This window comes from Ixodes scapularis, unplaced genomic scaffold (assembly GCF_016920785.2).
Source record: "Ixodes scapularis isolate PalLabHiFi unplaced genomic scaffold, ASM1692078v2 ptg001727l_1___fragment_2___debris__unscaffolded, whole genome shotgun sequence".
NCBI lineage: Eukaryota > Metazoa > Arthropoda > Arachnida > Ixodida > Ixodidae > Ixodes > Ixodes scapularis.
Window position 1 is genome coordinate 114 of NW_024610189.1, and position 124,886 is coordinate 124,999.

At 46.8% G+C, this 124,886-nt stretch overlaps 4 protein-coding genes and 1 pseudogene across 5 annotated transcripts; 3 read left to right on the top strand and 2 right to left on the bottom strand.

Annotated features, from left to right (window-relative positions):
- The first annotated feature begins 7,529 nt into the window (after nt 1-7,529).
- Nucleotides 7,530-31,533, top strand: LOC120837468 (annotated as a pseudogene).
- Nucleotides 31,534-34,318: 2,785 nt separating this feature from the next.
- LOC121834583 (nicalin-1-like) lies at nt 34,319-65,271 on the bottom strand. Its single transcript, XM_042288315.1, has 14 exons — nt 64,936-65,271; nt 62,803-62,993; nt 59,617-59,761; nt 57,284-57,378; nt 53,886-53,969; nt 52,156-52,259; nt 50,041-50,129; nt 47,308-47,432; nt 41,439-41,629; nt 40,764-40,884; nt 36,792-36,958; nt 35,765-35,818; nt 34,996-35,074; nt 34,319-34,905 (listed from the first exon to the last, which is right to left on the bottom strand). Exons 1-14 carry the CDS (start codon nt 65,108-65,110, stop codon nt 34,843-34,845), a joined length of 1,683 nt encoding a protein of 560 aa, XP_042144249.1. The 5' UTR covers nt 65,111-65,271; the 3' UTR covers nt 34,319-34,842.
- A 1,612-nt stretch (nt 65,272-66,883) lies between these two features.
- Nucleotides 66,884-88,186, bottom strand: LOC8037460 (enhancer of mRNA-decapping protein 3). Its single transcript, XM_029983164.4, has 6 exons — nt 87,685-88,186; nt 85,208-85,317; nt 83,179-83,556; nt 82,382-82,535; nt 80,562-80,788; nt 66,884-70,017 (listed from the first exon to the last, which is right to left on the bottom strand). The coding sequence occupies exons 1-6, from the start codon at nt 87,846-87,848 to the stop codon at nt 69,662-69,664; spliced, it is 1,389 nt and encodes a 462-aa protein (XP_029839024.2). The 5' UTR covers nt 87,849-88,186; the 3' UTR covers nt 66,884-69,661.
- A 289-nt stretch (nt 88,187-88,475) lies between these two features.
- Nucleotides 88,476-100,732, top strand: LOC8037459 (cyclin-dependent kinases regulatory subunit). Its single transcript, XM_002412314.4, has 3 exons — nt 88,476-88,617; nt 89,417-89,544; nt 100,432-100,732. Exons 1-3 carry the CDS (start codon nt 88,559-88,561, stop codon nt 100,521-100,523), a joined length of 279 nt encoding a protein of 92 aa, XP_002412359.1. The 5' UTR covers nt 88,476-88,558; the 3' UTR covers nt 100,524-100,732.
- A 4,417-nt stretch (nt 100,733-105,149) lies between these two features.
- LOC8037462 (RAB6A-GEF complex partner protein 2) lies at nt 105,150-121,270 on the top strand. 2 transcript variants are annotated; one of them, XM_029983162.4, is made up of 8 exons: nt 105,150-105,421; nt 107,929-108,053; nt 108,594-108,751; nt 110,898-110,981; nt 111,578-111,727; nt 113,666-113,800; nt 117,104-117,409; nt 118,211-121,270. In XM_029983162.4, the coding sequence occupies exons 2-8, from the start codon at nt 107,929-107,931 to the stop codon at nt 118,432-118,434; spliced, it is 1,182 nt and encodes a 393-aa protein (XP_029839022.2). In that variant the 5' UTR covers nt 105,150-105,421; the 3' UTR covers nt 118,435-121,270. The 2 variants fall into 2 exon arrangements, with proteins under 2 accessions (XP_029839022.2, XP_042144248.1); XM_042288314.1 differs by having other exon boundaries at nt 105,167-105,421; nt 108,594-108,745.
- The last annotated feature ends 3,616 nt before the right edge of the window (nt 121,271-124,886 follow it).

Below are 124,886 nucleotides of genomic sequence, written 5' to 3' on the forward strand. Positions count from 1 at the left end.
TTCTGCTGTACTCCCGACTCTCCTGAGCCAAATAAATGAAATGAAATGAAAAGTGAATTCACACTGTACACTCACTTCCTATCCACGAAAAAGAAAGAAAAAATTTAAACGAACCGCGCTGACTGACAACTCGTTTTTATATACTTTGTCGTCTTCTACGTCTGGAACTACCGAATTTCCCGAATCACGCGCACCAATCTGCTAGACGCCAAGAAAATATATTTTTTATAACCGAGCCTAGCTGCTGGACCCTAAGCTGGCTGTTACGCGACGTTATCTGGTTACGCGGCCTTTACTGGTTTGCAGCAGCAGTTGAGGTTTAAGCGGATGTGCAGCACGCAGGCACCTGGTTGCAGGTCCAAAAACAGTCCTCGCTGAACCGATGAAGCAGCGCTGAACCTGGGCTGAGGAAGCGGCGTGGGACGAGGACGACGAAGTGGCAGTCCGGTTCACCCGTTGAGCAGGCCCGGGATCGGAGTTGGTCGCAGGGCCACCTGCATTCAGACTGTGAAATCTTTCATCTTTATTGGTCCTCGTGTTGCGGGAGTCTCTGGCAGGCTTCCAGTTCGAGACTCGGGAGCCGGGGGATGGGCCGTGTGTTATGTACATTTAATTACACTGAAGCTATGTACATATGTACAGGTCAGGTTCGGGACAGTACATGATGGACTGGCGGTTCGATCAGCGGTCCGAACTGCACCAGCACGAGCACTCACAAACCTTGTCACTCGTCGCCTTCTTCCATTGACGCGAAGGTACGCTCGCAGTCGCGCCTAGCAGGCGCATATCTTACACTCCTCGCTACTAGACTAGGGCACATAGTCGTTAAGATAAGTAGGGCGGCGTGTTGCTCTTTGAGGTCTCGAAGAGCTGCTAGGGGAAACTGTTGTAGAACCAGCTGGTTGGACTGCTGGTGTGGCATCGGACCTAACGTCCGCTTCTTCGGAGACCGCTTCAGGTAGAGCAGTTAAACTCAAGTCAACTGAAGAGTTATCTTCCGAGTTTCCTGCAGAAGTTGTCGCTGGCCTTCTGCGCAACCGGTCAACATGGCGACGCCAAGATCGTCCATCTTCGGTTTCAATCCTATAGGATAGTGGACCGGTCACGGCTGTGACTACTCCAGGGGTCCACTTGGCACCGGACAAGTAATTTCTTGCATAAACGTTTTCACCTACTGTAAATAGTCGTGCCTTCTTCCCTTCCTGGAGAAACTTGTCCTCTTGTTTCCATGATGAATGGAACTGAGAATCTGGATGCAGGCGATCTAATGCTGTTTTCAGGCGTCGGTTCATCAATAGTTCCGCAGGACTCCTGCCCGTTGAGGAATGTGGCAGTGTATGTTGACGGAACAAAAATCGCGCCAAATCGACGTTTACGTCGCCTGAATTTATGTGAGTGAGTGCCTCCTTGGTTTCTCTCACCATTCGTTCGGCCTGGCCATTCGATGAAGGGTGGTAAGGTGCCACTGCCACGTGTCGAATCTGGTTGCGGCTTGTAAATTCCTTGAATTCGGCCGAAACGAAGGCTGTGCCATTATCACTGACAATGACGTCTGGCACTCCGTGTACGGCAAACAACATCCTCAGTTTCTGTACGACGGCTGAGGAAGACATAGAATTCATAATACATACATCGAGCCATTTCGAGAATGAATCGACCACGATCAGAAAGATCTTTCCCTTGAAAGGTCCTGCAAAGTCAATGTGTAGACGTGACCAGGGATGTTGCGTCGTCTCCCAGGGATGCACTGGTGCCCGTGGCATTGATGGTCTGTGTTCTTGGCATGTGGAGCAACTTGCAGCCTTTTCTTCAATGTCATGGTCGATGCCAGGCCACCAGACTGTACTCCTCGCTAGTGCCTTCATCCTTACAATGCCTGGATGGGCTGTGTGTAAGATGTCGAGTACAGTGGATTGTGCCACTTTGGGAATAACAAGCCGGCTTCCCCAAATGATGCATCCCTTATAAGTTGATAGTTCATCTTTCCTAGTTGTATAGGGTTTGAACTGTTCGTGTTGCTTGTCATCTGGCCACCCATGCATGATCCAGCGCTGGACTCGCGCAAGCACGGAATCTTTTCTCGTGAATGCTGCAATTTTTTCGGAGTTCCAAGGCTGTTCTGGAGCGGTCTCTAGCATCCATACGTCTGCGACTGGAATGTCGTCCAGCTCTGTTGCAGGTATAGGCAGTCGACTGAGTGCATCAGCGTTTCCTATCTTGCTTCCCGGACGGTACTGCAGATCGCAGTGGTATGCGGCTAGCATTAGACTCCACCTGAGAACTCTTGGTGACACCATAGCTGGAATTTCCTTGTGCGGACTCAGCAATCCTAGCAGAGGCTTATGATCTGTGATTATGATCACAGGGCGGCCATAGATGTACTGGTGAAACTTTTTGACACCACATATGATAGCCAGGGCCTCACGATCAGTTTGCGAGTAATTTCGCTCAGCTTTGCTTACGGTTCTGGACCCGTAAGCTATTGGTGACTCTTGCCCAGAGTCGGCCACGTGACTCAAGACAGCTCCAAGACCGTAAGGCGAGGCATCGCAGGTCAATAATAAAGGCTTGCTGATATCGTAGTGAGCCAGAACTGCCGTTGATTTGAGCAGTTCTTTCGCCTTGCGATAAGCCTCAGCTTCGAGAACGGTCCATGTCCAGCTCGCCCCCTTATCCAGCAGTCTGTACAACGGCTCCAAGGTGTGAGCAGCTCCCTTGAGCAAACGATGGTAGAAGTTAAGCAAGCCCAGGAATGACTGTAGTTCCTGTTTGTTCTTAGGCTCAGGAGCTTCATGAATGGCCTTGACCTTGTCTTCAGTTGGTCGCACCCCGTCCTTGTCAATCCTGAATCCCAAAAACACGACTTGCATGGTGTTGAACGTACATTTTGCCTTGTTAAGGCGTAAACCGTCTTCCTTGAATCGCTGCAGCACAGCTCGCAGGCGTCTATCGTGCTGTTCTTTGGATTCTACGCCGATAAGTATGTCATCTAAAAAAATTAGTACTCCTTCAATTCCGGCAAGTAACTCCTCCATATAACGCTGGGAGATCGCTACGGCGACGGATACTCCAAATGGAAGACGGTTAACCTTGAAGAGTCCCTTGTGCGTCGTGATGGTGAAAAGCTTTGCCGACTCATCATCGACGGTCAACTGCTGGTAGGCCTGTGCAAGGTCAAGCTGTGTAAAGCGACGGCAACCCGCTAAGTTGCTCAGGAGTTGCTCTGGCGTGGGCAATGGGTAAGATTCCCACTTCACTGCCTTGTTTACGGTACTTTTATAGTCACCGCAAATGCGCAATTCACCACTCTTTTTCAGGATTGGAACTATCGGTGTAGCCCAATTTGAGTGTTTTACAGGTTCAAGGATTCCCTGCTGGACCAACTTTTCTAGTTCTTGCTCCACCTTCGGACGCATCGCATAGGAAACTTGCCTTGACTTGCAGAACTTAGGTGCAGCAGATCTGTCGACCTCCACACGGATGGGTGGTCTCCGACTCTTTCCCAGGCCAGCGTCGAAGATTTCCTTGAACTCCTCCAGGAATCCGCTACCCTCCTGGGTGTTCCTGAGTTGATGGACACCTGTGAGGCCGATTCCTAGATGCTTGAACCAGTTTCGTCCAAGAAGGCTTGCGTACTCTCCCTTGACTACCAGAAGTGGCAGAGTTGCCGACCTTTCTTTGTGTTTAACCTCCACGAGTACTCTTCCTAGGACGATAACAGGCTCCTTCGTATATGTGCGTAGCGCAACCGTAGATGGTTTCAGCCTCTGATTTGGAATATGAAGTCGTGCCATTGTTCTCCTGCTTATGACAGAGAACATACATCCTGAGTCAACCTCCATCGCTGTTGGCTGTCCGTCGATGTCGACGTCTACGAGGATAGCAGGTTCGTTGGACGAGAGGTTGTACAGCTCGTACATCTTGGTGGTATCGCCGTCTAAAAGATCAGCTTGCGCCGTCCCCCGTCTTGCCCTTGGAGGACTTTTCTTAGCCTTCTTTTGAAGACAGGCTTTGACAATATGCCCTTTGCGGCCACAGAACAGGCATGTGGCGTTCTTGAAGTGGCAATCCTGAGGAGAGTGTGCCCCGTTGCACCGATAGCACACGGAAGTCGCTTGCTTGGTTTCAGGCTTCGCATGATGTTGTGCAGGCGTTGGCGGTCCAGGTTTATTTTTAGCCACGCTGTGGATTTGGCTGACGTCCTTAGGCGTAGTCCCAATCTCCATGGCATTGTTCTTCGCACATTCCGCTGCTATTGCCAACTTCTCCGCTTGAGCCAACGTAAGCTCGGCTTCGCTCAGCAGACGTCGTTGCAAGGCCTCATCTTTAACTCCACAGACAATCTGGTCGCGCAAACTGCTGTCGAGGGCGTCTCCGAAGTTGCAGGTAACTGCAATACGGCGTAAGTCCGCGATGAACGCAGCCATGGGTTCGTCGCTGTGCTGTGCCCGCTTATGAAACTTAAAGCGTTCCACGATCTCCGAGGGCTTTGGTGCAAAGTGATTTCCCAACTTCTTAATGATGTCAGCGTAGTCCGTCTCTGAAGGTGTCGTTGGCGCGCAGGGGGAATGCAGTATTGCATAGGTCTCGGCTCCGCAAACGCTGCAGAACACGGCTCGCTTCATCTTGGGTGTAGCGATCCCATGGGCTTCAAAGTGGAATTCCAGCCGTTGAAGGTATAATGGCCATGTCTCCGGCTTACCTGCCTGGAAAGCTTCAAATGTCAGCGATGTCCTTTCAACCATGATGAGTTGCCGGAGTCTCGCCCGCTTTTTCCGATTTCCTCGTCGCCAAATTTGTTATGTACATTTAATTACACTGAAGCTATGAACATATGTACAGGTCAGGTTCGGGACAGTACATGATGGACTGGCGGTTCGATCAGCGGTCCGAACTGCACCAGCACGAGCACTCACAAACCTTGTCACTCGTCGTCTTCTTCCATTGACGCGAAGGTACGCTCGCAGTCGCGCCTAGCAGGCGCATATCTTACACCGTGTGTATCTATCTACATCACCGCGTTCCGTCTCAAGCGCTGACGAGTTGCTTCCCAAAGGGTTTACTTGTGATTGTGCTGTGCGACGCCTTCATTTTAAGTTCGCTCTTCATATCGTAATTACGCCGTCAAGTTTCATTTACGTATCACGTCGTTGGAGCGTTGCATGATCAAAGTTTGAGCGATGTGTCGCGTATCGAAGCAACTTATGAAAATTGTATTGATTCGTTAGTTTTGCATTCTGGTTGCAATGGTCGTTGCAAATAAACATTTTCCTCTGGACTCTTGCCGCTTTGCTTTTCTACACTATGTCTGCATGCGTGAAAGGCTTCTCTGCTGCGAAGTGTTTACAAGACATCTTCGGCATTCGCAATATTATCACAAGTGCATATTTCTGACGGGTAGGCAAATGAGGCTCAAGGTTCGTATCCCCGCTAGCGCTCGCTTTACATCCACCGATTTTGTTTGTTTGTTTGTTTATTCATACTGCTAACCTCTTTCGAGGTCGTAGCAGGAGTGGAAAACACATAGATACAAATATTTCATGGTGCACTCATTTACACAAAACGTTGCAAAAATCAGAATAGGTGGCCGCATTAACGACATCGGGTGGCAGGTTGTTCCAGTCAATTACTGTTCTAGGAAAGAAGGAATATTTAAATGAATCATTTTTATAATTATATGGTTTAAGTGTCTTCTGATGGGAATATCTGGATACTCTAGGGCAAACAAAATTCAATGTACTGGTTCTTGTGTATTCCCAGCTCATTGCTAACAATTAAATAAAGCAATTTCAGACGATTTTGTTTCCTTCTTTTTTGTAACGTTTGGAGTCCTGCTCTAGCACGCAAGTTTGTGGGGGACACATAAGAAGAATACATACTAAAAACAAATCGCACTGCAAGTCTCTGAACCCTTTCTAAATTAACTATGTTACAAGTCGTGTGCGGGTCCCAGACACTGCTAGCGTACTCTAGAATTGGCCTAATAAACGTTTTATATAACAAGAACTTAGTATCACTTGACCCATGTTTAAAATTCCTGCGCAAAAATCCAAGTTTATTTATCGCCCTGGCGATCATTTCAGTCGCAACTTGGCAGGGACTCCGGTCTGAATATCATTAATGAATATTAAAAACAATAATGGCCCTAGCACTGATCATACTTGGGTAGTAATTCAATTACAGTAATTGAATTACTGTAATTTAATTACTTTTCCTGGTAATTTGTAATTGTAATAATTACTTTTGGCTAAAAGGAATTGTAATTGTAATTTAATTACTTTCTAGCGTCATTAATTGCTAAATTTCAGGCACAATTACAATTACTTTTGCAAGATTTTGTGGCGGTGGCGCTTTTCCCCCCTGGCCAAGGAGACGACAGCACAGCCAAAGCGACAGGGGAGAGAGTGTCTCCCAACCTGCTCAAAAAAGAAAAAAGAGGGATGGGAAAGAGAGGCTGAGATAGAACGGGATGAAGGATTTTGTAGACTGTAAAACGGTTTAATGAAGAATTTGAGAAATGATTTGATAAATGAGGGCTACATTCGCGTCCGTTTTCGTTTCTGTCGTAGTTGAACCTGACTCTTCGTCTCGTTCGCTTCCTGTTGCTCCTGTTTCTAGGGGCCTTTCTTTTTTCTCATTCCCACACGGGGCATCGGGGGTCGAAGTCGAGCTGGTTGGCTCCGATCACATCATCCGGTCGAGGCGGGGAGGTTCGAGGTTCTCCTTACACGTCTTCGCCGCTAGCATATTCGCTTACATATTTCAGTCAAGTTTGGGGACTTTTTTTGTTCATGAAATTATTCTATTTTCTTTATGAGTTTTTTCACGTCCTTCTCCTCTATCTCGTATGTTGGTACCACTAACAGTAAGTCGTGCTACTCTAACATCGAGGCGAAGAAGCAAAGAAGCAGCAGGTCTCATTAACACGACTCACCCTGCCTTACTTCCAACTGTTGTTGCTACACTGCTCTTCCTCCTCCCAATCCTCGTCTACCTTTTTGTATAAATCTTCATTATTTAGAGTTCACTCTACCTAACCCTTTCAACCGTTTGTCAGCCCGATTGGACGAGATTTCAAAACTTACAAACCACGGCTTTAGACTGTAGGGTTTTTTTTATCGTTCCCCATCTCAGGGTTTACAAGATGACGATTGATTACCAGCTCGCCTGCACTCTCTCACTGCTTGTTTTTACATTTGTTGTTCGGTGAAGGCTTCTTTTTTTTTTCTTTTTTTTATAGAGGGCTTGGCTTGCACTTTGTTTTTACACCTCTATCGTGACCCTCCACGCGTTCTCCTCTCGTCCTGGCCTGTGGAACCGTCCCGAGGCGCGCAGTGCTGTTTTGCATTGAGAACCTGCAACAGTCTTATCTACAATGGAAAAGGAAAGGCTGCCGGGGCCTTGTTCCGAAAAATTCTTTAAACAGATTAGCAGCAATGTAAAAAATATAATCGTGAGGTGCAAACTCTCCGCACCGTCTCTGAAAACAAATTCAACAAACCAAAACGCGACCTCCAATTTGCGAAAACATGTGCAGGTAGGCAACTTTTTTGTCACTTTCAAAAATACTTACAGTTATACAAAAAAATAATAATGGCTCGTCTATATCTTCCAGCTGAAACACGCTCAAGTAAATCATGAAATCGAGGCGTCCAAGAGGCCGCAGTTTTGGGATAATTCGCGGATTCTAATTTTCGCGACGCGGTGGGGTCGCAATATAGATTCCAATGTGTTTACATTTTACCGGAATTACTCGCGGGACTTATTTTTCGCGAATTGTAGGCGATTCGCGAAATCGAAAATAAAGTCGTTTACAGCGTATCATGAATTTTTCGAGGTTGTTCTTGCCATGCTAAATTCAAATCGGTCTTCTTTATGAGACGCATAACATCGATAATATCATTGCTATCCTAATGATTAGCTACATGACGATCCTAAATTTATTATCTATATCAGGAGCTTTTTGGGTGTTACCGTGCACTGAATTAACCCAGAATCCCTGGAAATAGAGTTGCTGCTAGTGTGACACTAGTTTTGTGGAAGCGACCACAGTTCGCGTGCTACGGTTACCCTCTTACAAGTCCACAGACAGGAAAAGGCAGCGAATCATCGTGGCTGAAATGTTTTCGTAAGTTGTCGTATTCTTGAAATGTTTGACGTCGTCTACAAGTTTCTCTTGTTAGTCATTTTTACGTGAGTTTTATGGTACCAGTACTGTCGCATATTTGTTTCCTTGTATTATTTTTAAGTTTATTTTTTCTTGGTTTGACTTGGATACCATTTGCATAAGCTCTAAGGAGATTCACCTCGCACCTGTGAATTTTGTCGCCATTTATTTTAATTTTTTGAGAATATAAGAACGCAAGAGTTCATTACTCCAAACTATTAAGTTCTATAATCCATTTAACAAATTTCATAAAAGGAAAGTACAATGTGTGACATTTATACACCATTTATACAATACGGCCATATAACTCGTTTACAGTTATATGGCCCAAGGTGGGGGGGGGGGGGTAACTTTCAGAAATAAGTAATTGTAAAGTAATTGCATTACTTTTGAAAAGTAATTTGTAATTGCTATGAACTACTTTCGCGTAGTAGTAATTGTAATTGTAGTTAAACTACTTTGGGAGCTACGTAATTGTAATTGTAATTAAATTACATTTTGAAAGTAATTTACCCATGTATGGCACTGATCCCTGTGGGACACCCGAAGAGACATGAACAAAGGAAGAGCGTGCGGTGTTCAAATGTACATATTGTCGCCGTTGAGACAGGTAATCTTGGATCCAGTTTAATATTTGATTTGTTTCATAAAGCGAGAGCGAGACAAACGTTGCAGGAGCGAGCAGTGTGCTTTCTCGCCTATGTTTAGGCCTGTGCCGTAGAGACGCGTAGCCTCTTCGCGTTTTTTTTCTGTTTATTTTTTTACATTTTGTTTTTTGTGTTCATTCTTTCATCAAGTCCTGGTAGCAGTGGTCTTATATTTCTTCTATTGAACAGTGGTGTTTGTGTCTGCATGCTTACGTGTGACACGTTAGCCACGAGTAATGTGTTAGAGTTTTCTCAGTTTTCAGCATGTAGTTTTTTAGACAGCTAGAAAACTGCGGGTAGCATTCTATATAAGATTAGTATATATAGTGCTGATACATACTTAACTGCAAAGCTTAAATATGGGATTATATGAAATAAACCAGGTTCGTGCACATAAGGAATTGGCAGCTATTTCCGGACACACATATAGGAGCCATATATGCACCTTATATGCGTATCTGGCCATATCTGCCCCATTTTTTATATATTCATATCCGGATTGTTTCATATAAGTCCAGGAATGACATTTTTTTAAGGGTAAACAAAGTGGATGGCGCCACTGCCACAGGGCTGATCACTTGCAGAATCTGCGTGTAAAACAGTTTTTCTCGTACGCACGCGCCTGGCTACATGCCGGTTTTTTAAGTCCTTTTTACAGAAGCTGTTACGTGCTAAATTTGGAAAAAAATATGTCCATGGATGTTAACACAAAACTCCAGTTTAAACGGCGCTCCTTCGTTTCGATTGGTCGTGGCGAGTATAAAAAAAAAGGGGGGGGGGGGGGGGGGCAACCCGCATGGAGTCAGCCCTCCTTGGCATTCTTAGATAGTGAGGTCCTAATCCCTCATTGTCATCTACGGTTAGCGACTTATCTCAGCTGAGAGTGCGCAGTAACGAGGCTGAGGGCAGAACGCGCCAATCTAACCTTTTCTTTAGCTTCCGCGATGCGGACAGAGGCTTGGGCCCAAGTCACTGTAAAACCTAAAATAATCGTATACCAAAACCTATACATATACCAACCGCCAACAACAGAACGTATATAGACCTCATTCTTTGCAAGAACGTATCCGGGGGGGGGCAACCCGCATGGAGTCAGCCCTCCTTGGCATTCTTAGATAGTGAGGTCCTAATCCCTCATTGTCATCTACGGTTAGCGACTTATCTCAGCTGAAAGTGCGCAGTAACGAGGCTGAGGGCAGAACGCGCCAATCTTTTTCTTTAGCTTCCGCGATGCGGATAGAGGCTTGGGCCCAAGTCACTGTAAAACCTAAAATAATCGTATACCAAAACCTATACATATACCAACCGCCAACAACAGAACGTATATAGACCTCATTCTTTGCAAGAACGTATCCGAAGTCAAAATACAACCAATGGTAGTTTACCATAGCGACCATAAGGCAATGATCACTTTAGTCACTAAGAATTAAATAAATACAATTAAACAACGAAGTCGTGTGCGTGTCTTCATTGCAATCATATGTAAATCGTATAGGTGTCGTATAGTTGCCGCAAAGCTGTCGTAAAGATAACAGCTTCGCTGGTCCTCCATCGTCACGTGAAGTGGATGGGCTCTACAATAATTTATTCCTCGTTATATTTTTAATCCTCAAAAAATACCAGCGTGACTGAAGAACAGAAGAACTCTTATCATAAAATATTATTAACTGTGCGATAATAAACAATAATACCCAAAAGCATTTTTGTAGAACCAATCCAACCCTTCTTCAACATTACGCAATAAAGAACAGCTATTCATAAGGAGCTGAATCCGTAATTTACAGTTTCCTTTTTTGTTGTCATGAAAGCATTTGATGACCAAAAAACAAGATAATTTTAGTGTACTTTTTTTTTGCCTAATCAAAAGCACGCCACTTAAGGCATGCAAATATTTAAGAGACCGTCATTCAGGCGTCTATAACATAAGGCTTTAATCGAAGTTATCTTGGGACAGTCTGTACTGCTGTTCGGCTGCCGCTATATGAAAACTAGAATTTATACATTTGTTAAGATTGGATCAAGGAGTGGATATTTTTTCTTGGTCAAATTTGCACACTCACTAAATCTGAGTATGTAAACGAGAGCCGCTCATCAAAATATACATTTGTTACAATTTTATTCCTTGCAGGTCAAAATGGTACATATCTTCACTTTTTTTTGCTTCAGCAGCAGTACGAAATGATGAATTCCAACGGGAATCCGGTCAATCCGCCTCCAGCTCCATATTGTCTGAAGGCGAAGTCACCATCTGCTTTAAAAGGCGTTTTACAAAAAAAGCTTCAATATTTGATTGTGAAAGGAGAATTCAAAGACGCTGTGTTATCCTCACTTAAAAAAATGAGAGAGGCCAAGAATATGATTGGAAGCAAAACAAGTATAACATTCCTTTGACACCCGCGTAGTTTCGTCAAATTTCATCTAATAAAACTTGTAAAGCTTGAGATTTTTTGCCATGTTGGGATTCAAATATATGAAGAACTATTGTTCGACTCATGCGAATATGTTGGGCTAAGGAATAAAAATGACTTACAAATGATGAAAAAACATGACCTTAATAACATATTCGGGCAATAAATCTTTTGAACTTTTAATTTGTGCCCAGTGAATATTTATAAACTTCGCAGTGAACGATTTGCTCTATTTTTTTTTAATGATGGTGCTAATTGCTATGAGGTGTAATATGCAGAGAGTTTTTATTTCCAGATTTGTTTAAAAAAGCCGGGAAAGCCCTATATTAAAAGTTACCTCAGCCCTGATATGTAATGATACCCTCTAATCCAGTGGTCGGCAACCTTTCGGCGCAGCGGGCCGAGTCGCCGTGAAGCTAAGGTGGAACGGGCCGGACGGCAGGCAGCGGGGGAGGGGGGGGGGGGGGGTTAAAATTAAGAAAAAAAAACACTTGCACGAACTCACATTGACGTAGATAAATCGAAAATGAACCGTTTCTTTACTGCACGACACACGACATGAGATATACGACATTTCCACGAAAACCTAGAAACTCCTTTCAGTGAGGCTCCTGGTGTTGAACTGCGATCGCTGCACTACGGACATCCACATTCAAGCTACTAACTGCGAGTCGCAAAACATTCTGGACGTTCTCGTCAGTGATTCGTGAAGGCAGGCAACGGGCAGTGAATTAGACAACTTTATCTTTTAGAGCGCAGCTCTTAGGGGCCCGTTTCCGGCTTGAGCGGCGTCGGCGTCGCCGTCGGCGTCGCCGTTGGCGTCGCCGTCGCCGTCGGCGTCGGCGTCGCCGTCGCCGTCGGCGTCGGCGTCGCCGTCGCCGTCGGCGTCGGCGTCGGCGTCGGCGTCGGCGTAACCGCGCGGTGCATCATGGGAAATGTCCCATCATGCACCGCGCGAGCCCCCCACCGGGGTCACGTGACCTCGTGGGGGGGGCACGTGACCCCCCGAGGTCACGTGACCCCCCGAAGTCACGTGACTCCCCTGAGGTCACGTGACCCCCACCGATGTCGCGTGACCCCAAATGACGTCATCGTCACTGATGACGTCACAGGCATCTACATCGTCATCGTCATCATCACTGATGACGTCATCATCACTGATGACGTCACCGGCATCCACATCGTCATCGTCATCATCACTGATGACGTCACCGGCATCCACATCGTCATCATCCCTGATGACGTCACCGGCATCCGCATCGTCATCGTCATCATCACTGATGACGTTACCGACATCCGCATCGTCATCGTCATCATCACTGATGACGTCATCAGTGACGTCACTGATGTCGTCACCGGCATCCACATCGTCATCGTCATCGTCACTGATGACGTCACCAGCATCCGCATCGTCATCGTCATCATCACTGAAGACGTCGCCGGCATCCGCATCGTCATCGTCATCATCACTGATGACGTTACCGACATCCGCATCGTCATCGTAATCATCACTGATGACGTCATCAGTGACGTCACTGATGTCGTCACCGGCATCCACATCGTCATCGTCATCATCACTGGTGAAGCCATCAGTGACGTCACTAATGACGTCATCGGTACCCGCATCGTCATCGTCACTGATGACGTCATCAGTGACGTCAGTGATGACATCATCGGCATTTGGGGGTCACGTGACCCCCCAAGGTCACGTGACCCCCCTGGTTAGTTGAACCCCCCCCCAGTGCCCTTCCCTCCTCCTCCTCAAGAGCTGCGCTCTAATTCGGCGTTACAGGGAGTTGTAAGCGGCTTTCACTTCTTTTTTTTTCTTCTTTTCTAGCTGACCACGTTTTGGGGGGGGGGGAGGGGGGGGGCGCTGGGGCGCTGGGGGGCTAGGGGCTGCATGATATTGGATCCGGCCCGCGGGCCGCTGGTTGCCGACCACTGTGTAACTAATCAAACCCCTTGACCCATCAGACTCCTCAGTTCATCAGACCCTTCAGCCCTTCAGAGCCCCTTCAACATTTTCAGTTCTTTGGATGCCCAAAGGACTGTGAACCATAGATCAAAAATCCAGTTGTCTGAAACATCATTGGAAGTTTATTTTAGACATTGGGATTTACATGCATGCTAAAACTTAAAAAGATAATAAAAACCGATGAATACTCAAACCTGCGAGTAAGCAGTTCTAGAAAAAGGTGATCAGAACATGGTTAAAATCAACGAAAAATGTAGGAAAAATACAAGAGACAGAGAGACGCTGAACTCTGAGCTCAATATTTCATCCAGAAGATAGAACCACAGAAGATGACATATATCAAACAGGCACGTGCTCATGGCGCAAGCAGTCATGGGGCAAGGAGTTGACTTTAGATCATCGAAGCGTTTAAAAACGATGCTTCTTTTTCAGATAATGCTACTAAAGGTGTGCTCACACAGCGCTCCCCCAAACCTTGTGCGATAAAGTTCTCGTAAATTTCGCTGAAGATTTTTTTTTCTTATATCGACCCATGATAGTGGTTCTAGCCAGAGTTGGACTGTAAGAACAAGCTTGAAAGTGCATGTGTAGATGACCGTCCACCGTTGATCTAAAAGAGACTGGTTATGCTCTAGTGACCTGTCACTGATACACCGCACAGTTTGTACTGAATTAATTCTTCCATATGTTAAGAGGATGCTGTACACTACGCACGAGGTACAGGGCACAAATGGAGTTTTCTTTTTACATTTTTGTAGGGGAAGTATACCCAAATTTAAGGGCAGCTTGGATCAAACTTGGGCCATTTTTAGGTACTGCAAAAGCAACTGCAAATCCATATCGTCAGGCTACTTGTTTTAAGTTATGCGATAACTTGTGCAACTAAAAAAACTACTTTGTTCTTGTTCTCTGCGCTTTTCTTGTGAATGAATTCTTAAGTTGTGAATTTAGCATCTGTATTGGCTTTTCTATTTTTTCCTACCTTTTTTCCTTATTTTAACAATTGACCATGTTTAATCATTACCACTCTGTTCTAGTCGTTTGTTCTTCTCCTGTGGATAAAATATTGAGCTAAAATTTCAGCGTCAGTCCTATGTATTTTGCTCGTGTTTCCTGCATTTTCTTGCTGATCTTTACCATGTTTAATGCTCACCGACTGGCCCAGACCACCACCTGTATACCGATCAGAACATATAGCGGCAACCGACTTCATTGCAGTTTTGTACACGCTCCTGAAAAAAAAAATGAACGAAAGCTCGTTCCTCGTTCCTTCTGATTTTTGGAACACATTCCAATTACAAGTTACATCTGTGAAAAAGGAATTCGTTCCCGTTACAGTTTAAAAAAATGGAACGTATCGTTACATGTATGTTAGGTTTGTGTTTTGCTGATTACAATATTTAGTTAAATTAAGCAAAGTTTATATACAGGGTGTTTTTTTTTTTTTTATTCTTACACATTTGTTTAAAAAAACACCGTGAAAGCTACACTAATGCGGTTTGTGCAGGTGGGTTATACAGCCAGGCGGACAGTATGTGGGTGGCTAATCTTTGCGATAAGTCGCCTAATTAATTCAAATTCGTTAATTATATTTTTAATTACTGAAAATAAACATATGGTTTCAATTAGAAACTTGCTGAGCACCATCGAAATCCCCTAAATCAACTATTTTTAGCAGGATATAACGCAGGGGCAGCGTTTTATGGCGTTCTGTAGAGACTCTCCATTTGGACGCGTTTCTAGATTTCGGTTTCTTATCGGAGCGCATCTACGCGCCCACGATCCTGCTCCCCGGTAGTCGCGGCGCGAAGCCACCTCCTCGCCTCCCTAGTAGAATGGAGGGAAGTACGGCGCACGAGTGTTGCGCGTCTCAGCCACTGGGGAGCAGGACCGCGGGCGCGGTGATGCGCTCCGATAAGAAACCGAAATCTAGAAACGCGTCCAAATGGAGCGTTTTTACAGAACGCTGTAAAATGCTGCCCCGGCGTTATATCCTTCCAAAAATAGTTGATTTAGTGGTTTTCGATGATGCTCTACAAGTTTCTGATTGGAACCATATGTCTATTTCCACTAATTATAAAGTTAATGAACGAATTTTAATTAATTAGCCAACTTATCAAAAAGATTAGCCACTCACATAATGTCCGCCTGACCGTATAACCCACCTGCACAAACCGCATTAGTGTAGCTTTCACGGTTTTTTTTAAACAAATATATTTAAAAAAAAAAAAAAAATGTAAACACCGCGCTGTGGGCACAACAAACTCGATATAGTAAATTAAAACTTTGAATTGCGCTATTTCGTTCATTGTAATATAGAGGACTAAAAAGCGGGAAAAAAAAACACGGACGAAGAAGAGACACGTACAATTCGGACTGGCACTTTTTAGTCCTCTAGATCGATATAGCGCCCCCTATAGTCCGATCTCCTGCCCAATAAATTCCACGTGCGTGAGCAATGTTAATTCTTGTTTTCACAAAATTAGGCTTAGGCTAACGCCGGCTCATAAAAGATTTTTTTTTTTTTTTTTTTTGCCGTCGGACCTAATTAGCATAATGTTTTCAAACTTCCGCATTCTTTTTTCCTAGCGCCTCATTCTCACAGAGTTTCAGCTTCACGCGATCCGTAACTCATTCACGCCTGCCAGAAAAACAGTTTTCAAGAATACCCGTTATGATTGTTACAATAACAAATCTTGAGTGTTTTCCTCATGTTTTTTTTTTTTTTTTTTTGAGATTGCCCTCGCAAGAGGGCCAAGATCTACTACCTCAACTCCATCGAGAGATGCGCGTACCCATCTGGATGCTGTCGTAGTAGCACTGTCTCCGACACTCTACCTCGCCAGATTTATTGTTCGGGTTGGAAGCCTTCCTGCGGAAGAATGGGCCATCATGCAAGCAGTGATCTGCGCGGGGTTCACTTTTTGAAAATTAATGCAAGCTACCCGCATTGCGGTTTGCAGAGCCATATAGCCTATTGTATTGGGGGGGGGGGGGGGGGGAGGTTAACGGGAATCCTGCGCTTTTGGAGCCAGAACAATAAACAGTCAGGAAATTTCATGCCCCTCTCTTGTTGTCTTCAGGTTAAATCCCCATAATCATCATAAATCTTGCCAATCAAACACCCATTTAGAAACACCTCCTCGTGCAAATAATTTGTATGAGGTTACATACTACTTTTTTGTCATACAAAACTCACACTGAATATGTTGTTAGAAAGAAATAATCGAAGAGTTAGACACAACTTTTCTAAAACGCCTTCAATATCGCAGTGGAAACATTTTGGTACACTCAAACTGGAATACACAGGTCAGGCACGTAGCCAGGGGGAGGGCCCATAGGGCCCGGCCCCTCCCCCCCCCCCCCCCCCCCCCCTTCCCCCCGAAACAAAATCCTGGCTCCTAACAGTGTGTGAAAGGGGCGGTGCAATGATTTTCGGACTTTGGCCAACTAACTGCAGGAATTAATCTGTGTCACCTATATAATAAAAAAAAAACTTTTCATCGCGCGGCTGCTAAAACGGCCCCAGCACACCACGGCCCCTCGATCTCCACCGACCGAGAGGCCTCGGGTTTGCAGCTCATGGAAAAAAAGCGTTCTGTCGCTCTGATGGCGAATTCGCGTGGTCGCCTCTCTCCTCTGACCTCGATTCAGCAGAGCGCCCCCTCCTCTCCGCCAGAGCTACTCGGGATCCTTTTCAGCCGATCACAACTGCTGGCTTCAGAGCGCTCCGAGATTCTCAGACCAGTCACGGAATTCATATTTCTTGACATTGGTAATGCGTTAAAAACAACACGATCTTACAGCGTACGGTGGACGACTGAGCAAATTTTACGCTCGCAACGTGATGAAATAAGTGTTGGGACGTAAATTGGTTTACGCATCAACATGTAAAAAAAAAAAAAAAAAAGAAGAAAACGGCAGTATGCGAATTGATTTTCGCAGAACGGAACGAAAGCCAACGCTTGGAAAGAGTTGTCAACTCATCGCGGTTTCGTCCGTGAACGCGCAGCGATAGCGGTCATGCGTGCGACAGAACAGGCAAATATAAAATGGTTAATAAACCGCATTTTTGTCACGGTGAAATATCGTGCAAGCATCGCCATGTGGCCAAAATCACAGTGCATTATATTCGGCTCTCCCTTTATTTTAGAACACAAACCTTTGAACGCACTTTTACCAAACCTGAAAATGTCTTGAAGCGACCACAAAACCCGGTAAAACAGCGGCGAGCCCTGCGAGCTGTTTCTTCGTCGGTTAGGCTTAGCGGATTCACCGCCGTGAGATGAACGATCTCGTGAAAGCACTGGGAATACTTCACACGTAGACTTTTTCTGTTACGGTCGCAAAGGAATGTCGTCCCGTCCGTCGTAATCCTCGCACCGTCGAATTCACAAGCACTTCGTAGAACCACATTTCAACCGCCGTCATGCCGTGCCCCGCACACCACCACCGAACCACAGACCACTGCCGGCCATCGTCAACAAAACCACGTGATCCCCGTCCAAGTACCACGTGACGCCTGCGCCACTCCGCACTCCGACGGCTACACACGGAGTGCCAAAGAGCGCTCTGAGAGGGAGAGGCGTCCTCGGAATGAACCACCCGATCAGGCCGCAGCACTCTCTTTCAACCACCCGATCTCGCGCGCTCTGGAAAGAGCGCTCGAGAGCGCGCAGAAAGAACCACGCGAATTCGCCATCTCGCGGATTGAGCGTGCCCGCGTCAACGAGGAAAGACACCTGGAAGCCTCAAGGTCGTTGTGGGGCTCGTAGCTAGCCGCTCATTTTGCGCTTTTTGAGGATTATCCCTACAGGAAAAGCCGACACAAAAGAAGCCCCTGCCGTCACGTGACTTTTGGGAGAAGGTGAAATGAGAAAGGGCGCGAGGAGCATTTTCCTACCTTGCGGAATATGGTTTCGCGGGACTGCTGATTATGCTGCGCAAGCGTGCCACATGGCTTGGCGGATATCCGTCTGTTACTGCGGCACATGCCCAAGCAATTAAAAAAAGATTCAGTGCTAGTATGATGCTATTGTTTGCACAATTGCTGTCGCATTAATGTTGCCGCGCGCAGGGTCACGGCCTTGTAGAAGATTCTTGTTTATTCTTGCTGCGGACATACCTTCTATCGTTCATCCCTGATTTTGTTGTTCTAGAAAGTGCGTGTTCATTCTCGCCCCGAGGGCGCTACGCTCGAACCTTGTCCGCCGAATCTTCGAGATAGTGACTCACTCTAGATAAGAGGCCACCCGCAACCTTGTCGAGTCAGTTTCGCCCCAGCGTTCGACTCTGCTCTTTCGCCGACTTCGACGCCCGCGACGCTCTATTGTTATCTTTTGTTTCCTTCTTTATTTTGGGCACAAGTTCGCCCGATTAAACGTTTAGTTTACTCAGTTATTTGACGTCTCATCACTTGTCATTCCTGACATTTGGTGGAGGTGCGGGATAGACACTCTATGTTTCTCAACCGTACCCTTCCGAGGACCCGTTCGGCAAGTCCCACTCCAAGTCGTCGGCTCGTGGAAGAGGCAGGGCCTCGGCCAAGCCAGCGTCTGCAAGGACAACGACCTGAGTTTGGACCACTACCGGACAAAACAAAGAAGCTACAGAAGCCGACGATGAACTTCACGGCCCAGCCGACGGAAAACCCCCAAGCAGCACCGTCCTACGTCTTCCTGCCTGTGGTTCCCCGTGTGTTGACGCCATTTCACGGTGAAATCTACGCGGACGTAGAAGACTGGCTGCAGCACTACGAACGTATGGCTCGCTACAACGCGTGGACGGCAGAACAGCGCCTCCAAAACGTTTACTTCGCACTGGAGGGAACGGCAAGACAATGGTTTGAGAGCCACGAGGCTTCCCTCACGACGTGGGAGATATGCGTGGAGGAGCTAAAGCGCACCTTCACAAACCAACACCGACGTCAACGAGCCGAGGACATCCTTCAAAGAAGATGCCAAGGTCTGAACGAGAGCGTGACAAGCTTCACTGAAGACGTCCTGCGCCTGTGCGCCCGTGCCGACCCTGGAGCCGCCGAAGACAAAAAGCTACGCGTCCTCATGAGAGGCGTGAAAAGCGAGATTTTTGGCGGCCTCATTCGCAATCCACCGACGACCGTAGATGAATTTGTTGCTGAGGCAACTAACATTGAACGAGCGCTGTCGGCCAGGGCGAGTCATTATCAGAGAGTCGCTGGCGTAGCTGCCACCTCATCCCTTCCATCTTTCCTCCCTGACCTCGGCGAAGTTGGCATCGAGAACCTTCGGGAGGTCATTCGGGATGTGGTTCGAGAAGAACTGAAGCGGTTGCTCCCTTCTCCAGAACGACCCGCCGCTGTTTCAATCGCCGAGGCTGTTCGCGAGGAGGTACACCGGGCCCTCTTGCCAGAGGTCCCCGTCGCAGTGGCTTCCGAACGGCCGGTCCTGACCTACGCCGCCGCTGCCAAGAGAGAACCTCCCGTCACAGCACACTACCAGCCAGCTCCCAGACGTGAGGCACCGGCGCCGCAGTATGCTCCACGCCCAGAGCAGCGTGGTGCGAGGAAGACCGACGTTTGGAGGACGGCCGATCGACGCCCCATGTGCTACCACTGTGGTGAAGCGGACATCTACCGACGATGCCCCTACCGCCAGCTGGGCCTACGAGGGTTTGCGCCCAACGACCCTCGACCACGTCTTGGAGAGCGGCCTCGGGACATCGAGGACTACCTCCGCCGCTCTTCATCTCCTGAGTCGTCTCCCCGCCGGGTATTCCGTTCACCATCTCCTCGACGCTCGCCATCGCCCTTTCGCCGGTCTCGCCGAGACAGCCTGTCACCCATCGCTTTCCGTCGGGAAAACTAGGCGTGGCAATGCCGGGAGGTGGCGTTGCCGATGACGAACGATGCCAAGATCCTCCAAGATCGTCGGAGCTCTCCCACTCAAACGCCGCAACGCCCCGAAACGACGTTTCTGTATCAGTGTCGAATAACCTCAACGTTATCATCGACGGCCACGACGTGACGGCACTCGTCGACACCGGAGCAGACTACTCCGTTTTGAGTGGGAGGCTCTCCAGCCGCCTTCGAAAAGTCATGACGCCGTGGGATGGACCTCAAATACGAACCGCCGGAGGACACCTCATTACACCAGTCGGGAGATGCACTGCTTGCGTCGAGATCCATGGTGAGACGTGCCCTGTGAAGTTCGTCGTTCTACAAGACTGTTCCAGAGACGTCATTCTCGGCATGGACTTCCTGTGTGCACACGGCGCCGTCATCGACCTTGGTGATAACAGATTGACGCTGTGCAAGCCTGTTCTGCCTTCAGAGAAACCCCATACAGCGTCAGCCGCCGTCCGAGTCGCTGCCGACCACGTGAACTTGCCGCCGCGATCAAGTGTTGTCGTACCCGTCGTGACCGATGCAGCTACCCGCGGCGAAGTTGTTCTGGAAGGCAACCTCCACTTGCTTCTAGGAAGAGGAATAGGCGTCGCACGAAGAGTAGCTGAACTTCAGGATGGCCGCACTGTGGTCCTCGTGACAAACTTCCGGAATGAAACGCAACACCTCACAAAAGGTGCAGCCGTTGGCCACGTCGAGGAACTCCGAAACTCCGCCGAAAACGCAGCCATTACTGACGAATCCTCGCCACCTCAGCAAGACGGTACGTCGCCAGCGCAGCTCGACATCGACCCTAAGCTTCCGGACCCGAAACGACGCCAGCTGATTAACCTCCTCACCGAATACCGTGACTGCTTTGCGACGCCGTCGAAGGTGCGCCAAACAGCCGTTGCGAAGCACCGCATCGTTACCGAGGACGACGCGCGCCCTGTGCATCGATCACCGTACAGAGTCTCCGTTAAAGAAAGGGAGGTGATCCAGGAGCAAGTTCAAGAGATGCTGAACGACGACATAACCCAGCCATCAAGCAGTCCGTGGGCCTCTCCAGTCGTACTGGTTAAGAAGAAGGACGGAACGCTTAGGTTCTGCGTGTACTACCGACAGCTGAACGTGGTAACGAAGAAAGACGTCTATCCACTCCCCCGCATCGACGACACTTTAGACCGGCTGCGCCACTCCCGATACTTTTCGTCGATGAACCTAAAGAGCGGCTACTGGCAAATCTAGGTCGACGAACGGGACCGAGAAAAGACAGCCTTCGTCACGCCGGATGGACTGTACGAGTTCAAGGTGATGCCCTTCGGACTGTACACGGCGCCAGCAACTTTCCAGCGTGTAATGGACACCGTACTGGCAGGACTAAAGTGGCAGAGCTCTCTCGTCTACCTCGACGACGTCGTAGTGTTTTCCGGCGACTTTGATGAGCACTTGCGACGACTCCGATCTGTTCTCCAAGCCATACGGACCGCCGGACTCACCCTGAAGCCGTCAAAGTGTCGGTTCGCCTATGACGAACTGAAGTTCCTAGGTCACGTGGTTAGTAACGAAGGCGTTCGCCCCGACCCAGAGAAGACTCGCGCCGTCGCAGCATTTCCAGCGCCGAGAGACAAGAAGGCCGTGCGAAGGTTCCTTGGACTATGTGCCTACTATCGGCGCTTCGTTCGAGATTTCGCAAGGATTTCCGCACCGCTAACAAACCTCACAAAGGACGCCGAGAAGTTCGAATGGGCCGAAGAGCAGCAGCAGGCATTCGACGAGCTGAAGCGACGACTGCAGACTCCTCCTGTTCTTGGACATTTCGATCAGGATGCGGAAACCGAAATTCACACGGACGCAAGTAACGCTGGACTTGGCGCGGTACTGGTTCAAGTGCAAGAAGGCACCGAGCGAGTTATCGCCTACGCGAGTCGGAGACTGTCCAAGGCGGAGAAAAATTACTCCACGGCTGAGAAAGAATGCCTTGCGGTCGTCTGGGCAATCACGAAGTTTCGTCCGTACTTGTACGAAAGCCCGTTCCGTGTAGTCACCGACCATCACTCGCTCTGCTGGCTTGCGAACCTCAAGAACCCGTCAGGACGCCTCGCTCGATGGAGTCTCCGACTACAGGAGTTCGACATGACTATGGTCTACAAGTCAGGCCGCAAGCACAGCGACGCCGACTGCCTGTCCGGAGCCTCCGTCGAAACGCCTTCCGGCAGCAGCGACGACGATGACGACGAGTGCTTTCTAGGCGCAGTGAATACCGACAACATGGCACGACGTCAAAGAGACGATCCTGAGTTGCGCGCTCTAATCGAGCACCTCGAAGGACGAGGGAGGACTGTCCCCCGTGTCTTCTCGAGAGCCCTGCCGTCCTTCGTCCTCCGACAAGGTGTGCTTTACAAGGAGAACTTCGGAGACAACAGCTCGCCATGGCTGCTGGTAATCCCTACCGACCTTAGAGCGGAGATCTTCCAAGCCTGCCACGACGACCCGTCGTCCGGACACCTTGGTTACAGCCGTACGCTGGGCCGAATTCGTGAAAGGTATTACTGGCCCAAGCTGCCGAAGACCGTTCACTTCTACACACGATCGTGCCACGAGTGCCAGCGACGCAAGAAACCGCCGACGAAGCCGGCAGGTCTCCTGCAGCCAGTTGCTCCCCCGACCGCACCGTTTCAGCAGATCGGAATGAATCTACTTGGTCCTTTCCCACCATCGACGCAAGGAAACCGATGGATTATCGTCGCTACAGATTATCTCACACGGTACGCCGAAACGAAAGCCCTTCCTTCAGGGACTGCTGTAGAAGTCGCCAAGTTTTTTATTGAGTCCATCGTCCTCCGGCACGGCGCTCCCGAAGTCCTGATCTCAGACCGTGGATTATCATTCATGGCCCAACTGACTCAAAAAGTCCTTCGTCTCAGCCACACCAGCCATCGTCGCACCACGGCGTACCACCCGCAGACCAACGGGCTGACGGAGAAACTCAACAAGACCATCGCCCACATGATCTCCATGTACGTTGACGTGGAGCACAAGACATGGGACGAGGTATTGCCGTACGTCACATTTGCCTACAACACGGCCGTGCAAGAGACCACCGGAGTGACACCGTTTCAACTGGTCCATGGTCGCAAAGTAACGACGATGCTGGGCGCGATGTTGCCCCACGAACCGGCTGTCAACGGAAGCGACGACGCCCAAGTGATTTCTCAACGGGCAGAAGAAGTCCGTCAGCTCGCCAGACTTCGTATTCAAGCCCAACAACGTGTCGACACTGGCCGCTACAACCTTCGCCGTCGGGACGTCCACTTCCAGCCCGGAGACAGGGTATGGGTGTGGACACCAATACGGCGCCTCGGTCTCAGCGAGAAGCTTCTCAAGCGCTACTTTGGACGATACAAGGTTCTTCGCCGTCTCAGGGACTTAAACTACGAGGTGCTTCCCGACGGAACTCGACCATCAAGACGACGTCAACCGCGACCCGAAGTAGTCCACGTCGTGCGCCTCAAGCCATATTACGACCGATAGAACGCGGACTCTCGTAAAACTGTGAACTGTGGCTTGCGATTCTACTGTCCTTTTGTTGTGGATTTTGTGTTTTCGGTTTGTGCTGCATCGGGACGATGCGCTTTTAAAGGGGGGGATAATGCCGCGCGCAGGGGTCACGGACTTGTAGAAGATTCTTGTTTATTCTTGCTGCGGACATACCTTCTATCGTTCATCCCTGATTTTGTTGTTCTAGAAAGTGCGATTTCATTCTCGCCCCGAGCGCGCTACGCTCGAACCTTCTCCGCCGAATCTTCGAGATAGTGACTCACTCTAGATAAGAGGCCACCCGCAACCTTCTCGAGTCAGTTTCGCCCCAGCGTTCGACTCTGCTCTTTCGCCGACTTCGACGCCCGCGACGCTCTACTGTTATCTTTTGTTTCCTTCTTTATTTTGGGCACAAGTTCGCCCGATTAAACGTGTAGTTTACTCAGTTATTTGACGCCTCATCACTTGTCATTCGTGACAATATATCACTGGAAGAAACATATGTTGGCACACAAAAAACAATAATTGAATTTTACACATGAAATATAACTGCTAAAAGTAAGGCATCAGTCTGACTGGCCTGCTTACTGCATTGTTTGTATTGTTTGCATTGTTTACAGTAGCGGGGATGAATAAAAACTAAGTGCATGGGCTAATAAAAGCAGAGGTAGACCTTTCTAAATAAAGTGCACGTAGCGAAGCAAAACAAAGGTAGACCTTCCTAAATACAGTACACGTAGCAAAGCGCGTTGAAAAACTACAGAATACACAGAAATAATAAAATACGTGAAGGACGAACACAGACACTGAAAGAACTGTGTGTGTCTATGTTCGTCCTCTCCGTGTTTTATTCCTTGTATGTATCCTTCTCTCTAAATATTTGGGTTTTTGCTTATATAATTACTTCGCTTGAGTAAAAAAAAAATCTTTTACATATACTCAGTCATCTGATTGAACATAGATGAAAAAAAAAGATGAGATTATACAAATTAGTGCAGCGCATTTCTAGTGTAACTGCTCATCCTTAGAATAGCTGCAATTTTGCTTGTGGGCCATGGTTTTTCAAACAGCAACGTGCTATGTAAAACCAGAAGAACAGAAACTACGTCTTCAAACTGCACTCCTGAACCTTGCAAAAATGGTAAGGAATTTTTGTGTTGCTGTACAGGAACATAAAAGGCGGCTTGGTGAAATCTGATGATTCTGAAACACAGAGATGGGAGAAGGTGAGGGAGACATATTTGTATTAAACGGGACACCCACAAATTTGGCCTCAAAACAGATGTCGCTTTTTTATGTTCCTGCCTTCTCTCATCTCGGAGATCATTTTTTCTTTCTTTTTTTTTTTTAAATCTATAAAACAGCTAATGTAAATATTCTACATATTGATGACATTCTTATAGGCATTTTTGTTTAATAAAGGCACAAAGATGGTTTCTTCGGTCGCCTGTTATTGATGATAACTCATTCTCAGGGCTTTAGGCATGCTAAAAGTTAAAAAACTACAGTCGTAGTATGCTCACATACTTCAGCCGAGGTGCCGGCTGGCCAACAAAAGGTAGGCGTCAGTCAATCGCGAGCTGCTCTCTGAGAGAGCTGCCAATGCCGCATCGGCTCTTTAGGAAAGGTCGGTTGCGATTGGTTGACGAGCACCTTTTGTCACTCCGTCGGCAAGTCGGCTGAATGACATGAGCAAAAAAAAATTGGTTTTGTCCGTTTCTAGTGTCGAGGAACCATTTTGTTGCCATTAATAAACGGTATTGGTTGTCATCATTGCTATGAAATTTTTTTGAAGCTCATTCTCAGCAATGCTCTAAACTGGTGCGCTTTTTTTTATTAGTCTTGCTTACAGTTCTCAGGGAACTCGAACGTATTAAGCTGACAAGCCAGGTCCTGACCTTGAGTAGAAGAGAGATAAAGGTGAATGGTGATGGTCCTGCTGCCATGACTGAACCGGCCGGTCCGGCCACAAGACATGTCAGTCTACCCGCTAGGGACAGATTAGGAGCTTGCCCTCTTGGAGGCCAGTTTGAAAAATTAGGCCATTCTTGTAATGCTTGTAAGTTCAACTGTTGTATACTATCCCAAGCAGCACGGATTTTGGCCAAGCAATGGCCAATGTCTGGCGATGGTCTTTTGGCCAGTGGCCAGGGAGTGGCCATTCACTGGCCAATGCTTGCCGATGGCTGATGGCCAGATAAAGGCCGGTCACCGGCCAGTCTCAGGCCACTTGGCCAAGGACATATGCCAGCCGTTGGCCAATGATTGGCCAACTCTGTGCTGCTTGTGATGGTTCTATAGCTCCTGCGTGTAATTATTCAATCCACATTTTTACATCTTTAGATTAATAAAACAGAAGCTTTGACATGTTTATAACATTGTGGATTTTTTTTTTTCATATCTATGTGAGGAACTTGAGCCAAATGGGAGGAGAAAATGTAGCCCTAGCAACAAAGGCAGTTTTTTTAAGAAGCTCGTAAATGATAAGGTTGCCATCTTGTACAACTGAACTGGGCGAAAAAGGAAGAAAAAAACCTAGGAAACTGAACATCCATCCTCTCATTTTTGGTAAGGGCATAAGAGCATTTGTGTTTCGTAGCTTTGCAATCTTTGAAGCTCCTTGCAGTTTCGATGACAACTATACACATTGATTTCCGGCTGTTGTGCGTGTTAACTTCAGCCGTCCCACTGATGACGAGATGGGCAATGTCATTGGCGAATGGCTACACTTTGCTAATATATTTTTCGTTCCAAACGGTGCACTCGAGCAAGCGCTCGAAGAGAAGCGAACGGAGAGCGCGATGAGTCATGGGATATCCGGCGCAAACAAAAACAGAAAGAATCCCCGCATTCGTGACGTAGCAAGGCTGGCGTGGTTATGACCTTTGCCCTTGGTGGCGTTGTCAGCGTTGTGGTGGTGTCAATAGCGTCAACGCGTTACAACCGAGCCGTTCGAAGTACCCGTGGGGTGACGAGCGTGTGGCTGGCCCAAGGAGCACGTAGTTTCCACAACACTGTCAGCTTAGGGCTGAACGGTGTGGGGAAAGCAACTTTTGTTCGAGTTTTGAGCGGCGGGCTTATCTTCTAGGGGAAGTATGGCTGTGTCCGGTTGCACGAACGAGGGTCCGAGAAAGAGGGGAGTCCTTCCTTTCCGTCTTCTTGGACCGTTTGGTACAATGCGCGATTTGTGAGTTGAGCTAGGAGGAAAGCTAAGAAGGAAGATGTTGAAATTCCAAAGAGCGGCGCTGCATCGAAGGAATCTGCTACGTTACGACTACGTAGCAAGTTTCTCAAGGTTGCTAGATTACCTCCCAAATCGGCTCCGCGTGCATCCACCAGGTGCACATTGAAAGATCGTTTATTTAGCTTAAAAATTAGTTTTCTTGTGCCTTTCAATGGAACACTGGCGTTTTCGAGGTTAGGGTGCAAAATGCAACACATTCAAGTTAGAAAGTGAGCGCTGGAATTTCGTTTCCCTACCCCTTTAAGGGCATGGTTTCAATTAGAAAATTGCTCAGCATCATCGAAAAACACTAAATCAACAAATCGCAAAAACTATAGAAGGCATGCGAAGCAGTTTACGGCTTTCTGAAGAACCGCACAATTTCGACGGGTTTTAAAGTTTCGGTTTACAATCGGAGCGCATCTTGGCCCCGCCGGCACCGCGCCCCGTGGAGAAATAGTGCAACCAACATCTGCTGCGCTGTCCTCGCACAACGCAGCAGAGGCTGGTTGCACTATTTCTCAGCGGGGTGCGGTGCCGTCGGTGCCGAAAAGCGCTCCGATTGCAAACCGAAACTTATAGCATCCTCGATCATCCGCACCGGTGCGCACCGGGGCACTGAGGTGCGCCCCTTCATCTTCGATCAAGTGCACCGGTGCGCACCGGACGTCCTCGATCAACGAAGCGCACCCTCCCGGTGCGGCTTTTCGTTGCCCCAACGCGCACCAAGAAAATCGGCGGTGCGCCGGGGGGGGGGGGGGGGGGGGGGGGGGGGGGGGGGGCAGGGCAGTCTTATCAGGCATTGCGGCCAGGAGCGGGAATCGAGAAGATGGCGGGAGTAGCAGACGCGCAGACTATCGAGATGGCGATCTTGCAAAAACGAACACGCCTCGCAGCTGCACTAGATGATTTCCTCGGGTCTTCTGACGGCGACACGACGAGCTTCTCACCATCGCCGCGATTACTGGCGATTGCTGCGGTGGCAAGGAGCGCCCGAAAAGCACGAACTTCGTGGAAAGCGGCGCGAAGTGTTTCGATGACAGCGAGGTACGGCTATTATCTGATGTTTCGTTTTCTTGAACCAATAATGGATGGCCAACATATACATGTGGAATTGTCACCCGCTTCGTGACCCCATCGACAATCACGTCCACGATGTTTATTTCTGTGGGACGGTCAAATCCGCGAGTAAAAAAGTAGAAGACATTGACAGCAGACGGGCACCGTGCGCTGACCTACGCAAGAAAAAACGAACAAAACGCGAAGTGACGCAAGATGAAGCTCGCCGCGGTGCACCGGCGCGGCGCAGTTTGTCCTCGATGTTGCACCGACATCGCGCTGCACGACCGAGGAGCGCTGTGCACTGTGCTGGTTTCAGGGCGATTCCGGTGCGAGTTGATCTAAGATGCTATTAAAAACCCGTCAAAATTGTGCGGTTTTCAGAAGGTCATGAAATGCTTCGCGTGCCTTCTATCGTTCTGCAATTCGTTGATTTAGTGTTTTTTGATGATGCTGAGCAATTTTCGAATTGAAACCATGCCCTTAAAGGGGTCATGAAACGCTTTTCCAACTTTTTCCTGTTTCGCTTTCCTCCTCAACTCATAAATCGCGCATTCCACCAAACAGTTCAAGAAGACGAAAAGAAGGGAGGCCCCTCTCGCTCGGAACCTGGTTTGTGTAATCCGGACACATCCATTCTCCCCCTAGAAGATTAGCCCGTCGCTCAAAACTCAGACAAAAGTTCCTTTCCCTAGCCCGTTCACCCCTAAGCTGACAGTGCTGTGGAAGCTACGTGCTCCTTGGGCTAACCACACTTTTGCCACGTAAGCGTGGCAAATGTGGCTGCAGAGAATGAAGTCAGGTGATGAAACGGAGGTGGCTGATTGGTCCGGCAAGCGCGTAGCTTCCACCACAATGTCAGCTTAGGGGTGAAGGTACTAAATGAGGTCCGGTTTTGTGTGACGTCAGTTTGGACCCGATGACACGCTTTTGGGACCGCGGATGTATCCCCGTGAAAAGGCAGAGCGGTTACGAAGGGGAGAAGGAACGAAATAGTCCGCTGTGTTTTCAAATTTTCGCACTGAATGTCAGGCTTTTGACTTTTTACCTTTTTTCTTTTGGCCCACTGAACGATGTGCTATTAGTAAAATCCCAATCTAAAATGATTTATCCCAACCCAAAAATGGTTTCATGGGCCCTTTAAAGGGATACTGAACCGAAATTTGGATTTCGCAAAGTAAGGCTGCAGAAGTGTTGAACCGGACGCTACGAACACCGAAACATTACTCGTACATCGATATCTCAAACGGATGGCCGTACTTTTGGAAAAGAAGGGCGCGATCAAGCAAGTTCTTTGACGTAACTGTCCTCCGGGAGGATTTGAGAATGAGGAGAAGCGGCCTCGCTTCTCTCCTCCTCGCTTCGGTTCACCAGCTTGACGGGACGTAGCGAGGAGGGGAGAGAATGGGAATCGTCTACTCGAATTTGTCTACTCGAAAAGCAAGTCGAGAAAGTGTTGTTTTGTTTGTATATTCTATATTTAAGCCTCAATATCGGAAAAAAGACGTCCACGTTTTGCAAGACTTTGCGTTTCTATGAATTGTGAAAAAGTTCTTGAATTTTTGTATGCGTTTTGTAATCAATCATAAACGCAATTTGCGGAATTGAATAGTTATTTATGTTTTGATAAGAGCAGGAAACCACGAGCAACATATCTAATCAAATCAGCAGGCCTAGTACGTAGACCTTCAATATCGAAGAGGCACAGACGTTGTATTGTTTCGATTTATAAAACTTTCACTGTAAACTAGCATGACTAGCTATTAGCTGCCATATTACTGAGACATATTCAGGGGTGGAACTCATGAAATGTATTTGGGAGCAGCCACGGGAGCAGCTGAAACCGCTGTTTTGGAGCAGGTTGGGAGCAGCTAAAACTACATTCTGGAGCAGGCTAGGAGCAGCTCAGATCAGTTTTCACTGCACTTCAGCTTGTGTCTTAGACGAGCACGGGAGCAATTTCAATCGTGCTTAGCAGCACAGATGAACATGAGTGGTTAGGGACCTAGGTAATGGGATAACAGTGTAACAGATGCCAAAACTTGAAACTTTGTAAGCCTTAATGCGAATCAAAAAGCAAGTACCATATGTTTCTGAAGATGGTGTCCTTGATATTTTCTGAGTGGCTTTCAGCTGCTCAAAATGCAAATCAGCATTGCTTATCGCACAACCCCCACGTGCTCGACATAGTAATTATATGTGCGAACCACGTGACGTGCGTAAGCAACGGACGTGCAGTTGCGCGGAGGAACAGGGCAACAAATTTCGAGTTTATCCCATTGTGCAACTCAATATCGAAGCAGCAGACTACAATTAACGGAGTTATCGTATTCAAAGCGATTAGCGGGAGCAAGGTTGAAGTACGCCGAGCAGATCTACCGCTCGCGTGACAGCAGCTGGCAGGCAAGGTTTCGGATCGGACCGCGTTTCAGTTCTATCAAATCGCAATTATCTTGCGGGAATGCGGTTTCAACTTCTAACGATGAAGTACTAAAAGGAGTACTTTGCTCGTTTGGTTTCGATTGGCTGACGTCCAGATCCCGGGCTGCAGAGCCTCAGGCAATCTGACGCTTAACGACTCGACCTCACCTCGGTCGACTTGCTTAACAGCTTATGGTTGAAGAATAACAGTCCAGTCACAGGTGTAGCGATTCGAATCCGATCCCCGAGTTTTTTCGCGCGCTTCCGACTCGGGATACACAGGGAGAATAAACAGAACAAAGGATTGCAAGGCCGACCAAGCTAAACGGGCTAATTGTTGCCAATCGAGTCGATAGGAACCGAAACCAAGACAAAATACTTTTTTGTTTTTGGCGCACGTTGTGCGATTTGGTGCATAATGGCGCAAGGTATTGGCTGTGGCGCAGTTTCCGTGAAATGGCGCAGGATGGCGCAGACAAATGCGTCTGGCGCAAAATGGCGCAAATGGCGCAGCCGTTCCACCCCTGCATATTACTAAGAACCATTCTGTCGAACCACTTTGTTTAAAGCATCCTTTTTTCCTAGAACCACGTGTCAGTGGATTCCTGAAAGTGTGTAAATTTGAGATTAGATACTTTTAGTGAAGCACTACTCTCGCACTTTGAGTAGTGGCTGTCTATTTGCACATCTTCCGCTTGTTTTTGAATATTGTTTTTGTACACCTCCTGCCTGGGCGTTCTACAGAATGCTGGCAGTATCACCAAATAAATAAATAAATAAAAATTTACACAGCACTCGATCCGATCCGTGCCCTGCGCTAGTTTCCTGTAGGCTTTTTTTTTTTTTTTCAGTACAGATTTGCATTTTTATTGAAGCTAAGTCAGATTTCCTGTCGTCTCAAGGGTGCCTTTGAAGGGACGCAGAGGGCAGCAGGGTTGGCTACTTGTCCAACACCTGTACCCAAGACCCATGCATGTTTGCATGCACCATGTCAACATGCTGGGTCACCCCACTAGAGACGTCCGACATCAACCTAAAGATGGCCGACATCAATTTAAAGATGGCCCACACAAGCCTAAAAATGGCCAACATCAGCCTGAAGATGGCCCATATCAGCCTAAAAATGGCCTACATTAGTCTAAATATGGTGGAAATCGACCTGAAGATGGCCAATGTCAGCATCAAGATGACCAACCTGAGTGCCAATATGACTGACTCAGCCTCCAAATGACCAATATCAGCCATAATCATACCCTCATCAATGGCACTGCGATATCTGCAGAATGCCGTTCGCAGGGTTTTGCATATAAGCAGTGTGAAACCCAGATCTGTGATCATTGTGGCAAACAAATAGCTTTCAATAAAAATGAACCTAAGAAGAGTTAGGGCATAGGCAAGCTGGTGAATATTAAGCAACATAATAATTCCGGGAACACAAAGGATACACAGAACACCGTCTCGGACACAGCTAAAAGTTTTATTCACAACACCCTCCCTTTAGTTTATATCAAAAAAGCCTCAGCCGACGCGGAAGTGGAAAAATAGCAAATGCTAGTATCTGGAGAAGGGGGACCACCCATCGCTGATATCCGATTATTTCCAACCTACGAAGCAGACCACAACACAAAATTGACAGAACAAAATCTAAGAACTACAAGAGCAAAAACGTCCGCACGTGTTTATCAAGAACCGAAGGAATGCTAACACAATTCCCTAATTGTTTCCTTCATATCACGTTTAAAGGGATACTACAACAAAATTTCGGCTCTTATTTTATGGTCTATGGTGTTTTATGGTACACCAATATCTTGTTAAAAATCACGAAAAGGAATTTTAAAACGAATGAAACGATCAGCAAAGAGCACCTGGTGGATGTCGTTAACGCCTCGTTTGTAATGCCCGTCTATTAACCTTGACAGCTAGTGACGGCTAGTGTCTCGCCTCCGGCCCTGACAAGAGAAGAGGGAATCCCTTTTGTGTGTTCCAGAAGTAGCTATTTTCCCCCTACGAGATTATAAAAGATTAACCCGTCACTCAAAATTCGTACAAAAGCAGCCGCTTCGGTGGCTGGAACGACTAGGCCATCCCCTCGACGTCAGCATCGCCGAAGCTTTGCTCGTCCCGAGACGACCTACGTCACGATTGCGTCGGATGTCGCGTGCTACAAGCTGGGCCTTCTCCGAGCGCTTGCTGGAGTGGGCCGTTTATAACAAAAAAATACAGCCACCAGGCTCAAAATACGAACGTGGGATTGTCATTTAGGGGTATTGTGGATCATAGTCAACCTATTTTTGAACACGACGGATATATTTCAAATTTTGTTGAAGTATATCTTTAACGGATCCAACTCTTTCAAACTATCTCTGTCTATTTCCACTCGGGAACGCAATTGTTACTCGTCTAAATGCTCGACTATTTCGGAGCTGGGCGACTTTGATAGCACTGCCCTTTACTGCCCAGGAGCCTTTCATTAACACAACGGCCAGTCTGCCCAACATAAGAAAAGCTACACGTCATAGGAATATCATAAACAACATCTTATTTGCAGACTATGGCTGTATCTTTGTGCTTTTTGCCACACCCTTCACGTACACGCAAAGAGAGTCAACAGACTCTGGCGAAAGTTGTTTTTGAAAACTACTCACACTAAACCACACTGCCAAACCTTTCAAATTGTGCGATTGCATTAAAAAACGGGAGTGGAAAAACTGTGTTAACGTTGGAAAGTAAACATATTCGACAGTTATCTGCCTGGTTGGGTGAGAGTTAAAGTCTGAAAATATATCTCCAACCAAAAAAATGAAAGGCAACCCGACGTTTCAAAACCAACACGGTTTCTTCTTCAGGGGTGACTGAAGGCGCGTGGACACAGCAGCAGCTCCCAACCTCTTCGTCTTCAAAAAAAGAAAAGAAAAGAAAAAGAATTTCTTTTCTTTTCTTTTTGGAAGACGAAGAGGTTGGGAGCTGCTGCTGTGTCCGCGCGCCTTCAGTCACCCCTGAAGAAGAAACCGTGTTGGTTTTGAAACGTCGGGTTGCCTTTCATTTTTTTGGTTGGAGATATATTTTCAGACTTTAATCTGTGTTAACGTTCCTTCGGTCGTTTTTGATAAACAAGTATGGACGTTTCTGCTGCTGTGGTTTTTAGATTTTGTTATGTTGCAGTTGCCTTCATAGGTTGCAAGTGATTAGATATTGGCGATGGGTGGTCCCCCTTTTGCTGATACTAGCATTTTCTGTTTTTTCCAGTTTTGTATCAGCTGAGATTTGCTTGCTATAAAGGGAGGGCATTGTGAATAAAACTTTTTAGCCATGTCCGAGACGGTGTTGTCCGTGTCCTTCGTGTTTCTGTGCCTCCAGTTTTATAATGTTGCTTAAAATCAGTGTTGTTTAGCACATTAATTCGGATGGCCTTGAAATTAATGTTGTGTGCTATTAAATTCGTACAATGTTTTTGTGTCATGCCAAGTGCATTTATATTAAGTGAAAATTACAGCTTTAGATTCTGACTGGCATATGGATCAAATTATTTTGCTTTATTCTGCCCACTGGAATCATTTATACTTGGTAGGGAAATCGCTTTCTCGCATGAAACTACTTCTGCTTTCTTTCCGTCTATACTGTCAATCCTTTTAAATTGTGCTTGTGTGCATGTTCATACAGCCTGAAGTTAGTCTGCCTCAACTGGCGACTTGTCTAATTTAGCCAGTCCAGTAAAACTGCTAGCCTGGGGCCTGTAACGTGCACCACGCAGTGGCGATGCACGACCGCACGCCAGTACGATGCTCATCCAGATCAAAACGGACAGGGGTGGGGATTGAACCCAGGAGCCCTGGGTTCTGCAAGGCAAGCTTTCGTTCCACGTGCTTTAAGCTGGTTTGCGCTACCCCACTTGGCCACCGATCCCCTTAAATATTTATATTTCTACCTCAACTTGTGTAAATTGCATGCCCTCTTAGAGCTCCACAAGCAGCCCATAAGTCCTTGCAATAGAAGACAGCTTTGTTAACAAAAACAACTCAACATCCACAATGTTTTATTGTGCAGACTACTTTGGCCACACCCAAACCCTTGGCAATTGCTCTCGTCCCTCAGCAATGACACAACCTTCATCTATCGACACAAACACCTTCGCCCCCACACACAGAGCCAACAACTATGCACTGCGATATTTACAACCGGAGACGCTAAAAAAAATTAAGCGAAACACTTGCCACCCTGTCAAACAAAGTCACGGGTTGGAAAAAGATACGCATTTGTCGTACTACTATTCAAGCGTGAGCACAACACCGAACCTCCTCGAGGAACGCACAGCGGAGTCGCACGATCAAGACACCTTGTCACTCCGCGTGTAGCGCCTGCCAAAGCAAAACGTTTGCACTAATGGCACCAGTAGTTTCGTAAAGGGAAACCATGATGCCCGGGGCATCTATCCCCCGCTTGCACAGCAGACGGCGGGATCCAGGGCACCGCTGGGCACCCGTCGAATCGGCAAGGAATGAACAGCCTTCGATTCGACCTAGAGTTGACCTCCGGTCGACCTTCAGTTGACCTTGGCTTTGGGTTGCGAAAACAGGGCAACCAACCTCTGCACGTGGTGGAAGTTCTGCACGGGGAAAAGAAGTGTTTGTCCAATCGCCAATCTAAGAGGTTGCGGATTGGCTGGAACCAATCTGTTTAGAAGCGGCATACTTACGACGACGATGAGGTAGACCGTGCCGAGGTACGCCCCAATCAGGGCCGCCAGGAAGAGATCGAATACGGCTGGCTTTACGCTGCGTGAAAGTAACGTTGCCACAATATGCCTCGAAGCTTTCCATTTAATATCTGGCTGTACGATTGAAGTGCACCCTGAAGTCCGTTGCAACTCGAGAAGGGAGGCCGAGGGAAAGGAAGGCCGAGGAGGAGGAAGCAGACGGAAGGCTCGAGAGAGGAGGTTTCCCACCCTTCTCTCCTGCGTTCCGTCGGCTTCTTCCTCCCCAGCCTTCCCTATCCTCGCCCTATCTTCTTGAGCTGTAACTTACTATAGCAAATACTTGAAGGCTAAATAGGTGTACAAGTTACAAAGAGCCTCTAATGGTTGCAACGTAAACTGTCACAGAAATAAATTATTGGAATTAAATCTAGGTATGGCACAACCCAGTCAAACTCTCTTAATGTTGTTTCCATTCACAGCCTAACTTAAGTTTCCGATAGGTCCTTACAGAAAATAAAATTCACATAAATGCAACCTTCAAAATAGTTTTGCGAGAGTACATGCACCTTGATATTAAACTTTTATCACATACATCGTAGGATTTTGACTATATTATTTTACAGCTACTTTTTGGGTACTAGCAAGTAGTTGCTAACGTCGGTAAGCGGTAAAGCTCATGCCCCGTAATGCACGCAGCCTTCGTGAAGCAGACAGAAGCAGAAAAAAGGAGACGGACGGAGAACAAATGCGTTGGGGAGGGAGCACAAACCTGTACGCATTCATGACCGCAACCGCAGTGTCGTAGAACACGAGCTCAGGATCCCTGAAACAACACAGGAGTGGAGGCACAAACAATTAGAATCTTATAATAAAACGGAAAACAAAATTTGGGGGGGCAGTCGTGCCTAAGCAACAAAAAGCATTTGGCGTACCCACGCGACGGAGTAAAGATTCCTTTAGAACGAAAAACAAAACACGCTCGTGCCTGTGAACTATGCTACAAGTCTCCATCCAAATCCAATGTCACCTCTACTCTGAGAAATCTCGAATCTACTCTCCTAAGTAGCACCGGAAGCGTGTTCAGGCCTAAAAGAAATACGCCCCGCACTGCAATGCCGAGCACGAAATGGCGTCGCGACACCCGGCACCAAAGCACAGGCGTTTTTCTCTTTTAGGCCTAAACGTATTTCCAGCCTCGTCATTCGTCCAGCTCCCTTCGTAGACTGCAGCGATTGGCTCTCTCGAATTCTTCGTCGAGAAGTAGACGCGCCAGACTTCACAGAGTGAACAAGAGACATATAAAAGCTCACAAACTCGCGGAGAAGCACTACAAAGCAAGTCCGTCTTTTATGCTCAGCGTTACTGTTTTTGGAACGCGTCTCCACCTACAGTCGGTGACGGGTTAGGAGCAAAGTGGAAGCCCCTCCCACCTCTCTCCACCTTAGCAGAGTGAATGCTGAAAAGAGGTGGGAGGAGCTTCCACTTCACTTTTAACCTGTCACCGACTACGGTGCGTTTCCTGTCCCATCTCGCACGTGCATCAAAAGTGGTCCCGGAGTGACCACAAACGGCACGTCGCGCCGTCGCGGTCCTTGCAGCTGGGCGTAGAAATGCCGGCGAAAAAGGTGGGCGGATGAGGGGGGCCGCCAGCCACCGCATCCTGTCTCGCGTCTGCTCAGTCTTTCGTCGACAGTCCGGCCACGGAGCGATGCTTCCGCGATGACTTTCGGGCAGAAGTCGAGGGACCACCCGCGGCACCGGCGCCGTTTGAACACGAGGCGGGTGAAGGCAAGCACCTCTTGTCCGGCCGGAAGGTGGACGCCTTGACCTCCTTGAGGTGGCGGCCGAGCCCCTGCTCCAGGGTGGCCACGAGGGGCGACTTCCCCTTGGCCAGCAGCTGGGCACCCCTCGGCTGGCTCGCCAGGAAGTCCACCCACGCGCCCAGGTAGTCCTCCTGCAAAGCCTGCAGACGACGCGGGCGTCCCGCCCCAAAATGAGTGCGCTTTTGCCTCGCCGTTGCGTGCCATTTACAGTAGACTGTCACGTGAAATCGCCCGTCCTCTTAAGGCTGTTTCCACTTAACGTCGCAATTAATAAACTGATTTGGGGGAATAGGTTGAGACAGTGGTTCTCAACCATAGCTGTTTCGGGAATCACCCTCTGGGTCAGCAGTATTGAGGGGAACCCTATCCACCGGGATGGGGGAGTGTATTAGACGACCGTACAATGACAAAGGCGTAAGTGAACTAAAACTTGGGTTTGGGCGAGTTGGTTCATACTGATATAAAAGGTTAAAAAGCGCAAACAAAAAACAAGGACAATAAAGGCAGAAAGACGACAGGTGGGCACCCCATGTGTCTTCAGGCAGCTCTTGCAAAAAGTTGCAAATACAAGATGGCCATCAGTTTTGCTCAGCGAGTAAAAAGGTTTAAGGGGGGACACTACCCAAAAAAGTAAATTCTTGAACCACTTGTCTGATTTAAACTATATTTACAGGGGCTTGTTTCTGCTGATGTAGAGAACATTTCTGCCAAATTTTGTTAACCTGGGTGAAGTACAAAAAAAAAACTGCAAAGGTTCAAAGATGAAAGTGGGCGTGCCTGCGTAGGAAAACTATTGTTTTGAAATTACTTATAAATGTGTTGTTTTAATGTGTTATATTGCATTAGGACAGCTCAGAGCAGATAACTATGGAGCTATATTTCTAATTTTTACCATCTTCCATGACCAAAAAGTCACATAAACACAAATACAGTTTTTTTAGATTTCCATTCTTTGTGCAAATTTTTGTTTTTGAGCACGAAAAATGACAAAACTAAAAAATACAAGCTCATAGTTATCTTCCCCTTAAAATTTCACCCCAGAAAAACTCATAAAAATGAATCCAAGTTATGCAATAACAATAAAGTGAAATTCATGCCAGAAAGTGGAATGGAGAAAAATGCATTCAAAGTGCTCCAACCTCTACCTTTTCTTTAGCATCGGTACACCAAAATTAATTTATAAAAAAATAACTATGCAGTACAATCTAATGAAACTTTCTGGGAATACCCTCTAGATGTTGGTGGATGTAAATATAGCATTTTTCAAAATGAACGTTTTTTTTTGCAGAAATTGTTTTTTCTGGGTAGTGCCCCCCCCCCTTAAAATATGTCGGGTACCCACCTAACCTAATTTCGAGCTGCTGTGAGAGCTTACTTCAGAAAATAAAAAGAACTAGCCTACAAGGGCAGACAAATAAAGTTAGAAGACATGTACGTGTGATTCCATATTCGCATAAAGTGTCCCGCAACATTAAAAAGATAGCAAGCGGATACGATATGAACATTGTTTTCTCGGCCCCTTGCAAGCTCTCGAAAACCTGTCCGACGCTTACACGGCATAAAAAAAGCGCTCTGATCTAAAAAGTATGCAGTGCAGTACACTGAATGTGTCAGCAATGTCGTATAAGAGATACCGTTAAGCTGTCGAAAAGTTTACATCGGGCAAACTGGCAGCTGTTTTAACAACAGGGCACGAGAACATAATCTTTCTGTGCGCAACAATGCAGGGGGACATCTTGCTCACCACTGCACGCGATGCACTGACTGTAAGCCTTTTTTTGGCTGAAACAAAGTTTTCAAAGAAAGCAAGAGATTAAACCAAGGGAGAGGTTATAGAAGCGTTTTACATTGTAGGGACCCTTCCCGCGGCCGCTCCTCCAAGCCCCATTTCCCTGCTTTCTCCTCGCCCTCTCGGCCGTTCTTCTGGCCCCCCCTTCCCCGCTCTCCCGGATCCCCGACGAGTGAGCGTTATCACCTGGTGCGTCACCCCCGTTCGGGGATCGCGGGGGTGGTATGTGGACAGGTTGTGGGGACGCACGTGATCGGCCAGGGTCGAAGCTATGAAAAAGGGAGGCGGGACACTGGGGGGCTCTCTCTCGACTCCGGACTGGTCAGTGGTGGCCGGACGGACGACAGCGACGGACGGGGACTCTTCAAATTTGTGAGTTAGCAAATTGTTTTTACCACGCACTGTGTTGGGCGACTTCTTGGGGAGCGAGCGAAGCACGACCCGATCGGGCGTCGATTAGGTTACGACCCACATAATTTGGCGCCCAAAGTGGGGCCCCGATTATGTGGGTCTCTATGGGAGAAAGCTCCCTGGAGTTCAAACTTCACTGTATTCAAACAAATTTTCGGTCCCCCTCGAGTTTGAATTAACGAGATTCGACTGTATCCTTAAGGTTCAATACGAACTGGGTACTACACTGCCAAACATTCGTCCGGCCACTCCGTACCACGCGCATCTCAGAAATGAGTTCGGAAGTTGCGCTGCACCGGTGCGATTGCGCCACCGCAGTGGAGACTTGAGATTATAGTCAACGAGAGGATGAAGAATGAAATGGTAAGACGGTCTGTCGATTGCACCGCCTCCGGCGCGAGCGTCCAACTCTTGGCAACACTTTGGCGTCTCGCGGGAGAAGAGCCCACGCGCGTGGCCAAGGCGCGACAGAAGGCAAAGAGCGCACAACGGAAGCCCGATATTCGAAAAAGGATGCCCTGCCGTTCTTGCCGGTTCGTGGCTAAAAGACGGACCGACAATGCCATTGGCTGCCTGCGTGCTTAATTCAAAGCAAATATGGATTCTCTTTTGGAACCTCCGGTCGCGTTCAACCACCACAACAAAAACCTTGGATGCGCATTTTTTTTGCCGTTTTTGTAGTTTTCGGTGCGAGCATACTTGCATTTGCATACAGCGAGCCTGTGCCCTAAATTGAGACTTTTCACAAAGGAATGTTTGTTACTGAATTGTTACTAATCACAAGTGCGGCTGCCTAGGCAAGTTCCACTTAGGTTCAAACGGCCGAGATGAGATTGTTCGCAGATGCGTTCGAAAGAAATTGACAAGAAGCTCCCACATCCTAGCTCCCACTCAATTTCCCGATTAGAGGAATCTAGTTACGTGCTAATAATAGATCGAGTTTCAAGAGAATTCAAAGTTAATAGCAATTTTGGTCGAATAATTTCAAATCAAATATCAAAAGTTTTTTTGAGCCTTTCACTACCGTGCACCGTGCTAAACAAAAATTCAGCTGAACTCGTGAAGATTGTTTTTAACCTTCCACCCGTCCACTTCTAGGCCAAGTTAGTATAACTATGTTTAGTAACTGTGGCACGCAAACAACACAGTTGTTGCAGCTATCATTATCAAGATTTATAAATCAGCTTGCTATAAAAAAAAATATTCTTTCTTCAATTTGAGATTTTACAAAAAAACAAAGAACAAAAAAAAAAGACAAGCACGAATGACGAACGCCGGTCGTCAAGATATTGCTACCAAAGATCTAGTACTCTCGCCTAATCGCGGCGGATTAGTTCTGTTGAGAGCGCTTTTTGCCGAGCACCTGTGCAATGTGGGGAAGCAATACCCGCAGAGCCTCGGGGCTAACCTGCCGTGCCGCAACACTTCGAGAAGACGAATATCGCAGTTCATCCCGAAGCGATTATCGAATAGCTTATTATTCGAAACTACTATTAAAAGTTTAGTATAGCACAACGCTAGAGGAATCCGTACCGAAACAATTTTTTTTGAGCTTTTCAAATTTGCACGTAAAATGTCAGTCTCTGTAAAAGTTTGTCTAACCAAGTTCACAAAACGTAACTGCTCAACTGTATTCTTCCCAAGTTTCCCAGGTTCCTTGCTGGTATGCACCTCTTGGTGATGTGCATATCTTTAAAGAAAATAAAAATTGAACTGAATTCATTCAAATTCAATCGACAACCCACCAAGCTGTCCCGGAAAACCTCCACATCAGAGCCATCCAACGTGGTGTTGTAGAGAAGGCGCGCAAGCGCCTCGGCGATCACCTTCACGTTCCGAGCCAACTTGGCTGTCTGCACTTTCTCCCTGGGAAAAAGGTAGCAAACAAACAATTTGAGTCTCATCCAATTACCTGCAAGAATAGTGGTTGTCAAAACAGTAAGCCGTAACAAGCTTCACATACTACGTCGGAATCATAGATAACGGGCCAAAACCTTGTTTTAGAATGTTAAAGAAGCAATTTTTTAGTAGAGGCAATTATTCAGAAGATATTCAACTGTATCCGGAGCACAAGTTTGTCTGCTTCTTGTACAGGGCTTGCGACGATGTTAGAGCGCCAAGCTCTTATTGGCTCATTGGAAAAAATAGTGAGTAGATCTCAAGGCACCTAGCATTGGGGTCTACCCCCCATCCTTCCACTCAAAGCCAATCAGAACTCGGTGTCGTTCCGACGCCGCCGCGACCCCTGCACGCGAAGCAAACGACTTGCTCTCCGCATAGCCTGCCAAGGTCTGACAGCATCATCTATAGCCGACAACTAATGGACTTTAAACCAAACATCCACTCATAGATGTTCGAAGGTCATCAAAGTTAGAAGGCCGGCCGGCGACAATTTTTGCATCGCCGCTCCGGTGTCGCACCTGGTGTCGAAGATGGAGCTCCGGCTGGTGGCGCGGTGGCTGGGCAGCCGCGACACCGTGAAGGCCGGCAGGCGCCGCATGCTGAAGCGCTCGTGCTCCCAGGCCAGCACTTCGTCGGCCAGGTTGATCTTCTTGTGCATCATGGAGACCTTGAGCGGCGGCTCCATGCCCGCACCCACGCGCTCCAGCTCCTGCGTTACGGGTTTCGACGTAAATACACCTCAAGCTGCGACGTGGGAGTGAGTACAGTCTAAGCTCATTACAACAGACCTGGTTACAAGAGACATTTGGATATAACATACCGATTTGTGAGGTTCCGTTGGTTTTCCTCTACATACCATTGACTCAACTTCATATCTGTATATAACATACTCCATTTACAACAGACAGAAATCTTGGTCAAAATCAAGGTCTGTTATAACGAGCTTAGACTATATGTGGATCCAACGTGACGAAAATCTAGACACCGGAAGTGCTAAGTCATCACCCGTGGGCGTAAGCAGGGATGCCTGATCTCGTCGCCTCAATGACTAATGTGATTTTCAACGCACGACTAGTTCGAGCGATGCCTTTTTAACAAATCATTCCTAGCGCTAACAATTGTGGGCTGGAACGGTCTTCTGGAATCTCTCGTGTTAATCACTGACTCTGCAGTTTTTAAAAGCTCCACTGTCTTGCATTTTCGCTCTACTGATTAGGTTTCCAGTGTCGCTACTTTTCAGTTTTCGTTCGCGGCAGTGTGTGCTGTTTCTGTTATCTTGTTGTTTGTTTCCTAAATTTCTTTGTATAATTTCTTGCGTGGCCCGCTCATTGACTAACGCCCCCATGCCAAATGCCGTGGCACGCGCGAGTCGGTGTGTGTGCCCAACTGTCTGAGAGTTGCTCATGTTCGGTATGCACCCATAATTTTGCAGTTTCTGAACCTATTTTCAAAGTTCGAGCAAAAATTGACTTGTCTCGTCGAACTGCATCGAATAGACAGGAATATTCAAGAAAAATTTTGCAGGAAAATGTTTTATCTTGCAAGTTCCACTTTTTAGTGCTACTGAAACACGGTGGAGACTCCCCAGGAGTGCTTAGCCGCCTTCCCGTCCAAAACTGCACACCATTTATTTCGAATCTCCCAAAGAAACTAAATGGACGAGGCATTTTCATGTAACGTCGGTCAAGAGAACATTAGTGCTCCCCGATCTATACAATTTGCTAAGCTCGATTCGACAAATTCGTTTACCAAGATTTCAGCTTAAAGGGCAACTCCGGTCCGTACTTTCGATTTTGGGATTATGGCTGTTTTTAGTGCAGTCAGCGCCCCTGAATTGCAAGGTGTATTTTTTTTCTCGTTATTGTGCGTAGTTTTAAAGATATCGACGTCTCAAAGCTTTGTTTGGGGCGCGGCCGACAAAACCGAAACTAGCCGCTCGAGGTTTTGGCAACACTGGAAATCAGCCGGTATGTGGACGTGACGTCAAGATAGTTCTCGTTCAACGAGTACGCAGGCCCAGCGGCACCTAACTCTGTTGCGCTAGCCGTCTAAAGATAGAAGGTAAGCTGATTTTGTTTTAATGCTGTATACATGGTAGTTATCCAGCATATGTAGCAAGAGTTAGTGCGTATACCCAAAAGCTAGCGACTGGAAAACTCGTCAACTCGTTCCGTGCCGTACACGGCGGCCGCCGCCGCGCGTGCGCTATGCCGTGCCATACTCGTCGCTTGTATACCCAAAAGCTAGCGACTGGAAAACCCGTCAACTCGTTCGGTGCCGTACTCGGCAGCTGTCGGCGTGCGTGCGGTCTTCCGCACTCGTCGCTAGGCCTACATTGCCACCGGGGCTCCGTGGATGGAGCGGCGTTGCTCTACGCCGCGCTGCCAGTGACGTACAGTACTGGGGGCCCACTCGCTTTCGCGCTGCGGGTCAGTCCCAGACACGAAGCTTTGAGGCTCTCCGGCGCAGGCCGCGACGCCCGAACAGACGTGTGCTAAGCTGTAGACGTCTCTTTTTTCGTTATCTTCTCCTCAGGCACGTAAAAGCCAAATTCGTAAGCTACGACACTAATTCACCACATAAGTTCGTCCAGGTAGTGAATCTTTGTAAAAATAAAAAAAAAACTTGCCGCACTAAAAAAAAAAAAGAAAAGTTCTTTGGGCAGTTATTTTCTTCTCAAAACTAGCAAAAGTTTTTGTGGGTGATAAAGGAAAACACAGAAAGTTAGCAAGGTGAGAACACTTTCTTTCCCTTAATTCCGCATTCCCACCCCCACCCACAACAATTTTTTTTTATTAATTTATTTATATACCCTTAAAGGCCCTCATGAGAGCATTACATTATTCGAATACATAGGATTTTAAGTTTTTCTTAGTAACTTGTGACTGAAGCAAGTGTGTTTTTTTTTTTTGTGTTTTTTTTTTCAGTTTTAAATATTATATTTACCTCCAGCCGAACTCGGATAAATTAGAGAGTTGTAACTTACAAATCCGAACTTTCGCGATTTCTTTAAAGTCCCTTGTGGTATTCACAAGCGCAATGTTAATTCATACTGCTGCGTAACGGGTTCGAATGATTGGGAGGCGAATGTTTATATCGCATGAGCTTCACGCGCCGGCTGTTCGCTAGTAGTCGTTACGAACCTGAATACTACGCACGAGATTGCGTAGTAAACAAGCAGTGACGCAAAGCAGAACATTGTTTTCCTTTTCATTATAAACTTTAATGATTGGAGCTAGTTAGTGGTTGTATTCTACATGCCCACCATTCCTCATTCAACAGACATTCAATGGAGCGTGAATGCTCAATCTTCAACACTGCATTTATTGATCAGGATACTTTTATCATGTTTACCTTTTCTGTACATGTACGGTGGGCAAAGAGCGACGGCACGGCAACCTTTATAAGCCTCGACCCCTTCGCTGACAAGCCACAAGCAACCAACACCTGTAGGTTTCGTTTGTAACTCTCCGGCGAAAAATAATCGTAGCAGAGCTTCGATCTGGGGGTCGGTGTCCAAGGCTTTCCAAAGTCCACTCGTTGAACAGCGTTCACCCACACCTTCTCCAATTTCCGATCCGTTTGGAAACTTGTGAAAAAGCACCTCCGGGTTGCGCAGCGGGTTGTTTGAGCAGCCCACAGCGCTACAAGTTGTACTCGGCATCTTTCGAGGAACAGCTGGGCAGTCTTGGGCGCACCGAGTTGCTCGCTAAAACGAGTCTTGGAGTCCTCACAAGCGAATAAACAAAAGGCTATACCGAAGCTACACGGGCTACAGGTAAAAAGCAACGGCTAAACGCGCAATCACAAGCCGAAGTAGCGGTAGTAGCGGCACAAAGAAGCGCGCGCGACGGCTGCGCCGTGCGCCCGTCCGGAACGGAGGAAAAAAAGAGAACGATGTTGACATCACGGCCCAATGTTGCTTTAGCGATCGGCAGCCCGCTGGCCGCCCGCTAAGGAGCAGCGGCTCGCGGCGGGTAGCATTTTTATTATCGGCATTAGTTGAGAATGCGGCGTCCCACGGACGTGAAATTTTGGCTGGGGTCGTATTTTGTGCCACTAAAGCGATATCAGTAATTTAATTCATTTTGAGTTTTGGCCGGAGTTGCCCTTTAACGGTGGATGCTGCCAGGCTAAAACAATGTGCCATGACAAGACAAAACTCGCTCAACCTGTTCCCAGAGGGCCGAAGTTTCCCTAGGGTAGCCTCACCCCAGCTCCAAAAATTTCATAGACTGTCACCTAGGGTTACCAACTCTTCAATGAAAAAAGTCGGGACGGGGGGAGGGGGGGGGGCAGCGCAAGGGAGGAGAGGGGAGACACAAAGGGGTTTATACAAGTGATGATGATGATAACAGGCTCCCACCACAATTTCCGGCTTGCCATTGCTCTTGCATGCTAAAGTGGCAAAATCCTCGCAGCCAATGCCAGACACTGCACCATTGCTTTGTGTGATTTGTGCAAACTTCGTGTTTCGCATCATTGGGCATACGTTAGATCACATACAAGATTTCTAACTCGACCGTCTGAACCAAATCCGGGCCATATAGCTGTCCCGACAGGGATCATGCGGGACTTGGGACACTTTATGAAAAGTCGGGACCAGGGTGTAAGATAGACAGGTGGGGAAACGGCCCATAGTAGCCTACCACAGCGCCGTGACCAGATTGTGTACTCGTCTGCTTGCGGGTACCCCCGATTTGCGACAAATGGCGCTGCGGCGAGAGGAAAAAAATCTGAATCGGATTTGCGTGGAAGTCTATACCAGGGTGTAAGATAGACAGGTGGGGAAACAAGAGCCAAATGAGCGACCGGATTGTGTCCCCCTCGGTTTTCTCTTTTTCTGTGGCGCCATCTATGTGGAGCACCGCGAACTCTCACTCCGGGTGGGCAACCGGAGGCGACCGGCTAAATTGACGGAGATGGTTTCTCGTGGATTTTTAATGGAGGACTGTCGTGCCCTCGGTTTTTTTTGCGCATTCTCCCATAGAGTTCCACGCAAATCTGATTTCGACTTTTTTCCTCTCGCCGCAGCGCCATCTGTCGCAAATCGGGGGTACCCGCAAGCAGACGAGTACACAATCCGGTCTCGGCGCTGCGGTAGGCTTCTATGTACCGTTTCCCCACCTGTCTATCTTACACCCTGGTCTATACGAGAGTGCGCAAAATAAACCGAGAGCACGACAGTCCTCCATTGAAAATTCACGAGAAACCATCTCCGTCAGTTTAGCCGGTCGCCACCGGTCGCCCACCCGGAGTGAGTTCGCGGTGGTCCACATAGATGGCGCCACAGAAAAAGAGAAAACCGAGGGGGACACAATCCGGTCGCTCATTTGGCTCTCATTTTCCCACCTGTTTATCTTACACCCTGGTTGGGACAGTCCCGCGAAATCCGGGACGGTCGGTAACCCTTATGTCACCACCTCTAGGTATAGTGTTTTTCCAGCTTAAGGCCTATATTAGCAGATCTGAGTCACCCATTGTGACATTTAGTTATAAGCCATACACTCCCTAATATGTGCAGTATTATTTGCATGGTCTGTAGGTTTCTGCCCCGTTTTACTGCATGCCAAAATCGAGAGGGGTACTCGGCCAAAAATCGAGAAGGATGAGGGCCTCTTGACGTCAAAACCTCTGCGAGCTCCTGCTCTAAGACACGTCTCCTTAGGTGAGACTAAGTTAACGAGGTCGATGCTTCAGAAATCTTGTTACGTTGATCCATCCATTAGTATTGTATATACTCGTGTATAAGCCGCCCTCGCGTATAACCCGCACCCACCACTTCGTGCAAAAATTTAAAAAAAAAAAAAAATTTATAAGGTGTTTGAAACAAAAGTTTCACCCATCAACAAGGGGCTAGTCCCGCGAAGCACCACAAGATGGCGCTAGCTAGTTTTTGCCATCCGCCGCACATTATCATCATCGTTGTGCGACACGACACTTCCGCTGCTTCTGTCTTCAGTTTTCCACGGCGACTTGCCAGCGCCATTTTGTCTTTGTTATCGGTGTGTGGTTTGGAAGCACGTGCACTGCTTGCGGAGCCTCATGGGATACAGTGGTACATAAATAAACCAAAAAAATGTTGCTTTTTTTTTTCTTTTTTTTTTTGAATTGTGTATAACTTGCACCCCAGGAGAATTTTAAGAAAGAGTGCAGCTTGCACACGAGTATATATGGTATTTAGGTGTTCAAACGCATTCGAGCTCCCTAAAGCCTTGGAGAAGAGGCAAATCCACTCTCCTCCTCTCCAGCAATCGCTTGCTAAGGCGGAAAGAACGGGGGAGCACTGCGGGGAATGCTTGTGCTCCCCTTCTTAAACTGTTAACGGGGCGCGGTCGTAGAGTTTGATCGACCCTCTCCGCGTCGAGTTACCGAGCCGCCACTCACGGCAAAGAGTCGGGCGGCGGCAGAGCCCTCCTTGGGCGGCTTGGAGACGTGCAGGTAGAGCTCGTCCCCGGAACCAATGGAGTCCAGGCACATGGTGAAGAGGGAGTCGGCCAGGAGGCTCCCCTCTGCACAGGCACAAACGGACAGATGCACGTGTCATTATGCAAATTCAGAAACAGAATCATACAAAAAGCTTTACGTGTGTATGTATGTTGTGCCTTCTATGTCTGCAGTATCGGCATTTTTGTCATTACAAAAAGCTCGGTGAAAGGTATGTAAAAATAAACTTTCAGCCTTTCCACTCTCGTGAAGAAGTAAGACCAGCGAAGCTGCACTATGGTGGAAATTAAGTATTTATATAAATGTAAGGACTAAGGTGTGATTGGGTATTTGATTATGTGACAACCGTACTCTCCCCAGTTGTTTTTGTTTTTACCACATTAACCACCAAAGGCTCATGAACAGGAGTCGAGGCGTTCTTAGTCGTTCATCCACCACGCTCAACCTTGGTCGGTCCTCCGGTACGGGTGGGTACTTGTAGCCATTCACGGTCGCGAACCGGGGCACCACGCCTTTCAGCAGGAAATCTTGACACGTTCTGCATGTCGGTTCTTTGTAGACGTCCGCCGACTCGATACACTGCCACAACGCGCACGAGATCGTTTCCCGCTTCTTCTTGTCCGAAACGCCGCCGATCGTGGATACGTATCCGGCGAATCAGAGTCGGTCGCACACGGCGCACGTGACACCAAACGGGTTTTCCACAAACTCCCTCCGGAACCTTGCCATCGCCCCTGGGAACTGTTCAGCCGGCGTGGAGTGCTGTTGTCACCGGGCCTCACGCTTGCGCGTGGCCTCCGCAGCACGATCATCGTCCGTGGCATTAGCCTGCCGGCGCTGTTTACATCGCTGGTTCTGTTCTCAGCGGCGGCTTTCCAGGCGAGCGATGTGCTCTTCTTTCGCAAGGGAGTCTGAAGCGGTAGACGCAGTGGAAGTCGAGGCGACAGCGGCTTCGTGTCGGTTGCGGACCCATTTGCGCTGCTGCGTACGTCGCCGATCCTTCTGCACCCAGTCTTCTTTCCCCGAAAGGGCACGCGGCCGACCCATCCTGTGTCCAAACCGAAACTAATAAGAGTGTAGGAAACAGCGTGCAAAATAGACGAGGACGAAGAAACACACGTGATGAGCGCTGCGCTCGTCTCGTGTGTTTTCTCTTCGTCCTCGTCTGTTTTTTTGCACTGTTTCCTACGATGAAGTCCCTCCAACGTGCCCAAGTATCCATTATTCTATGACAGCTGGAAAAGTTGCCGCCATCTACGAGCAACGGCGGCAACCAGACTGGTTGCGTGCTCGCCGCCGTCGCTTATAGATGGCGGTAGCTGTCCAAAAGTTTGTGTAGGTTTGTGTCGACACGATTTTGGTACCGGACACGACCCTGGGGAACCTAGCCCTTAACAGCTCCGCTGTAAAATTGTAGAGCCCTTCCACTTCACTAAAGGTGGAGGAACAGCAAAGCCGTCATTTTTACAATGTCTAGGACAACCTCAAGGATGACTCCTAAGACAACATCGAGAACAATGTCGAGGACGACCTCTCGAACGACTTTTGGATGACCTCTCGGACGACTTCTAGGATGACCTCGAGACCGATGCCTAGAGATGATAACAAGGGATCAGGACTTCCCTATCTAATATTGCCAAGGAAGGCGGACTCACGCTGGTTGCCCCCTCTCTTTTCATTTTTGTTTATTCATAGTTGCCACGACCAATGCAGAGTTTTCTGTCAACATCCACGGACACATTTTTTCCCAGATCCCAGCGCATAACAGCTTCACTGTAAAAAATGCTCTCGACGAGTGCCAAGTCTTTCCGGATGGCAACCGCTGAAGCGTTGCAATTATTTTGTAAACTGATTATTTTATGGGTTGAGAATTTTCGGGTTCGCAGGGACCACGAAACAATCTTCTTACAGCTAACTAGTGCGGAAGGATTGGTGGCCAAGTGGGCTAGCGCACACCTGCTCAGAGCACGTGGAGCAAAAAACTGGCGCTGCAGAACCCAGAGATCCTGGGTTCAATCCCCAACCCTGCCCGTTTTAATCTCTACGAGCATCGTGCAGGCGTGCAGTCGTGTATCACTACTGCGTGGTGCACATTAAAGATCCCAGGCTAGCGGTTGTACTGCACTGGCTAAATTTCCCATCTGCAGCTGGGAGACAAGTCGCCCGTTGAAACAGGCTAAGTTCTGGGCTGTATAAACATACACACAACATACAATTAATTAAAAATCTCGATAAACACTTGGTGTCCAACAAGCATGGAACAGGAATCAGCTTCTGCTTGAACATACTGTACTTGTTTTTGCAAAAAATTCATTTTTGATGCTTGCATTTTCTTTTTCTCCAAACCTTCCTTGCTTTTGCCCCGACCAGTCAGCCCCACCCCAACCAAACAAGGAAAAGGATTATTTTTTTGCGAGGGACAATTCTTGCCGGAGGTTGAAGACAGGAAGAGACTGCAAACTCCATAAGCAGCAAAACAGAAAAAAGACAGGAACACTGCAAGAGTTATTTCAGAGGATGATGCGATTTGAAGGGGCCCCAGAGTCATCTTATTCCCCTGCCACCGGCTTCCGTGCTGCTGTTTGTTTCAACGGTTGAATGGTTAAATGGTTCTGGCATGGTTCAACCATGCCGAAGAAAGAGTGTTGCTGAATCAACGTCCCGGCAACTCACCAGAGCTGTCTATGTTGTCTTCGATCCATTTCTTGGTTCCGTGATAGTTGAACTTCCCGCCGGCCGAGACCAGAAACACAAGGTTGAACCTGATGACGCAACAAAAAAGGAGCGCGGATCACGTCAGCCCAGTGGCAGGGGCAGGCACACATACTTCTAGAATTTAGTCAGTAAATTTTATGAGCCCAAACTCGTACTTAAGTTTTGCAACATTTTACAGAAACGAAAATTAGTGAAGGCAAAGGATTCGAGAAAGATTAAGCAACCAAACAATTACAGCCCACAAAAAGCTTTGAGCTGATTTTCTTTTCACAATTTCTTGCACAGAAAGGGCAAAGGCCTTGTAAGACAACTGAGAGTTTCTGTTGACATTGGTTCTTCGAAGGAACAGCGTAATAATTTTAACATTAAAAATAATTTGCTGCTTTAATTTTTTATATTGTTTATCTTGGGGAGAAAATGCACCACCTTCCCCCGAAATGCTGAAATTCTGCTGCATAACTGCAACGAAAAAAAACAACATATTATTCCTCGGTGTGATGTGATGTCACCGGGAGTACACAAGTTTTTGATGTGTCATCTAACCATAGCCAACAAAACCATTCCTACCCCGCTGTTACCGTCAGAACTATCTTTTCTCTCGATTGCTCGCCGCGACCTTCAACAATGCTAAAGAAACCACCCCGACACCACTCCAATGACAGCGTGAGAGTTTTGAGGGGTTCCCCGAAATTGGCCAAAGTCCGAAAATCGTTACCGCCCCTTTAGTTATGCTTTTCTCAGGTGTTTCCGTCAAAGGAAATGCTCAAACCATCCCCCATTCTCGATGTTGTTGCAATAGGACCATTCGGAAGATTAGTAATTTAGTTAACATGCCAAAAACGAATAGGTGTGTCTTTACTCGTCATTAGAGCCCGGCTACCTGCAAACATCAGCCATGAAACTGGCGAATGTGGCAAAATTTTCTGCTAGCAGATCAGATACAGATAAAAATGTGTTGGGTATGATTCAAAAGTTAGCAGATAGAATGGGGATTTGTAACATTTCTAGATCTCTGAGGCATACCATTTGCTAAAGCCAAGACTGACTGATGCTGTAATCACTATGTCCTTCCTTCAAGGAGTTGGGGCTTACCTCGCTGCTCTAAAAATAAATGAAGCTAGGTTCAAGTATTTTGTTCGCATTAGCTCACCAACAATGTTACCACATATAGCATTCTGAATGGTGAGCACCCAAGACGTTTGGCTTTGTATGTGCAAGTGGACATACAACAAAAGAGTGTCATGCATGTGTTACATGCAGTGACACTAAAATGTTAACACAAAAATAATTTAAATACTGCAAGTAGCATGTGCATACAACTAAGCTTGTGGATGCAATTATGATACGGTTTAGATGCAGGTGCCAAAATCACTAATCACTCTTGATGATGCATAAACACACAAGCCTGTTTTACATACTAACGAGATAAATTACCTCAGTGTACTAACAATAGAAGAGGTGAACAATGGGTTTTCTAGAAAGCCTATGCTCAAGTTAATGCTCTCTCAAAAATCTAATTTAACAAAGCATCAAAATAGTCTCAGATCAAGTGTTAACGACATGAACGACGTCTCTTTTATTACCAGTGTCCTCTATGAGATGGCTATCTACTGTAGTCACTGAAGAACAGATCACATGGGTATCCAACGAAAAAAACAACAAAAAAACTATAGTGTACGCTGAAGACATGTAAGACTGCTTACAAGCAGGAATGTGAAAGCATTCCTACACGCAGCACACTCCTACAAGCAGCGCACCACGTCTTCCTTTTTCACACAGGGCTCCGGCGGTGACACCACGCTCCCACACTGCACATGCGCGGCGAACCCCGCAGGCTTCACATCTCCCGCGACGATGCATCTGCGCTGCTGTGCTTTTTTTGGTGTTTTATTTCTGAGGAGCATCCGCTTTGACCTTGAGCACCCCGCCGGCTTCCGTGACGAAGCGACTGCGTTTCTGTGCTATTGGCCAATGGGAATTTAACTGCCGTTTCGCTGCTCCAGACAGTTACAGACAACGCCGGCTTCGCTCCATGGGACAGTGAATGCTTTCGCGTTAAAACTGCCGACTCACTGTGGATGCGTCCTGGAGCTCGTGTACAGCATGGAAAGCAGGCGGGCCAGTTCCAGAAGTGCCGCCACTCCACTCCCGTTGGAGTCAGCTCCAAATGCCAGAGCCTGCGTCACAAGAAAATTGGCTGCATGTTCGGTCATTTTGCTAGACGCGTCTAGGGGGGAACACTACCTGGGAATGTCAACTTCCGAACCACTCACTCAATCGCTCTGATATTCGCAGGTGATGTTTGTAGCCATATAAAAGGAGGGCATGCGAAGTTTTAGCCCTCTGAACTAATTTCATGAGCTACTATACCCACAAAATGAAGTAAAGCATAGCTTTGCATGGAATCTGCTCGATGAATCTATCATTGAGAAAGGGTGTTGATAACCACATATTTTTTTGGTAAAGTGCATACTGAAATATCTGTTGCCAGTTACTAAGAAAATAAATTTCCGAAAATATGCATTATTCAGGCAAAAAAAAAAAAATATTAAAAAAAAAATTTTTTTTTTCTTACATTTATACTAAGTTTTGACAATTACAATTTTTCATAATAACTGAACATGAAAACGCAAAATCTAAGTTCACAATAACCGGCTCCATAAAGTTTAGGCATATAAGCTGCAAATATTAAGTTTATCCATAGTTTCATACTGAAACGAGTTTTGTAAAGGTGAGATTTGCTGCCAAAAAGCTAAACTGAGACAAATGTGTTTAAAGTGCTCCAACGTCTACCCTTTCTTCATCATCGGTGAACCGAAAATAATTTATAAAAAATTAACTATCCAGTGTAAACTAATGAAACTTTCTGGGAATGCTCTCTAGATGTTGGCGGATGTTAACATGGCATTGTTCAAAATCAAAATCTTTTTGCAGAAATTGCTTTTTTGGGGTAGTACTAAATGCGCTAGCTTTATACGGTGAGTGGTGCTCTCAGTACGGGTGGTGCCTCAGGCAGGGTTTTGTTTGGAAACAGATTACGTCGCACCATTGTCTCTTTGTGACGCTGCATGCTTCCCTTCAGCACCACCTAGATACAAAGCCTTCGCACTGATTTTTCTGGGTCACTAAGGGAGCGGAAGTGCGCTTGCCTGCCCTTTCCGCTCCTCGTCACGCATGCTCTTCCTACACCACCTGTTTCTGCTCCTCTCATTCTTGCCCTTTCCACCCCTCTCTACTCCATGCACTTTCTCACACCACCTGCCTCTGCTCCTCCCGTTCCTGCGTATTGGGTCCAAAGTTAAGTTGGCAGCGCACTCGACTTCCATGCTGGTGACTGGGGTTCAAACCCTGGCACCATTTGCCATGTTTTTAGGATCGTTTAGCAGTTATGAATTGACCGACCTAGACATTTTGTGCTTATGTGGCTCTCAAGGTTGGCTGGCCGTATAAAGCTACCCCTTTGAGAACAATCCGTCTGCCTTTTTTCCGCCACACTGTTTTTTAGACTTGGGCAACGTACAGCCACCACTTTTGGTAGGTGATCGAGGTACAAACAAAAGTTCAGGCAAAACTATATTGCCTGAGCTCTCTGACACTGTATCTGAAAGCTCAAGAAGTCACATTTCCTAACAGCAACTTCCGCCAATTGCACCCGCTCCGTACTAAACACCAAAATGCTATTGCCATTGTCAGCAAGAGTATCGAGAAATTGATCGCCAACACCGCAAACGTAGCTCGTTTAGTGTCTTTAGGTAATGCTAAGAGAGCAGTGACAATAAAAAAACAGCAAAAGCACTACTCACTGGGCTGATTCCATGAGTGTCATAGTGAGCCACAATCACCCCTGTGGGGAGCTGCTCCTCAACTCCAAACCCAGACAGCTTGCCCTGAAGAGCGAGGAAAAAAGATTTAACAGTCAAACACCTCTTCGCCGCTTTCACTCAAGCAGCACTTAACGCTACGAACGCATTCACACGTTGGCAATCCTTGGATTTCCACTTAAAAGGTGTGTGGACACATAAAACAACCCATTGAGAAATACATCTCTATAGTAGAACCCCAATTATATGACTTTTGTGGGACCGTGTGAAATTGTTGTATAATCCGTCAGTCGTATCATCCGAGAAAACAACAATTACTGATACAGTGATCGGCCTCGCGCAAAAAAGAAAAGCGGAGGTTTTAAATGATGTCTGAGCTAATAATCTGCTGTACTTTAACGAAGCAAAAACCGTCGGAACAAATTGGAGCAAAACCGTAGAATTGTACGGTAAAGGCGAGAGTAACTTTATTCTCACCGCAAAAGAAATCGGTAATCGCCTGCTGGACTGGTCGCGCAACATCAGCTTCAATAATTTCTAGCTTTTCTCGTGTTGTCAATGGTGTCTGTTTGCGAGTCATCGTTTGCCGGCGTGCACATTGCGACGATGGGATCCTCGTCACTTTTCACGCTTTCCGAAAGCGGGAACGGCGGGAACCAGCGGAAGCGTGCTCAATTTCGGGAAAAGAAACGAGTTGGAGAAAGTGGCGCACAGAGGAGAGCGGGGGTAAACGAGAGATGAGAGAATGATGGAATGAGCCGAGCAAGGACGCAACGCGAAAATGCCGAGGCATTTCACAACGCGGGGAGGAGAAGGGAAAGCACCGTCTCCTTCTCCCACCCGGCGCTGCAGCTGTCTTGGGTTGCCGGCGGCGTGTTTTTGGACCCTCTGAACTCTTCCGCATTGCTGCGCCGCCACCCCCCTCCTTGCGCAGCCGTCGAATTCGTCTTGCGTTTTTCGCCAGAACGTCGTACGACGCAGAACGCTTGGAATCGCGTGTTGTGTGAACCAAACTTTTAATACACTATTTCTATGGGGTGTTCGCCGGGACTGGGCAAATTGGTCATAAAATGTGGGATGTCACATAAACCGGGGACGCACAACCAAGGTTCCGCTGTATCGCTACTAAGTGACATGAACAAGCACGACTACGCATTCTTTTTTCCTTTGTCAATGGTTGTACAAAGCACGGTGCAGTTAGCATGAACAAGCGATCCCTGGTTTTTCATTGTTTCCTCATAGGAATGAAAGGCTATCATCAAAATTACTAGTGAGGTGAAAGGTACCCCTTTGGTTTACTAACTTAAGATGCAGAATTTGACGGTCGTCAGTAGTGTCTCAGTAAAAGGCAAATGAGTGCAGAGATTGCGTTTGCGCTAACAACGTTGCACAGCGTATGCTGCCGGACAGTATGAGCGTGAACCTTCAACTTGCAGCGCCCAGAGGCAGCGTTACGTCTCAACACGAATTTAGGCGTTCGAGGTCTTAACCTCTATGTCTAATGATAAGTTACGCCGGCAATTAGAGACAGCTCAGAGACGCTTTTTTTTTTTGACATTTGCTCTGGAATAATGGAACTTTAGCTACTTATAAAGTTTTGTATTCTCTTTTTAAAACAATGATTAGTTTTAGTGCAGCTTTCATAGTTTTGTGTTCCAGAGCAAATAAGTAAAAAGCGAAATGAGCAATAGCTCATTTTGCTTCTTATGAAGTCTAGAGTCCTAACAACTACCCAAATGCAGCATAAAATTTTCTAACCTAGAAGAGGAAGATAAAGATGTCATAAAGCCTTCCTTTTAGTTAGTTAAAATATGCAAAAACATAATTAAGATATTGCAATTCCAAATCAATACTGGCACGCCATGTATCCTCATGATAATACATTAAAGATTTCATTATGAAGGGAAGACGCCAAGTGCACAAGCTGAGAAGACAATACAAAGTTGCAAAACGAGAAAAATGCATTTGAAAGTTAGAAACTACGCTCCAAAAATCAGCTCCTTCATACAAAATTGGGACGTAACCAAGATAGGCTGTCCAGGAAACATCCAGAGTCAATAAAATCGTCCCTCCCTGTATCGTGTGACTTTTCTGGCCACTCTTGAACCATGTGCCATCGAACACCATTATGACATTAGCTGCTCCTCCCTATTTCGGTCTTCACGAGGTCACGGCTGGCAGTTTCTGTGGCAGGCAGCAGCATAAACTTTCTTGCCAGTGAAAGTCTTGTGGTGCACTGGTGTAAGCAGGCTGAGAATCACGCTGAAGTGCGAGAGTTTAGGGCGTTCAAGTTGACAAACGGCAAAACCCGCGCAAGCTCCCACTGTTGTAGCTTTGCTTTGCGTTTACGTTTCCATCTGAAGCAGCACATTTTGACGTAAACGTCGAAAGAAAAAACCCACTCAAGGCGCCCATTCTTCTTTAAGTGCAGCTTTAGGAAGAATGAAAAGCTTTCGTGTTTCCTAGCCCCACTTGCGACAAGAAGGGCAGATCACATCGCTCAGAAAGCACGCCGATGCCGCACACCACTAAACTCGCAAAGCCATGGCCACATGTTCAGTAAATGTTTTCGAAGAACCCAATCTTTTTTCGGAAGCACTGACAGATTTGAACGGAGTGCCGATTGCATTGAAAGAGCCGCCGCTGCCGTGGTTAGGCTTAGGTTAGGTAAATGGTTGTTTCTATAACATTCTCCACTTGCTTTTGAGACGCCTTTCTTAAAACTTGTACTTACTTCGGTAGTTCCAAATGCGAAAATCAAGCTTTTAAGTGTTGTCTATCGCAAATCAAATCGGAAAAATGTTGAAGGTACCGCTGCCCCAAGTGACAGCACCATTGAGCTACTGCGAGTTAGTCAGACATGATACCGACACCTAGACAGCACATGACACCTACAATTTTAAGTTTGTTCATCTACTAAAAAAAGTAGTCTGTTACGGATCATTAGACCTGTTGAGCACGCTTCTTACCGAGCACCAGCGCACTGCAGAGAAGCAACACTCGCGGAAGTGGGCTCCACGGGTGTTGCTTTTCTGCAGCACACCGGTGCCTGGTAAGCACGCCCAGCAGGGCCGCGGGAACAGAAAGTATGAATTACACGAAAACGCCGTTCGAATTAGGCGGCTTATAAATAAGCTGGAAACATATCGGAACAAACATAATCTTTTTAATTTGTTTGAATTACCCACGGGTATGAAATATCCGAGTTTGAATTATTGCAAGCCTACTGTATGTGCACGAGCACCTATGGGATCTGACTTGCGACACAAAGAACCTTATCTGCATGCTCGCACCTCCAAACCCTATTGTTTGACACGTCAAAACATGGCACTTCCTTCAGGTGCAAGTTCTATCGGCAATTAATTAACGGCATCGCAGACCTGTATGCTTGAGAGCTGGACATCCGACATGACTTTGGCTTGGCTTCCAGAGACGACCAGCTGGAATCCGCTTGCCTTCAGCATCCCCCACAGTTCTGAAAGCAGAGTTAACGCGTTGGAGGGCGTCATCATTCGTGCAGTGTGCCATAACGAGTCGCGTACCAACCTTAGCATGCAGGCTGCATAAATCTGAGTAGCAGAGCTGTCATTTTTTTCTTTTTTTTTAGAAAACTTCAATTATAACGAGGATTACGGTACACAGGAATATTAGAATAGTCACACCAGAATGAACAGTCCAAATTAACTGATTACAGTCACGGACAGTTCTACAGCACATATACACTAATGCTTCGAACCCACTTTGGATGGCTCGCAAAAGTCGGCTTCTCGGTGTATTGCGCCGTAAAAAAAAAAAAATCTGTTCTGGATTATAAGCAGCGGTGTTCGCAGACGGTGTCATGACCGTGCATGCCCAGTTGTGTGTGCTGGCAAAAGTTAGTGCAATGTGAGACACAAAAGTTTGCGGATCCTCGACCGATCATCCCCGTACCAAAAATGTGCAGCCACGAGTATATTTAAATCTCTGCTTCCATATTCGGTATTTTCTTTCTATTATTAGTAAATTATCACACTTTTAGATTGTACATTAGAGATGCGCACCAGCATAGTGAAAGGTTTTGAAGGATTGTCTGCTAAGCTGAGCGCCGGCCTGCTCTAGACGCTTTCTACATATGTCGAAGGCACATGAGCACGGGCACGACACCGTCTGTAAATGCCACCGCAGATTGCCAAAAACAGATTTTTTTTGTTGTTTAAACGAGGTAGGTTGACTTACTCATATTTTCCACTCCAAGCTTCCACCACCTAGCAGCACCTCCGTAGTTAATCGTGGCCCCGTACGTTGAGAAACCAATGTTTGCAAGCTATCTGAAGTGGGTTCGAAGTGTTAGCATACATGCTGTAGTACAACGAGGCAGTCTTACAGTTGTCTCACGATACACGAGCATGCTGCCTTCTGTAGCATCTCGACTGTGCCCGTACGCTTGAAGGTCACGCGAAGAATGGGCATTGTTGAAAACGGAAATCCCATGACACAGGCAGGACGACGGGAAAACTCTTCGTCATTCTAAAGATACCAAATGTGTTCAATGAAAGAGTTAACGTTCTGCCCGAACGTTACGACCTCTCGTCACCTTGTTTATGGAGTGCTTGTGGGCCACAGACACTGGAACCTCTCAAACCAAGCTCAGAACTTGGCCCATATAGCGCCCTTCTCTTTTCTCCCACAACATTTTTGTTCTGCGTGAAGGTGCACGGCAGCACGGAGATGTCAGTATCTACAGCCTGGGCAAAATGAACTTAACGCACTTTAAACTGACCGCATAGCTTATCATGCTGGGATTTACTACAGAGGTGCTTGAAGTTAGTGCATTGATTAATTGAGAGTATGAATACATGAAACCTCCAGAGTCAAAAGAAATAAAATAAAAACTGGTTTTGTCTATGGTAAATTTAGCGCTAAACCTTTCATCCAGAAATCATCAGGACATTGCTGCTGGCTATTTCGGCGTTTACTACGATTGAAACACGCATGAAATGGAAAGAAAACAGAATTGGCTTACCTATTCTTCATTTCATTTGGCCCAAATAAGTGCCCCAGAAACCCATAATATTTTTTAGTGTACATGCTAAGTAGGAAGAAAACAGTCTTTTTATTTTTATTTACTTAGCTGAGCCAATCTCTCCAAAATTATAGCGAAAGCTTCCACTAACTTCAGGCACTTCTGTAGTAAATCCTAGCGCCATAAATTAAGACACCGATTTATTCGGTCGGTTTAAAGAGCATTCGATCCATTTCAACCACGCGGTAGAACCGACAAACCTGATGGCAAAGCACTTAACGCAAAAACGAGATGGAGCACCATACTACAACGCAGCAAACCACTGCTTAGAGGATTTCCTAGACATAACCTCCCACACAGCTCTTAGCTATTAGACCCACCAGCCGTTCGACAACAGCACGATAGAGCAATGGTTAGTCTGTCAGCCATCAAACCCTAGGGCATGAATCTTCAAGAGACTAAGGTGGTCATAGTGTAAGAAAGTGGGACACCTGGTAGTCCATAACAGTGTAGATTGAAGAGCCAAAAAACCAATGAGTTAATAGAAGAGAAACATGCATACTGAGTGCTTGGCTTGTACATTACTCTTCTACTTGTCCACTGCCTTTTGACACTTTAATTCTCACAAACGTAGTATGAAATGGACGGTTGCTGCAGTGCATTGGCGGGCTAACGAATGAGGATTCAACCAGACACAAGGTTGTAGCATACCTTGGGCAACACTGCCCGAACGGCCGCTGTCCGCAGTCCGCTGGACGCTCCGATACATGTCGCTCAGTTCTTCCGTCTCGTAGGCAAAGTAGATGGGTATGGGGACCGTGTCCTCTTGCAAGATGTGCTCTAGCTCCATCAGCCTCTGCGCACGCCAATAAGCGACAGAATGCGCACGCGTGCGGACTTGATGTCCCACTTCGAGAGGCCTAAGGTTCCATCCCGGAAGGTGCCCCCCAAAAAAGTACAAGCGGGCAAGCCGAAAATCCTAAGGTAAGAAATGCAAAGGCTCCTGCGAAACTTCTGGGGGCAAAAAAAATCCGTCTCTGGTGAGTTTTTGGGTTAACCCCTTCATTGTTTCTAGTTTTTGGGAATTTCCAACCCTCAACTGCTTAATTGTTGTCTTCGAAATCATATTTCTAATGACAAATGAAATGGGAGCAAAATTTTAAAAAATTCAGTGCAGCCATCTGTTGCCGCAGTCGCAAATTAAGCCATGAGCAAGCCTGGTTCGTCCGAAACGGTTGAGTGCATGAACCGGGAGAAAGCAGACAAGCTGTACTCGTCTTAATTGGTTTGGGGACGGCTCCACATTGACGAGTTAGTCTCATCCAACACGGTTAAGGGGTTAAATTAGATGCCCAGAGAAGCACTGCCTACTAAATTTAACGGGAAAAAGATCCATGCTTCGTTAGTGATGTTACAACCGCCTGTGACATCACGTCTGTTTATGATGTTACGTCTGTCCGTAACATCAAATCTCCAGAATAAACCTCCCACCCCAAGAAAGAATGGATTGTTTATTAAAAGCCTGCCATTTCAAAATTCCTGTTACAGACCTTGATTCCCTCTAAGAACCCATAGGGGAATATGTCCCGATTCTACCATGCTCCCTAGGATGTGCTACGCAGTCACCTCATTCGAAACACTCAGTTACTCAAGGTGCTCCTTAACTAAGTCAAGCTTTTATAAGGAACAGACATATGAAACATTCGTTTAAAGTGATAGCAATTAGCAGCTCGTGTTGCAAAAAATCTGGCATCGGCATGACCAAAAAATGCGACAATGAAATGAGCGCAGCCACGTGTGACGTCGCACGTGGCTGTCACATCATGACCCTATCGACCCGCTAAATTTTTTCCCCCCGAATTTCACAGAAAATTTCCTTGCCAAATTTGTCAAAAAAATTTCTTGCAAAATTTTGAGGGAAATTTTTCTGCCAAATTTAGCAGAAAATTTCAATGAAAACGCGTGACGTCAAGTAACGCTACCGCCTAGAGCCCTAGACCATGCACACACACTTGCACGGCTTAAAAACGAGCACGGGTTTAATTAGAACTTAGAAGGCTTTGTGAACGGGGCCCGATAACGCTATCGCGTTCCACTCTTAAAGGCGAAGCTTAACTCTTTCCTGACCACGGGAAAAGTAGCAATTTTCAAAGGATCTGTGGAAACACTTTTTTTTTTCCTAACTAATTTGTGTATGAAGCAATATGACGCATCAAATTGTGGCCAATTTGTTCTTCTTTCAAAGGAAACTGAGGTTGGTATAATGCGAGGAAAAGACTCTAAAATTTTATTTCTTAAATTAACAATGTACTTGCAGAAGGCATATAAACACCAACACATGTACAGCTATTCAATTAAACGACAAATAAAAGAAAAATTCAGAATATACAAAATGTGCCCCACACCCACGGTTATTACTTCTGAAAGTTAGTGTACTCTAACTGACGTAGTCTATTTTTGGTTCGTCGGAGAATTCGCCTCCGTAACACGTACGCTTTTCAATGAAGGAATGCTTATATTGTTGAAATGCAGATAGTACACCACAGATCCGCAGCACAATGCTTTCTTTGCGTTCTACCTTGTTTTTGTCATAGCCTTGATTGCGGTTCCTTCATATTTAGCATTTCTCGTCCAACTTGTTGGAAACATGAAACGTGCACGCAGGCTCAGGACAGCACTGTAAATAATAGTGAGGCTTACCGACAACCATTTGTTAAGCAACACCTGTAACATCAATTAAAGAGTCTACTGAGCTCTTGAGGTCTAAAAATATGCCACAATACAGCTGAATTATTTAAATAAAGTCACCTTTGTTACAAAGAATGATGCAAGCAGTTAGTCATGTTAGACAAGTGCAACCGCCGTTCCCAAAACTATAAAGGTGAAAGCCTTATATATGTCCCATTACGGGAAAAGGCGTCGTCGGTGCTGTGCCTGAAAGATCGCCATGAAAATATGTCATCAAGCACGCGCCGCTCAAGGTCAAAGCAGACGCGCCTCAGAAATAAAACATAAAGAAAAGCACAGCAACGCAGATGCATCGTCACAGAAGCCGTGAAGCCGGCGGAGGCGCCACGTCTGCACAGTGGGGGAGCGTGATATCACCGCTGGAGAGCCATGTGCAAAAGGAAGACGTGACACCGACTAAATTGCGTTTTGCGCCGTCAATACTGCTTTAACTTTTTTTTTTTTCTCGTAAAATTCATTTGTTGACACAGATGTTCTAACCAAACAGTTTAAAAAAAAAACTTTGTCTTTTATCTTTTCAGTGGTTCTTAGTGTGTATATTTTTTTTTTTTTGACAGTCCATTAGTTTGTGATAAGGCTCAAACGGTGATCGATGGCCTATAGGCGTGGTCAGAAAAAAGATATTCGTCATTTAAGTTTTTTTTTTTTTTTTTTCTTACGGTCTTAAGCTTTATAGCTCATTATCTGAATGGCATAGCCTACAGCCACTAGATAGGCTATGCCTCAAAGTAACGACATCTCGGCTACCTTATGCCTAAAATCACGGTTGCCAGTCATCTAAAGCTTTATTTGAAATTGCAAGAAATGCTTTCCTGTCCTCTAGAAGAGCTAAAACAGTCTGCAACAGAGCACAACAATATAGCCCGAGAATCCAGACACGCAAAGAAAGTTCTGGTAGTTGCATTTTTTAATCGTAACTATCGCCAGTTGCATAGCACGCACTGCGCCGGGCAACAAGATAGCAGTGCCCACAAGGCAATCGGGGAATGAGGTGTCCATACTCTAAGCGCACCTAATTTAGTGACTCAAGCCTCCCTGCAAAACAAAAGTGTCTCATCAAGCAGGACTCGACTGCACTTCGCTGGCAACGAGGATGGGATGAAAGCGACACAGACAGGCCATGGACCATTAAAAGGGTTGCCTGGCTACCTTCTGTTTCTCCGGTGAAATGGTGCTCGTGTTGACGGGCAGAAGGATGAGCAGCCCCGCCGCCCCCTGCTGCACCACCTCGCTGAACTGGCCATGCGTGAGGTCGCCCAGCCGGGCTATCACCACTTTCCGACCGTACGAGGACGAGTGTAATGTTCTTGCCTCCGTGTTCACCGCTGAGCTCCTGCAGCCTGCGGTGACGGGAAATAAAATTGTTCGACATAGACGCACTGTCAAATGAATGAAGTAATTGAACGTGAGGGCACTCGAAAGGGTCTTTAACGAGCAGCACTCGTTAACAAAATTAGGTGGATTTATTTCCCTGCAAAATTTAGCGAGGAAATTGGGACGTCACGTAACACCACGACATTGTGGCACCGCGCTACACCGTGATGATTTTCCCGCTAAATTCATCAGAGAAATTGATGTCATGTGGTCTGACGTGATGTGGTGTCGAGTCACATGACCACATCACGACCTCAGGTCGTATGACACCACGACTTAAAACTGTAGCAACCTCAATTTCCCTGCTAAATATAGCTTGAAAATTAATGTCACGTGACATTATAACGCTATGCAGTCAAGCTAACACGAACAAAAAAGGCAAAGGCAATGTTTCCATATAAAGCTATCACTACAAAGCCAAACCACTTCAGGCGGCGATGTCTCACTATTGGCAGTAAATAGGCGAGTAAAATGAAAAGGCCTCGAATGCCATCAGCCGTAGGCAACTGAACGCTCCCCAAGTTCAGCTCTCTGCAACAACCTTTAGGGCTTCTATCTTGCCGAATGTGCAGCGCCCTCGACGGTGCCGAAGAAACTGCTGCAAACATTCTGTACAGAACTGGCTGCAGCAGACGACGAAGGAAACATGGGTGAACGGGAGAGGGCAGGCAAGGTACTGTGCCTTCCCTTCCCCCTCTCGTTCTTTTCAGTGCCACGTGGCAGGCGCTGTGAAAACAAGGATCCAGGACGTTCCCGCAATTCATTGCGCACCGACTCCATGCACAGTCTTTTGGGAGTTCTGCAAAAGATCTATTGGCATTTTCCGGCTGGTTGTTAACATTCCGGCAAGGGTGTACAGTGCATTTTGGCCATACTAAGACCAAGACCAGTCGATGTGGTTAACTGAACGGCCATGTTGAGTAGCCTTCATGCTATCATCTTTGTGTGGCGATTTAACATCGGGAGGAGCAAAGCCCATAGAGGACGAAACAAATGATTTCTGTCATTTGTTACAGAATCTGGTAGTTATCGAGCATTCAGTGGTGGTAAAGAACACTATGACCAAATGGACGAATGAATGGTATTGGCTATACCGTCTGTATCGGGCAGTAGCTTCTGCCACCTCTCGATGGAATGACGATAGCAATATTTAACCCCGAAAAGTGGCCGCATTACAGTGGAGCATGCGGTATTTGTGTCAAAAAGGATTCCAAAGAAACTTCTCCAATCAGAGATGGGCAAAGAGCTCTCTACCCTGAAGCAGGCAGTTTGAAGTTGCAAGAGATAATCTAATTAAATAAGTCAAATTATAAATTCAAAAGAAAAAAAAATAGGAGCGGACTTGCGGTACGAGAAATGACGTTGATATGTGCAAAAAGCTACTGGCAAAAATGTTATGTTAAATTTACCGGTAGACACCTGACTCAAACGTGCAAGTAGTGTAACAAGTTCGAGTGTAATACATGAATATTCGGAACAAGTAAGCGCGCTACGGCAGGGTATAAATGATTGCCTTTCCAACCTAGGTAGGATACTGCGAACTTCCTCTTTGGCGTCGCGTCCGTGGAAGAACTTTGCAAAGACGTTAAACGCGCAGTTTTCATCGGCGCGACGGGTTCAATGTCCGATCTCCGCCCTTACCCGTTTCGATGAGCATCGCACCGGCGTGCGGACACAAATCACTAACGCGTGATGAACGTTAAAGAACCCCCTCCAGGCTACCAGTGGAACAGCACTGGCTAAATTTATCGTCTGCGGCGAAGACACCGGACGCCCATTAAAGGCCGACAAAACTCGCTGCCTAAACATACACACAACGCTATTCCAGCGTACGATAAGCAGTCGTACTTTCGGCCTCAAGATGACACGCAAATCGGAGCTGAGCACTTTATTGGAGAAGCCACTTACCGTGCGGCGATCCTTGCAAATCGTAGTGCTGCATGCGGTACACGGTGAACTCGTGGGCTCCGAGCACAGGCGTGACCGGCGAAATGGCAATTAAAAGTGGCACGAAAACGATCACGTAGAAAGGTAGGTTGCCCCGCAGGAACTCAAAGACGCCTTCGGCTCCGTCCAAATACATTGTGAAAGTCTCGAAGACGAGAAGTGAAGAAGATTTTTGTCGATGTTTTCCTCCTTGCGAGGATTCCCCCCAGTTACCCACTTCAACGAGATTTACCTCGCCGCTGCGAAAAAGTTGACCTCGCTCACCTGCCTCTCGGCTGACGATGATGATGTTGAAAAATGTAATACCTATTACTGTGGATCAATGGAAACCCCTAAGCTCTTAATCGGTCGTTGACTCGCGCCATCTAGTCATTACCCACGGCAACGTGTCCCTTTTTTTTTTATTTTTTTTTTATTTTAAAGTTTGCGTTTTGTGTTTTCTTTTTTTTTTTAAACATTCAATAATTATGGTTAGTTTTAGGTTATCAAAACCTCGACAAAAGAAATCAGCTATTTTTTTTTACCTTGTTTTAAAATTTGTATTAAAAGACAAACAAATATGAAATTGACTGGAGTGTTGAAACAGATGTCACATTTCTCACAGCTGCAGATTTATATTACACTTGCGTGCGTTCATGTGCTATGCGTCGCATCTTTGTTCGTGAACTTTCGCATCAGAATATGCAAAATCGGCATTTACCTTACGTAAAAACACCGTCTTACATTATCAATCATGAGAAAAGTTTAAATGGATGACTACTACATCACAAAAACTGCAGGGTTGACAATACTGGCCGCATTGTGTTTTGAAGTTTCATCGATGCATTGCCATAGCATTTTACTGCAGTTCACTGCCTTCATCAAATATATTACCGAATGGTCATCATTTTATTATCAAGAGGTTAATGGACAAAGGTACATGCAATCTGCATGCAATCGTATCTGTAGACTGAGGATGCTCCACATGGTCAGAGTTCCATTAAAAATGTTTGATAAAAGACTCTGTCGTCGTTTCAAGACCGAGATCCTAAGAAAACTCATTTTGATAAACCGGGCTCAAAAATTGCATTTGACCAAACAACTTTTAGTGAAGTTGTTTAGTGAAGATGACTTTCATAAATATTTTTATAAAAAAATCAAAGATGTTTACAATTCTCTGTAATGCCAAATTAGAGCACAGCTCTTGGGGAGAAGGAGGGGAAGGTACGCAAGGGAGGGTCACGTGTGACGTCAAGAGGGTAAAATTTTCTGCTAAATTTAGCGGCGAAATTTTTCCGCTAAATTTAGCAGAAAAATTTTTCCACTAACTTTAGGAGTAAAATTTCCCCGCTAAATTTAGCAGAAAAATTTTCCCGCTGAATTTAGCGGAAAAATTTCCTGCCAAATGTAGCGGGAAAATTTGCCCTCGGGATGTCACACGTGACGTCGTTATGGGAAACGTCCCATAATGCAATGAGCAATTAAGCCGATGGTGATGCCACTCAAGTCGGAAACGAGCGCCTAAGAGCTGCGCTTTAAAATGGCTTTGTTTTATTGACAGGCATATGCAACACTTTATAGGGATCAGAGTGCCTGCTCTTCGCAATGCAGCTGTAACTTCGAGAATTAAAATGTGTTGGGCAAACCGCTGGTCCATCTTCCGCCAATATTATCACTAGCCTAGCAGCAACTTTGAGAAAATGATAGTCTAACAAATTTTTTATGAAGCGAATTGAGTACATGTCACTTCAGCTGTTTATGAAACACCGACCAAAATGCCATTTGTGTGGCCGCTCGAATAGTGCAGCTGGCCAATCAAAATGTGAACCCACATTTTGCATCTACCACAAGTTTTTCATCAGATAAGCATGCTGCAGCAGTGCATATGGTGCGTGTTTGTATGTACAAAAAAAACTATCTTGCATTGAACCAGTTGTACCACATCATTTAATAGTATTCATCAGTAGGAGCCATTAACACACACAAAATTCCCTGTCAATTCCAATGACTTTAGTAAAATGCATACTTACTTATGTTGTTCTTTTTTATACATGAAAAGATGCCATTTTATTTATGCGAGAGTTCTATACTATATGATTAGACAATGACCTTGCTTATCCATCCAGTAAATAGGGTATGCTCGAGAAAAAAAGTTTAAAATGCAAAACGGGCTGCAAAAACCTGCAATACAGAGCAAGCCGCAACTGCTCTCAAACGGTTATTTTCATTATGGGCATTGTCATATTGTACACATATTAAGGTCAGCCTGACAGGTAAAGTCTACACTTACTAGCTGCCGTCCCATGATAGAAAATATCCGTTTTTAATTTTTTATTCTTCCTATTAGACACGTTAAGAACTGCAAGGGATTTTTGTCCGGCTACTATGCATAGTTGCTGGATTCTGCACTCCGCTTCGAACTGCACCTTTCTATTTTGTGCGTGACATCTACGAGTGGAGAAGTAATGGGGTACTACATCTTAGTAGAGAGAGATCTGAACTCGCAACCGATTGGAAATTCAAAATAATGTTAACGGCAGCTGAAGATTGCTTGTCAAGTCGACACAAACCCTGCAGCGAGCTTACGCTGAGAGATTTATCGTTAGGATGACACATCTGTGCTTTCTCGATACTAGCATCAGTTTCTCACTTCTTCATCTATGACAAGTGATTTGTCCGTGGGAAACCAACTAAACGCAGTATAAAAAGCATTACCGAAAAATACCCATATAATACGAGGTTGCAAAACAAAGGAAACAATCGACAACAAGATGAATAGTTGACAATTCGAAAAGCTTTACATGTCAAGGTTACTTTGCTGAACATGGTGACAAGTGTCATGAGGAACTCAAAACCAACGTGATGAGAAAAACACACAAATTCAAAGAAGTTTGCGAATGACGCGACACGACGCTGAAATCGCGAGAGGCAATGTCACAAAGACTGACATTTCACAGACATTAACAAACACCCCAAAACGTTTGGCCTGTTTTTACACTGTTCCACTGGTTCCCCCAGAGTCAAGGTTTTTAAACTTTCTAATGAAACAGTTGTGCGTCTTTATGGGATCATAAGGTTTACGGCCACGTAACTGTCCGTCTCATAACATTAATTAATGGCTGAAATTTCTGAGACTTTGGTGTGAGAATGAGATGGTATTATGTAGATCATGAGAAGTGACATAAAAAGGCAAGCACCGTTAGGAACGTTTCTTGGACAAAGGCAATTGATTCTTTTTGCAAGTTTGTGGACTATCTTTAGATATAGTGAGCTTAACAACCCAAGTTAGAAAAACTTGGATAGGTAGATTGTCTAATATTAGACATCTGGAATTTGGATTCCTATGCAGAAGATTGAGATCCAGAACAGTCCTTGAACAGAAAAGTTTTGCTAATTTAGTTAACATGTAGATTCAACATTATCCAACCTTTGGTGTTGCAAAAACTAATAGCAGGTTTGTATGACAGCAGTCTCTAAAAACAGCCAACTTTTCTTCAGACTTCGCTCAAAAACCACCAGCTTTCTCTTCACATCCTCAAAAGTGTGCACACACAAAATTGCACATAAAAACACTGAAGCATGTTTGAGCAGTTTTAAATTATCTGAAATGTTTGGTGCCAGGGTTTGATTAAAAACGACAAGGTAGGATGCCTCACCAAGCTAAAAGAAGTAATTAATAAAAAGAAATGTGAAACATATAAATACTACAACAACACCATGCCTAAAAAAAAAAATCGAGCACCAGACATAAGTAGCGATGGAAATATGTTTTGTTATCATACGCCATCAAAGTCATTATACAATAATAGTTAAGAAGCTACAAGGCAACTACCTGTAGTTTTTCTGTCATACAGCTTAAAGACCTCTACACTGCATCCCTCTCCTATACTAGGGGAAACAATAACGAATGAAATGGGAGTTAAGCAACTTGTACTCCTGTAACAGAAATCAAATGTGTAAAATCGCCGTGGCTACACACATTGTTCACCTTATCAGCGCACAAACTTTGCAGAAAAGTGGGTAGGCCCCAAACTCGCTCTCAAAAATTTTGAAGCACAGGGTACAGAAAAAACAAATCTACGGAATAAAAACAGTCTTAATGTGAAACGAAGTTGCTTCATTCTGAAAACCCACACAAAACCGTACCCAAACCCCAACAGACATCATGGTCCCCCCCACACAAAAAAGGTTGTTGACCTTACCCTACACTTCTGGTCATTCCACAACGCAGGTTTGATTCGGAGCGAAGCCCTCCCTCGTAATTGTCGGTTGCACGCTCCGATCCGAAAAACGTGTTTGATGACGCTGACTCAGAAGCCATCGGATCATTTTCACTCCGACTTCAACTTGTCTCTTGCCAAGGTTAAAGAACGCCCAGTGGTTGAACTTGGTTCTGAACTCGCAGCACGACCCATGGCGCACTGGGCAAGTCCGCTTCCAACTCGCGACAAAACCTCGCTGCTTTGATGCTTTCATTGCTAACTTCTAAACACTGTTCAAACACTTGCAGTCCCTCCTCGACACAAAAGTAATTCGAGTCGTTGACACCAAAGGCACCCGGCCGTCGTTCAACGCCAGCGATGTATCGTCGACGCCGAAGCGATCCATCGCGTCGACTGCCGACACCCGTCGCGAATCCATTTTGAGCCGGCTCGAGGAACGCACGTCTCCGAGAGTCGCGCACGCAAAAGTTAAAACGCCCAAAACCTCACTTCCCCTTCGCGTGGAGCGCCACCACAAACTTGGATCCGAACGGCGACGCGTACTCGACGCCTGCGTCCTTGAACACCTTCCGCGGCACCCCGACGTCGCACAGGTAGAGTCCCGCCGCCGCCGCCACCCGGGGCTCGACAGCGAGCGGCAGCACGGGCATGAGCACCCACTGGGGTGTCAGGAGGGCGGACGCGGTGCCGCCACGGGGTGGCGGGTCTACGGACACCACGGGCGCCTTGCTCTGCTGCACCCAGTCGGCGACCAGGGCGGCGGATCGGGGGTCCACCCCCTTTGACCCGTCCACCGGGTCCAGACCGGAGAGGACCATGTCCACTGTGCAGCCCGCCAACTCTGTTCGAAATGGCAAAAAAAAATTATAACGAGGGTTTTTTGTAATTGTTACACATACGGGGGGAACCGAAAGTTGGGGTGCGAACGAATTGGTGGCGGAGGAACATATTTAGACTAAAAAGAACTCCAGATTAGGGGGAGCGACGCAACACTGAAATCTCGCCAAACTTGGCCGATGTTTACTGTCGAAAATCCTGTTTATATAGGCTTCGGGCACCTTCACATACAAAACAAAAACAACAACAAAAAAAGAGAATAGGAAAAAACAAAAGGGGACAGCAACTCATTTGGTGTGCCCCCACCCTTCCCATCCCCCCACTTTGAATTCTCCCAGCAGGAAACAGAAACTCTTTTCTTGCTTAGCTTTGATTCGAAGTCGCGTAGAAAAGGAAAGAAAGAAGGACGAGGCGACGTTTAGGAAAGTTGCGGTGGCCCAAGCCAGGAAGACGGGTGCCGAACTTGGGTGCAAGCCGTGTTGCTCATCGATTGCGATTCTGCGCATGACGGTTCTAATGCCAAATCGAAACGCAGCGGCAATTTTTTTAACAAGCTCCGACCAAACTTTATCCATAGAAGCAGAGCCACCACACACAGTGTGTCACTAAAAAAAGATTGCAATATATTTATTTTTTTTTGCCGCAAAAATAAATTACTGCGATATCCCATACGAATGCTTCCCCCGAGAGATCGCCCATCCAGTTTCTCTGGCTAAATATCCACAATATAAAAATTCCCAAGCGCCATCGTTTCGGACGTTGCCATCAGGCCGTCTGAAACCGTCGGACGTCGCCATCAGGCGACGTTCGACGGGAATCGCCTGAACCGTGCAATCGGTGGAACTGGTACGTGTGACGAGTGGGTCCGTAGCGTGGGTTCCTGCACTTTTGACCGTGAACTGCACGTGCGATATCGGTTCCCACGACATGCGAGTTGCACGCGCATATTTATTGCATCTTTAAATGTGAATCTGCCGCGTACGCAAGTTTGTGGCGGGTTCCGAAATTTATGTCCGCAATTCGCTCGGCGCGGCATCGGGTCCCGTGACACGTGATTTTGTACTACCAGGTTCCCGCATGTCCCTTGTACCCCGAAACGCAAATCCGCTGCGTCCGCAATCTGCAGTATCCCTTCATCTGACACGGAGGAGTTCGTAGCATATTCCCACAAGTTTATCTTATCGCAGAACACAAATGATCTGCATGTTTGCCAGAAATTGCAGGGAATGAGGCTTCATCGAAACCTACAAACTGAAGGAATATTGCGGTTATACCTTACAGATATGGACTCACACACAACCTAAAAAAGATTGCCGGGAGGCATGATACAGTATAGACCACTTACAACATAACCGCTTATAGTGCAGGACCCGGTATAATGCGGTTTTTTTAAACCACCGGTTCGTCTCCCATAGGACTCCATGTAATTACATACCGCCTAAAATGCAGGCGCGCGAAGGGAAATACCGGTTATAGTGCGGTTTCTGGCACAGCCCGCCGGCCGCACCGACGACTGGAGCAGCGAGCGCGCTTCCCTGTGCGACACTAGATAACGGCGCCGACGGCGCGAGCAACAAGCGGCACTCGCGTGGCAGTTGCTCCAGAGCCGAGTTGCTCGAAGAAGCGGGAAGAAGCGAAAGGCTTCAGTTGCCATAGCGACGGAGGGACGCACGCACATGTCGTTCACGTGCGTCCGTCCCTCCGCTGCGTTGGAAACAAACAACCGCAGCGACAGACCAATCGCAGGTCGAGGAGAAGAGTTGCGCGCGTTACATGCCGGTCGCGGGCCGGCTGCATCTATCCGCAAACACGGCGTCGGTTGTGATCGTCGTCGTAGACGGCGTTCATCTCATCGGTCCGCGTAAAAGCGCTATCCTTGACTGTGAATTTTCGTTGTGTGTCGATATGATAACCCAGCACGTACTAGAAGGGAAGATCCACCTACTCGTGCGGCGATGTCGTGCGCTCTCAAGACGGCAGAAACGCCCGTGTCGTCGTTTGCTTACTTCGACTACAGTGGTGATTTCTAAGCATTTGTGTCCTCGAACATCGCCGGGACTATTTATTTGCGCATTTCATGCGTGCGCTCAAGTTCAAGGTATTACTGGCGCGTACCGTATGAAGGATGCGAATTTTCACGCGTTTTCATCTCCGAAGAAAAGTGATTAGGGTTAGCAATCCTGAACGCTCTCAACGTCCGTCCGCAACCCGCGATGCCCTTAAAAGGCTGTGCCAGGCAAAAGCCGCTCATTCCTTTCAAAATGTGTATCAGACTTGAGACAGAACTGTACTAGTCTGGTGAAATAAAGACTTTCCTCAAACTAAGCTTTATTTTTCATCTAATATAAAATAAATTCTTTTCACAAGTGTAAGTTGTCTCATGGCATGTATTTTGGCCTGAAAAATTGATGTTTTGGTTATAGTGCGGTACCGCTTATAGTGCGGATTTTCGCGACTCCCGCGACATACGTTATATACGGTCTACACTGTATTCGGGTTCTGTGCTCGGCACCAAACAAGGCGTACTCCATGTGCCGCAGAACAAATCAAGAGAAGAAACAATCCACAATAGGCCATATCCAAAATGTAGAGCGCCATCTATTAGCCCGCCGAGAACTACGTCCACCATCTTGTTAGTGGCAAGAAAGCGAAACCAGAGACCCAACCGGTAAAACCCCATGTAAACAAGGGTAACCGGACAAAAGCTCACCGGACAAAAGCTCACCGGACAGAAGCTCACCGAACAAAAGCTCACCGGACCAAAGCTCACCCGTTTTTTCACAGACCCGGACAAAAGCTCACCTCATTTTTTTTTTTTTTTTGCTATGTTGGGTGAAACACGGGCTAGGATAAAGTACGGACGCGATGGACATTGCACCATTTTTAGGAGAACTGGTATCCCATCCCATGCAAAGGTGTCGACAGATAATCCATAACAGGCAGAGAAGCAACGATTTGGGACCAAAATTTAGGTCACTGAAACTGAGTGGAGCTGATAAGATCAAGCTTGCTTGACTTATCAGCTCCACTCAGGAGCTGATAAGTCAAGCGTGACACAAGAATGCTCCGTATGCCGGAGCACCCTTGTGTCAAGCCCAAGAAACTTCGTGAACCGAAGTTTTTTAACCCGAAGAACGACCGAAGGAGCGATGTCACCCTTTGTCGGCCTCGCTTTTTCATTGTGCTTATGTCACGCTAAACGCACACATAAAGGTTAGGCACAACGTGTCTTCATTACTAATGCATTTGTTTTCTTGGGGCTCAGGTTAATATTTGAAATGAATGGCTACGAAAATTAAAATCATTCCGTCATTGAGCGTCGCAAACATATTTGAAATCAAGGATTATCTCAGGGTGTTGTGAAAAGGAAACTGAAGCAAAACTGTAATATACAAACCATTGAGTGGCGAAGTTTTAAAAATATTTTCAAGGAACGGGAGTGTGGCCTTTTGGACAGATGACCAATTTAGAAAGCTGTGCGGGACTTCGAATAGGCTCGCGTTCCTTCCATTACAGCTTGTGCCTGAAGAACTAACCTACATCAGAGAAAAGTGTACCGGTGACATCGGCGACATGCTGGACTACTTTGATTGAACGCATGTCAAGGGCGCCTTCCGTTATGCTTCTCCGGCAGCACCCAGAGAGAATTCTTCCCTTCGCCTGACTGTGCGCCGACGACTACCGGAGCTTCCCCCGGAACGGTGGAATACGTACGACGCCACTCTTCAAAATAAAGACCGGACATACACCTGCGCAGGATGAAGTAACGGGTTCCAGAAGTCTGTCGGCCACGCCCATCCAAGAGTCTAGATGCTGATTGAATGCCCAAAGGAAAATCAGGCGTTAGTAGCCACGGCATTGACACAAGTCCGCAGGGGTGAACCTCCAGAGAAGCAGGTGCGAAAAATGAAAGCCGTTTACAACTCCCTGTAACGCCGGATTAGAGCGCAGCTCTTGAGGAGGAGGATGGAAGGGTGCTGAGGGATAGATGACTCCCTGAGGTCACGTGACCTCAGGGGGGAGGGGGGGGTCATGCGACCTTAGGGGGGTAACCCTCATGACTTTCGTGAGGGTAACCCTTTTGAGGGTAACTAACCCTCGTAACCCTCGTGAGAGTTATGAGGGTTACCAGGGTTACTCTCTCATAACCCTCGCAACCCTCACGAGGGCTACGAGGGTTATGCGCGGTTACGCCGACGGCGAAGGCGACGCCGCTCAAGCCGGAAACGGACGCCTAAGAGCTGCGCTCTAAAACCACTGTGCGCCTGCAGAATCGTGTGAAAAATATTCTCGAGGGATTACAGGTACACCCAGATTTACCAAGACTGCTTGAGCAAGGGGGGGACTGCATTCGCTTCCAACCAATCGATAAATAAACTTGTTTCTAGTTTAACCCTTTAAGTGCCAAATTTTTTTTGTCCAAAAGTAACCTAAAAGTGCCAGATTTTTTTTTATTTTGAATTGTTACCATATTTGCTTGAATGTAATGCAACCACAATTGTAACGCGAGAAGTGACTTTTCACAGCGCAAAAAAAAAAAAAAAGAAAGAACACGAATGTAACGCGAGTTAAGTGAGGGGAAAAAAGTACCTTAGAAAGTACTACAACGTGGTCCGCGGAAGCCTTTTCGGCCGGGTTCACACTTGAAGAGCACTTCACGCTGGAGCCTCCACCCACAGATAGTCGATTCTGTCACATCTACCCGTCGAGCCGCGGAAGAGTTTCCGATTTCCTCAGCCATCATAATTGCACTTCTTTTAAAGCGGGCGTCGTACTGAGCTCGTCGCGTCGCCATTTGCTCGAGAGTACAGTCGCGGAAGCACGTAGCAGCAGCTCACAAAACACTGACAACACGGGCACATGGGTACGGTAACCCTAACAGAAAGAGAAAGCGTTGTGAAGGTAACCCGTAACCCTAACATGGGCGCAACGAGTCGCAAACAAGAATAGGATTTAACTGGCTGTTTCCAGCGTGTATATGTTGCCAGCACAAGATTGAAAGATCGCGAGATTTGTCGTAGCCATTTTAAAGAGCCTGTGCTGCGACACCGCCAAGGCAAATTTTGAGGTGTTTCGATTATAACACGAACCCCTAAATTAGGTAAGGGAAATTTGAAAAAAAACTCGCGTTACATTCGAGTAAATACGGTACTCGTCTAGTATTACACATAAAATTTGAAAAGTTTATTACGCAAAAATCAGCGGAGGCGAAAAAAATATTTTACAACTAATACGAGTGCTGCCATCAATGATCAGCGCCGCAAAACTACTCGGACGAGCAGAGCTCGTCCATGGAATTGAGGACAACCGAAAAAAACACTGGACGAGCTGAGCTTGTCCACAGCATTTTTAGCCAGAAAGTGGCCGACGAGCTCAGCTCGTCCAAGGCGCTTAGGGGTTAAGCAACAAACCATGCGCCTGTCAGATTTAATTTATCGTTCCATTTTAGTGTCGCACGCAAGCACCTAAGTTGTCCTCACACGTGTTAAGACCAACATGAAATTTTCTCCTGGTGAGCTATTGTCCGAGTCTGTGAAAAAATGGGTGAGCTTTTGTCCGGTGAGCTCCTGTCCGTTGAGCTTTTGTCCAGTGAGCTTTTGTCCAGTGAGCTTTTGTCTGGGATTCGTAAACAAGCGACCACGCTTCGTGCGACAGATGCAATGCCAACGATTGGTGTGTTCAGCTGTGGATGCAGCAAGAAACCTTTGATTCTTGCGTGAGGTGAATGCAAATGTAAACAGGGTTCACCTTTTTTTCCTTTTTTTTTTTTTTTTGTTACTTGAGACGAAGCTTTGACAAAAACAATGGTGACAACGCGAAGAAACATGCGGATGTTATCGCGCGGCGTGAAGCCATTTAAAACTATTGAGCTGGGCCCTGATATTTTCACGAAGTTGTACCAAATTTGTTTATGACCTTTTTTTCCTTTATGTGCGTTGTAGCGTTGGCCTGCCTTTTTCTTGGTGTGCAAGCAGCTCAATGCATGCGGACGAGACCAAGGCAGTTAAAGACTATGTACTCTCGCTTTTTGGCCATACCTCTGCTACGCCTACATTGGACATTTGGGATATATGACTGTCATGTTCTGTGCTTCAGTGTGTTTCTTTTTTTTTCATCATGTTATGTTTGCTTGTTTGTTTTTTCAGGAAGGAGAAAAATAGTTGTGAAACAATGTCAAAGTTCCTTTTATTTCATTAGTAATGATGAAGGTGTTGGAAGTATAAAAACAAGTTCTTGAGACTTTTTTGTAGCAACAGCTGACAGCGGTTCGAATGATTGTTTTTTTTGGTGTCGCGTTCTTCCAGCACCGTCAGCTTAGTTTTTCAAGGAAGGGAGAATCTTGTATAGTGATTGTACCAAAATGAGTTGCTGGCCGAGTTGGATAGACATCTTGACCTAAACAGCGCAAATAAGTTACGTAAGGAAGAGACAACAGGAAGGAAAGAGCGCTGACTCACAACTGAGGTTTTAATAATGATGTAGTGAAAGAGAAAGACGGTGTCAAGTGCTGTGACATCCAAAGCGCCTCATGAAGCAACCTCACAGATCATCAACGAAGGTCTCGAGTGCCTGGCAGGCTTACAAAGCTCGGGCACTCCAAAGATGAGCTTTGCCTTAACCTTCTTTAATTCATTAATATTACAGCACTTGGCACCTTCCTTCTCTTTCACTACATCATTATTAAAACCTCAGTTGTGAGCCAGCGCTCTTTCCTTCCTGTTGTCTCTTCCTTACGTAACTTATTTGCGCTGTTTAAGTCAAGATGTCTATCCAACTCGCCCAGCAACTCGTTTTGGTACAATACCTTTCTTCTACAATGGGCTCTGTACCGTGTTTCTCTCCTCTAGACCCTGTTTCTTCATATATTCATCTAATCGCTATCTGTGTGTGCAAGGCAAGAATCTGTTCTTTCGCCATCAAGCATCGTGTGGTACCTTACGACATCCGAGGGCTGTTCGGCTACGCTCAACCATCAACGGGCCACTCCAGGAGAATCTGCAGGATTATACGCTCTGAGATGTGGAGACAGGTCCGGTATTTTTGAACCTGCCTTAAGATACTTGCCCAGGGTGGACAATCCCACAGCGGCAGCGGGTCACAATATCGAGACTACCTCCTCAGAGCAAGTAGGATGACAGAGTTCTTCTGGTGGACATACATTCCTCATCTCAAGAGTCTCCGAAATGAAAGTAGATGTACGAGGGGTGAGCCTGTTACCATTCTAGGCAATACAAATCTACCTGTAGAAATAACAAAGGTCTTGGAGAAAGGCCCCAAATTTTGCACGAATCCAAAAATGCAAGATGTACAGATAGTGTCCATCATTCATGATATAGCGGCAAAAACTCAAGAGCCGTACCGACCACGGTGTATCGATGAATGCATGGATGTGGTGATGAGAGTGGGAACGGCACCCGCAACATGCAGTAAAACCAAGTTAGACAGCATTGTAGGGTATTTCCAGCAGAACAATTTAAACTTAATTGTTTCAGATAAAGAAGGAGGATTTATTGTAGCTCCCCATGATATTTACACGAACAAGGCAAGAATGGCCATCGGGAAAAATTTTAAGAAACTAGAAGGTTACAAGTCCAAGTCAGTGAAGGCCAGAGCTCTACAACTGTGCCACAAGTTTGAGTTAGAGCAATTACGAAAACAGATAACATCAGCCGATAAAGACCAACTTATTCTTCACCGGGAAAACACACAAAGAAGCGTGTCCTTTCCGTGTGGTCATTACAGAAAAAGGATCGTGGCAAGGAGCCATGTCAAGGTTCCTCCAACGGCAATTGGCAACCCTACGACTGAATGACCCTTTTCTGGTCTCCAATTCTGAGAAGGTGATTGACTATCTGGGAAACAACATCTTATCTGTTCGGTATGGCCTATCCCTCGATGTAGAAGACTTATTTTACTCCATACCTCACGAGGGGATGTTTACTGCTTTGAGAGAACACATTGAAGCCAATGGAGAAGTAGCCTTTCAGAACAACTGTGGAATGGCAGTGGATTCCTTCCTTGAGCTTCTACGGTTTTACTTGAACTCAACTGTGGTAACGTTCAATGGAGAACACTACATACAGAAGAGAGGAATCTGTATAGGATCCTATGTAGCTCCTGCTTTGACAGATGTTTATCTCTCGAAATGTAATAGAGCCATTGATGACAGCCTTGACATTCCCCAGGTTAGTCGTATATTCAGATACGTAGACGACTATCTTATCCTCCTCAATGCCCGACCCAAATGTGAGACACAGTTCATGGATTCCGTTCAAACGACATTCGAAGAACACGCCGGGGGACTAAAGTTCACGCATTGAATGGCCGGAAAACCAGTCCCTACAATTCTTAGATCTCAAAATAACATTCCACGAAGACAGTGTATGCTGGATGTACGCCCCACGAACAAAGAAAAGTCTTCTGCAATTCGACTCCGCACACACGAAGCTCGTCAAGAGAGGAATTGTTGCAAGTACGTTGGGGGCGGCTCTGAGGAAGTCTTGCGACCACACAGCAGGAGAGAGCTTCAACAACCAGCTGCGGAGACTTCGCGCTTCAGGGTACCCGACTTCAGTTATTTCCACCATCGTGGAGAGCATGTTAAAACAACGTCAAAGAGGAAGTCCAAACCGAACAAGGATCCGACCTGTGGTAATGCCCTACATTCACCGTCTCTCCCATAACCTAAAAAGAGTAGCCGCAAAGTTTGAGGTTCCTATCCTCCTCACAGCGCCCGACAAACTTAAAAGATTATGTCCAAAAATCAACGAGCAGCGGGATACACACGACCTATGTAAAATCAACCATGAGAGAAAGTTCGTGGAATGTCAGAGCGGCATCATATATGAAATACCGTTGTCATGTGGGAAGGTGTATCTGGGACAATCTGGAAGGTGCATCAATGTGAGACTTAGGGAACACGCACTTTCTCTAAACTCAACGCCAGCGGGCCATCTTGCCGTGCATGTGAGAGATTGCGGGTGCACACCAAGGTTTCCTGAGACTAAGGTGCTTAAACATTTTAAGGATCAAAAGACTAGAGAGGTGTACGAGGCGTGCAAGATCGCGAATAAGGGCCTAGCCTGCATAAGTACGCCTTCGATTGCTCTGACGGCGAAAGAGCTCCAATTTATGAATTTTAGTCCCTAAATTATTTTTCTTCCTGTTTTCTTCTTCTTTTCCTTCTTCTCAATTTTCATTTCTGTGAAAGCCAACGCCCTTGGGATCACCGTCGACATCGTGATTCTTCTTCTTTTTCTGGCTGTGACAACCAGTAACCGTTGGGTCACCGACAACTTTGTAGATCACATCTGAATATTTGTACGTAGATATATTCACTTGGGTTACTTAGAAATGCAAATTGTCATTCCGTTAATATGGCCCTTAGAAAGAGGTTAATAATTGTAACCTTCTTAAATTTAATAATATCACAGCACTTGACACCGTCTTTCTCTTTCACTACATCATTATTAAAACCTCAGTTGTGAGTCAGCGCTCTTTCCTTCCTGTTGTCTCTTCCTTACGTAACTTATTTGCGCTGTTTAAGTCAAGTTGTATAGTGATGTTTATGATGAATTAAAAGAAGTGACGATTAAAGATAGAAGAAGAGCGGCATCAACTCGCCCGCGATGGAGCGAGTTGATGTCATAACCTCAACGAAGTATGACGTGTCCTGCCTCGGCTTTACCAACCTCTCTCGGGGTAGCTGCGGCGGCCTGGCGCGTAACTGGGCGACGCATCCCAAGACGAATCTCAACGACCGAGATGGTTCAGTAAGCCTCCGCAACATCGAAACAAATGGGGCGCCTCGGCCCCCCCTCTACATCGTCGCATTGGTCGTGCGGCCGGAGCTTTCGAGCCAGGACTGACCCCACAGAGAATACAGTAGTGCTACATTGGGAAAACTGGGCGGTGTGTGAACGATCGAGCTAGGGAGCACGCGGCTTTTGTTAACAGGACATCTCTCTGCACACTGGTAGTCCTGTAACTGCACTCCTAATATTAACATTACCAGTGGATGGCGACGCACGAACGCATATGCACACAAAGTAATTGAAGCCCTGACCATTGGAAAAAGTGGTCAAATGTGCGTAAGCACCCCATTGATCACGATCCACGCGAAAGAGAGACAATACTAGGGGCGTGGCACACGGCGTCAAATATTAACTTCCTAGTCGGTGCGGCGCACGGATATGGGGGATGGTTTTTGTCACTAGCTGTAATAAAAAAAAAAAGGAAAAGAGTCTACGTAAAAGCAAGATGAAGTGTTAAAGTCAGCAAGTTGATAGTCAGTGGTGTGTATATATTTTCCTCTTTCGGTTTTTTCCGTGTTTTAACTGTTCAGCTGACCCTATCCAACGTGCACCAACTAGCTCAAGTCAGACCTGTAGAATTAGGTGGCTTATAGATACATTAAAAGCGGAGCAGGACAACCGAAATCTTGAAATTTGTTTGAATTAACCAGAAGTACGAAATATCCAAGTTGGCTTCACTGGCTTCGAGGCCATAAGCAGGAGGGTCGGTCGATTGACTCGGTCTTGAGCTCACCGGAGAGGTTCTGGCGCAGCCGCCCTCCACTGCTCTGGAAGAGAGCCAGTTCTGCGGGGAGCAGGGGGTCCGCCGCTGCGCCGGGGGCGTCGGGGAGCCTGAAGAGGAGGACGTTGACCCCGTGGTTGGCCAGCTGGCGTCCGCAGCACACCACCTGGGTGCCCTGCCGGTGGGAGCCGCACACCACCGCCACCGTCGGCCGCTGGTGGCTGTTGCGGGGGTTCAGCCTGGGAAGGGTGCCGGTCGGGGCGACCAAGAGTCAGGCGGTTTGAAACGGGGCGATCAACGGTCAGGCAAAGGAGACGATGGGGTAATAAAGGCAGTTTGAAACGGAGGTGACGAATACGGTTCGGAAAGGAAATGACAAAGTGATAAAAAAAAAGAAGGTGATGAAGCGGTAAAAAGTTGTTTGAAAAGGAAGCGAAAAAAAGATGAAGTAACAAGAAAATAGTTTGAAGAGAGAGAGGGACAAAAAGGAACATGACAGAGCAACAAAATAAGTTTTTAAAAAAGTGACAAGACGATAAAGTAACAAAAAGTTGTTTTAAAAAGAGGTGACAGAGTGACAAAAAGGAGATGGCAAAGTAACAAACACAGTTTGATAAGAGGGTGACAAAGTGACAAGGATGGAGATGACAAAGTAAAAAAAAATAGTTTTGAAAAGGTGACAAAGTGACCAAAAAGAAGAGACGATAGTGTAACATAAAGATGATAGTAACAAAATGTTGAAATTAAATAAAAAAGAAAAGCTGAGACAATGTAACAAGAAGGAGGTGAAAAAGTAAGAGAAATGGTTCAAGAAAAAAAACTCCCAAAGTCATAAATAAAAGAGGTGACAAAACAACAAAAAGAACTCCAAAAAATAACTATGACGAAGTAGCAAATATTTCAAGTCAAAGTAAAAAGAGCTAGATGTACCACAAAGTAATGAGAATTGCTTGAAAAGAAGGTGACGAAGTAAAAGAAAGATGACAAAGTAACAAACAAGGAGACGATGAAGTAATAAAAAAAATGACAAGGTAACAAAAATTGATAAAGTAAGAAAAAAAGTGACAAAGTACTATAAAGCCCTTGTGCCCCAATTCCGACTGCACCCTGTGCCAAGCACACGACGGTCACCCTGGACCCCTTCCAAAGCTTTCTGCATACTAGAATGTCTCTGCATTATAAACCGCGTGGTTCATGCGAGGAGCACAGTTTAGTGGTAGCGTCAAGTACCGCATTTTTTGTTTCGTACGCCCAACCACACAAGGGTTCTTCCACGTGTCTCATTCGCGTCGGCATCTCCCCGTATCGATCCCGTCATCCAATAATAACTTATTCATCTATCAGCCGATGTGCTGGCGTAAGCGAGCTTTCACAGGGCTAGCTTTAGGGGAAGCGACGGAAAGACGACTTCTTCGGCGCTGATGAACGTTGGTGAACGCACAATGTCTGGTTTACATGGTTGCATAGGTTGCTGCGGGAGTGAACTAGGCGACGTGCTAACATGACAGTAACGACAGGGTCGCCGGGGCAACCGTTCTCCCTACACAACGTGGAAAGCAATGCAAGGCACAACTACTTCCTTAGGCCATCGTAAGTCACGGTTTTCCCTGCGGCCCCATCATTGCTGCTGTTATCGTTGCTTTGAATGCAACCGACGCAAACTCTCTCACTTTACTTCGGCGGCCGTTGCGCCAACTGCCGACAACAAGCAATCGCAGAAGCCGCAAGAGATGAGCAGAAATTGTGAACGGACCCGTTCCGGCCAGTTCGGCGCTTTCTCACTAAATGCCGTCCCTATTGCTGGAGTCGCGAACGAGGAAATACAAACTGACCGGCGACAGCCTCCCAGGAGTTGTAGCACCATCTCGGAAGCCGCCCTGCCCAGCATCTCCAGCTGCCGCTCAGGGCCGTAGCCACAACGGGACGCTCCTTCCAGGATCCTGGCCCTGAGCTCCAAGCTGATGCTTGGAACCAGAAGACCGGTATCTGCATGGAGGGGCCAAGATGCCTCGGACGTCAACACTGGGGCGACGGATCTGTGCCCCACTGCACGTATTTCCGCGAAGTGTAAAAAGAGGGGACTGCAGAACCTATAGGCCCATGATGTGACGGTGGTATGATAGCAACGCAATGGTGAGTGAGAACACTCCCTGCTGATGCTGATGTGATGGTGATGTAATGTGCTGGCGATGTGATGCGATGGTGAGCGATGTCATTCACCAGTGCAAGTGATGTAATTGTGATGCAATGGTGTGTGTGGTGGCCCTCACCGGTCATGGTGATGTGCTGGTAATGTGATGGGGATGTGCAATTCAATGCTGAGCGATGGCACTCTCTGATGACAGTGATGTGATGGTGATGTAATGTGCTGCTGATGTGATGCAATGTAATGGTGATGCGATGGTGAGTGATGGCATTCTCCAGTGGGGGTGATGTAATGGGGATGCGATGGTGTGTGTGGTGGCACTCACTGGTGATGGTGATGTGCTGGTAATGTGATGGGGATGTACGATTCAATGCTGAGCGATGGCACTCTCTGATGATGGTGAAGTGATGGTCATGTGATGTGATGATGTTATGTGATTGTCACGTGATGGCTGTGTGATGGCGAGCAAGTGACGGCACTCACCGGTGACGTAGTCAATCTCCTGCGGGCAGGGGACCCTGATGTGCTGTACTGACTCCAAGCCTCCTCCACCGAGGACGTTCTCGTCACACTTGAAACGGGCGGGAGCGGCCCGCATCACCGCCGCCAGGGGGGGCGCGGGCACCGGGGCCAGCCGCTCCGCCGCGCAGGGTGTGTGGCGCGACGACATGGCCGCATCAATCTCGTTGAACACGGCCCGCTTGTCAAAGAGTGCCAGGTTCTTCTCGAAGTCAAAGTCGTGCTCCAGGAGAGACATGTCGACTGGCGCGTTGAAGCATGCCTCATCACGACCCCGCATGGCGGCTACCCGACGTGCCCCGTCCGCCTTCTTGGGGGTCAACGACCCTTTCTTTTTGGTGTCTGTAACGGAAGGATGCTTATGCCATACCACACAAACACCGACCGAGCACCAACCCAAAATTTTGAGATTATCTATAAATACTGCAAAATAAGCGCTTGTCACTGTCAAAAAAAAAAAATGCGGAAGGAGTACAAGATAGGGGGGGCTACACCGCTTTGCATTGGTGCACGTACGTCAAGCTACACTGCTACGCAGTGGCGCATGCGAGGCAAGTTGCACCACTTTGCACTGGTGGGCTCAGAGAAGTGGCTGATGGAGAGGAGTATCTCAGCCAGGTCAGCTTTCCCATCTGGGGTTGGCGCTTGATATGTCCTTTGCTTATTGAATTTAAAGAGCAGAGGATGAGTGCTTACAGTGACATGGGCGCATGCTCGGTACTTTATTGTACATAACACATCCTACAGGTGTATTGTGTAAAGCGAGTGCAATATATCTGGTTTATGTGCTACTGTGAATGTTGGTAGGATATGGTGCTTCCTACAGATGTTTGTGAGAATAAACTTGAACTTGAGCTTAGTCAAAACTACTTCTACAAGCAAGCCTATCATACAACATGTTTTGTTCCAATCGGTCTTATCACAAGCTGAAAGATCATCACCTTAACTGTAGCGCCATAGGCCTTTTACTTTAACAATTAGCCCTTTCCCTGCCATGGACGACCTGGGTTCGTCCACACTGTTTGTACCGCTCCTCCCGAAGACGAACTGGACTCGTCCACATTGATTTGGGCTCCAGTACGCTACCATGGACGAACTGGGCTAGTCCACGTGTTTCTAGTGATCTTTGCCGTGGATAGACGGCGTTTCACAGAAAATAAAAAACTGGTAAATTTTTGAATTCAGCATAAAATTGTTCCAACGCAGACAACAGGGGATTTAAAAATGGCGGCGTCAATTTCTGCTCGCTGCGTTCGTAGTGACGATCTTGCCTCAAAATTGGGGCGAAAACAAAGATATTGTGACATCTCTTCAGATTCAGAAGACGAGGAGATGAATCGTTCATCCAACAGCGAGAGTGATGCAACTGAGTTATTGGATCAGACGACTCCGATTTCGATGAGGACATTGTGTCGGCGTGTCTGCATTGGACTAGAATCAATGTAGAAAATCCCCCTCCAGCCCCTCCACGTTTTGCGTTCACTTTGTGTGCAAGGTGATGTGAACTGCCTGCAGTAGTGCTACGCCAGGCCCGAAAGTCCATCTGATAGGTGACGTGAACTATCTGCAGTAATGCAGTGAAGCGGAACTTTAGTCCCTTTTTCTTTTGTAGTCTGTTCAGATTACTTATATAACAAATATTTGGGCATTTGTTTTTGGCCTTTGTATTGCATATTAAATTTATAGGGCACATAAAAAAATTTGATATTTTCAAATAGTTTTTTTTCAAACTTTTTTGCAGTAGGCAAAGGGTTAAGGAGATTTGCACTGACAGCTTCATGTGACACTTCCTATGAACTAAGGATAGAGTCAGTATGAAAGCCACACACCAAAGTTTTTTTTGTGTATTTTCGTGCTAAAAATTAATTTTAAAGGACAAGTGTTCAAGGATAACAAAGTAAGGCATTGAAACTTGGAAACCACACTTCGCAGAGAATCCTGCGGAAATATTGTGCAATGCCTTTAAAAGCCAGCACAAAATCTGACTGATTACCTTTTCTTGAACCGTTGACGTCATGAAAATTGACCGGAGACGCACTCTGCTCCTCAGTAGGACCACCATCACACGCCTTGATGATGTTGAGATCGACAATGTCCTGAGCACTAAAGAAAACACCAAATCATAATTAAATTTATAGCACTAATACAAGACCATGAGAAGAGAGTAACAGAATGCTCTTTCAATTGGCAAAAGTTGCGATTAGAAAGCAACCACCCACACTTTACTATTTAGTAGTAATCAGCGTTTCCATGATGCTATTCAGAGCACCACAGTATTTACTTGATTTAAACTTTGCTTTCAGTTAACATTCACTTGACTAATTTTTATTGTTGTTTGAACAGTTTCTATGCTCATATTTGTTCGGCCCATTTCAACACCGATACCAATTTAAACCGTTGACCTGAATTATGCCCATAGGACAATTATAATTATGTTCTGACAGTGATTTAAGTTATGTTGCGATACTGCAATACAAAAATGTGCTGGAATTCCTTTTAACAAAAAATGTAGCAATATAGGTAGATATTTTTTCTAACAAGAATAATTTATACTAAGCTTCGAAGTTAATAGCTAGTGTCCATATATCAGTTTTAACAGGAGTAATTTAAACTAAGCTTTAGAGCTGACACCAGGTTGAGAAGACCAACAGTTAGTTCTCATATGCATTATGTAGCTTTAGCCATCTTACCAAAATTGTGGCACTCACATGCATTTCAGTTATATAATAATGCTGATAGTCCAGCAAAGCCCTACAATTGATGTTTAATCAAAAAGTTTCAACAATAGTATCAATCTGAGTGTATCCCCAACATTTTTTTATGGTAATATAAACAAAACTCCAACATTTATTTTTAATTATGGGAAGTGGCAATGCTGATAATCAACTGAACAAAATCATCTTGTGATATAAAGTATTTGAGAATGTTTGAAAATAGAAAACTATAGATTATAGCTTCTTCATCATGCACCACTCCCATTAAAGATGGGACGTCAATTATTGAAACTATGGAAATCTCAGATCGAGGAACCAAAAGGGGAAATTCCTTGGTCTTGAAATTCTGCTACGTTGAAAGTTCATCAGCTAGCCTCTTCCTTTTCAGTTATTTCCTTCATTCACCAATTGATCCATTTTTGTTCTACATGCAATCTTGACCTCTTCCTTTTCAGTTATTTCTTTCATTCACCAATTTATCTTGTTTTGTTCTACATGCAATATTGACCTCTTACTTCTGCTCTTATTTTTACCTACAACCTTTATCTTTGTTTTTAGATTACTGCAAAACTTATCATCGCTTGAAGGGTGAATGCCTGGTTGTGTTATCACGATTTATTTCTTTGAGAAGAATGTTGTGAAAGTAAACCTTTTCCTTTATATGCCTTGTTAAATTTATCGCTACTGTTAAGAAAAGGGGTAGAGGGGATGGTGCATGAAAGCACCCTATTTAGAAAGACCCGTGTCATATGTTCCGCGGCTAACGCCCCGGCATTTTTGACCTGCTCTCAAAAGTCTGTTTTAGAAGACCATGACGCGAATCCCCTGTGTCAGGTAGCCGGGTCCTTAGTGCGAGGGTGGAGTATTCTGCTTTTAACTAAGGAACAGTAAGCGTGCACGCGAGCTTGTGTAACAATTATGCCGTCCCTGGGACCCAAGTAAGGAATCAAAGGATAAAGCATCCCGTTCTTCAGGCGTACACTATACACATTCACGTCTTCTGACGTTACAATTGAGAACAAAGAGAACATATCCGTCACTGGAAAAACATTTAAAGTTACCCTCAATGGATTAGGGTAAGACATAAAACAATGCTGGTTGAAGCGCGAAGAGGGTGGAATGGGGGCAGCGAGGACGGGGCTTTTGGCACTTGGGGAATATGGGACGGGGTAATTTAACGCTGGGTTTTCGAAACGTAGGGCTAATGACAGGCAGGGCTTTTGCGATGGGGATTCTTCATGCGGGGCAAGCGTGCTATACCTGGGTGGAGGGCACCCTCGAGTTTTTGTTTTAAACATCTTCCCTGTTGTTTTACCATTTATTTTGAACCAGAAAGAAGCTTGTGAACATTATTACAATCAAGTAAAAACATTGTTAATCATTTTAACTCGGTCGCACCACTGATAGACATCTAAAAAAATATAAACTTTGGTATAACTCTTCCCTAGCTCATGTAATCATAGCTCACAGACCTTAACAAAGCTCAAAAAGTGACGTTAATTTGCGGTAAGTCAAAGCATTATTGCCCATCTGGATTAATTTAGGCACCTAAGAATAATCTATCAGAACTTTAACATTAAAGTTGTTTTAAACCACAATGTGTGTGTCTCTCAGAGATGGTAGTTTGAGGAATCCTGGCAGCGACATGCCCGAAAGATTCCACGACATACACGAGTTTCGCCTCGAAGGGGCCTGCGACTCTGCTGCGTCGACAAGGCACTCACAATAAAAACATAAAAAAAAAATGGATGCCAACCAGATGGTGACTTGAGGAACATGACACTTAACGCCGTTTCTGGTGGCTTGTGAGAGCACGATTTGTTGTCGCTCAGAGTCCACGCTGACGATTTTTCCTCGGTAAGTTCCCAGGATGTCACCGCATTCGACCACCACGACACAGCCAACCCACTGGTCGCTCATGACTTGGCCAAATGTTTCATGGATATTTCAAGAAACGTCTATCAAATACGTATCAGGATGTCATCGAAGTCTGGCTCTTGTCCCGTCCAAGAGGTGTCAAACGTGAGCGACGGCTTCGATGTCACGAATCATCGGTGGGAAGGATGTAGTTTTTTGTTTTGTTTTTGTTTTAGAGAAACTACTCAGTGCCAACGGACTGGCCGCTCGGTTTACTTTGCAAACAGCTAAACAAGTAGAAGGCACCAAGGAAACGTATTTTGACAACTACCAACGCAGAAAGTCGATCCGCCGCGTAGCAGAAAACACAAAAAGCTGGGAGGCCACACGAAATGGATGGACGGGTGGATTCTGTTGGCTATTCTCTTTGACTCTTGGCTTTTATTGTACAGAAGCACCTACAAAAGCTACAAAACGTGAAACATTTTCTGTTATTCCCATTAAGGAAAACGAGGAAAACAGTTGTAAAGGCGTAAAAATATATAAGCAAAACACAAAAACAAACCTAACATTGTTTTTGTTTTTTTTTACGTGACGTCACGTTGAGTCACGAGGCCGAGGCACACGAGGCGTTAGCCAATCGGAGCCGTTTGTGCGATATTCAAAAGGGTTCATCCGCGTGAGCAGTGTTCGGGAAACCAGGGAAACCGTGCAGTTTATCAATCAGAACAGCCTCGAATTTTCTCCGCGGAGAAATCTGACCCAAAGTCAGAATGGCCCAGAAGAATATCTATTACTCCGACAAGTACTACGACGACAAATACGAATACAGGTAAGCTTTCCCAAAAGTTTTTTTTTAGCCACGTCGGTGGAACTGTTCGGCGGGAACAATCATGGCGCTGGTAGCGATCCTTGCCACCTGCCCATTAATCAAATCGTATGACAGTGCTTTTCGAGCTAACAAATAAATTTACCTTGCGCTTTTTTTTTAATCAATTACACAGCATCAATTCAAGCAATGATGTTAGGCCATACTTCGTTGGTTACTTGGTTTTGTTTTTTTCTCTGCCTTGTATCAATGGGACGGACTTGCCACTGGTACCAGTACGATTCCTAGGACCTGCTTTTGCTGATGAGTAATCATCGAAAATCGTGTTATGTGTATGTTTAGACAGCGGGAAATCGGGCAGTCCCAAATGGGCGTTTGTTGTCTTCGCCGTAGTTAAGCTATTTAGCCACTGCGGTAAGCACCTCTAGACTGGGGTCTTGTGTGATACACGACCGCACGCCGGTACCGATGCTCATCCAGATCGAAACAAGCAAGGGTGGGGTTGAACCTATGATCCCTGGGTTCGACACAGGGGCGGATCCAGAACTCCTTTTTCGGGGGAGGGGGGGGGGGTGGAAAAATTTGTAAGGATGCTATTCTCCCATTCTTTTTTGTGCACCGGGGGGTCCACCGATGTCAAATTGCCTTCCGAGAAGGGAAGGGGGGTAAACTTTGGGGAGGGCGACCGCCCCCCCCCCCTCCCCCCCTCCTTGGATCCGCCCCTGGTTCGGCAGCGCGAGGTTTAAGCTTTTCATGTTCTGTGTGTAAACGATTCCGAACATGATGTGGCCATTTGTTCCAGGCACGTCGTCTTGCCTAAAGAAATCGCCAAACTCGTCCCAAAATCCCGACTCATGAGCGAGACCGAATGGAGGGGCATCGGCGTGCAGCAAAGCCACGGCTGGGTGCATTACATGATTCACGAGCCCGGTGAGTAACCTCACTTTCTTCCCATTTCTTCGACGTGAGTGTACTGCTTTCAAAGGCTGTGTATGGGCACTTGGCTGTACGGACATGTTGGTGGATCTACATATACATCTGGTACCTTTCATGCATCAAAATATTAAAGTTAACAATGATCTGCAGTCTCGTGGTTCACCTATTCCAAACACTTATTGTATTTACACCGAAACGTTTGTGCACCGAAAAGTCCTACACCGGCATGTCAGGATCTCTCTTTTAAGCCTTGCTGAATAAGAAGTTTGTTTTTGTTCTCGCTGAACTTGTTCTCTGTTCAAATGTAGTGCTAGCAGTCTGAACCCAAATGCCAAGGTTTGAGAACTAACTGCTGCCTCGTTCAAAAGTTATAAGTGATTTTCCGAAGATTCTCATGGAAAAAGTGCGACCCGTTTTCGGTAACTGGTGCTGTTCGGCTTCGTTTGTTCAAGAGCTCCGTTAACCACCATTTTCCCATTGAAAGTTCCAGAAAATCTATTTGATGTGTCGGCGCTGCTGGACTATCATCATCATCGCCACCGACCATGGGTGTGGCACTATCATCATCGCGACGACTTCGGGTGTGGCTCTGATCCGGAGCGCATACCAGGATGCGCGCTCGCACATGTGCTTGTTTTAACTGCCTACCGAACTGATCGTTTAGCTTTTATGGGTTCTTGCTTTCATTAAAACTCCGGCAGCCAGCGACGGCTGCTCGGACATAACAGTTGGCGACGAGAATCAGCACCCATCGACCTAGACCGGTGCTTCAACAGCGAGCGACGACCAGTGCTACGCCATGGCCACGCCTGAGTTCGGTCGCATACGGGAGTTCAACGGCAGTTCCAGCTCCTGGAGATCATGGTACGGGCGGCTGCAGCTCTTCTTCGAGGCTAACGATATAAGGGCGCTTCGAAAAAGAAAGCTCACTTGCTCACGCTGTGCGGAGAAGAGACCTACGACGTGGTCTGCGCTCTTGTGCAGCCGAAGCAGCCCAGTCAGGTGACCTTCAATGAGATCATTCAAGCTCTAAAAGCTCATTTTGACCCACAACCTTCGGAACTCTTCTGTAGAGCACGCTTCCAGCGCCGCAACCAAGAGAACGGCGAAACAGTCAGTGCCTACGTGACAGCACTGAAAAAGCTCGCAGCAGACTGCAATTTCGGGACCACCACTGAACAAGCGTCAAACCCGACGCTGCTACCCTTGGAAATTATGCTGCGCGACCGTTTTGTTTGCGGCCTACGGAGTGAACAGGTCCAACAGCGTCTCTTCGTGGAAAAGGACTTAACATTTTAACGAGCCTACGACTTCGCCTTGCGAGCAGAAAACGCGGTCGAAGACCAGCGGAAAGTGAAGTCAGAATTCAAAGAAGTGCACAAGGCAAGTGCGAGCGGCGGCCCAGCGCGACATCCAGATCGGTCTGTCAAGCAACCGAAAGAGCAGAACGTTCAACGTTGCTGGAGGTGCGACGCACAACACAGTCCGGAGACTTGCAAATTCCAAACAACATCTTGCAGGTATTGCAAGAAACGCGGACACATAGAAAAGGCGTGCATCAAGAAGCGGAAGGACGTGAATTACTCGCACCGGAATCACAGCATGGAAGTACCTGAGCACCAGCTGCTGACAGCTCTACCAACACCACCTGTCGGGCTCCAACACGCAGCAGCAACGTCGACACTGTATGAGCTCAACTCTGTGTCACAAACTACCAATGTGCCAAAGTTCACAATGAAGGTATTAGTTGACAACAGGCACTTGAACTTTGAAGTGGACTCTGGAGCTGCCGGCATGCTCATCAGTGAGGCGATATTCAACGCCACGTGGAAGAACAAATCACCTCGGCTGGAGACTAACAACGTCTTGCTCTGCACGTGGTCAGGTCAGTCGCTTGGAGTTCTAGGCACTGCAACAGTGTTAGTCACACACAAAGACAAAACCTACTGTTGGAGCGTTTAAGTGTTTCTTAATAAGCCATATCACTGGCACGAGGACATCGAAGACGAGAAGAAAATCGGCCAGAGACGTCTTAAAAGGGAGCGCGTGGCAGGGAGCTGGCGGCCGGGGGAGCGCGTGGCCTGGGCGCGAGACGAGGCTCGTGTTTGGAACGGTTGGGAACGACACGTCAGATCGCATCGCTTGCAGCTTGTAGATGTATGTAAATAAAAGTTTGCTTGAAAGTAACCATCGACAACTACCAGAGGTTCCTACATTGGTGCCGAAACCCGAGAGGAACGACTGAACGAAGGGAACCTGGTGGTTTACAGCAACTTTTCATCAAGCCAAGCCAGAACGATCGGCGATCATGGACGTCCTCAAGAAAAAACGGAAGACGCATCGGATGCAAGTGACACGACTGACTGGTGAGGCCGACGCGTTACTACTCTTAGCTACACCAAGCGTCAACGACCTCGAGGTTCTAATCGAGCGTATTCATCTGGCCCGCGACCAACTGAACGACGTGGACGCGGCGATCGAACCTCTGATCACGGGACAAGATGCAAAAGCAGAGTTCAGTCATGCGATCGAGTATTCGGACAAGGTCGTCACGTACCTCACCAAACTTAAACAAAAGATGAAGAGCGTGGAGGGCAGCCACCCAGCAAGGGGACCATCGAGCGGAGATCGGAACGGAGGATCCTCGATGACATCAAAAATCAAACTCCCAAAATTGAAACTAATCCAATTCAACGGGCACCTAAAGGACTGGCAACCCTTCTGGCAGCAATTCGATACCGCCATTCATCAAAATCCGGAACTCACGCCGTCAGAAAAGTTCAACTATCTGCGATCAGCGCTGACCGGCGATGGAGCAGCAGCCATCGGTGGATTGCAGCCGACCGCTGAGTGTTACGCAGACCCATCGAGCTCCTGCAGCAGCGGTTCGGGAAGCAAGAGACGCTTATCCAGGACCACATGGAAGGTCTCATGGACATACAGCCAGTGCCACCACAACGGAACACCCGAGCCTTACGGCGTTTATACGACACTCTACAGGCGCACATCAGAGGCCTTAGAGCGTTAGGGGTGGGCGAAGAGGCGTATGGAGCTATGCTCTACACAGTTCTTTTGCGAGTGCTACCGAGAGATATCACTCTCGATTTCAACCGGAAGATGTCGGCGGAGGAGACCGGGAATGCCAACGCCGCAAGGGCATCAATGACAGACGCCAGTTTGGAATCCGCCCCACAGCAAGTACACCTGAGGGCTCTGCGGTTTCTCCTCGACTTTCTACGCATCGAGGTGGAGAGCCGCGAAAGGACATCAAAACACCAGCTGGAAGACGCCGTCGGTAAGCCCAGACCTCCTTCTCTGACGCATGGCTTTGTGAAGAGGTCAACGATCAACACTCACACTCGCAGTTCCACCGCGGCGGCATTGCACGGCAGTGTGGACGTCTTAGAGTGCTTCCTTTGCAAGTCAAAAGCGCACGGAACACCGGAATGTAACGCAAGAATCGGGCTAGCGGAGAAGAAGCGTAGGTTGCAAGCAGACCGGAGGTGCTTCCGCTGCACGAAGGCCAATCACATGGCAAGATTATGTCGAGGAGCACCCAGCTGTGGCAAATGTCAAGGCAGGCACGCGTCCACCATGTGCGACCCGAATTACGCGCCGGGAAAAACGTCCACCAGATCGAATGAGACAGAACCGAAGGAACCGGCACCGGTCGCTATGCATGTGCGTGGTAGGAACAGCAAGCCGGCAGTGCTCCTACAAACGGTTACTGCGTGGGCAGAAGGTACAAACAGAAGGAAGCTTGCCCGTATTATCTTCGACAGCGGCAGTCAGCGCTCCTTCATAACTGAAGAACTGTCTCAGCGACTGGACTGCAAATTGCTCGGGACAGAGATCCTCACAATAGGCGTGTTCGGGGGCGAAAGCACTGAACGTACGTTTCGCAGGGTTCAAGTAACTTTGCGAGACCGACTCTACAACAAAAGATATGACATCGACGCTCTCGAGACACCTACCATATGTGAGCAGGGCCTTCCGAGCCCAGATGAAGCAATCAGGGCAACATTAGAGGAACATGGCTGTACCGTGGGAGACAACATGACCGGACTGGAACAACGCGGCGCCGACATACTGGTGGGATCAGACCACTACTGGGGGTGCATCACAGGACGAATTCACCGACTGAGTGGACGCCTGACTGCAGTAGAGACTGTATTCGGATGGGCGGTTCAAGGACGAACGATGTCAACCTCCGCGGTTATTAGTTGTTCCCAGGTGGTCGTGCTGAGAACGGCGGTGCAAGAGCCCCAAACCTTGCCAAGCTTTAAGCAATCCTGGGAACTTGAGAACATGGGTGTCATCCAAGCATCGGTGAAGGATTCTTCGGACAACGACGTCACGCGAGACTCCGAAATCAAGATCGCCAGGACCAAGGGGACATACGAAGTCGGCCTTCCATGGAGGGTAGACTTCAGGTTGGCAGACAACAAGGTTCCTCGGATGCTAAAGAAGAACTGTGAAAGCGCGACGTGGCACCACTTGCCTGGAAAGAAGAACCCCGTCGGCCTCATGTCACGAGGTCTTCCCGCATCTGGATTGGTCTCCTCCGATCCCCTCTGTTGTTCGGGGACCAGTTCGTTGCCACTGCCAGCAACAGAATGGCCCAAGGAAAGGTGCGGAGAACTCCCTCGAGACGCCCTCGAGGAGAGAGGATCGAGAGCAGAAGCGTTTGAAGTCACAGTAACTCCCATTCCAGAGTTGATCGATATCTCGCGATTCAGCTCTGCTTCAAGGATCAACAGAACAACGGCTTGGATTTTTCGGTTTCTCCACAACGTCAGGTCAACTGAAAGACGAACGGGACCACTGACAGCCGAGGAGATCGAGGCAGCGCGAACTCACTGGATAAAAGAGGCGCAGCGCTCGGCGTTCGCTACCGAGCTTCGCTGCGCGACCAACTCTACGAAGACCCCGCCTGGTTCGCCCCTCCAAGACTTCGCCACTTTCATCGATCAGCGTGGAGTGCTTCGCATTCGAAGTCGCCTCCAGTCCGTCAGCATGACGTATGACGAACGAAACCCGATCGTCCTGCCCAAGCAGCATCGATATTCAGCCTTGCTGGCAATCGACGCGCACCGACAGCTGCTGCACGCGGGAGTCGGAGATTCTCTCGTGCAGCTCCGTAACCAGTATTGGATTCTGCGGGGCCGAGAGCTGGTGAAGAAGGTGGTGCGTGCCTGCGTGACCTGTCAGCGCTTTAGCGCGACCCCCGCGAGTGCCCCCACGGGACCCCTGCCGGATGCCTGTACAACGCGAGCGGACCCTTTCGAGGTAGTCGGCGCGGACTTTGCGGGCCCCCTCTACGTTAAGGGCAAGGACCTCACATGCAAATCCTACGTGGTGCTGTTCACGTGTGCAGTCACGCGGGCTGTGCACCTGGAGTTGGTTCCAGACCTGTCGACCCGGAGCTTTCTCTTTGCCTTCCGTCGATTTGTGTCGCGCCAAGGGCTGTGCCGCGTAATTTATTCCGACAATGCGTTGACCTTCAAACGAACGTCGAAGGAACTCACGGAACTGTGGAAGACGTTGCGCCACCCAGACGTAGTCAACCACTTTGCGAACGCGGGTATCCAGTGGAGGTTTATTGTCGAGAGAGCCCCATGGTGGGGAGGATTTTACGAGAGGCTTGTGCGCTCGGTAAAGGTGTTTTTAAGAAAGGTTATCGGAAGGAACTGTCTGGACACAGAGGAATTGACCACCGTTCTGATTGAGGTAGAGGCCGTGTTGAATTCGCGGCCATTAACGTTTGTGCACGACGCGGTCGGAGAGGGGACCCCGCTGACGCCGGCCAGTTTCCTAGTTGGAAGGCGGCTGACGACACTTCCGCCGACGGGTGGGGACACGCTCGCTTCCACACCGGAGGAGCTTCGCGTGCTCTGGCGGCAGCGAAAACAACTGCTTAACCGATTTTGGGGAACATGGAGGGAAGAGTATCTTCGAGAACTCAGATCAGCGTACGCCACTCAGAACAGGCAGTCTGCGCCCATCAGAGAGGGTCAAATTGTTTTGTTAAAAGAGCCGCTTCCACGCCTGCTATGGAAGCTCGGGTGAGTAGAAAGAGTGTTCCCTGGCCGAGACTCTCGGATCCGGTCGTGTGAGATCCGAGTGCATCGCGGCACCATATTGCGAAGGCCAGTGCAGCTTGTGTATCCGTTGGAGTTAATGGAAGTTTAGAATGGACTTCCATCCATTCGGTGGGGAGTGTGTTGGAGCGTTTAAGTGTTTCTTAATAAGCCATATCACTGGCACGAGGACATCGAAGACGAGAAGAAAATCGGCCAGAGACGTCTAAAAAGGGAGCGCGTGGCAAGGAGCTGGCGGCCGGGGGAGCGCGTGGCCTGGGCGCGAGAGGAGGCTCGTGTTTGGAACGGTTGGGAACGACACGTCAGATCGCATCGCTTGCAACTTGTAGATAATGTAAATAAAAGTTTGCTTGAACGTAACCATCCACGACTACCAGAGGTTCCTACACCTACAGTTTGCCACTTATGGTTGTCAAGGGAGCCGGTTGCAACCTTCTCGGATGGAACTGGTTTCCACACCTCGGCATAGACATTGCTGGAATTAACAATGTCTCGGACGACGCGCTTGTCTCCAGACTGCTAGACAAGTACCAGTCTGTGTTCAATGAAGACATCACAGGACACACGGGTCCTGCTGTGCAACTAGAGCTTGTCGGCGGAGCAGCTCTGAAGTTCTTGAAAGCACGCTCGGTGCCCTTTGCGCTACGATCAGCTGTAGACTGAACTGAATAGACTTCAGGAGCAAGGCATCATTGAACCGACGCAGCATTCCGACTGGGCAACGCCTTTGGTCCTGGTACGGAAGACAGACGGAACACTGCGCATCTGTGGTGACTACCGTTGCACCGTGAACCTTGCAGCAAAGAAGGCAGCTTATCCACTTCCAACGGCAGATGAAGTCCTCAGCAACTTGGGAGGAAGCAAGATATTCAGCACTATCAACCTTACCCAAGCTTACCAGCAACTTCATGTTGCCCCAGAAACAGCTGAGATACTGACCCTCAACACGCTGAAAGGACTTTACAAAGTCAAGAGACTTCCCTTCGGAATCTCCGCAGCACCAGCCATATTCCAGCGCTTTATGGAATCTATGCTGGCGGGCATCCCAGGCGTCTGTGCGTACCTTGACGATGTCATAATCGGCGGAAAGGACTCCACAGAACATGCCTCGCGGTTGGAAGCAGTTCTGAGGCAACTGGAGAAGTTTAGCATCCGTTTTGGGAAAGACAAGTATTGCTTCGGAGTTCGAGAGGTCTTCTTTCTGGGACACCAAATTGACGGCTGAGGGGTTCACACGACACAAGAGAAAGTGCGAGCCATAGTGGACGCTCCAGCACCAACTTGTAAACAAGCCCTACAGTCGTTTCTCGGACTACTTGCTTTCTACGACAGATTTCTGGAGAGCAGGGCAACCATCGCCAGCTGCCTCTACGAGTTGCTCCAGAAAGGTTTTGCATGGAAATGGGAAGACAAGCACCAGAAAGCGTTTGAGCAGCTGAAGAATCTGATTCTCAAACAGACAGTACTAGCTCACTACGACGAGAAGAAGGAGCTCTTTGTTTCTTGCGACGCTTCGCCGTATGGCGTGGGAGCTGTCCTTTCTCAACACGATGACCAAGGCAGAGAGGCACCGATCGCATTTGCTTCTCGGATATAGGACCAGCAGAAAGAAATTATGCTCAGCTGGACCGAGAGGGCCTTGCGGTCGTTTTTGCAGCCCAGAAATTCCACAAGTACATTGCAGGAAGGAAAGTGACGTTCATCACAGACCATCAACCGCTGCTTGGTATACTTGGGCCAAAGAAACCGACAGCTCAAGTCCTCTCTCCCAGAATGACCAGGTGGTGCATCAAGCTGTCTACATATGACTATGACATCATCTACAGGCAGGGCAGGAAACACCTGAATGCTGGCGCATTGAGCCGACTGCCACTACCAGACAGTGATGATGAACCATGGCCACCGGGGGATATTTTAATGTTTGAAGCTCTAACAAGACCACCATTCACAGCCACAGAGATAGCTCGTCTGACACAGCAAGACAGCACTTTGCATGAACTGTACACCGCCGTTCAAAATGGCACAGTAGACAAACTCACCGGAGACGTGTTCATACCCTACCAGCAAAGAGCCGCAGCACTGGCGCTTCATCAAGAATGCCTTACCTGGGGTTCTCGAGTGATCATACCAACGTCAGCGCGTCCTCATGTACTGGCACTTATACACGCAGGCCACAGAGGCATGGTGGCTATGAAGAAATGCGCACGCAGCTACGTGTGGTGGCCAGGGCTGGATCGAGAAATCGAGGAGACTGTGCGACACTGCGGTGAATGCCAGGCCACTCAGAGGAATCCAACCAAGGCATCGATTCCCGTGTGGGAACGTCCTCAGATGCCCTGGCACACGTTACACCTGGACTTTACAGGACTAGTGCACGGCCACACATATCTTGTGGTAGTTGACGCGTACACAAAATGGGTGGAGGTACGTCATGTGCCTCATGCGACATCTGCAGCTGTCATTGATGTGCTACGAAGCCTCTTTGCCACGTTCGGCATACCGGAAAAGATTGTCTGACAACGGAAGTGCATTTGTCTCAAGCGAGATAAAGGACTTCTACACATCAAATGGAGTACAGGCTGTGACAGCAGCAGCGTACCATCCTGCGACAAATGGGCAGGCTGAGCGCTATGTCGCAGAACTCAAAAAGGCACTAATCAAAGATGCATCTGGGAGCACACAGCACCGGCTGGCCCGATATCTGTTTCGTCGGCATTCCACGGTCCACAATACAACTGGAATGACACCTGCAAAGGCAATGTTCAGCCAAGAACTACCGTGTCCCCTTGACTTGTTGAAGCCGAAAACCGAAACAGAAGCAGGGAAGTGCCAAGACACACAAGGTCAAACAGACCGCTTCTCAAAAGGGGAGAAGGTACTTATCCGCCAATTCCTGACAAAGCCAGACTGGATTCAGGGGGAAATCCTGCGCCGAATCGGCCCACGTTCCTGGCTTGTAAGATGTGCCACGGGTAACGTGCGACGTCACATAGATCACATGCGAAAGACGTCGCAGATGAACACTACACCACCACGACCGCCAGACTGGAGCACGACAGACAACCTTCTCGAGTCAAGACGACAGGAGATTGCTCTTGGAACACAAGGCGAGTCGGCAACACCATCTCAACGTCCGAGCCAGCCAGGCCAGCACCGAAGACTTCGACCGCCTGAGTCCAGACGTCCCCCAGATCGGTATATAGACTGCACCTGAGGGTGGAAGAGTTGATGTGTCAACGCTGCTGGGCTATCATCATCATCGCCACCGACCATGGGTGTGGCATTATCATCATCGCGATGACTTCGGGTGTGGCTCTAATCTGGAGCGCATACGAGGATGCGCGCTCACACGTGTGCTTGTTTTAACTGCCTACCTAACTGATCGTTTAGCTTTTATGGGTTCTTGCTTTCATTAAAACTCCGACAGCCGGCGACGGCTGCTCAGACATAACACTATTATAACTGTTTTTGTGCGGAGAATGAGCGTTTGGTGATGGTTGGTTTATTTTTGCGGTGAAAAAATCCCTGTGAATCTTAGAAAGCTAATCCTTTCATTTCATTACTGTTAGTGGTTTGAAGTTTCTGCAATGGATGACACTGCCAGTGCTTACTTCTCGGTCACACTTTCCCTTGGAATCTGCTTTCCTTGCTTGCTTAGACAACAAAATAGTTAGTTGACTCATTGCAGAGGCTACACATGCCGGACAAATGCTTCCCATGTTTTGCCTCCTCCTTCGTTTGGCTTTTAGGAGTGTATAGCCCCCGAATTGTTGGTTCTCGTCCTCGTGCAGTGCGTCTCATGTGCATTCTTCACGTAGCTGACACAGGTGCAAGCTATAGATCACATCTCTCGAAATGTGGAGAACCTGTGAAGACTCTTTGAATGCTGTGCAAGGTTTTTGAGGAGGGCGTGAACATTAGTTCTCCCAATAAGCTTCTCGCCCCGTCTGATTGGTTCGCACTTGCTGTCAAGAGCATCCCTTCCCATGCCGTAGCAGCTCGTTAGGGACAAAGGGCTGCAGTCATGTTTTGTGTGTTCAACCTTGTTAGCTGTACCCAGCGCTATAGTCGGTCCTACGAGTTGTGTGCCCTGTTGTCAAAGGCACAGGCACCAGAGCATGGCTTTGCGACAGGTGCAGCTTGTGCCGTCATTAGAACCTGTGGATATGCACTTGTGCCATTTTTCCTTCGACACTAACCAGATCTTTCGAGATGAAATATAGTGAAAGAGCTAGCAGCGAGTTTTTCCTCCAATTTCAATGTGCTAGATGGTCGGTTCAATGGGCAACCTCAACAGATGGCAATATACATGAGTAGAAAGGTTCCCCCCTCAAGTGCCTGATCATTTGTTATTCAATATGCAATTTGACGAAGAGAGCCCTTTAATTTTCGTGCTTCTGTTTTACTTTGTTCACCCCTAAGCTGACAGTGCAGTGGAAGCTGTGGGCTCTTTGGACCAGTCACACACCTGTTTTTCGTCACGTGATCACGCTCCCGCCCCATACCCATGCACAGGGGTGGGGTCAGGTGATGGAAGATGGGTGGTTAATTGGTCCGGCAAGTGCACAGCTTCCATGGCACTTCAGCTAAGAGGTGAATGGAGTATACGAGGGCCGTAAAATTCAGCCTTCCACAACTTTGTTCTTAAGTTGCAGAGAAAAATGTTAATTGTTTCTCCATTCCTTTGGTTCCAACATCTTGTGTTACGTGGGGGTTGATACTGGGAAAAATGGTGTGCACTTCGGAGTTCATATTTTAATGTGCCTCTTTTGTTTTTCAGAGCCGCACATCCTGCTGTTTCGGAGAGCAGTCACCCCAACCGAGCTGCCTTCGCAAGAAGAACAAATGCAGGCTGAGCTGTGCAGCCAATAAGCGAGCTTGACATGCAAAAGCTTTTTTTTTTTTTTTCTTTAATGTGTAAATAGTGTAATTTTTAGCATCTCTCCTTTGTGCTCTGTCATTTTGTTTTTATGGTACGCCCCATTTTTTTCCTTCCATTATTTGTCTTTTTTTTTTTTTGTCTGACTGACATTTTTTAGTGTTGTACAGATTTGTGATTAAATCTTTTATCGACATGTGAAGGGGTGATGGTGTTCTTTTTATTTTTAGAGTGCCTCCCGTATAGTCAGAATTTTAGTAGGGTATGTTGTCGGGCTAGTTGGTTCACCTTGTTAAACATGTAAAATAGTGCAAAAAAGACATTGCGCTATTTTATGTTTAACTTTTTGTCTTTTTTTAACTATTTTATGTTCAACTAAGTTGGAAGTTACTTTTTCTGTGTGTTTCACCCTGCAAGCAATGTGCATTGTTATCAAGGGTGGAGGTGCGCTAGTGCGATTTGCACACTCACTTGCTCAGGAAAAGCACTATCTGGAGTTGTGCTCATGTTGATCCCTTTTGCTGCACTGCACATAATTCTTGCCAAGTATTGCTATTCTTTAAAGTAATTTTATAGCTTGAGTTTGAAAGATGTAATGATATGCCAAAATATTTCATGAACAATTTATTCACACTGGTGGTTGTTGTATTCTAAATTACGGGAAAGAGGGAAATGCCCGTGCAGAAAATAAACGGAGCCAATATTCACACTGGTACCGCTACTAGTTGGCACATTTGAGGCAGAAGTGTCATGTGCATCAAAGCAGAATCTACATCAACGAGGTCCACAACCGCCTAATAATGTTCATTACACTCGAGGTCAACATGCAATTTGACAATATTGAGGAGTTTCAGCGACGGTGTCACCGCCCTGGCGGCCGGTCGCCGAATGAGAACGAGGGGGATAGGTTCGCTGGGCGTTGGCTTTGTGTGAATGCGTTGGCCGCGAACGTAGGCTTATAAACTTCGACAGCAACAATATTACGCGGCTCTAGTGTTCCGGTACGAGCAACAGAGGTGACAACATCTGCTACGACTAGCTACGACCACCCGCCGCAGCGATGCAGGCGTCGAAGAAGCGCAACGCGCAACCTGTGTACTACGCAGTCAGTCTCCGTCGCCCGACGCAGGTCGTTTGGCATTCAGGGCTTTCCGCCCCGGGTTCTTCGCTTGTACTTGGAACGGAATATTATTTCTTGTGATTGTGTATGTGCTCAGTGGCTGGATATGAACCTCATAGAGCAGTTCTTCAGACTCAACAGCGACTCAAAGTTGACGGCGGAGGGGCTTGCAGCAACGCCAGCAACGCTTTCGGTTGGTGCGCGGGTGTGACGACTACACGGATAAATTTTAAGATTCCTGCTAGCAAGGTGGGCCATAGTCGATTTATGTTGACACGATTTTGAGTGTAAATACTCCGTGCAAAGGCGAATCTATCGCGTTTCTAATCCACCTTTGTTTTTGTTGTTTTTAGCACGCACGACCGACTGCTAAGCAAATGCCTCTGTGCCGATTACGGAGTGAATATCTTCGGCCTTACATTGCGGAAAGCCCAATAAAAAGTCATATTCGTTCAGCGAGAAAACTTCCCTTTCGAGTGACCTTCTTTGATTGATAATTTCTCCCGTACTTAAGTGCTTTAATCAACACGGTCGATTAAGTTTGCTTCCCTAGCTAGGACATTTTTGTGCCACATGCGGCACTTGTGCTTGGCACGATATATGCCACTGGTGGTATTGTGAATTGGTTTACTTCCAAAGCTAACACTGTGACAGGTGGGACCATTCAATTTGCTAAAAATGTGATGATATTGGAATTTCGTTACATAACTAGCGTTTTACGTTTAAGATTGATAAGAAACATGCTCATGTGATGATGCATGTCTACAGCATAAGCTTTGCAGATCCAGAATGGATGTGCTATAGGCTACAGCCTCAAGATTTTTGATGGATCAAATTGGTGATTACACGGCAATAAATATTGTGGTGGAGAACTGCCCATTGACTCGGTGAGTTTTAATTGTGACCATTGGTGTGCTGTTGGCAAATTAGGTAATGGCACACCTTTTCCCTGACCATCTGGCTTCAAGGGACATTGCATCTAGATGTGCTTAAATATCTTTTATTTCAAGGTTCAGTGGACCCCTCTGCATCATTACAGGAAGGCAGTCTCAAGCCACAAGAAACAGCAGTGAATATACAATGCATAATAACAGGCACCAGTGTCCATGCGTATAGTCCGCAGAAGCAAATTTGAGCCTAAAAATGTTTTTGTTTTCTTTGGATAGTTTGCATTTGGTGTATAATCCGCAGGGCCCGATTTCCGCGCCCAGTGCATAGTCCGCCAAGCTGGTGCACTGCGTCTTTGTGCTCTTTTTCCTGGGTGGCATTTTTTTCAGAAGTTCTTCGACGAACGCCATTGAGCCTGAAGAACTGCTCTTGGGGCTTATATCCAGCCACTGAGCACACAAGCACAGAAAATAACACTCGGTGCCAAGTACAAACGAAGCACCTGGGCGGAAAGCCGTGAATGCCAAACGAGCAGCGTCGGGTGACGGCAACTGACTGCGTTGCACCCCTTTGACGCCTATGCATCGCTGCGGTGGGTGGTTGTGGCTAGCCGTAGCGAGATGATCTTCACTTCAAGCAAGAAATCTTGCCATACCATAGTCAACATATGTGTGCAAGTGTTCGACGACGTGGGCACTCTCACGTTGGTGCAGTTGTCATCAAGAAAGGTACATATCAACAATGTTGCGTGTTTGAGGCTGAAACTATGGCGCATACTTATCTATAACCTCAATTTATCGGTCTGCGGCCACAAACATTTTTGTTGACGTTGCTTAGATGATGTAAACGTTCAGGCCTCGCATTAAATGGTGTTGAGAAACTCTTCAGTTGTGTATGAAAACCTATTTTTGCCCTGATAGAAGACATTTTCAAAAGAACAGGTGTCTTCTGTTGTTACATATCTTCCAATTTACAATGCAGAGGCAAACAGAAAATCAACTGCGTACATCTACCACTTAGCATAAGCACCTTTTGCCATTCATTCTTGAGCACACTCAAATATCGGCTTGGGTTGCTCTTGTTTTAAAAGCTTTGCCCTGTTCTGTAAAAAGAAAACAGTTAAAAAAGCTTTACCTTCGTTCTCCTTCTCGCATTTAATACAGACTTGTTTATCAGTAGATCACACACAGCAGATATCACCGTGGCACATACAACTCGAATGACCGAAGAGACTATTGCTATTACAATAAGGCTTTGCACAAGATCCACAATGAGGCTTGTAGGGGTGCACAAGCACATTGAAATGAGATTGGCGCTTCCGGGGCTTGTTTACATTATGCGTAAAAACAGGACGATCGGCGACCAGCTGATCGCATTATAACACCAAGGATACCGATGTTTCGAACAGGACGATCGGCGACCAGCTGATCGCAATATAACACTAAGGATACCGATGTTTCGATACATAGAACGCAGGATAAAGACCTCAATCGTCCCTTGTATGCTGTTGTTGTCATACTTTCCATCCAACCGCTTTTTAGCACAATTAGCTAGAACAACCGAAGAGTTCGCAACACCTTTTAATGCGAGGCCTGAATGGTTACATAATCTAAGCAACATCAACGAAAATGTTAGTAGCCGCAGACCGATAAGTTTAGTTTTAGATAAAGTACGCGTCATAGTTTCAACGCGCGAACATTGTTGATATGTACCTTTCTTTGGACCCGCGTACATTGGGTTCAACTTGATGACAGTTGCACCAGCGTGAGAGCTCACGTCGAACACTTGCACACATTTCTTGACTATGGCAAGATTTCTTGCCTTCGACTGGCTTGAACACTTCCTCTGTAGCATCACGGTGGGTCTTGGTTGAAACGATGATCGTCTCGCACACGGCAACAAACAGAGAACGACACGCTTTGCTTTACTTATACGCTACCGGTCTACGGGCGTCGCAAATCTATCCCCCTCTTGTCCGCCATGTTGGATCGATCGGAGCGCCCCCTATATTCGCTGAAACTCCTCAATAAACAACCAATGTAAAACAGGTCCCAACAAATGGTGCATGCAAGACTTGTGATCAACTTCAGCACTTGATAGCGGCTTTTGTTAAAAGCAATGGAATCCAATGAGTAGTTGTATGAACCACGGAATATGCATAATGCCCCAGTACAATATATAACACTTATGGTTGTAAAGCACACGGTAACCACTGCTGAAATGTGTGTGATATGAAAAATTGCAACAGCATCTTCAGGTGAGTTCAGAGGACTGCTCAAATAGCCGGCCCAAAAGACTTCTAGCAAAATGTGCAGCAGCGCCCTCTACGACGCTGAAAGGAATTCTGGGAACCAGCAGCGAGGACAGGGGTGCTATCCTCTCGGGAGAAGCATGCAGAAAATTCCCATAATTCATTCTTTGGAGATTCTTGCAAGTTCTCTCTCTTTTGTAATCTCAGAGTTATTCCTAAAGCTGCCAACCTCCAAAATCACAATTGTAAAAAAAAACCAAAAAAAAACAACAAAAGTTTAATCTAATTGCGCATCGTTTAAGTCTGTAGCGCCACAAAGTTTGTGGCGGAAGTCTGATTTTGTCGGCTATAAACGTTTCTGTCTTTCTGGATGTTTTCTCCGCACCAGTCTTTCCTTATAGCTACATGGCCACAGTAATCGCGGAGTGGCATAGGGAGGACGGGAGGACGAGGCAGGACAGTCGAAAAAAACAGTGATGGAAACCGTGGAAACAGCCAAGAGACTCAGCACACTCCGAACCAACGGCAGAACGGGCGAATTATCCTCAAAGTTAAAGCAAGTGTCATAGTGGCCGATATATGGAAAGTTTCTTGCGTGCCAAGCGAAGCACCTCGCCTCCCAGCGGCATAAGGTAATCCGTTTACTACACATCACCCGCTCCGTAGCCACTTCCCCCTTAAACTCAAGATAAAGAGACGACTTCGTCGCATCATACTATGCCCCAAGTTGCAAGCGACCAAACATGACGGCAAAGCAGTTGATATTTCCCCACACTGCTAAATGTGATCGCCGTGATGATTGGGCTCTGCGGTGCTGTTTTTATGGCATGTCATAAGTTGCGGCTAGATTACTCAAGTAGATATAAAAGCATGAAGGGCCGGGCGATAAATGAGTAGCGTTATACAGCCTTTCACAGGAGGTCCGGAGTTATGGCGCTGTAACGTCTCATATTTACTATTTAGCATAACCTGTTCGTCATACCACTTGCGCTCATACCACGCCGAGCGCATATGAAGGACTGTTTTAATGAATATCTACGTCATAGCGATCTTTATGTAATATCTTAAGGCTATGAAAAGTTTGTGCTGTTTTTTCTGATACCGCCCCAAAAGTTGGTGTTTTGCGCCATCGTTTTAAAAATTGTTTCTTAAGTATGTATTTATATATATATGAACTTTTACCATTAAGAAGAAAGCACAGCACAACAAGAAACTTTGGTGTTAATTATACAAGCCATAACAACCAGGTGGGTGATTCAAGGAGCGGCCAGGCTCTTTAAATTGACCGCAAAATTCGGTTTCTTAACCTATCGCGCTACAACTTTGTGCAACGTTGCCTACAGATGGTGCATTTTTTTTTTTTTTTTGTAAAATTTTGCAAAGAGGGAACCTTTTATGAGGAAAAAGTAAAGAAAGAAAAAGGCCTAACTCCTATGGAAATGCAGCGAAGCCACTAATCTTCAAACAATACGGCGCCGCTTCGCACGGGAGACAAAAGATGGCGCAAGCGGTCGCAAAGCCAACTACCGCCAACGAACGAGCACACGGCGCCGAGAGCCGGCGTCTTTAGCAGACAATCTTTTAGACTTAAAAGTGGCGCGAGCTTTTCTGACATCAGTTGCCAATGCATTATTTTATCATCCTTACTAATGAAACACATTGAATGGACACATAATCGATTAAAAAAATGGTTTGTCGGGATATTTTCACTGTTCCTTTGGGAGTACTGATATTGTCTGCTTTGCAGTTCCTTGTTGTTAACGCACCTGTTTTTGTTTCTGCGACTGTCGCCGCCTGCGGAACGCGCGCCGCTTTTGAGTTGAAACAATTGTCTGCTAAGACGTATGCTCGTTCGTTGGCGGCAGTTGGCGTCGCGACCGCTTGCGGCATCTCTTGTCTCCCGTGAGAAGCTGCACCGTATTGTTTGAAGACTGGTGGCTTCGCTGCGTGTCCATAGGATCTAAACCTTTTTCTTTCTTTACTTTTTCCTCAAATAAGCTTGCTCTTCGCAAATTTTACAAAACAAATGCACCATCTGTGGGCAACACTGCGCAAAATTGTAGCGCGATAGGTTAAGAAACCGAATTTTGCGGTCGATTTAAAGAGCCTGGCCGCTCCTTGAATCACCCAGTATATCTGTGGGAGCTGTCACTCTTCTTGTCTACATCCTCATATATGATATTGTACCTAAAAGAGATAAATATTACCATTCACACCTTTTTCAAGGATCAGTAAAGCTCTTGTAGTTGCCACGAGAAGTAAGCACACAGTGTCTCCACTCGGGAAAATATATTCATACCTCCAAGAGAGTAATTAACATGTCATCCTTGTCACTAAAACACAGTCCCAATTAGTTGTTCGATAAGTAAGGCACCCTAAAAGCTAAAATGTATCTGAGCAGATAAATGGTGAGGGGATCGCTGACAGCTTGTGCTACAGAACCCAGAGATCCAGGGGTTTGATCCCCCACCCTTACCCGTTCTGATCAGCATAAGCATACTGGGGACGGGGGCGGGGAGGGCGAGCCCTATGCTACACGGCAAGTGCAAGGGACCGGGACAGCGCCGTCTGCTGCAATTAGTCAGCGGCGTGACGCTAATTAATCGCAGCAGACGGCGTTGTCTGTTTCCGTTGGTTCCACTTGGTCTTGCTGTGCAGCATAAGGCCCCTGGTAATGTGTTTGTGTAATCACTACTGCATGATACACATTGAAGACCCCAGGTCGGCAGTCATACTGCACTACCTAAATTTTTCGTCTACAGAGTCAACCAGACCGACCTCCCACTGTCTAAACATCTTGTCATCTAATCTAATACTTTACTGCCGAGCTTTGAACCTGGTGACCTGATTGTCATTCTTGGATTACAGCAAAGGAAGAACAGTGAACGTTTGAGGCATCGTTTTTCAGTCTTCCCCGGGGTAATTGCTGTAACTATTTTCAAAGGACGTGTGTTGAATCAACGCAAGCAAAAGATAGGTGTTCAGCCACACGCGCATTGGCACAATTATGCGACACGTCGGCAAGTTATATTTTTCGTCCCAGTGGGCACTCTTGTGCTTGCATGCTCTGGGTGGGCACATTCATGAGGCACTAAGCAGCCGTGCAACGCTTTGCACTGACCGTTTCCTCGCTCTTCAGATGATTGAAGTGCAAGCCAAGCTTCTACGCGATGTCGTCTACGTCGCTGGAGACAGTGTGGAGTGCTTGGTTACCTTCATCAACAAGCGTGCAGATGCCAACGTCGACGAAAGGCCCGAGAACTGGTACGTAGTGTGCTTTCGTTGCTCTACTGAATGTCGGCTTGTGCCCGTGGGACACAGATACTGCCAGAGACGTGGAATGAGCAGAAACCCTGAAGGGCCCTTTCATCCTGCTGCCAGGAATGCGTCTCGACTGGTGTCGCATACCTGCTGAGTTTCACAATTTTATCGTAAAGTGCCTGCTTTCCAGGGCTTCCTTACGGTTATTGTATAGACAACAATGTATATACAACTCCTCTGATCCTGTGTAAAAAAAAAAAAAGAAAATTGTTTCTCTTGAGCTACATATGCCACCAGTTTGCAATTCGGCGTTAATTTCACTCATGCAGGCTACCAACAAGTGCAAGACTTTACCGACTAGGTTGACACCTCGAGTGAACGCCTTCCACCGCGTCGGTCGTTTTAAGGATAGCCGTTAAATTTTAAGAAAAAAAAATGACAAGAGCGAAGGGGTCGCTTTTCCGCGCTAACGGCGTTGCGTAGTGTACCGCTCGCAGTGCTTTGGCGCTCCCGACCTTAACCTTGCGTGACAATGCGACGCAGCGTCAAGCCAACGCCGGAGAACCTTGCGTGGGCGAGCGCCCAGATCCACTGCCACTGCTCGGTGGACGAGGCCAAGGTGCACTTTCCCAAGTCTCCGTCGCAAGAACAGATGGCCACGGGTTCCAAGGACACCTCTTTCATTCCGTGCCGAGGTGAAGGTCACTATCCCTCTTTGTTCTCGGTTTTTATTCTTCCCTATTGCTCTACTACTTGTCTCGACAAGAATGATTGCAGTAGGAGTCATGTGCCGTGGGTATCGAGGAAAGGATCAACACTTTGGACGGGCACCATATTTTCCGGACTATAGTCCGCGCCCCATGTATATAGTCCGCAGAGGCGAATTCCAGCTGAGAGAAAAAGTTTTGTGTTTAGATGGTTCTCACCTGGTGCATAGTTTGCTCATAAAATACATGGCACGACACATTTTGACAAACGACCGCTTTATCAGATCACAAAGAAGCTCGCATCATAACCTGTCGCTAACAAAATCCACGACGGTTTGTGTTAATGAATGGTTTTGGAAAAACAAACCTTTGTATAGTCTGCACCCTATAAAATTTCAACTTCTAAACGTGTAAGGTCCGTCAGCTATGATCAGGAAGTATAGTAGTCGCAACGAGAGCTGTTTCTTTTTTTTTTGGAAGCTCGGCTTTGGCAAAGAAGTTGGTTTTCATGACGATATGCTAGCCTTTGCTTTCATTTTCGGACTTGTCTACTTGAAAGGTGTCTTCATTAGCTACACCTGGGTGATGTTTATTTCGAGGCTTTATTATTAGCAAACAATCATGAGCGTCTTGATAACTAACATGTTTCGCTTTGTACATTGCTGCACCTTCATCCTTTTCGCATGGACATTAGGATTGTATAAACCTTCATACTACATCTGGATAGGTCATTTTGTATTAGTGCATGATGGAATTACATACTGCTTGATGCTTGCTTTCCCCCCCTCCCCTTTTTTTTAAAATAATATATCCTGTATATTTGCTAGTTAGTTGTAAACCTTTTAATGTCGTGTTATTTGCTTTCGTTTTATGTGTGAATGTATATGTTGTATCCCACACCTACTTGGGCCTTCGATAGCTTGTAGTATCCTCTAAATAAAAAAAAAAAAAAAAAATACACGTGATCCATATCCATAGCCAAAGGCTAGTCATGGATCCATCAGAAGTCAAGAGCGACCTGAAGGTTTCCATTTGCTTCCTAACGTAATGCAGTATTAGGAAATGTGGACAGGTGTCTGAACCGTGCGGGAAATAACGGATTTTTAAATTTAGTCAGGAAAGAGCTGTTTTGGGGTCACTGGGAGACTACCTTCACTTTCCTTTTTTATTCATCCATAGACAATTATCTTTATTCTCAGTCATAAATGTTGTCCTTTGAATGCCCTACAGCTATTAAAATTAAGTTTTTGTGTGCATCTAGTACTACTGACCATCGCCCGAGTGCTGTTACTATAGCTGTCAGTTAGGGGATACACTTACTAGGAGGTCTGCTAAGATCCAGAGCACACTACATTTGGAGACAACTTTCTGTGTTGTGCCCCAAAGAGAACAGGAGTGCACATGCGTGGCTCTAATTGGCGCTCGAGCACGCACTGTCGTACCTTTGACTGCATTGCCAAAGAAAGTTGTTCACAGACATAGCTGCACTGAAGTTTGTGTTCTTTAAGCATTGAACACTACAGAGTGCTCATTCAGAATGCCTGAAGCCATCATTTAAATGCACATTATTTTCTTAATAATCTTGTGTGGAAACCTTCCCAAGTTTTGGTTTGCAACATTCCGTAAGATGGCAAAGAACTGTATTACTTCCATCCTCCAACCCAAGACAAAAGGCAAAAATAAGATAACTGATATACACACACACACCCACACACACTAAACTAAACTCAGCAACTGATTTATTTCATAAACTAGTCGTTCACCAGTTTACCTGCATTTTTACTTTCATTCCTATTCCCAATGAGGGCTAGAGCTGTATTCCAGCTGTTTTTTGTGAAATAAATTAATAGCTGCCAAGTTTGAGACGGCATCTGTGCGTGTTAATTATTTTATTTTTGCCTCTTCTCGAGTTGAGGTATGAAAGCCATTCACCGGCTTGCCCGCATCTTTACCCTTATTCTGTACTCTTAGCTCCTTTTAGCAAACAACTTAGTTATGCAAAAAATCTTGCAGTTGTTTCCTCTCGTGTCTATGGTACTTTGCGCCCTGGTTTAAAGGGAGGACATTGCTTGTCGCACGTGTGTATCTGTGTGTTCGTCATCCATCAGTGTCTTGGCTTCGGCATTTTCTTTTGCCGCAGGCGAGAAAGGCTACGTGGTGTTCTCTTCCAAGCCCAAGATCTTGTTCTGTGACCTCCGTCTTTTGCCAGGAGAAAGCAAGTCGTGTGAGTCACCTTTGCCGTCGCCTTTTCGTCGCGTCTGTTGCGTTTCTGCCATTCCGCTCAGTCGCACATCAGGTTATGCGTGGCTAGATTCTTAGTGGGCTAAGTTGGGACGTAGGTCAAGTAACACTAGTCGAGACCACTGGCACTCGCAAATAGAGCCTAGCGCGGTTCCGGTTTAGAAATGTAACTGTGATAGCCCCCCCCCCCCCGGGGTTGGTGCACACACATGTAAACACTGAACCCATGATCATTTTAGAGCCGAACGTGCTTCTGGACGTGTTCCCACGAGACGAGCGTTGCGAAAAAAAGGTCACGAAAAACCGTCTCACACTTGCCATGGCAACATAAATCTAACGTTTATAATCTATGAGCTACGTTGAGCATTATTGATTATCATCAGTCAATCAAGATAATGATAAGGACAAATAAAAGTCATGATGACTTACGAATAATTATTAGAATCGACATATTACACCTATTTCGTTAGTTCTTACCATTATCTTAAAATTCGGTAACTGCTGCGCTCGTCGTCCGGCAAACGTCATTTAATTAGTCCTTTTTTTCCCCTCGCTGCGGCCGTGCGCACCACGGGGCAGTCGTGTACAGGGAAACGATCCCGTCGTCGGTGCCACCCTCATACAAAGGCCAGGCGGTGAGGTACGCGTACAAGGTCACCATAGGGGCTCAGAAGGTGAACGCCCGCATCTGCCTCCTCCGCATACCCATCAAAGTGTTCGTCGTCGAAGGTGAGCACTCCCTCAGCCTCATCGATGGCGGCGTGGTGCCAGCAACGCATCTGCGACCGCCGCGTTTACTGCGTTAAAAAAAAGTAGTCCCTCAACTTCTGCCTCAACAACGTTGTAGGAGCGTTGTGTCATTCCCGGCCTCAATCGTGGCTGCGTCGCAGCAGGGGCGGGGCGGTGGATGTGTAGGACTCCGCATTTTCGGACGAATCCGACAAGCTCCAAAAAACACTTGCCGACAAATTTTTCGGCAGTTCGGATTCATCCGAAAAACTCGGAATTTGGAGGTCACGATGGCAAAGTGAAAAGCCACCCAGGACTATATCTTATGAATCAAGTTTGTCGAGGCACGGGGCTAGTAAAACAACAAAAACAATTTTTTTTTTATTGTTTTGGATTATTGACAAAAGGGAGTTTTTTTGTTGTCTCATCAAAGGTTTGTTCGATACAATGGGTCTGTGTGCTTCTGGACCACTACGAAAGCTACTGTTTCGGTTTCTGGTTTGGACCATACTATTGGTACTTCTTAGAGGAAGGAGGGGGTTGTGTTTTTATAACATTGAAAGACATGAACCTGTAGATTTTGCAGGATGGGGAGGGCAGCCGAAGTTTCAATGCGTCTAGGAGTTTGGAAATTTCATAGTAGTACCGTAAAATTTTGAGAGATGCCCCACCACCGAAAGGTAACCCACCCCAATTCTTGGCTTGATTTGGTATTTTCTTTTAAACACTAAAAGATAGCCCACTCCTAGTAATCATAGTGTTGGGATCAATGATGACCTTGGCATAAATCTGTCTAGTTACCTATGGCGGGATATAAGCGAACATTGCTGACTGGAAAGTTCAGAAATCTTTGCTTCATTGCCCCTTGCCGAGATAACAAGCTTGACAAAAGCATGATCTAATTTTTTTTTTTTTTTTCAAATTTTTTTGATTGTACATTGAAAGTTGGCCCACTCCTTATTTTCACCCAATTTTCTCTCGAGTTTAGGTGGGCTATCTCTCGGGATTTTACGGTATCAACGTTTATTGTAGTAACACTTGTTTCGAAGTACCCTAGTAATGACGCTCATTGTAGTAACGCTGGTTTTCAAGATTTGTCATGGACAGTGAGTACTGCCGATCGCAAAGGCGCCAGTACCGAACGCAGCGGCAGAAATATCTTTTGATGCAGGCAATTCGAAAGATTTAGTGTACGTTTTTGTGCAGACAATATTTATTTTTATTTTTAAAGTAAATATAGGAACGGAGTAAAATTAATTTTAGAACTTTGGAGAATTGGAAATATAACAAAGATAAACTCCGATAAACCCCGAATTCCCAGCGAAAAATAAACTCCGAAAAACACCCTTTCTGAATTTCACCGGAAATAAACTCCGAAGACACTGAATCCTACAGACATGGCAGACACCCATTCCACTGCTGGTCGCCCTCCGGAACTGGATTTGGAGGCTGGGAGCATACCGTCCGACGGAGAAGCTCCTTAGAGTGCCTCCAGATAGGAATCTGAAACTGCCAGAATGTTGCGGCATTGGACGCGTCAAACTGAATCCGACCGGAAAAAAAACGTGACAATGTTTCGCCTTTCGTGTTTCCATTTGATGCTTCTAAGACCGACCAGCTTGCAAGTACCATACTCTAGAAGGGGAAAAAATGTCGGCCCCACAAAAGTGCTTTTTACAAGGACCAACATGCGCAAACAAAAAAACCGATGCCCATCCCACACCTTACGAATGCGACTCGTTGATGTTGAGCACTCGTTAGCGACCACGAAAAAACACGCCAGTGGTTAGGTGGTGCAGGCCGCCTCTTGTACAAAAGGGTGCAGCCACAGTCGTCCGTCCGTCCAGGGTCCCCCCAGGTCGTAGAAAGTTTTGAACACGCTTCCCGGTCGAGGCCGCTTCGTCGCCCTCGTTTTCTGACTCTCCCCGTGACGAACAGGCCTGATGGAGGCGCTGAAGGAGCGCCTTGCCCGGGCGGCCCCCAACAACCCGTTCCTTCCGTCGGCAAGCCGGCAGTCTGTCCTGGAGGTTGCCGTGGACTTCCTCGAAGACCTCACCTCCCGGAGGAGACCCAGTGAGTGACCCGCCTCCAGAGCGTCATTTCTTCGACGGTGGGGCAGTTTCATGTACAGTATAGACCACTTACAACGTAACCACTTATAGTGCAGGACCGGGTATAACGCGGCTTTTTTAAACCACCGGTTCGCCTCCCATAGAACTCCATGTAATTACATACCGCTTAAAATGCAGTCGCGCGAAGGGAAATACTGGTTATAGTGCGGTTTCTGGAACAGCCCGCGGACCGCGCCGACTGACCGGCGCAGCGAGCACGCTTCCCTGTGCGACACTAGATAACGGCGCGAGCCGCAAGCGGCACTCGCGGGGCAAGGAGGTTGCTCGAAGAAGCGGGGAGAAGTGAAGAGAGAGGCTTCAGTTGCCATAGCGACGGAGGGACGCACGCACGTGTCGTTCACGTGCGTGCGTCCCTCCGCTGCGTTGGAAACAACCGCAACGACAGACCAATCGCAGGTTGAGGAAAAGTGTTTGCGCGCGTTGCATGCCGGTCGCGGGCCGGCTGCTTCTATACGTCGTGTTCTATCCGCAAACATGGCGTCGGTTGTGATCGTCGACGTAGACGGCGTGGTGGAAGCTCAAATTTCCGCGTAAAAGCGCTATCCTTGACTGTGAATTTTCGTTGTGTGTCAGTATGATAACCCAGCATGTACTAGAAGGGAAGATCCACCCACTCGTACGGCGATGTTGTGGCGGCACTCTCAAGACGGCAGAAACGCCCGTGTCGTCGTGTTTGTTTACTTCGACTACAATGGTGCTTTTTAAGCATTTCTGTTTTGAAACATTGCCCGCATTTCTTATTTAGAGCATTTCATGCCTGTGCTCAAGTTGAAGGTATTACTGGCGCAACCGTATAAAGGATGCGAATTTTTAAGCGTTTTCATCGCCGGAGAAAAGTGATTAGGGTTAGCAATCCTGAATGCTCGCAACGTCCGTCCGCAACCTGCGACGCTGCTAGAAGGCTGCGCCAGGCAAAAGTCGCTCATTTCTTTCAAAATGTGTGACACACTTGAGAGAAGAAGTGTACTAGTCGGGTGAAATAAAGACTTTCCTCAAACTAAGCTTTATTTTTCATCTAACATAAAATAAATTGTTTTACAAAGGTAAGTTGTCTCATGGTATCTATTTTGGCCTGAAAAATTGATGTTTTGGTTATAACGCGGTACCGCTTATAGTGCAGATTTTTGCGACTCCCGCGACATACGTTATATGCGGTCTACACTGTACTTGCTTGTTGTTCAAAATCCTGCCGGGCGCTGCATGGATGAAGTTTCACCCTAGCATAATGCCCCGAGTCATCGCCCACCCCCCCTGCCACCTGGAATTCGTAAAAAAAAGTGGGGTGGGCCATGTCTCAATGGGTAAATGCAAGCAATTTAAAAAAAAACGCCAATTTTTTTGTATGTATCTAGGGTGGCTGCACAAGAAATACATTATACTCAAAACTCAAATTTGTTTCATGGTTTTATACAAGTTAGAAGACGTCTGTCGGATAGGATGAATGTTTGCGGGTCGCAGAGTCCTCTTTGGGGTATTGTAGGGGTGGGTGATCACTCTGCATTTTTTTAGAAATCAATATTCGCCCTAAAAGTGGGGTGGGCCATGACTCAGAACATTACGGTGCGTCTTTCTACGCGCGGACGCAGCATTTTCCAGCTCGCTCGAGTTTTTTCTGTCCCAATCGACTGCGTCAGCCAGAGTAGCGTCGTATGGTACCCATTCTTTGAACAAACTGTTTTTTTTATTTGAATCTCAAATGAGGTGATGTAGAGAAGTCGACCCATCTGTGGCCAAGATGGTTTAGGTAGATAGGGCAGGGGGGGGGGGAAAGAATGAAAGCAGTTACCTTCCCCCCCCCCCCCGGCATCTGCCAAACTCCGTCGTACTTGCCGAGTTCTGTTGTCGACGGAGCACACTTGCCATGTGTGTGCGTTTCGCCAACGCCAAAAATGACGCCAGTACTAAGCGTCTGCATGCAAACAGACGGGGAAAGTGATGGGCGCTATTTGTTGATGTAGTGGGACGTGGCCTACCGTAAGTGAAAATGTGTTTCTTGAAACTGCCCTATATACGACCTGGCACGCCCAATACAGCATTTTCCTGCACCCGTGATCTCTGCAACTTTTCCGTTACCTCTCGGTTTGCCGTACAGTTCAAAGGATAGGACCCACGCTTGGCGTTCCATCGAACAGTTAGACTGAAGCTTTTCTAGAAACCAGTTAGTGCATCAAAAAGGAACGAAGGACTGTTGAGTCTCCTATTATCCGCAGTAGGACACTCACGGAAGCGGTTAATAGCTACGCCGGCAAAGTGGCTTGTTCCCATTTCCGCTAGCGCATCAGAGTTCGGGAACATTTGGGTGAGGCATGGAATGGGCCAAGTGCAACCTGGACTCTCATTGATGCAGCTGAGGACGTAAATCCATCTATGTCGTTGACATTGTTGTCGAGTGGAGCTTCACGACAGTTCCGATGGAGACATTTGCCATAACCATAAAGCATGTGTCGTATGCTTCCGATGGCTCAGGTGGCTCATGCCACAAGTCGTTTCTGGGAGATTTTTGTGCCAATTTAATTGCTACAGTACCATGTCTGGGGCATGTCACAATCCCTTATTGCTCTCACTCATCCTTTTTTTTAACAGAATGTGTTGTAGGGGTGGGTTTCACGAGAAAAGCGACGCATTACACTTGACCAACACACGGGTCAAGGTGTCATGTGGCACCTTGATGTCGCCCGGCTACGATGCCGCTTAACTCCGCGACGTTGCACAACACCGTGACGCTGTGTGACTCAATGTTAAGTTTGGGTGTCGTGATGTCACAGCGTTCAGGTCACGAAGTTATGCGACCCCACAATTTCACGTGACACTGATGTCGCGTGGCTTTCCGACGTCACCCACACGACACTGTGATGTCACAGTACTCTGACATCATCAGTCACGTGACATTATGGTCCTGTGATATCATGTGATGTCACATGTCACACTGTGTGTTGGATGACCCTTTGACATCACCAGTCATGTGACCTCATGACATCACACACGACACTGTGATGTCAATGACTCTGACGTCCCCAGTCACGTGGCATCACAGTTCTGCGACCTCGTGACATCATGTGATGTCACACAACTCTTCGACGTTGTCAGTCACGTGACATCGCAGTCATGTGACCTCATAAGTCACACAGGCATGCATGCGCGCGACATCTTCCAGCTCGTTCACAGCACATTCTGCGTATCTCGGAGTTTATTATATACGACCGAGACACGCTTGGTAATTGTTTCCTCTCCTCCCACACCCCAGGCTACTACAACGTGACACACCAGAACGGCCGGGTGGTGCGATTCTGCCTGCTGAAGACCTCCTTCCGGCTTGGGGAGGACATCGTGGGCACCTTCGACTTCTCCGAGGCGACGGTGCCGTGCGTCCAGTATTCGGTGACCCTCCAGAGCGAGGAAGAGGTGCTCGGGGCGGCGTCTGCCAGCGGAGAGGCCGTACTCTCGACCCTGGGGCACTGCAAGCAGCACGCTTTCTGCCTACACCTGCGCACCACCCACCTACACCTGCCCGTGCCGCTGCACGTGACGCCCTCCTTCGCGTCGGACATAGGTAAGCGTTGGGCCAAGTAATCAAGCACACGTGCGGCTTGATTACTTGGAAAACATGCTATTACTGATGGGAAAATGAAACCAGATAAGAGGTGTGGCTCCGCGAGGTAGAGGCAGCCTTGCAGATATTCGAGTGTGGAATGGTGCTCGGGGCTATCACAAAATAAGGCTGCGGACAAAGATGTCTTTCCGTGAGCCTGGGTCTTTTTTTTATACAAAGGCAACTCCAGTTCTAGGCGTTTTTTTTTTTTTCCTCTCTTTTTCAATAATGATAAAGTTAGCCCAGGGGTCACTTTTCAGGATTTATCTGTATACACCGAAAACATGGAACCCCAGTTATATGTATCAGTAGGCTGGCTGTCTGGCATAGGATTATGTTCACGCTTGACGGCCAGGCAGGCTGTAATGATTAGAATGTGCATGCCCTTGCTCTAAAGAAAGTAAAATGTGCTGGTGAAATTAAATAATTTTTTAACTCTAGCTAGCTAGTTTTCTTGGCTAAATATAGTAATATTTTTTTTTACACTCGAGCCATAAAGTTTTGGAAGTAACAAAAGAGAATAAAGGTAAAAGGAAAGACCTATAGTAATATCTGACAATTAAATTCCGTTGCTAGATTTGTTTGAAGAGTTGGATCAGTGTGGTCACTGCAGTGTGTACTTAATGTAATATATTTCAATCGTTAAAAAAAACGAAATCTATAAAATTTTGTGCAAGGCTTCAGAGAATTCCAGTCACAAACTATTTTAAAAGCCCACATTCGAGTTTGCAAGTATTAAAGGCTGTTTTATTTTTATTGCAGTGGAGCTGCGCTGGAAGCTTCACTTCGAATTTGTGATGACCACGTCTCCTATAACGATGCCCGGTTTGCGGCTGCCACCGGGTTCTGGCGATTGGGCGCCACCAGAAGTGCTCGATGTGCAGACCATGGTGTGGGACCTTCCCATCTGCCTGTTCCCCACCCACCCGGGCCATGTGAGCAGTGCCCTCAAAGCACCCTCCCAGATGTCCCTGCAGATCTGCTGACCTAACCAGGACTCTCAAGTGCCTTGCGTCAACCACCGCGTCGTCTGCTACAGTGATGGCTGCCGTCTGCTGCTACGAGCAGGTGCCATCCAGCCAGACATGCAAATAACGATTGTCTGCTATGCTACGAGCAGAGGGATCCATGTAATGCAATCATTCATCCGGGCATGGTGAAGACTGTCATCTGCAACATCATCTGCAATGTCGTCTGCTACAGCGATGGCTCCCGTTTGCTGCTACGAGCAGAAGGTGCCGTCTGGCCAGACATGCAAATAACGATCATCTGCTATGCCAAAGGCAGAAGGATCTATGTAATACAATCATTCACCTGGGCATGGCGACACTGTCTACATCATCTGCAATGTCGTCTGCAACATTGACGACTCGTCTGCTTCTATAAGCAGAAAATGCCATCCAGCCAGGAGTGCAAGTAACGATCATCTGCTACCCTGCAAGCGAAATGGTCTACAGAATACAATCATTCACCCGGACATGGTGGCAACTCCCAGCTGAAACATCATCTGCGATGCCGTCTGCTACTGCGAGCAAAAAGTTCCATTCACCTGGACATGTAATGAAGCATTGTTTATGCTTAGTCTGCAAGGTCATCTGCTGTGCTGAGACGCCGTGATTCCATTCACCTACATTTACAAATGGCTGTCATCTAGATTGTCATCTGCTGTTACAAGCATAAGAGTTTGTACACTCGGATGCGCAAACAACCCGTCTGCTATTCCTTCGGGACATCGTCCGCTGCAAGCAGCAGCTTTTTCTGTGTCCAGGTGTGTAAATGATCATCTGCAGCTGAAAGTGGGACATACAACCTCCCCAAACACACAAACAACTGCAGTCCGCAACGTGTAGACAGACGCACTTGCCAGATATACTTTTGCCGGAATCTTGTATGAGCGGTTGGGTAGCACTATGCACCCTTTGCTACTATGACTGGACAACATCCTTCTCCCTAGTACTTACGGCCAATGGTCATCACGTTGTCTGCCGTGCTTGTGCAGGGCACAAGCACGGCAGACGACGTGATGCTCGTGCTCTGCTGGAAAAGAAAGAGCACCATTATCAACTGAGTGAAAAAATGATGCCCAGTCAATTGCGATCCCCTGCTGCGAGCTCAGCCAAAAGCATGATGTCTCCTGCTCAACGTTTCTGCGATGGAAAATGTAGCCGCCAACGTCTCCAGACGTTGACGGCCATTGTGAACCACCTGGCCGAAATTCCACTCTACCAAGACAGGGTGTGGATTATTACTGCATTTCGGGGAAAGCTTACAGCCGTACACAAAGTTCAAACTAGCTATGTGGGAGTTCAGCATAGAATAGGGGCTAGTTCACAATTCGTTGCTCTCGTGTGGTCGTGGAGGTGCTTGTTTTTAGCAACTTGGCAGCGTGGGTAGCACACCAATCGTGCTCTGGACAGCTGTCGGTTTGCACCGCTAACTACCTGTTTCGTTCAAAGACTGGTTCACACACACTTGCGGCGAGAGACCACACTGCTACAGTTTATCGGATGACCCTGGAACGCCTCCGGTCGGCGTTTATTTCCTCATTTCTCGCGCATCATTTCTTCACCATCGGCGTGAAATACTTTTGAGGATGTTACAAACAACCATGTCGGCTCGAAGCTGAGCGAGTTGGCTCATTGCTTGTTTATGGTGCCGGCTGAACATGTTTATGGTGCATGTGCGTGCACACGTTCACGGTGCCAGCGTGCTTCTCTCGTCGTAAGCGGTTACAGCACAGTTCATTGCGCTCAAAACACGGATGTGTGAACCAGTTTTAGGGCATCTGAAACCCGTTTGCTCACACTTTGAGAACATCCTCTCTTTGTAAACAATCTCATCTGCCAAAGGCAAGGGTATACGGGGTTCATCTTTTAGCACCTGGGGTAGGTTTTCTCACTGATCCCGCTGCACAGAAATGCGGTTTTGGGACAGCACGACGTCTGGCTAAAAGAAGAAAGCCGTGCAAGTCTGCCGCTGGTTTGGAACGGCAGAACAGGCTCCTCCCAGAAACCTTCTGCTCTTTCCACTTTAGCAAAGCAAACGGTGGAAAGGAGGAAACAACCAACCGTATCGAGCAGAGCGCTTTGCGAGTGGGGCTTGCCCTGCTGTCCTAGACCTGCAGCAGACTATGCGGAGTGCAAGTTTGTCTGATTTTTGCACTGGACTTGCGAGCTCCGATTGGCTCTGATTGAAGGATAGTGGGTAGACCTCAAGGCAGCTAGCATTGATGTCTACCCACTATCCTTCCAATCAAAGCTTGGCGTTTTGACGTCGCTGCAACCCCTGAGCGAGAAGCAGACGAACTTGTGCTCTGCATAGCACGACTTAGTTGTGGGAGCTGCGGAAGGTAGGCGGAAATGACTCACTGTAAATATATCATTTTGTATGTTGGGGGGTATCTCCGTTTTGGGAAGAGCGCGAAATTCTCAACATGCCTAGCTTTTTTTTTTTCTTCTTCTCGTATAGTGTTGGACAGAAAAACTTGTTAATTGTGTACAGGTTCCCTAAACAACTTCCTCTTTTATCTGTCTGGAAGGAATGTGCGACAACTTTTGGCAGCAGTTCGGGTACATGTTACCGCTCAAGACGTTGATAGTTTTTTATATTTTTGTTTTTTTAGTTGATCTTTGTTTTTTGCGGAAGGAAGGTTGGTATTGATTGCCAAATGAAATGAAGGAGCATGGAGCACTGGTAGTAGTGAGGAAAAGGGAATATACTCGGTTTTTGTACATTTCTTTGCTACATAGATTGCCTAACCTGATGAAGTGCTCCGGATGGGAGCGAAATAAAAAAACAAAATGTTGAACTTGATGAACGAAAGCAGTGGTGTGTGCGCGCTGGTCTTTATACGTCTCGGTGGCTCGGAGGCAAAGTGCTGCCCCACAGATCCCAGGCGAAGTGCCTCGAACAGGTCCTCGACTGGCGCGTTTAGCGTCGCATCCCGCCCATCCACCAAAAGCAGTCTCGAAGTGGTAACAGACGGCGTCGCAGAAGCCTGTGTACCATGCTTGGAGATGCGTCTCGGGCACTGTGCCCCAGGTAGCGGGTTCGAATCCCGGCTTGTTGGCGACACGCGGCCGGGTTTGAGCAGCCAACTGAATCCTCGGTCCTTCGTTAATTCAACATGTAATCCACCAGAATTTAGATTTCTATTGCGTGTTCTTGAGAGTGAACGTCAAAGCATTTTCTCTCTATGCCTCTTCGGTTCACAGACATAAATGACAGTACTACGCAAGAAAACAGTAACAGATCGCTTTGTTTCTTTGTTTGCTCCGTAACAGGACAACCGCTTTGGTTCTTGGGTCTGCTCATCTCAATTACTGAAGCAGGACTGGCACAGATGGCGGTTGCAGAAATATTCGACTTTGCAGATATTTACATTGCTTCGCAATTTCTCTCTAGCCTTCGTAAACTCTACATCGTTTCGGGGGTCTCGGAGAGGTAGGAAAAAAAAGTTCTCTTCCGAGCTTTCTTCTGGTATTTACAGAATCTAAGCAGTGGCTCTGGCTACTCCGGTCCTCCTCTCTGCAACAAAAACAAAAACACTCCAGTCAATTTACGGTAAGCACTCAATACAGAATATGTATGCTGCTTCCAACTAGTGACCATAATACGTTTTTGTGTAACATGGGACCGCAACAGGCTTTCCTTGAAGCTGTGGTAGTCGTGAGGTGCTTGATGTACGCGATATTTCGCACACCCTGTGCAATGTGACTTGTTCACCATTGCTACAGTAATTCCTTCAGATTATTTCCTTCGAAAGTATGGCATATTTAACAACGCCATTAACATGGACTATTGCCATATTTTCGCTGTGCCATCTCCCGATGGGCACAGTGAGCTGAGAGTCGCCTGCTCGCTGCACCTATCGGTAGAGGGCGCCACAAGTAAATAGCGTCGCTAACTCGGTTGTCTGTAAACACGCCTAACCTTGACTTTGGCAAGATTTTTGGCTTTGATTTTTTTACAGCAAGAGAACTGCACCTTGAAATCTTGCGCGGTAAGACTGACCTGCTTGGTGCACATTCGGTGAAAGTTTTAGCGTTCTATGTGCAAACGCCGACTTTTCCAGGCTCGTTTTACGGCGAACACCCCACCTATGTATGGCGTCCCAAGTGTTTTACGCTTGGGACACCCTACATAGCGTGACAGACTTGTCATTAAAGGAATGCTGAACCGAAATTTTGATATCGGAAACCAACACAGAAGCGCAAGGCAGGACGCTACAAGCCCGAAATATCACTCGTAAAGCGGTGTGTCCAACGGATGGTCATATTTTTGCGAAAGAAGAGTGCGCTTGAACAAGGCCAAAAAGGCTCGTGACGTCGCAATTCTCATTTCCTGCTCTTCTCGCTTTGACTCCGCGAGGATGCGAAGAGGGAAGGAAGCAAGGCCCGTTTCCCCTCCTCAACTATTCTGCAGGAAATGTGACGTCGCGATTCTCCCTCAATCGCATCCTTATTTTACAGAAATATGGCAATCCGTTTGAGATATCTCTTCCGGTGGTGTCATCTCAAATCGGGCAAGCTAAAAGTGTCTAATTTTTAATTTTTACGAAACAAATGTGTGTTTTGGGGGCACTTCTCAAATGAAGGAGGGCGCACACCGCATGTTCCCCAGATTTTTTGTTCTCGAGTTACGAAGCGTAAAAGCCGCAGTGGCACAAACTAGTGTTTTTGCCTGCCGTCACAGGTCGCGCGTTTGACACCCTCTGCTGGCGCTAGTGCTTTTCCTACGCCTTTTTAACTTTTCCCCCTCATTTAATAAACACTATAAAGATACCTTGACATATTCAAATATTTCTAATAATTTGATTGTTTTCTAAAAAAAAAATGTCAAACTCATCACTCAGGTCGATTTTTGGTCAACTTTGACAGGTCATTACTTTGTCTGTACTTAAGGTACATTTTTTTTCTTTAGTTCTATAGAAAGCCCTAAGCATGCCTAGTATAGATATAGTAATATCATTATGATCTGCTGAGTAGCCGCTCCGCTACCTTCACGTAAACATTGTGAAAAATAACAAATGTTCACACATTTTACGTGATTGCGGCTCAAACAGAGGACATACAACCAAAATATTAGATTTCTAAACTTTTTTCTTGTAGCCAACTAATATGTCTAAAATAATTTAAAAAATAAAAATTTACAAAATTGGGGTTTTTCACAAAATCGATCTCAAACTTTCAAAATTTGTTATTTCTTACAATGTTTACGTGAAGGTAGCAGAGCGGCTAGTCGACAGATCATAATGATATATTATTATATCTATAATGGGCTTGCTTTGGGCTTCCTGTAGAGCTAAAGAAATAAAATTTACCTTAAGTACAGACAAAGTAATGACCTGTCAAAGTAGACTAAAAAGCGACCGGAGTGAAGAGTTTGACATGTGTTTTAGAAAACAATCAAATTCCTAAAAATATTTGAATACAATTTGGGGAACATGCAGTTTGCACCCTCCTTCATTTGAGAAATGCTCCCAAAACATATATTTTTTCATGAAAATTAAAAATTAGACCCTTTTAGCCCGCCCGATTTGAGATGAAACCACCCCTTTATACGTGGGGTTCTGAGGTTTTTGGCGCCCTGTTGAACACTCCTGCTACCTTATTTTGTGAAATCCAAATTTTGGTTCAGCACCCCTTTAAAACAACGGGATTGTCTTTTGCAAAAAGCGGAACTGATAAACTATTGTACCATACTCGAAGCGACCTCATCTTGGCGGGCTCAAAATATTTTCCGAATTCTGCAGCATGTGGGTATGGGCGATACATTTTACGGGCACAAAAGTTTGCAAATGAGTGCAATATTCTAGGTAAGTGTGGTTTGCATTTACGTCGCATCAGCAGCCGTTGTGGTAGCCTTGCTGCTAAACGACCACTACCACGGTGGGATGACGTTATAGTTACTATAATGTGCGCTGGAGGTTCAACTGGCGCTAGTGTCTATCGGGCTTCTGGTTTCAAATTGAAGCAGACAGCAACCACTCCACGTTTGCAGTGCTCTTGTGCATTCCTATGGAAAAACGCGCAAACATTCTGTCCCTTCGCTGGAGAATAACAAATTATTGTTGTTACTTGGGTTGTAGCTACTAATAGGTAACTTTATTAATATTACAAAAGTGAAATTGCTTTAGTTCCAGTATGTTCCCCATCAATGAGCGATGTTTAACTTCCCAGTATTCTGGGCCCAGTCCCATGTTCCACAGCAGGTGTGTAAAGACCAGCGGCAAATCTAAGCAAGGATAACAGTCGAAAAGAGCGCCAACATCCCGATGACGCTGCTATTGATAATCTAGGAGATTTATATGGCACTGAAACGACCCCCCTTTACCACTTTACAAAAAGTAAAAATAGTCCGTCATTCTTTTTTTTTTTTTTTTTTGGGGGGGGGGGGGGGGGGGGTTGCGCTGTTTTTCTTCTTTTTGATGCATCAC

What these genes read in the sequence shown, in the direction of transcription:
- LOC121834583 (XM_042288315.1), bottom strand. Translation starts at nt 65,110, where the DNA reads ATGTATTTGGACGGAGCCGAAGGCGTCTTTGAGTTCCTGCGGGGCAAC. An exon ending in TTCGGGCAGTGTTGCCCAAG is followed by an intron (nt 57,379 to 59,616) that starts GTATGCTACAAC and finishes CTCTGCTTTCAG; the next exon opens with AACTGTGGGGGATGCTGAAG. An exon ending in ACACTCATGGAATCAGCCCA is followed by an intron (nt 52,260 to 53,885) that starts GTGAGTAGTGCT and finishes CTTGTGACGCAG; the next exon opens with GCTCTGGCATTTGGAGCTGA.
- LOC8037460 (XM_029983164.4), bottom strand. Translation starts at nt 87,848, where the DNA reads ATGAGCGACCAGTGGGTTGGCTGTGTCGTGGTGGTCGAATGCGGTGAC. An exon ending in GGAGATTGACTACGTCACCG is followed by an intron (nt 82,536 to 83,178) that starts GTGAGTGCCGTC and finishes CCCTCCATGCAG; the next exon opens with ATACCGGTCTTCTGGTTCCA. An exon ending in CTCCTGGGAGGCTGTCGCCG is followed by an intron (nt 80,789 to 82,381) that starts GTCAGTTTGTAT and finishes CACCCTTCCCAG; the next exon opens with GCTGAACCCCCGCAACAGCC.
- LOC8037459 (XM_002412314.4), top strand. Translation starts at nt 88,559, where the DNA reads ATGGCCCAGAAGAATATCTATTACTCCGACAAGTACTACGACGACAAA. An exon ending in GACGACAAATACGAATACAG is followed by an intron (nt 88,618 to 89,416) that starts GTAAGCTTTCCC and finishes CATTTGTTCCAG; the next exon opens with GCACGTCGTCTTGCCTAAAG. An exon ending in TTACATGATTCACGAGCCCG is followed by an intron (nt 89,545 to 100,431) that starts GTGAGTAACCTC and finishes TTTGTTTTTCAG; the next exon opens with AGCCGCACATCCTGCTGTTT.
- LOC8037462 (XM_029983162.4), top strand. Translation starts at nt 107,929, where the DNA reads ATGATTGAAGTGCAAGCCAAGCTTCTACGCGATGTCGTCTACGTCGCT. An exon ending in GACGAAAGGCCCGAGAACTG is followed by an intron (nt 108,054 to 108,593) that starts GTACGTAGTGTG and finishes AATGCGACGCAG; the next exon opens with CGTCAAGCCAACGCCGGAGA. An exon ending in CTCCTTCGCGTCGGACATAG is followed by an intron (nt 117,410 to 118,210) that starts GTAAGCGTTGGG and finishes TTTTTATTGCAG; the next exon opens with TGGAGCTGCGCTGGAAGCTT.